At 34.9% G+C, this 139,064-nt stretch overlaps 8 protein-coding genes, 2 long non-coding RNA genes and 1 pseudogene across 12 annotated transcripts; 5 read left to right on the forward strand and 6 right to left on the reverse strand.

Moving 5' to 3' along the window:
- The first annotated feature begins 34,999 nt into the window (after window positions 1-34,999).
- Window positions 35,000-43,303, forward strand: LOC146921642 (uncharacterized). Its single transcript, XM_085711357.1, has 4 exons — window positions 35,000-35,098; window positions 41,642-41,839; window positions 42,622-42,816; window positions 43,280-43,303. Exons 1-4 carry the CDS (start codon window positions 35,000-35,002, stop codon window positions 43,301-43,303), a joined length of 516 nt encoding a protein of 171 aa, XP_085567483.1.
- A 1,956-nt stretch (window positions 43,304-45,259) lies between these two features.
- Window positions 45,260-48,287, reverse strand: LOC146921643 (uncharacterized). Of its 2 annotated transcripts, XR_015012200.1 has the most exons (4): window positions 47,876-48,287; window positions 46,777-47,086; window positions 46,507-46,628; window positions 45,260-45,525 (listed from the first exon to the last, which is right to left on the reverse strand). It is a non-coding gene; the product is annotated as an uncharacterized LOC146921643 (long non-coding RNA). The 2 variants fall into 2 exon arrangements; XR_015012201.1 differs by lacking the exon at window positions 47,876-48,287 and having other exon boundaries at window positions 46,507-46,664; window positions 46,777-47,141.
- A 12,795-nt stretch (window positions 48,288-61,082) lies between these two features.
- LOC146921644 (Amino acid kinase family protein) lies at window positions 61,083-68,389 on the forward strand. The gene is made up of 12 exons (XM_085714982.1): window positions 61,083-61,211; window positions 61,414-61,638; window positions 62,557-62,654; window positions 63,900-63,942; window positions 64,755-64,816; window positions 64,940-64,996; window positions 66,145-66,180; window positions 66,264-66,341; window positions 66,983-67,049; window positions 67,133-67,186; window positions 67,858-67,961; window positions 68,045-68,389. Exons 1-12 carry the CDS (start codon window positions 61,157-61,159, stop codon window positions 68,138-68,140), a joined length of 975 nt encoding a protein of 324 aa, XP_085571108.1. The 5' UTR covers window positions 61,083-61,156; the 3' UTR covers window positions 68,141-68,389.
- A 1,022-nt stretch (window positions 68,390-69,411) lies between these two features.
- Window positions 69,412-71,385, reverse strand: LOC146921645 (eukaryotic translation initiation factor 5A-5). Its single transcript, XM_085714983.1, has 5 exons — window positions 71,233-71,385; window positions 70,973-71,095; window positions 70,808-70,864; window positions 70,151-70,225; window positions 69,412-69,788 (listed from the first exon to the last, which is right to left on the reverse strand). Exons 1-5 carry the CDS (start codon window positions 71,353-71,355, stop codon window positions 69,687-69,689), a joined length of 480 nt encoding a protein of 159 aa, XP_085571109.1. The 5' UTR covers window positions 71,356-71,385; the 3' UTR covers window positions 69,412-69,686.
- Window positions 71,386-74,766: 3,381 nt separating this feature from the next.
- Window positions 74,767-79,619, reverse strand: LOC146921646 (Transducin/WD40 repeat-like superfamily protein). Its single transcript, XM_085714984.1, has 10 exons — window positions 79,297-79,619; window positions 79,075-79,208; window positions 78,484-78,566; window positions 77,279-77,530; window positions 76,638-76,710; window positions 75,886-75,966; window positions 75,721-75,802; window positions 75,507-75,607; window positions 75,313-75,415; window positions 74,767-75,184 (listed from the first exon to the last, which is right to left on the reverse strand). The coding sequence occupies exons 1-9, from the start codon at window positions 79,414-79,416 to the stop codon at window positions 75,337-75,339; spliced, it is 1,005 nt and encodes a 334-aa protein (XP_085571110.1). The 5' UTR covers window positions 79,417-79,619; the 3' UTR covers window positions 74,767-75,184; window positions 75,313-75,336.
- A 1,299-nt stretch (window positions 79,620-80,918) lies between these two features.
- Window positions 80,919-83,630, reverse strand: MINE1 (homolog of bacterial MinE 1). The gene is made up of 2 exons (XM_085714980.1): window positions 83,281-83,630; window positions 80,919-81,785 (listed from the first exon to the last, which is right to left on the reverse strand). The coding sequence occupies exons 1-2, from the start codon at window positions 83,371-83,373 to the stop codon at window positions 81,183-81,185; spliced, it is 696 nt and encodes a 231-aa protein (XP_085571106.1). The 5' UTR covers window positions 83,374-83,630; the 3' UTR covers window positions 80,919-81,182.
- A 14,500-nt stretch (window positions 83,631-98,130) lies between these two features.
- Window positions 98,131-99,815, forward strand: LOC146921648 (uncharacterized). The gene is made up of 3 exons (XM_085711358.1): window positions 98,131-98,281; window positions 98,398-99,368; window positions 99,579-99,815. The coding sequence occupies exons 1-3, from the start codon at window positions 98,131-98,133 to the stop codon at window positions 99,813-99,815; spliced, it is 1,359 nt and encodes a 452-aa protein (XP_085567484.1).
- A 2,693-nt stretch (window positions 99,816-102,508) lies between these two features.
- On the forward strand, window positions 102,509-105,192 carry LOC146921649 (uncharacterized). The gene is made up of 3 exons (XR_015012202.1): window positions 102,509-102,869; window positions 103,457-103,655; window positions 104,947-105,192. It is a non-coding gene; the product is annotated as an uncharacterized LOC146921649 (long non-coding RNA).
- Window positions 105,193-116,121: 10,929 nt separating this feature from the next.
- Window positions 116,122-137,461, forward strand: LOC146921650 (uncharacterized). Of its 2 annotated transcripts, XM_085714985.1 has the most exons (10): window positions 116,122-116,555; window positions 116,777-116,890; window positions 116,981-117,055; window positions 118,335-118,421; window positions 119,078-119,134; window positions 120,175-120,267; window positions 121,482-121,554; window positions 121,697-121,772; window positions 121,856-121,946; window positions 122,085-122,462. In XM_085714985.1, the coding sequence occupies exons 2-10, from the start codon at window positions 116,843-116,845 to the stop codon at window positions 122,202-122,204; spliced, it is 720 nt and encodes a 239-aa protein (XP_085571111.1). In that variant the 5' UTR covers window positions 116,122-116,555; window positions 116,777-116,842; the 3' UTR covers window positions 122,205-122,462. The 2 variants fall into 2 exon arrangements, with proteins under 2 accessions (XP_085571111.1, XP_085571112.1); XM_085714986.1 differs by lacking the exons at window positions 121,697-121,772; window positions 121,856-121,946; window positions 122,085-122,462 and adding exons at window positions 137,146-137,221; window positions 137,305-137,461.
- Window positions 124,200-125,061, reverse strand: LOC146921651 (putative CCR4-associated factor 1 homolog 11 pseudogene; annotated as a pseudogene).
- Window positions 133,641-135,111, reverse strand: LOC146921652 (F-box/kelch-repeat protein At3g23880-like). The gene has a single exon (XM_085714981.1). It carries the CDS (start codon window positions 135,089-135,091, stop codon window positions 133,709-133,711), a length of 1,383 nt encoding a protein of 460 aa, XP_085571107.1. The 5' UTR covers window positions 135,092-135,111; the 3' UTR covers window positions 133,641-133,708.
- Window positions 137,462-139,064: the final 1,603 nt, after the last annotated feature.

The following is a 139,064-nucleotide window of genomic DNA, read 5'->3' on the forward strand; positions in this document are numbered from 1 at the left end:
TATAGGAATTTAGGTTCCTGTGCTTCTATGGTCTTTTGGTGACAGTACTCTGTAGGTATGGGAAATTTATTTTTTTCCCTTGCCTCTATGTGTGGTAGGTACTCTTGTCTGATGGGCTAAAGGATGTTGGAACATCCTATGTCTGTAGCATTGGAACTTGATTTTCCTCTGCTCTTGAGAGAGCTTGCATCTCTCCACTTCTATGTTGGAAGTTATCTTCCTTGACTGTAGCATTGGAATTTCTTTTTCCTCTTCTCTTGAGAGAATTTGGTTCTCTCTTCATCATCTGTACAAGAACTTAGGTTCCCTAGGTGTAGCTCAGGATTTTTTTTCCTTAGCTCTTGAGACTATGCTACTGATCTGATCCGTTGCTGCATGTCTCTGATCCAGTGTAATACCTCTGCCAGCTTAAGCTGTGATCGAAGATCTGTGAGGTATTCTATGTATGCACACTTTTGCTTTTTCTAGAGTGATACTACCTGCTACTTCTTCTTCTTGAATATGTGTTCGTGATGACTTGAGGAAGTGTATCTATGGTATCTCTGTGGATTTTGTGTGCTAGTTGTTTCTTCATTGGTGTGTGCACATGCTCTTGGAGGAATGGTACCTATGTATCCCTCAGTTTCATAAAAATTAGGCTTAATTTGTTTTAGCCAAAAATTTGCCAAAGGGGGAGATTGTTGGGTATTTATATTGGTTGCATTATTGCTAAAACAAATATCCTTGTTCTGTAAGTTGGAACCAATGTTCCAGCATGTGGTTAGGCAGCTCTGTGAGATGTTGGATACAATGTTCCAACATCCTGGCATGGTTCAGTGTGCCTGGGTTCTGCCTTATCTGTACGTGCGTAGTTTATCACTAAGGAAATCGTATTTCCTTTTACTTACTAACCAAGTAACGCGCATATCTTATTAGAATCAGCTGTGGAATATTACTAAAATAGAAATTTTATTTTAGGAAATATTTGTTACGATTTGGAATGTTTTAATATAGGTTATGACATATTAGGACTTTCCAGATTTGTTTCTGATTCTGTTTTGCAGGTTTGCTGAACCGATCTGCAAGTTTACTGAAGCCCAATGATTTATTTAGCCCATGCTGCTTCAGTATAAAAGGAAGACTTGAAGACCTAATTGCTCATTCAAGCCGTCACGCTAAAAAGCTTAGATTTTTAGGGTTTGAGTCTTCATGTATTCTACTCTTGTATTGATTGTGATGCAGGTTTAGGATCTTTACAGTGTTCTTGCTAGTGTCGTGTTTAGATACTTGTTTAGGACTAGTTTTGCGAGTATTGATACTCTTGTGCACCAAACCGAAGTTGTGAAACAAGGTTTGATTGTTTGTGTTGGAAGGTAACTTCTATCTTTTGTGTTTGAGGTCTGATAGGTCACTGGGGCAGTGACTGACCATTAGGATAGTGAGATGGGATCTCAGATCTAGGAGTTCCTAGATTGAAGTCTAGACGGGTAGGTCCTAGGTCATATAGTGTAAACGAGGAGTTTGCTGAGAGTTATTGAATAAGGACTACACTAGTGGATTTCCTTCCTGGCTTGGTAGCCCCCAGATGTAAGCGTGTTGTGCTGAACTGGGTCAACAAACTTCCTGTGTTCTTTATTTTTCTGCACTTTAAATTCTTGTTTTATTTTTTGTTTATCGCATGATGTTGAAACATTAATCGAAACATCGCAAACGTTTAAACATCTGACAGAACCTAATAAAACAAGTACGCAAGAATTTCAAATTCATTGATACTGAGAATCAATGGGCTGATATATTTACTAAGCCTTTAACTGTTGAAAGGTTTGATTTTATAAAGAAAAATTTGAACATGCACTACGTGTCTGATTAAAGCTTGCTTGCTCCTGAATAGGATTTTAGGTTCTGAAGTCAGTTCAGAAGCAGTTGTCCATCAGAAGCTCTTTATTGAGGTTTTGAGGAAAATGCGCTTCTGATGATGACGTTAGCATCTGAAGTCCAGAAGCTGGATTTTATGCTTCTGAATAGTAGAGTTAGTGGAAACGTTGGGAGTTACTTTTTATGGTAACTTCTGGCCCACTAACTTGGTAGTTACTCTGAGAGTTTCTGACGTGGCCTGTCTGTATTGGTGTATAACTTAAAAGGGCAATGATGATTTAATAGCTTTGAAAGTACTTTCACGCGCCCCCAATTTGTCATTAATGTTATGTTTGTTTGTCTCTTTTGAATTGCAATCGTTTTTACTTTCAACACTTTGTCAATTCACACACTACTCACTTCACAACAAACACTTTGCTTTCAAACCTCTTGCGAAGTAAGCGCATTCACTCAACCCTAGAACCCCAAAATCATCATCTTCTTCAATCATCAAATGGCATCATCAAGCTCACAAAGAGAAGTTTCAGAATCTACTGCACGAAAGGTTCCTGAATATGACTACAGAGGAAGAAGCATGAAACTGGAAGAATGGGAACTACAGGTTCTGATAGAAAATCCGGTGGATTTTGAATCACTCGCTTTTCATGAGTGTTGGATCAGAAGCTACTATGAAGAGCAAGAACTTATGCAATACTTCAAGATGTTGAATGGACCAACATACGAAGCATTGGTTAGACACTTCTGGGTGAGAGCTAAGGTATATGACAAAGCTGCGTCTATAGCTGAAGAAAGTCAAATGGTTTTGATTTATCCAGAACTGGAAGGGAAGACCAGAGAAGAGATGAGACTTGAGCCATTCACTTGAAGGTATATGAACGTGTATGGAAGGAAAAAGCTAATATGACTATATACAATTCTGCGAAGGAAGGAAAGTATGCTGAATTGGGCATGGATATGAAGATACTTTTGAAGATTCAAAATGAGAATTTGCTTCCCAGTGCTGGAAATGATAAGCCTAATTTGGCTCAGAAAGTCCTTCTTCATCACTTCATCAAAAAGGAAAAGGTGAATGTGCCAAAATACATGTTCAAGTGGTTGATTGACAATCTGAAGAAGAGTCAGATGCAGGATAAACCATGGGTTCCCTATGGAAGGCTCTTATCAGAGATATTTTATCAAGGAGGTGTTTTGGACAGGTTAAGCAGTGTTGAAGCCTTCACAGATAAGATGCTTGACACTAAGACTGGGAAGTTTATAAATGCTCAAACCCTCAAGAATATGAAGCTGATCAGTAAGGTCACCAAGCTTCAAACTGATTTGAGTGAATCCAATGTCATGTCTGATCTTATGAGAGACTTTCCACCAATCTGTAAGAAGGATCCTCTTGATGTGCAGATGTATTACATCAAGGATCACTATGAGACAACCAACAAGGTCATCAGGTTGGAGGATGTACCTGAAGAGATGTATGGTGGTGCTGTGCCACTAGCCAGAGGCAGAAAGTCGAAGAGGAAGATGACTAAAGAAGAGTATTTGAAAGTTGAAAAATCTGGTAAGAAAGCAAAACCTGCTTCTGACAAGCTTAAAATTGGTGGTTCTGGAATGCCATCAATTGAGGAAGTGACTGCATCTTTGGTTCTACCTGATCAACCAGCAATCCCAAAGAAAAAGAGGAAGCCAGCAGTGAGGAAGATTAGAGAATCTCCTTATGTTGTTAAAGAAGCAAAGGATGTTGAAGCTGCTTCTATTTTGGCTTCAATGGATTTAAAGGAGAAGAAGGCAGAAGCTGAAAAAGTCTTGGAAATCGCATCTGAGCTACAAGAGTCAGTAACCTCAGAAGCCAAGAACTTGATGCTGATGGCAAGTGAGACTGCTCAGAAGGACTCTGATTCTAAACCAGAAGTGGTCATTAATGAATCATCAGATTCCTCATCCTCATCATCATCAGATTCTGATGATGATAAACCCATAGGACTCCTTTTTCGAAAACCAGTAAAAAGTCATCCAACATCAACCAAGACCAACAAAAAGCCCTCTCAGACAAGCACTTATGAACCAGTGGGTCATATCATCAATGAAAAGCTAGAAGAAATGGCTGAGAAAAGAGACAAAGTCATTGATAGAATCCTTCGCCATCACCCTCAACCTCTTAACATTCAACCCCTCAACATGATTGTACCAGAAAATGTTGAGTCTACCTCAGAGAAAGCCTCTGAAACAACTCCAGAAGCAGATGCTTCTGAGAAAATTGTTTCAGAAAACCCCCAACAACAAACACCAAAACCACACAAACCATCATCACCACAACAACAACAACCACCAACCAATACTGAAACTGACCCCCAACAAAACCCACAACCAGAGCAAACTTTACCCAAACCCACTCCCATGGATATTGACAATCATCAAGTCAATCTCCAAGCCTCAACCTCAACCTCACACATTGCTTCTGACCAACCATCTTCTTCAACCCAACACCTCACCATTATAACACCTGAACCCGTTCAGGATCTGGCTCTTAGTGACTCTGACCAGTCCTCAGACCTAGAAACCCTTGAACAACCACCCCTAGACATCTTGGAATCTGATTACATTGATGATGAGCTACTCAAGATTCTCTCAGGAATGCATCATCTGGTTGATCAAAGAAGGACAATTGATTTGACAAATGCATATGAGGAAGAATGGGCATCAGTACAGAAGAGAGCTACTGAGTTGATATAGGCCGTAAGGAACAAGTGTATCAGAATCAAGGAAGCTACTGTCAGAAGATTTCTGAAGGATCTGAAGCAAAGCCTTAGAGCTAGAGGTCCCAGACTGCTTCTGGCAAATAAGCCATTCTTCTCAGAAGCTACTACTTGACAAGAGAGGCAAGGATGTTCAAGCTGCTCAGGCAGAGGATGGCACAGCAACAGCAGGAAGCTAAAGCAAGGGATCTGGAACTTCTTCAGAGGCAACAAGCTCTTGAAGATCTGGTGAAGAAGCAAGCAGAACAATTGGAGAAGATGAAGAAACGACAACAAACCAACCCTTAGTTGCACACCCTAGTGTCTATCTTTTGTTTGATGTTTGTTTTAGCTACTTCAGTTCTTGCTTCTGAACATCTCTTGTTTTTGCATTTCTTACTGCTTCTGAATGCTTAGTTGGTTCTGATTCACAATGCCTGGATATTTTTTGTTTACATTCATATTCATTGCTCTGATTTACTGATTTATTTTTGCTCTGATTATACTATTGATAAGATTATAGGTTCTGATTTTAGTTATACTCTCTTACTGTTTGAGTTTTTCTCAAATCTTTTTGTCTTGATTGCTTGTTTGCTTTTTGCTAATGACAAAAGGGGGAGTATATGTGATAGTATTTAAAGGCTATGAGCCCCATTAATGATATTTGAAAATTATTTTGAAAAACTTCTATCATTTTTTTTTACCTTAAAGGTATAAGCTATGAACGAAAGAAGGAGTATCAAATTTCAAATAAAATTAACTGAACCATTCTTCTTATCGGTCTATAAGTTAATTCTTTCAACTTTAAGCTCTGATATTTTTATTGTGCGTAAAATGAATTTAATTAACCTGGATAGAACTTAGGGGGAGCTTACAAACCTCACCTTAAAGACTATCAGACATAGGGGGAGTTAGAGCTTACAAACCTCTGACTCTGAGCTTACAAACCTCAGAACCCCAAAGTCAACTTGTTAATTAGATTAACAATAATTGATCAATTTTAAATACTATTGTTTGTCATCATCAAAAAGGGGGAGATTGTCAGAACAAAATGTGTTTAACAATGAACCTTAAAGAATTTTGATGATAACAAGGTATTAAAAATTGTAAATTGGACTAGCTAATATTTGTTCAAGTGTACAGGACCATAGTTAAAAATGTACATCATATAAAGGTTCTGAAGAACAAAACGAGAGCTATGGACTAAAGAAAAGGGAAGCTTGAAAGCATCTGAAATGAAGTGCATCTGAAGTTATAAGTGCTCTTGAAGAATGATGACGTCATCAGAAGCTGAAGATCATCAGAAGCTGAAAGTCATCAGAAACTGAAAGTCATCAGAAGCGGGTAGTTCAGAAGCGACTTCATCAGAAGCTGCAGCTCATCAGAAGCTGATTATCACCACAAGATGAAGATTCAAAGATCAACACTTCAAAAGCTGTCTATACTACAGAAGACTAGTGGATGGTTGCAACGGTCATTTTGATGAAGATTTGAAGGCATTGGAAGCTTATCTTCAAAAAGCGTTGACATTGTACTTTGTACGAACTGTACAATCACCTTCTCCACTACTCTGTTTTGTGTCTACGCTACAGGACAAGAAAACAGCTCCAGAATAACAGCTATTGCCTGCAAAGATGTTCCTTCACAATGGGAATGGATTTCAAATTGGTTCTTCATAGGACAACAACCAAATCAGGCAAAAGATCATTGGTGAAAGATAAAGCTTCAACAACGACTCTTTGATGTGCTGGCAATTTCACAACGTCTCTTTCACACCTCTATATAAAGGAGTGAAGACTTAGAGATTTGGCAATGATGAACGAAAGACTCTCAACATTTTTACAAGTGTCAAACCTCTGCTGAAATTGTTCTGCATTCACTTAGAATTTCTGTGTCTCAAAGTCATATCTTAGAAATTCTTAAGTCTTAGAGTCTGTATCTAATTTGTATTGTGAGCACCTCTGATTGTATATCAAGTGTTCAACCTTAAACAATTTTCTGTGTAATTTTGTTTAGAAGTCTCTTGCAGTTGTGCTTGAGCAAAGGAAGTCTCTTGCAGTTGTGCTTGAGCATAGAAGTCTCTTGATTGTGTTCTTGAGCATAGGAAGACTCTTGCAAGTTGTGCTTGAGCAAAGGAAGTCTTTTGCAGGTGTGCTTGAGCAATTGTAATCAGATATTACTCTTAGTGAAATCTCCTTGGAAGTGCAAGGGGGACTGGACTACCTCCGGATTGTGGAAGGAACCAGTATAATTGCTTTGTGTCCTTCTTCTTCTCTCTCTCTGTTTTTATTCCGCTGCGTTCAGATTCTGATTGTCACTTCAGAAGCTGTTTCACTTAGCTTCTGATCAGTGTGTTCAGTTTTTAGGAGAAACGAAGAATTTTTCAAAACACAATTCAACCCCCCTTCTTGTGTTTTTCTCACCTTCAAACTCAATAAGGGATCATGGGTTACACTCTTATTGCGAACCGGCTTGTTAATTGCCCATATTATAAGTATTACCATGAGGTACAAGCATTTAGTCTTGCTCCAGTTTCATTTCAATACTTAACTCTCTTTCATTTGGCATACTGTTCTGGATTCTATTTCAATTTATGAGTGAGCTCTTTTTGTTTATTGAATGGTGTATATTTTGGAAACTTGTGGTGATCTAATGTAAAAAAAATCAATTTGAACTTTAATATATTGTGTATGGAAGTCGTAGCTATGCTTGTTTAGGATTTTGTATGAAATCTAACATGTGATAGAGAAGATGTTTGTTTTGAAATTGATTACTGCCTAGGAGGACCATTTGCTCAAGTAGTGAAAAATCCTTTAACAAGATGAATGAGGAAATGATAGTGACATAGATTATCTTGTATTTGTGTTAGATTAAGACTGATACATGGAATACTTTGGAGATGTTGTGTTTAATTACTTCTGCTCCTTTAAGGACTGATACATAGATTATCTAGTATTTGTGCTAATTATTTGGATATTTTAGTTATGGACTGTAGCTTGTTATCCTATCACTGATTAGACATATTCATTTGGAAGTGATGCAATATTCAGTTCACATTTTAAGGATGTCTCCTTTATAGTATAGGAAAATCCTTTTCAATTTGCTACCTGCATTTTAATAATTAATATGCAGTATAGTTCCCTATTCATCCTACATTTGCTCCAGATATATATAAAAGGTACATGAAATTATTTATTTGTCATGTAGATGCACATTTTCCAGAATTTTGTTTGTTGAAAATAAGACTATCTTGTTTTCAATTTATTTTTTAATATTTAATGGAACTATATAATCAAAGTATGTCACTGTTTTTATTTGAATGAAAGAATGCCATTGTTATTAGTTCCATTTCTTGGTAGAACTCTCATTGTTTTATTTCAAGCTAAAACAAACGCACCCTTAATATTGGAGAACTCTCATTGTTGCGATGTAATTTTGTTATGGCATGTCTTATGCTATCTAATAAATTTATCTCTTTGGCCTTTAAAAAAAAGTTTTTCTTCTTAGTGCAAATCTGTAAATTATTCTAGAATATTGATTGGCTTCTTGGAATATATTAGAGTTTTTTTATTCTAGAATGTTCGTGAATTTTCATTTTTATTTTTTATTCTAAAATTATGCCTTATAAATATTATATTTTTGGTACCGTGCAATTTTTTTTTGTCAAAAAAAAAAACATATGAAAATTTGTATAGAAAAAAACCTCTTATTTAATTAGTACCGGTTCAACCCGCATCCAACCCTAGTTGATTCTTTAAATCATGAAACGTTACTTACACCGGTTCAATTTCTTTTAGGGAACTTACACCGATTCGATGTTCGAGTTAAGATCTTCTCCATTTATTATTCTCTTCATTTCATCCATTTGTAGAGACATAGACACAAAAAAAAATTCGAAAAACTAAAAAGTAATTAATGACGGTGGAACCCACTTAATAGTAGGACTCACTATCTATTTTATATGTCTATCTCTTTCCAAATTGCATATTCCATTTATTATACCAAATGGAGAGGATCTTTACCGTCAATGTTCATCCAGTTTTGATTACTTGGTGACGAATTAAAGCCGGAGGTACAAATATAATTGGGAAAATGCTAACAAGTGCCCTAAGGGAATTTGATAAGAAACTTAAAGTAGTAACTTTATCTTGAAAATTGTGCATTCAATTTATTGAAATAGTAAAAAGCAACTTTTTCTACATGAAATTTTACAATTATTTACTTTTTTGATTTCTTAACCATTGCCCTAAGGGCATTGGTTAGCAAGACGCATTTGGATTATATTTGTTATCCCTAATGAGAATTTCTTTTGACAGACAATTCTTTTTGACATGATAATTACGTCTTTCATATTGATTTTTCTTTTTATTTGGATTATAAAGAGAAAGATATCCTTCATGTATTTGCCAGTGACAATGATGCTCTTTACTTTGAGCACAATCATAATCTTCATTGAAGCCCTCAAAGTATTTTTGCTCGAAGCCGCTCTTACAATCTGGATTCATCATAGTGACTGTGCAAGTCTCTGGTTCTGTCCCAAACCATCTACCACATAATTCGCTACGCATACATGAATATCCATCGATCTTTACGCCTTCTTCTATAGCACCATAATTTTTTAACAAATGATGAGGGCAATAAAGTGTAATGTTAAAAGGTAAACGGTTTTCATAGGTAAATTTATATAAAGTATCCCCAGACGGAAAACACTCCCAATCCCAAGAAAACGTGACTTGAGAAAATAATATTAATATTAAAACAATTTGCAATATTGCATTGTTCGTGGAAATATTAGCAACAAATTTGTTAATAGTTCTTTCTCTCATTAGTACTATTATTATATTATGGGGATTCTAATCTCACTTATGCATTATGTACACCAATATGATACTAAATACTACTAAATTTAAAATCAAACTCTTAAGATGAACATTTACACGCCATATGTTAAAGAAAAACTACATTAGTTATCTTTTTATAACCGATTATGTATGTGACATGACGTTTCTGTGGATCCGTGTGTAACGGTTACAAGAATTAAATATCATTCAATTTGGTTTGCATTGTTATTGTTTCCTAAAAAACATAAAAATTCAATTCAATGGTTTTGTTCGTGTAGTAGGGTTTTTTGTTTGAGAGTTATATCTTTTTGCTGTTTTTTACAAGCAGCGTGATGAGTTACCACTATTCAACTAAGATGAGGTAACCAGATAACTAGGGTTCTCTGTTACGGTTTCACTAAAATAAAGACAAAATATAAAATAACAAAAATTCGGAATTATATCCACTCAAAGATTCACAGTCTAAACTCAAAGGTTCCAAATTTGTCCTTATTAAGGTTCCAAATTTGTCCTTATTTTTGCTTTCTATTAAGTGACATCTAACAACGTGTCATAATTAGTTTTGACATAAATGAAATTTATTACTTTTATAACAAGAGATTCAATTAGATATGAAATTTGGATTCAAAATTAACTTTTCCCTCCCAAGTATACGAATTACGAATTCGTCCCTTCTTCTATAAATTCATATTTATGTTTTGACATCTCTCATTTGTCAAACCACTCTGCTTTACTGTTCATCTCTTTGTAATGACTAATGGTAATATGGATACATTGTTTTCATATCATTCCACTGCCATATCAATGTAACGCCCAAATTGAAAGTGTCTAGAATTTTCAATAAGTACGTTAAATACGGATATTGGACACATTAATTATACAATACAAACACGACATCAGTCGAGAATTCAGATACAAAGCCAGCTTGAGTCTTATGTTACATTATTTTTTTCGCAAAGATAGTCGAACGAAACTTGATTACAAAATTCATTACAACACATCTCATAATATAACATAGGCATCCATAAGTGAGACACAAGGTTGGTTCCAAAAAAGCACGATCAATCCAAAGCTTTCTCCTTACCTTTTCCACGAGAAACCTGTGAACCTGAACAAAAAGGAGTGGGATGAGACATAATGTCACAGTGAGTTCTACCTAATCCTAGGATATAGGTAACCTCGGGGAAACCTACGGTTACCACGTGTCTACAATACAACCTGGCGGTTGATTATACGTGTGTGGCCATGCTTGCCTAGACGGTAGTGCAAACTAAATCCGTCATAGGTTCGTATATTTCGTTAAAGGTCTTATTGATTTCTACATGTCATGGCGATCAAGGGAACCTAAGACCGCATTACCAAGATACGTTAAACGCACCGAGGCTGAAGCATATAATATAATATTCATGACATGATCTTAAACCGGACGATTGGAGAAACCTAGTTCGTCACCGGTATAATTTCATAGCTTGCTCTATGCATAATCCATTCATGTCTAACAGCGTATCATATAAAATCATATACATTCATTATATTAGAGTTAGCGTTGAACAACAATATTATCTAGATTCATTTTACGGAAAGCCCTGGGTGGAGTAATCCCAAACACAATCTCATACGTAACCGATATGAAACCAAAAATTAGGAATATCGGATTCCCTCAGCAACGTGTGGGCCCCCTTACAAGCTTATCCCATTCCCCTGGCGGAAACCCCTTGAGATCCCAACCTAACGTGGATCGCAAGAGACACGACACCTACGTCTTACTTATTATTCTTAGAAAAAGATTAACTAGTCGTTTCTCATCTTAGCATACATATAATTCATGATAAACGTTATAGTTCTCGATAAACTATATCGAGGCTCTAGTTTCATTCCCTTTTTCTTAAATTGAGTTCTACCCCTTCACATTTCGCATAATTCTCTCATGGGATAATTACATTGACCTCCCCTAAGATATCTTTAAATAAAACAAAGATCCCCTCTAGTTTTATAATAGACATGAACCTCCCTTAAATTCTCTTAAAATAGTTTAAAACCTCCCTTTGTGACTTAACACTGTTAACAATCCGCTAACAACATCATTATTTTCAATGGATGAGATGAGAATCATCTTCCTCCACTAAACCACCAAATATTACTGCCATTGTTATAAGCTTTTCAAGGCTTTTTTTCCCCAAATATCTAGCGCTGCCATCATTATTTTCAAGGCTTTTAAAGGCATTTTAAATCTCTATTATCATAGCTGAAACTATTTTCATCGAAGATAAAGCCCCATAAAACCGTTGCAGAGTATAAACCTATTAATTTGGTTTTGTCAATTTTTATCCCAAAAAAGTGATTGAAAAAAAAATGTGTGAGAAAATGATCTGAATCAACATGTGGATAGGAGCGGACAACAATTAGAAACAAAAAATAATCACTTGAAACACACCAGCAAGGAATGGAAACACACGAGAACCCAAAAAACCCATTGTATATTTTAAGTATTGCAAGATGCTTTCATAGTGGAAGAGATGTAGGTATTATTTTGTAGGAGATAACTGAAAAGTTGCGAGATTAGAATTTTTTTTTAACGGAACTAGACTGCTCTAACAGCAGGGGAGGTATTTGTCATGTGAGAAAATAGAGGGGGTGTGAGTGACATTTGCACAAAGCTTAAGGGAGGTAAGTGTATTTTTCCCTTCTCTCATAAGCCATTCTTGTTAGTTAAGCTAAGATTTCCATGATTTTCATTTCAAGAATCATTTGATGTTATGTGCATTGCTTAGATGTTGTTTTGGGGTTATAAAGTTGTAAAATGATGAAAGAAATGCTTCAGAATGCACCACCGACCCTACGTTGAGCCAACAAGCCAAAAGCAAGTTGGCTAAGTCAGGGAAGTTCGCTAATAGCGACTTTTTCTTGGCATGGTTCTGTTGAATTTCGCTATTAGCAAAATAATTTTGCTAATAGCGAGTTTCTTCATGTTTGTGGTGCAGATTTTCAATTTTTGACCCAAAACTCATCCAAATTGATCCTGCAATGCACCAAAACATCCAACAACATATAGAAACAATAATAAACATATTTCATGGCAATTTTAGCATATAATCATCAAGAGTTGACTTTGGGTACTAAAAAATATAACTAACAATCTTAGCATAATTCATAATTTTCTCACTAGGACTACTCGATCCAAAGGGAGATTTAGCTATCTAAGAACTCACCTAACAATTTTGTAACAGCAAGCACCAAAACCTAGCTTCTTGATTCTTTCTATGATAATCTAGAGTTGTAAATCAAGCTCCTTCTTGATCTTAGTTCATGTGGGTGCCAAAACCTAAGCTCAATTCACGAAGGAAAGAAGTTTTGGAAGTTGAATGAAGAGAGGAAGAGTGAGCCACGTTTTCTTAGAGAGAAGGAAGAGCAAAACTCTGTTTTTGTTTCAAGAGAGTGAAAGAACATGAAAAAATGAAGTGAAAATGATATGTTATGGCACTAAATAGCCCTCGTGGCTATTAACCAATTTGTCTCTTATCCTAAACGTGTTTGTTCCGACACTTAAACTTATCTCGTGCTTGACTAATATCATTTGATAAACATCTCCATCATACTTGTTTCTATAAACTTTAGTCATGTGTCTCGCTAGACTGGTAATATTCCAAAAATGACGAGCGGGATATTACAATCAACATGGTGGGTTAATTTTCATATTTTCTACAAGAAAAATTTGTCTCCATATGATGCCTTCAGGATTTTTTGTGAGTTGTTTAATTCGTATGGAAATATCAGAGAAAATCGCATATATGTCCAATATGTCCAGTTTTTATCCAACTCTTTTTTGTTGTTGTTGTTGTTTGTAAATGCTTGAGTATCATGGGTTTTGCGAGTTGATATTGAACAAACATACTAATTTTTTGGATACCTTCCAAATGAGCACTTCAAAATTGGAGGACATTGTAATCCTATAATTTCTGCTTGAAGAATTCATGAACGAGCATAAGTCATGGTTGGTGCTCCAATGGCAGGGAGGAATGGGACTTCATATTTTAGTTCGTTGTTTCGATTTATCGGTTTTTCATTGCATTGAGACTTATGTCAATTTTTTGCGATGTATTTGAAATATTTTATTGTATTATCGTGTTTTGTTTTTTAAATAATGCACAACATTTTGTAATATAATAGATGCATTTTGTTGATTGTTTTCATTCTTTATTTTTTATGATCGAGAGAAAAAAAATCGTGAAATACATATCCATTTTCATTAAAATGTCACTTAATAATCGACGTAGGGTGTTGCGAAAATGATTGAGCTTAAAGTTTGCATACAATGAACAAAATTTCAATACAAATAACAATGGGAGTGAAAGACAATTTAATGACATTTATATCATTATTAATTTGGTTGTCATCTAGACAAGTGCACTTCAAGTTTCACAATAAACTTAAATTCAATTTTCCACCTCCATTTCACACTCCACACTTTGCCACTCTTCAGATTTTAGGTTATGATAATGGTTTTCTTTGTATCAATGGTGGCATTGCAAATATTGGTACCAGTACTATACTATTGAATCCTGCTACTCAGGATGTTAAGGTTCTTCTTAGTCGTGGTGAGCTTCTATCTATGATTGCTACGAAAACGACTTTTCATGGATTTGGCTATGACCATGTTAGGGATGACTATAAAACTCATCCAATATGTGAATGTTGTGGAGGGTAATGACCCCTTTTTGGGAGATATATAGTCTAAAAACTGATTCATGGAGAAAAATCCATATTCGTATGTCAGTTGGTGCGTGGAGTATATGCTAATAGTGATGTGTACTTGAATGGAGCCTGTCATGGGTTAGTTGCTGTGATAATAAATCATAAAAAGACTATGTCTATTCAAATATCAGTTTTGGGTGAACTCGGTAAGGGATCATGGGTTACACACTTATTGCGAACCGGCTTGTTAATTGCCCATATTATAAGTATTACCATGAGGTACAAGCATTTAGTCTTGCTCCTCATTTCAATTCTTAACTCTCTTTCATTTGGCATACTGTTCTGGATTCTATTTCAATTTATGAATGAGCTCTTTTTGTTTATTGATTGGTGTATATTTTGGAAACTTGTGGTGATCAAATGTAAAAAAAATCAATTTAAACTTTAATACATTGTGTATGGAAGTCGTAGCTATGCTTGTTTAGGATTTTGTATGAAATCTAATATGTGATAGAGAAGATGTTTGTTTTGAAATTGATTACTGCCTAGGAGGACCATTTGCTCAAGTAGTGAAAAATCCTTTAACAAGATGAATGAGGTAATGATAGTGACTGTAACACCCATACTAGACGTATCTAGAATGTCTAGCACGTGCGTTAAGTTTAGTACTGTATACATTAAAATATACAACAATAAAAGGTCGAATGAATAATCTTATACAACCAAATGTGTTCATACGAAATAATACAACTCAACTTTTCTAAAGTATAAAGAATGCGTCCTTGCATATTCATCTCATCCTACAGCAGGTACGAACGAACACTTGTCGCAACATCCATTCGGCTACTAGCTTGCTAATCCAACCTGTTTATCTGAAACAAATAAGGATTGGGATGAGACATAAGGTCTCAGTGAGTTCCCCTAAATCCTAGGCTATAGGCAACCTCAGGGGAAACCTACGGTCACCACGTGTCTAGAATACAACCTGCCGGTTGATTATACGTGTGCGGGGACTTGCATACTTAGACGGTCGTGCATACTAGGGCCGTCATAGTCTTATCTCACTTGTTATAGGCTTCACTTCCTATACGTGTCATGGCGGTCAAGGGGAATCTAGAACCGCAATGCCTAGAATACGTTCTACGTATCAAGGCCTAAACATACTATAATCATGACACAATTCTAAACCGGACGGTTAGGGGAAACCTAAGACCGTCATCGGCATATCTTTCTCTATTTGCTCTAATGCATAATACGATGTTTCTAACAACGTATCTTATCTTGCTATCATACTAGTTTTGACGATCTACGTCTATGTTCTACTATTCTTGACGATCTACGTCAAGGCTCTACTATTTCTTGACGATCTACGTCAAGGCTCTATGACATAACATAATATATCTAATAATATGCACAGTCAGATTCATTCAAGAAGTTAGCGTTTAACAATCAACATTATCTGAGTTCATTTTACGGAAAGCCCCGAGTGGAGTAACCCCGAGCGCAATCCCTATCTATCCGATGGAAACCTATCTAAGGTATAACCAACGGCACTCCTGCAGTGACGTGCGGGATCCTTACGGCTAACCCCATTTCACCTAATGGAAACCTCTGGAACCAACCTAGTGTGGACACAAGAGACACGACCACTACATCTTACTTACTAAGTGACATGCGGGTTCCTTACGGCTAACCCCGTTTCACCTAATGGAAACCCCTTGAGCCAACCTAGTGTGGACACAAGAGACATGGCACCTTTAACTTTAAAGTCTTGGTCTATATATATGCATGAGTATTAAATCTATACTAGCTATCTATTTTACCTCGGATTCCTATACGATCCAACTTGAGGTAAACTTATATGCTTGCTTAACTTGCTATGTGGAGAGATGTCTGATCAATTCATGTCTTGCCATAATTGTATGGCACTCTAGGTTCTATACGAAGAGGATACTCTATATCACTTCGCATCTAATCAAGCATACTACTCATGCCTAACATTCTATTTCTTTACTAACTATTCTAGTTCTTGACAAGCTATGTCAAGGCTCTACTTTCATCCCATGCCTAGCTCTTTGCTACCCGAGTAACTCGGCTAAACTCTCTTGAATCACTCTTGCCATTCATGTTTAGATTGCCATGATTTTCATTTCTAGAATCGTTTGATGTTATGTGCATTGCCTAGATGTTGTTTTGGGGTTATAAAGTTATAAGATGTCGAAAGAGAAGCTTCGGAATGCACCACGGACCCTAAAATGGGCCAACAGGCCAAAAGCACATTGGCAAGGTCAGAGGCCTGCGCTATTAGCGCACCTGGGGCGTGGCCTGCCTGAAGAATTTCGCTATTAGCGTAGAATTTCGCTAATAGCGTAGTTCTTCGGGTCTGTGGTACCAAATTTCCAATTTTGACCCAAAACTGATCCTACTTGATCCTGCAATGCACCATATTCATCCAGCAACATGTATATACATTTATAAACTTATTTCATGGCAATTTAACATGGAATCAACAAGAATTTATCAAAAGTTCATTAGGGTTCTAAACCTCTCATAAACATAAATCTATACTTTGAACATGAAATTACTCAACCCAAAGGAAGGTAAACTATCTATGGAACTCACCTAACATGTTCCTTGCTACTTCTCAAGCATCTAGCATCAAACCCTAGCTTCCTCTTCATTCTTGATCTTTAGCCCTTTCCTCCAAACCATGCTTTAATCTCTTCCTCCGCTTGTTTCTTGCTTGTTAAGCCATGCTTGATCATGTTTTGAAGGAAGATTGGATGTCTTAGGGAGGAGAGGGAGACGAATTCTAGAGAGAAGGAGGAGAGAAATGTTTTCCCAAAAACCTAGAGAGAGAAAATGAAGTGGGAAATGAGGGAAAATGGCCCTTGTGGCCTTATATAGTCACTTGCGACGTTTTACCACTTTGCCCTTTGCCTTAGTCGTGTTTACCTGACACTGACACATAAGCCCATGCTTGATTGATATTACTCATTAATATTTTTCGTCGCACTTGACGTCCTGTAACACTTAATCTCTGATATCTAACTCATACCTGACTTATGCCATTAATAGACATTTCCATGATCATTGTCCTCTGACATATTTAACAGATGAAACTTTCCATTAGTTGACGAGCGGGATGTTACACTCTACCCCCCTTAAAAAAAATTTCGTCCTAGAAATTTAGAATCATCTACCAATCATCGCAGCAAAAATCTGCTTCTTTTGGTTTCTGCTATACAATACCTGATCAAAACCACTCTAGGGAGGTTTGAAGAATACCTTTCTCAACAAAGCATGCAATACATCCTCTTTCTTATTCTGCATATGATTGAATATGGTCTCTTCAATCTTACTATCTTCCTCAAATCACAGAACTATCTGAGAACATAGTGATTTAAACTAACTTTTGCTATATAAGGATGGCTTGTCTCGGATCTATTCCTTCTCTGCTTAGCATGAACTCTGCATCTAAGTAACTTTTCTCTATCTGAATCACTCAGGATTTGTCTTTAAACTGGAGTTCTACTGATATCCAGGTTTGCCCTGCAGTGCTTACTTGTATCTAACATATCTTATCATGCATACATCTTATCACGCATACATAATATTTCTTGCCGCACCTTGCGACTTTTGCCTCTTACTTTGTTACTCATCTTGATGATTCAGCAAATCTATTATTTCTTTTCGGAGTCTTAAGAAACCTTTCTATCTCTCACAGTCTCCTTGCACCCGAATCCAGGGGTAACTTGTCTAACTTGGTATGAAGAAGCGAAACCATATACACCGATTCACCTGAAAATCTATTAACCAATCTTGAGGTTTGCATGCTCTTAAAACTTTCTACTAAGTCCATTTACACTTGCATTGGACATTCTAAGCACAAATATGTGCATCCCGTAGGACGTTAGTATCACATGAACATCGTCGTTTCCTCATAAAACCTTATTTTCGATAGTATTTGCATACTTCCAAATACCGCTTCTTGTTAGTTAATAACGATACTCATTCTAGCATTTTGTTTCTAAAATTTCTAAACTTTGGTACATAGGTTCTTGGAACGAATAAATACATGACTAGAAAAATATCATTTTAAAACTGAGTCTATACTAATACTGCAGAACCACAGGATGAGTCTCTATATCTGAAAAAGGTTTTACGACTCTCCTTCACACTTGTCTCTAACAAGCTGGTCCTGAAGTCTGTACGTCTTAAGTGAGCTTACTCGCTTTTGACGTATCTCATCAGTTTTAACAATGTGAAATTTCATGTTTTTAAAATAAACATCGTTCCCAAGTTACTCAATACCAATCTTAACTCTAAAAATCATAAAATCATGGCTTGACACCATTCTAGAAAGTACCGTTATCACCTAACAAGTATGGTATAAAATGATATGTGCTTCTCCGTGCATATCTCATGAATCGTATTCTTTTATCACATCACAAATTCTTTCTGACTGACCAACAGCTCTTCTGCGCATTCGACATCACCAAATAGGCAACCCGATTAATTCATCTGTGTAAATCTAGTCTTTCTCATCTTACTTGAGTGAAGATACTTTCTTTAAACTTTTACCTTAATAAATACTGGCTGCATAAGCATCTATACTTACTTAACATAACGAGAACTCTCTGCTCGTTTCATAATACTTCTCACTAAAGCTGCATTTCTATCCTGAAAACTTTAGGGGGTGATATGCATTCGTCACTCGATATCAAAAAAAACAATTTCTCATTGCATAAAGATGGTGAAGACAACTCTCCAATAGTCACTGCATTCCCTAGAGACGAACTGAAAAAATTTCATTCCGGGTTCGCTATTGATGAGTTTCTTCAGCTCAATTTTTTTCAAAACATACTTTGCATAAATTTTTATTTCTCAAGTAAATCAATGCACATCAGTCAATCCCAACATCTAAAGTATCCTACTACATATGCATGGCAAGCATCAACCTAATTCGATACTATTCTCGGCACTTTAGAAATTAATGCCTCATTCTTGATAACATAAAACTTTCACTGAATCCTTTACTACTTCTACTACGAGTAGCTTGCTTCTTTGCGTTGCCGCTTAACGTAGCTTCCCGAACACTAGAACCTTGTTCACTTTGAACATTCAAGTCCATAACTTGAATACATAACGCTAGTCCTGAGAGTCCACTAATTCTGCCAACATACGTCGAATGCTCTCTATCTTTTAGCCTTGCGCTTACTTTCCGGAATATAATTCCGTTCTAACTACGACCCTTACTGAAACTTCAGGTCCTGCTAAGATATTTCCATATCCTTCACTTACGGGTATACGAAGTATTATTAACAACTTACCCAACACTATCGGAACGACCCTTCTCAACATTGCCTTACATTCCCGGAGGATTCATACTTCTACTTGCTTAGTTCACCGTCCACCTACTGGCACGATCAACTTCTTACTAATTCTCGTTCTGAGTTCTTACTTCTGAGTTCACACTTTCCGGTGCATCTTCATCACCTACTTCGTTCCTCCAGGGTCCTATTAAGCTCTCAGGCATCCATTCTAATCGTCGAATGCTAAATTGAGTTGATCAGGCTCAACTAACAACAACAACAACTAGAACATTTACCCGGAACCCAATGGTCCCACTACCTTTGTTGTAACTTAATGACCCAAGGCACGATCTGAATCGACCTGCTCTGATACCAAATGTAACACCCATACTAGACGTATCTAGAATGTCTAGCACGTGCGTTAAGTTTAGTACTGGATACATTAAAATATACAACAATAAAAGGTCGAATGAATAATCTTATACAACCAAATGCGTTCGTACAAAATAATACAACTCAACTTTTCTAAAGTATAAAGAATGCGTCCTTGCATATTCATCTCATCCTGCAGCGGGTACGATCGAACACTTGTCGCAACATCCATTTGGCTACTAGCTTGCTAATCCAACCTGTTTATCTGAAACAAATAAGGATTGGGATGAGACATAAGGTCTCAGTGAGTTCCCCTAAATCCTAGGCTATAGGCAACCTCAGGGGAAACCTACGGTCACCACGTGTCTAGAATACAACCTGCCGGTTGATTATACGTGTGTGGGGACTTGCATACTTAGACGGTCGTGCATACTAGGGCCGTCATTGTCTTATCTCACTTGTTATAGGCTTCACTTCCTATACGTGTCATGGCGGTCAAGGGGAATCTAGAACCGCAATGCCTAGAATACGCTCTACGTATCAAGGCCTAAACATACTATAATCATGACACAATTCTAAACCAGACGGTTAGGGGAAACCTAAGACCGTCATCGGCATATCTTTCTCTATTTGCTCTAATGCATAATACGATGTTTCTAACAACGTATCTTATCTTGCTATCATACTAGTTTTGACGATCTACGTCTATGTTCTACTATTCTTGACGATTTACGTCAAGGCTCTACTATTTCTTGACGATCTACGTCAAGGCTCTATGACATAACATAATATATCTAATAATATGCACAGTCAGATTCATTCAAGAAGTTAGCGTTTAACAATCAACATTATCTGAGTTCATTTTACGGAAAGCCCCGAGTGGAGTAACCCCGAGCGCAATCCCTATCTATCCGATGGAAACCTATCAAGGTATAACCAACGGCACTCCTGCAGTGACGTGCGGGATCCTTACGGCTAACCCCATTTCACCTAATGGAAACCTCTTGAACCAACCTAGTGTGGACACAAGAGACACGACCACTACATCTTACTTACTAAGTGACATGCGGGTTCCTTACGGCTAACCCCGTTTCACGTAATGGAAACCCCTTGAGCCAACCTAGTGTGGACACAAGAGACATGGCACCTTTAACTTTAAAGTCTTGGTCTATATATATGCATGAGTATTAAATCTATACTGGCTATCTATTTTACCTCGGATTCCTATACGATCCAACTAGAGGTAAACTTATATGCTTGCTTAACTTGCTATGTGAAGAGATGTCTGATCAATTCACGTCTTGCCATAATTGTATGGCACTCTAGGTTCTATACGAAGAGGATACTCTATATCACTTCGCATCTAATCAAGCATACTACTCATGCCTAACATTCTATTTCTTTACTAACTATTCTAGTTCTTGACAAGCTATGTCAAGGCTCTACTTTCATCCCATGCCTAGCTCTTTGCTACCCGAGTAACTCGGCTAAACTCTCTTGAATCACTCTTGCCATTCATGTTTAGATTGCCATGATTTTCATTTCTAGAATCGTTTGATGTTATGTGCATTGCCTAGATGTTGTTTTGGGGTTATAAAGTTATAAGATGTCGAAAGAGAAGCTTCGGAATGCACCACGGACCCTAAAATGGACCAACAGGCCAAAAGCACATTGGCAAGGTCAGAGGCCTGCGCTATTAGCGCACCTGGGGCGTGGCCTGCCTGAAGAATTTCGCTATTAGCGTAGAATTTCGCTAATAGCGTAGTTCTTCGGGTCTGTGGTACCAAATTTCCAATTTTGACCCAAAACTGATCCTACTTGATCCTGCAATGCACCATATTCATCCAGCGACATGTATATACATTTATAAACTTATTTCATGGCAATTTAACATGGAATCAACAAGAATTTATCAAAAGTTCATTAGGGTTCTAAACCTCTCATAAACATAAATCTATACTTTGAACATGAAATTACTCAACCCAAAGGAAGGTAAACTATCTATGGAACTCACCTAACAACTTCTCAAGCATCAAGCATCAAACCCTAACTTCCTCTTCATTCTTGATCTTTAGCCCTTTCCTCCAAACCATGCTTTAATCTCTTCCTCCACTTGTTTCTTGCTTGTTAAGCCATGCTTGATCATGTTTTGAAGGAAGATTGGATGTCTTAGGGAGGAGAGGGAGACGAATTCTAGAGAGAAGGAGGAGAGAAATGTTTTCCCAAAAACCTAGAGAGAGAAAATGAAGTGGGAAATGAGGGAAAATGGCCCTTGTGGCCTTATATAGTCACTTGCGACGTTTTACCACTTTGCCCTTCGCCTTTGTCGTGTTTACCTGACACTGACACAAAAGCCCATGCTTGATTGATATTACTCATTAATATTTTTCGTCGCACTTGACGTTCTGTAACACTTAATCTCTAATATCTAACTCATACCTGACTTATGCCATTAATAGACATTTCCATGATCATTTGTCCTCTGACATATTTAACAGATGAAATTTTCCATTAGCTGACGAGCGGGATGTTACAGTGACATAGATTATCTTGTATTTGTGTTAGATTAAGAGTGATACATGGAATACTTTGGAGATGTTGTGTTTAATCACTTCTGCTCCTTTAAGGACTGATACATAGATTATCTAGTATTTGTGCTAATTATTTGTATATTTTAGTTATGGAGTGTAGCTTGTTATCCTATCACTGATTAGACATATTCATTTGGAAGTGATGCAATATTCAGTTCACATTTTAAGGATGTCTCCTTTATCCTTTTCAATTTGCTACCTGCATTTTAATAATTAATATGCAGTATAGTTCCCTATTCATCCTACATTTGCTCCAGATATATATAAAAGGCACATGAAATTATTTATTTGTCATGTAGATGCACATTTTCCAGAATTTTGTTTGTTGAAAATAAGACTATCTTGTTTTCAATTTATTTTTTAATATTTAATGGAACTATAGAATCAAAGTATGTCACTGTTTTTATTTGAATGAAAGAATGTCATTGTTATTAGTTCCATTTCTTGGTAGAACTCTCATTGTTTTATTTCAAGCTAAAACAAACGCACCCTTAATATTGGAGAACTCTCATTGTTGCGATGTAATTTTGTTATGGCATGTCTTATGCTATCTAATAAATTTATCTCTTTGGCCTTTAAAAAAAAGTTTTTCTTCTTGGTGCAAATCTGTAAATTATTCTAGAATATTGATTGGCTTCTTGGAATATATTAGAGTTTTTTTATTCTAGAATGTTCGTGAGTTTTCATTTTTATTTTTTATTCTATAAATTATGCCTTATAAATATTATATTTTTGGTACCGTGCAATTTTTTTTTTGTCAAAAAAAAAAACATTTGAAAATTTGTATAGAAAAAACCTCTTATTTAATTAGTACCGGTTCAACCCACATCCAACCCTAGTTGATTCTTAAAATCATGAAACATTACTTACACCGGTTCAATTTCTTTTAGGGAACTTACACCGGTTCGGTGTTCGAGTTAAGATTCTCTCCATTTATTATTCTCTCCATTTCATCCATTTGGAGAGACATAGACACACAAAAAAATTCGAAAAACTAAAAAGTAATTAATGACAGTGGGACCCACTTAATAGTAGGACCCACTATCTATTTTATGTGTCTATCTCTTTCCAAATTGCATATTCCATTTATTATACCAAATGGAGAGGATATTTACCGTCGATGTTCATCCAGTTTTGATTACTTGGTGACGAATTAAAGCCGGAGGTACAAATATATTTGAGAAAATGCTAACAAGTGCCCTAAGGGCACTTGATAAGAAACTTAAAGTAATAACTTTATCTTGAAAATTGTGCATTCAACTTATTGAAATAGTAAAAAGCAACTTTTTCTACATGAAATTTTACAATTATTTACTTTTTTGATTTCTTAACCATTGTCCTAAGGGCATTGGTTAGCAAGACCCATTTGGATTATATTTGTTATCCCTAATGAGAATTTTTTTTGACAGACAATTCTTTTTGACATGATAATTACGTCTTTCATATTGATTTTTCTTTTTATTTGGATTATAAAGAGAAAGATATCCTTCATGTATTTGCCAGTGACAATGATGCTCTTTACTTTTAGCACAATCATAATCTTCATTGAAGCCCTCAAAGTATTTTTGCTCGTAGCCGCTCATACAATCTCGATTTATCATAGTGACTTTGCAAGTCTCTGGTTCTGTCCCAAACCATGTACCACAGAATTGGCTACGCATACATGAATATCCATCGATCTTTATGGCATGTTCCATAGCAGCATAAAGTGTTGAAAAATGATGAGGGCAATAAAGTGTAATGTCAAAAGGTAAATGGTTTTCATAGGTAAATTTATATAAAGTATCCCCACCCGGAAAACACTCCCAATCCCAAGAAAACGTGACTTGAGAAAATAATATTAATAGTAAAACAATTTGCAATATTGCATTGTTTGTGGAAATATTAGCAACAAATTTGTTAATAGTTCTTTCTCTCATTAGTACTATTATTATATTATGGCAATTCTAATCTCACTTATGCATTATGTACACAATATGATATTAAATACTACTCAATTTAAAATCAAACTCTTAAGATGAACATTTACACGCCATATGTTAAAGAAAAACTACATTAGTTATCTTTTTATAACCGATGATGTATGTGACATGAGGTTTTTCTGGATCTGTGTGGAACAGTTACAAGAATTAAATATCATTCAATTTGGTTTGCATTGTTATTGTTTACTAAGAAACATAAAAAATCAATTCAATGGTTTTGTTCGTGTAGTAGGGTTTTTTGTTTGAAAGTTACCACTATTCAACTAAGATGAGGTAACTAGATAACTAGGGTTCTCTGTTACGGTTTCACTAAAATAAAGACAATATAAAATAACAAAAACTTGGAATTATATCCACTCAAAGATTCACAGTCTAAACTCAAAGGTTCCAAATTTGTCCTTATTTTTGCTTTCTATTAAGTGACATCTAACAATGTTTCATAATTAGTTTTGACATAAATGAAATTTATTACTTTTATAACAAGAGATTTAATTAGATATGAAATTTGGATTTAAAATTAACTTTTTCCCTCCTAAGTATACGAATTACGCATCCGTCCCTTCTTCTATAAATTCATATCTATGTTTTGACATCTCTCATTTGTCAACCCACTCTGTTTTACTGGTCATCTCTCTGTAATGACTGATTGTAGTATGGATACATTGTTTTTGTATCATTCCACCGCCATATCAACATGGTGGATTAATTTTCATATTTTCTACAAGAAAAAATTGTCTCCATTTGATGCCTTCCAGATTTTTTGTGAGTTGTTTAATTCTTATAGATATATCAGAGAAAATCGCATATATGTCCAATATGTTCAGTTTTTATTCAACTCTTTCTTTTTGTTGTTGTTTGTAAATGCTTGAGTATCATGGGTTTTGCGAGTTGATATTGAACAAACAGGCTACTTTTTTGGCTACCTTCCAAATGAGCACTTCAAAATTGGAGGACATTGTAATCCTATAATTTCTGCTTGAAGAATTCATGAATGCGTAAAAGTCATGATTGGTGCTCCAATGGCAGGGAGGAATGGGACTTTATATTTTAGTTCGTTGTTTCGATTTATCGGTTTTTCATTGCATTGAGACTTATGTCAATTTTTGGCGATGTATTTGAATGATTTTATTGTATTACCGTGTTTTGTTTTTTAAATAATGCACAACATTTTTGAATATAATAGACTGCATTTTGTTGATTGTTTTCATTCTTATTTTTTATGATCGAGAGAAAAAAAGATCGTGAAATACATATACATCTTACTTACTAAAGCTTGTCAGTTCAAGTTAACCCTAACCCTAACCCTAAAGTTAGCATTTTCCCTCTCATTCTAAAGCATTTATGTCAACGCTTGACCTCCTCACCTTCAATACTCGCCGTAAAGTCATTTCATTACAGGTTGTAGTAACTGTCATTTATAACACGATTGCATATTATTTTAATTTTTGAAATAGAATAACACACGATTGCTGTATTAATTGCCATCCCAAATTAGACCCGTGAATTATGTACAAAATTGTATAATGGAAATAAAATAAGACACAATCAATTGTATATTGATTAGCATTAAAACCACACGGTTGAAAATTTCATTTAAAAACAAAAGAGGTCACACGGTTGCATATTAAAAAAAACACATTTTGCATATTAAAATAAAACCACGCGGTTTGCATAATGGAGATTGTATAATGGAAATAAAATAAGACACAATCAATTGTATATTGATTAGCATTAAAACCACACGGTTGAAAATTTCTTTTAAAAACAAAAGAGGCCACACGGTTGCATATAAAAAAACACATTTTGCATATTAAAAGAAAGCCACGCGGTTTGCATAATGGAGATTGTATAATGGAAATAAAATAAGACACAATCAATTGTATATTGATTAGCATTAAAACCACATAGTTGAAAATTTCTTTTAAAAAAAAAAAAAAGGGAGGCCACACGGACACGGTTGCATATAAAAAAAACAGCACCTTTTTGCCTATTAAAAGAAAACCCCACGGTTTGCATAATGGAAATAAAACAACATCCAATCAATTGTACATTAACTAGCATTATTGTATATCCAAGGTTTTTTTGGTTTGGAAAATGTTTGTTGTGAGAATATTCATATTTACCAACGCCTGTCTATTTTTTGTTAGGTTGTTGACATGTTGATTTATTTTCCGTGTTAGGTGCAGATTTATGAAGGAGAAGTTGTGCAGATGATGGATATTGGAACTACTTCTATCAAGTTAGTGGATGATTGCGGAAATGGCTGGGATTGCGTGCTGATTTTTGGATCTACTCCATACCAACACGCCATGATTTCCGGGCAGTGGAAGCGTTTTGTGGATGCTCGCAGACTTCGTGAAGGAGTTCAGATCAGACTTGGTGTGCCAATGGCTGGAGAGAATGATACAATCTATTTAACTGTCATTGCTGGTTAGGATTGGAGGGTGCGGATAGTTTATTTTTGATGGAATTTTCCAATTTATTTTTATGTTTTCCCTTTCTGTTTTTTTCCTTTGCGCAATCTTTTTATGGAGTGTAGTATGCTTCATCTTTTATGCTTTCTTTTTGTTTTATAAATCAAAAACTATGATGCTTTAGTTTTTGACTATCATTGTGACGAAGTATCATATTGCCTTCTTATATACGTTAATTTAAATTAAAGAGATCTTTTCATATTTTACCTTGCATCCTTCTCTCATTGTTGTTATATATATTACAATAAAAACCTTAGCAAGTAATTTCAGATTCACATGAATTCGGAAATACTTAGGACGTTGCATATCTCTATGGTATGATTATAGAATATTTTTCAATGAATTATATATTAACAGCCATTAATAACACACGGTCGCAAAAAAATTTAAAAGAAAAAAAAAACACGGTTGCAAATTAAAATAATATGGTTCAAGTCAAATTGAAATGACATCATATTTAATGTTCTCCATTAATTTTGCACGTTCAGTATCTTTCTGATATGATTGTAGAATATTTTTCAATCAATTATATATTAACTGTCATTAATAACACACAGTTGTAAATTCCTTTAAAAAAAACAGCTGCAAATTAAAATAATATGGTTCAAGTCAAATTGGGATGACACCATATTTTAAGGTTCTCCATATATTTTGCACGTTGAGTATCTTAATGGTATGATTGTTGAATATTTTTTAATCAACTATATATCAACTATATATTAACTAGCATTAATGACACACACGGTTGAAAATTTATTGAAGGAAAAAAAACAGCGCCTGTCTTTTTAATTTAAGGAGATCTTTTCAGATTTTGCCATGCATTATTTTCTCAGTGTCGTAATATATTTTAGGAACAAAGTTTTAGCAAGTATTTTCAGATTCACGTGAATTCCGAAATATTTTAGGAGCACATAACTTTTATAATGATTAACGTTGAGAAAATAATGATACCACCATAAAAAAATTTGACCTCGGCACTATAACACAATTTTCGTCATTTTTACAAGGAGCGCAATTTAAAGTATATTACTGTTTAAAACACGTATTTAAGCATAAAATAATTTCGAAATAGGTTATCTTTTAAAACAATTCTCCCACCACAAAAAATATTTTGAGTTGCACTATAACACTTTTTCATTTGAAATTAATCATATTGATTTGCAGTAGCTAAAATTGGAAGTTACAGTTAATCAAAAATTAATTTCATTTTAAATGTGACATTAAATTTAATGGACCAACTACTTTTTTTTTGTGCTGGTCGGGATTTGAACCCCGAACCTTGCATATATTATGCATTGTCCTTACCAACTGAGCTAAGTTCATGAGGACTTAATGGACCAACTACTAAATGTGGCATTAATCAACTATTTAATGGAAATAAAATAACACACAATCAATTGTACATTAACTAGCACTATTGTATAATGGAAATAAAATAACACACAATCAATTGTATATTAACTAGCATTAAAATCATATGGTTGAAAATTTCTTTTAAAAAAAAAGGGAGGCCACACGGTTGCATATAAAAAAAACACCTTTTGCCTATTAAAAGAAAAACTCACGGTTTGCATAATGGAAATAAAATAACACTCAATCAATTGTACATTAACTATTATGACTTATTCTTTTATGGTATAATATTGGCTAAGGTAACATTGTAACGCCCAAATTGAAAGTGTCTAGAATTTTCAATAAGTACGCTAAAAGCTGATATTGGATACAATAATTATACAATACAGATACGACATCAGTCGTGAATTCAGAATACAAGCCAACTTGAGTCTTATGTTACATTATTTCTTCGCAAAGATCATCGTACGAAACTTGATTACATAGTTTATTACAACACATCTCATAATATAACATATGCATCCATTAATGAGACACAAGATTGTCCCACAAAAGCGCGATCAATCCAAAGCTTTCTCTTTACCTTTTCCACTTGAAACCTGTGAACCTGAACAAAAAGGAGTGGGATGAGACATAATGTCTCAGTAAGTTCTACCTAACCCTAGGCTATTGGTAACCTTGGGGAATCCTACTGTTACCACGTGTCTACAATACAACCTGGCGGTTGATTATACATGTGTGGTCATGCTTGCCTAGACGGTAGTGCAAACTAAATCCGTCATAAGCTCGCATACTTGTTATTGGTCTTACTAACTCCTACATGTCATGGCGATCAGGGGAAACCTAAGACCGAATTACCATGATACGATAAATGCACCAAGGCTGCAACATAATAATATTCATGACATAATCTTAAACCGGACGATCGGAGAAACCTAGTTCGTCACCGGTATAATTTCATAACTTGCTCTAAGCATAATACATTCATATCTTACAACATATCATATAAAATCATATACATTCATTACATTATAAGTTAGCGTTGAACAATCAAACTATCTAGATTCATTTTACGGATTACCCCGGGTGGAGTAATCCCGAACACAATCCCATACGTAACCGATGAAACCAAAAATTAGGAATTATCGGACTCTCTCAGCAACGTGCGGGTCCCCATACCAACTTATCCCATTCCCCTGGCGGGAACCCCTTGAGATCCCAACCTAATGTGGATCACAAGAGACACGACACCTACGTCTTACTTATTATTCTTAGAAAAAGATTTACTAATCAATTCTCATCTTAACATACATATAATTCATGATAAACGTTCTAGTTCTCGATAAACTATATCGAGGCTCTAATTTCATTCCCATTCTTAAAGTATAGTTCGCTACCCAAATAAGAATTCATTCGTCTCTCGTTTGCCATGCTTTATTAATTATGTTAAATACTTGCTTCATTCTCAAGAAAAACCTTTTTAAAAGATAATCAAATGGGACCTTGGTTTGAGGGGTTTACTTTCATAAAAGACTACACAAGAAAATCCGGTACGAAAAACATCGAATTTGCCTGAAACGAGCAAACAGTGCAAGAATGCACTGTTTACTCGCCTAGGCGAGTTGCTTTATGAGGGAGGCAAGTAGATGCTTGCCATGGCAAGTTGGAGGTGAGCAGAACCTTGGTTCTGCTTCGTTCTGCTCGCTGTGGCGAGTAATTGCTCACCCCGGCGAGTCGTGACAGTCCAGAACCTGTAAAAAATGCTATTTTTGACCCAAAAACCTCAAAACCAAGTATCTCCAAGTATATTATGACTCTAGAGATCATAGAAAACCTGAAAAACTTTAACATGACAAGTATTCACAAGTTAATTAAGCATGGCATGAAAAGGGGTAACATATTTCTATGCATAAAACCTAAAAGTTCATGATTTTCTTACAAGAGTAATCACATAATCCCATGGGTATAATCTATCTAAGAACTCACGTTAATTAAGCTGAAACTGAGCTCAAAAACTCTAGATCTTAACAACAGAACCCTAGTGAGAAAATCTCTTTCCTAGCCAACACCCTTAATTGCACTCCTTCCTTGTTTGACTCTAGCTTGCAGTAAGTTTAGGAGAAGATTTAGTGAAGAGAGAAAGAGAGAGAACCGATTCTTAGAGAGAAGGAAGAGAAGAAGAAATGATTGCTCTGTGGTTGGTGAGAAAGATAATGCCTTGCATAGTGAAAGAAAATAATTGATACGGTACTATGTAGCCCGTGAGGCTGCTAACCAATTGCCTTTTGGTCTTAAACGTGTTTATTTTGTCTCTTAAACTTAACTCTGGCTTGACAAAAATGTATTAAATAAACTTTCTCTGTCATACTTATTTTTCCATGGACATTAGTCCTCTTACACGTTAGACTGGTAATATTCCAAATACCAACGAGCGGGATATTACAAACATTGTGAGTTTCTACATGAAAATAAGACTCGTGCGTCAGCATGGGTCATGGTTCTAGTTTTCATTAAATTAAATGTCACTTAATAATCGATGTAGGGTGTTGCGAAATGGTTGAGCTAGTAAAGTTTCATACAATGAACAAAATTTCAATACAAATAACAATGGGTGTGAAAGACAATTTAATGGCATTTATATCATTATTAATTTGGTCGCCATCTAGACAAGTGCACTTGAAGTTTCACAATAAACTCAAATTCAATTTTCCACCTCCATTTCATGTAACATCCCAGACTGCTTTTAGGATTGCCGACTGACCCCACAAACCAACACAAGTCTTTTCAGCGTGCTTTGTCCTCACTCGCATGCTTACCCGGAAACTTCCCGGTAGGTCACCCATCCCAAAATTGCTCCAAGTCAAGCACGCTTAACTGTGGAGTTCTTATGGAATGAGCTACCGAGGATTGCCGACTGACCCCACAAACCAACACAAGTCTTTTCAGCGTGCTTTGTCCTCACTCGCATGCTTACTGGGAAACTTCCCGGTAGGTCACCCATCCCGTGGAGTTCTTATGGAATGAGCTACCGAGGATTGCCGACTGACCCCACAAACCAACACAAGTCTTTTCAGCGTGCTTTGTCCTCACTCGCATGCTTACCGGGAAACTTCTCGGTAGGTCACCCATCCCAAAATTGCTCCAAGTCAAGCACGCTTAACTGTGGAGTTCTTATGGAATGAGCTACCGAAAAGAAGATGCATCTTGTTGATATAGGTAGTACCAAACAATTCTTATAAGCCTTCCTTCAACCATGTAGTCTTATACCTACACGGCCTCAGGATCCCTCTCATTCCGATGTGATTCGGTTCCTCTATAAGCTATCGGGAGCCGCTCATTGCCATGCCTTATGCACCGGCGATCACTCCCCTTCTCTCACCAGTCGTGGGTGTTACATGCCCACCAGCTTCCGCCTGGTTCGTCCCCGAACCACACCGTACTAGGAGAGGTCTGCTCTGATACCATTTGTAACATCCCAGACTGCTTTTAGGATTGTCGACTGACCCCACAAACCAACACAAGTCTTTTCAGCGTGCTTTGTCCTCACTCGCATGCTTACCGGGAAACTTCCCGGTAGGTCACCCATCCCAAAATTGCTCCAAGTCAAACACGCTTAACTGTGGAGTTCTTATGGAACGAGCTATCGAAAAGAAGATGCATCTTGTTGATATAGGTAGTACCAAACAATTCTTATAAGCCTTCCTTCAACCATGTAGTCCCATACCTACACGGCCTCAGGATCCCTCTCATTCCGATGTGATTCGGTTCCTCTATAAGCTGTCGGGAGCCGCTCATTGCCATGCCTTGTGCACCGGCGATCACTCCCCTTCTCTCGTCAGCCGTGGGTGTTACATGCCAGTTGTAACGCCCCATTTTTTATTCTGTTATTTTTAATAGATGTGTGAATATTTTCATATGACTTTATTTGTTATATATATGTGATTTTATGTGAAATATATATATTATATGACTTTTATGTGATAAATGGTGTGATGCTATTTTATTATATGATTTATGGAGTTGTGTATTATTTAAATGAATATTGTTATTATTTGATAGAAAATAATATGAGAAATAGAAAATAATATAGAAATAGTATTTATTGTTGGTTAATGGGAATTAAGTAGAAATTAATAGAAATTAAGGGAGTTAAGTGAGAAAAGAAAGGAGTGTTATTTTTGGGAGTAAAAGAAGGAAAGTCAGAAACAAAAACTGTTTTCACGTAAAAACAAGAGAAACTGAGTTTTGGGAGAAAAAGAGGAGAAGAACCAAGAGATAGCTAGGAAGGAATCAATTGCTGTAGCTTTTCGTTTCGTTTTGCTGAATTAAGGTAAGGGTGGGATTGCTTTCAATAATCATGGTATATAATTTTGAAAATTGATGAATTGTTGTTCTTGACTTTAGGGTTAGATGAGTTATGATAAATGATGAATTATGATGAATTATGTTGTTGAATTGCATGATTATATGTTTTTTTGCTTCCCATGTTGTCTACTGAACCTATAAACATGTTTGTGAAACCATTTGGGTGATTAAGGGATCAAAGATGGGATTTTTGGGTGAAACCATGTTGAAATCGCAACAATTTTTCTGAAATCTGAAGCAGGACGCGAAAGCGTCCCATTAGCGTCCAGAAAGCGTCCTCACAATGTAGTTGCCCAGAACTTTATGAACAGGACGCGAAAGCGTCCCATTAGCGTCCAGAAAGCGTCCAAATCCTGAGTTACGACATTTAGGACGTGAAAGCGTGCTTCGCTCGCGAAAGCGTCCTACCCTTTTTGTAGAGGACGCAAAAGTGTCCCAAAAGCGTCCTATTAGCGTCCCTGGTCCTGTACTGCCATTTTCTGAATTTTGTTTCGTGCATTAGGAGTCTATTCTAAGCATTTTAATAAGTTTCCTTGATTTATTAAGCCATGTTTATGAAGTGAATATTATTATTGAATATTGTACTATATGAAATGTATGTGTTAATACTTTTGTAAAATAAAAGTTATTGTTTCATTGTTGATGAGTATTGTGTCGTTCAAAGTTTTGAAGTTGCATGAGTCGGTCTAAATTGCATGATTTAAGAAGTTGTCCATGATTATGGAGTTGTATAAGACGTTCCCGTTGTTGTCTAAGTTGTAGGAAGATTAAGTCCATTGCATACTCATTAAAGTTGGGGGCTTTAGGCCCGGCAGCCTTGTGCTCATTAAAGTTGGGGGCTTTAGGCCCGGCAGCCTTTGTGCTCACACGTTGAAGAGCCTAATTACTCTCACTTATGTTGTTGATTGGTACCACATGCATTTGCATATCAAGAAGTTTCATGATGGTTTAAGTTGTTAAGTTGTTAAGAGTTGCATTGTCGCATTGTCGAGTTGTCGGTGTCGTTGTTGATAACGAAGTTGTTGTTGTTGTTGTTCCTTGTTGCTGAAGATGATTATATTGTTGCTATATATATTCTTTTATATACACTATTGATGATGCCTATTGTGATATGTTGTATTTTCATTAATTTGATGAATTATATATTATTATTATTGGATAAGTTTCTCACCCCTTCTGTTGTAATGTTGCCCTTACGTTGGTAACGCGCAGGTTCGGAAGGATAGTAGGATTGTCTGGCTGTGAAGCCCGGATACGAGTTACGATACGGATACGATACTGCACCGATACACCGATACGGGAAAATTTCAAAAATCAAGATACGATACGGCTGGGATACGTTAATAAAAAAATTATATAATTAAATATACAATATAATTATAACCATTTTTTTAATATGCAAATACATTAACAAACACAGGAAACCAGGCTCATAGCACATTAACATAAATATAAATAATATTGACGATTAAGAGAGTGGTCATTAGTCAATTACATACGCAATATATACCAAAAAGAGCACCATCAGTGCTATACATCAATGCTACACTATATTCAAAAGGAACATTGTTAGTGCTATATTATTTCGATCCAAAAAAGAAGCACTATATCCATAAAAGAACACATCAGTACTAAGAGTTAACACTAACATGTAACTAACTTGTACAATATAATGTTTTATTCTTATTTTTAAAAAAAAACAGAAATCAAAATAATATAAAAAACACAAGTATCCGTGAGTATCGGGATGTATCGGAAAGTATCAGATAATTATTTTTTAAAAAAATAAAATTTAATATTTGGATACTCTCCGGATACGTATTGGAAAGTATCGGGCAGGTATCGGTGCAGGATATGCAGGGGATACGATACGTCATCCATTTTGAAGTATCGGGGCTTCACATTCTGGCTCAAGTGTCTAGAGCTCTGATACATATTAGGATGGGAATCGTCGCGAATGTTTCTTTCATTCTTTTATGTATCATGTTTTGAAAAGACTCGTTATTAGCGTTTATTATTGATGAGAATAATGTTTAACTGTTGAGGCCTACGTGCCAAGAATTTCATTGATGTTGAATTTGGATGATGTTGAATTATATTATCTAAAAGAATTATTCCGCTGCAGTTTATTGAGATATTCTTAATGGTGGTTTTAAATAAATAGTTATTTTCTATTTATGAATTTTTAAAAAGCAGTGTGGCACTCCGTTGTATGATTTACTATGATTATCCTAATTAATATTACGATTGTTGGGAGAATGGGGTGTTACAATTGGTATCAGAGCAGGTCGGTCCGTCCGGCCAATTAGTAGAGTCGTGTCGAGCCATGTAGAGTCGTTTGAAAATTTATATTGTCTTAGTTGTGCTGATTTTTGTTGTTATGTAGAGGAGAGACCTGGAGGCTGCAAATTTGATCTGTTATAAGAGAACTAGAATGGCTGGAAGGAATGATACTGCGGTGGCAGCTGCATTGGAAGTTGTGGCCCAAGCTATAGGACAACAACAAAATGCTGGTGCTGGTGTTAATGCTGAAGTGAGGATGTTGGAGGCCTTTCTGAGGAATCATCCTCCTACTTTCAAAGGAAGGTACGACCCTGATGGAGCACAGACGTGGCTCAAGGAGATTGAGAGAGTTTTCAGAGTTATGCAATGTAATGATGATCAGAAGGTGCGTTTTGGTACGCACATGCTAGCTGAGGAAGCTGATGACTGGTGGGTGAGTCTCTTACCTGAATTAGAGCAAGGTGACGCAGTAGTGACTTGGGCTACCTTTAGGCCGGAGTTCCTAAACAAATATTTTCCTGAAGATGTTCGCTGAAGAAAAGAGATCGAGTTCCTTGAGCTGAAGCAAGGAAACATGTCGGTAACAGAGTTTGCAGCAGAGTTTGTGGAGCTGGCTCAGTTCTATCCACACTATACTGAGGACAATGCTGAGTTTTCTAAGTGTATCAAGTTTGAGAATGGCTTGCGTGCTGATATTAAGCGAGCCATTGGTTACCAACAGATCCGTGACTTTTCTACTTTGGTGAGCAGATGCAGAATATATGAAGATGACAGCAAAGCTCACTATAAGATTATGAGTGAGAAAAGAGGTAAGGGCCAGCAAAGTCGCTCAAAGCCTTACAGTGCTCCTGCTGACAAAGGAAAAGGAAGAGCTAATGATGAAAGGAGGTCAAACAAGAAAGATGTTGGTGCTGAGATTGTTTGTTTTACTTGTGGCGAGAAAGGCCATAAGAGTAATGCTTGCACTAAGGACATTAAACGGTGCTTTCATTGTGGCAGTAAAGGACATACACTTGCAGAGTGTAAGCATGGGGACATTGTGTGTTTTAACTGCAATGAAGAGGGTCATATTGGGTCTCAATGCAAGAATCCGAAGAAGACTCAGGCTAGAGGGAAGGTTTTTGCTTTGACTGGTACTCAGACTGATAATGAGGATCGCTTGATCAGAGGTACTTGTTATATTAATGATACTCCTTTAGTTGCTATTATTGATACTGGTGCTACACATTGTTTTGTTGCTTTCGATTGTGCTTCTAAGATGGGCCTTGCTATGTCTGATATGAGTGGAGAAATGGTTGTCGAAACTCCAGCTAAGGGTTCGGTGACTACTTCTCTTGTTTGTTTACGATGTCCTTTGTCTATGTTTGATCGTGAGCTTGAGATTGATTTAGTTTGTCTACCTCTGAGTGGAATGGATGTAATTCTTGGTATGAACTGGTTAGAGTACAACCATGTTCTCATTAATTGTTTTAGTAAGTCGGTGTGTTTCTCTTCCGCTGAAGAGGAAAGTGGAGCAGAGTTTTTGTCTACTAAGCAGCTGAAGCAATTAGAACGCGATGGAATCTTAATGTTTTCTTTGATGGAATCCTTATCTTTGGAGAACCAAGCAGTGATCGATAAATTACAAGTGGTGTGCGATTTCCCTGAAGTGTTTCCTGATGAAATTCCTGATGTACCACCGGAAAGAGAGGTTGAATTTTCTATTGATCTTGTTCCGGGAACGAAGCTTGTGTCTATGACACCTGACCGTATGTCAGCTTCTGAGTTGGCTAAGTTGAAGAAACAGTTGGAAGACTTGCTAGATAAGAAGTTCATAAGACCGAGTGTTTCACCTTGGGGAGCGCCGGTATTGTTGGTTAAGAAGAAAGATGGTAGTATGAGGTTGTGCATTGATTATCGACAGTTGAATAAAGTAACTATAAAGAATAGGTATCCACTTCTGAGAATTGACGACTTGATGGATCAGCTAGTGGGTGCACGTGTGTTTAGTAAAATTGATTTGAGGTCAGGTTACCATCAGATTAAGGTGAAAGATGAAGATATGCAGAAGACGGCCTTTAGGACACGATATGGACACTATGAGTATAAAGTGATGCCTTTCGGTGTTACTAAGGCACCTGGTGTGTTCATGGAATATATGAACAGAATTTTTCATGCTTTCTTGGATAAATTTGTTGTTGTGTTTATTGATGATATCTTGATTTATTCTAAGACTGAAGAAGAGCATATTGAACATTTAAAGATTGTGCTACAAGTGCTGAAAGAAAAGAAGTTGTATGCTAAGTTATCCAAATGCGAATTTTGGTTAAGTGAAGTAAGTTTTCTTGGCCATATTATTTCTGGTAGTGGAATTGTTGTAGATCCATCGAAGCTTGAAGCGGTATCACAATGGGAGACTCCTAAGTCAGTTACAGAGATTAGAAGTTTTCTTGGTTTGGCTGGTTATTACAGAAGATTTATTGAAGGATTTTCGAAGTTGGCACTTCCATTGACTCAGTTGACCTGTAAAGGTAAAGCTTTTGTGTGGGATGTTCAGTGTGAGAATAGTTTCAATGAGATGAAGCGAAGATTGACGATGGCTCCAATTTTGATTTTACCAAAGCGAGATAAACCTTTTGTTGTGTATTGTGATGCGTCCAAGTTGGGCTTAGGTGGTGTGCTTATGCAAGATGGCAAGGTAGTGGCTTATGCTTCGAGACAGTTGAGAGTACATGAGAAGAACTATCCTACACATGATTTAGAGTTGGCTGCCGTGGTTTTTGTGTTGAAGATTTGGAGACACTATTTGTACGGCTCCAGATTTGAAGTGTTTAGTGATCATAAAAGTCTGAAATATTTATTTGATCAAAAGGAGTTGAATATGAGGCAGAGAAGGTGGCTAGAATTGCTGAAGGATTATGATTTCAGTTTGAATTATCATCCAGGTAAAGCCAATGTGGTTGCAGATGCCTTGAGCAGGAAGACGTTGCATATGTCTGCTATGATGGTAAAAGAATTTGAATTGCTGGAACAGTTTAGAGACTTGAGTCTTGTTTGTGAATCGGCACCTCAGAGTGTGCAATTGGGTATGTTGAAGATTAATAATGATTTCTTGAAGAGTATCAAAGAAGCACAGGAACTTGATGTGAAATTCGTAGACTTGATGGTTGCTAGTAATCAGACTGCAGATGGTGATTTTCAGGTTGATGATCAAGGAGTGTTGAGATTCCGAGGCAGGATTTGTATCCCTGATAATGATGAATTGAAAAAGTTGATTTTAGAAGAAAGTCACAGAAGTAGCTTGAGTATCCATCCGGGAGCTACAAAGATGTATCATGACTTGAAGAAGCTGTTTTGGTGGTCTGGGTTGAAGCGAGATGTCGCGCGATTTGTATATGCTTATTTGACTTGTCAGAAATCTAAAGTTGAACATCAGAAACCTGCTGGTTTGTTCACGCCTTTAGATGTACCTGAATGAAAATGGGATAGCATCTCCATGGACTTTGTAACGAGTTTACCAAACACTCAAAGAGGGCATGATGCCATTTGGGTTGTTGTCGACAAATTGACGAAGTCGGCACATTTTCTTCCGATTAATATCACTTATTCAGTAGCTCAACTGGCGGAGATTTATATTTATAATATTGTGAAGTTGCATGGTGTCCCGTCGAGTATTGTGTCGGATAGGGATCCGAGGTTCACTTCGAGATTTTGGAAGAGCTTGCAAGAAGCTTTGGGCTCTCAGTTGAAGTTGAGTTCGGCTTATCATCCGCAAATAGATGGTCAGTCGGAAAGAACAATTCAATCCTTAGAAGATTTGTTGAGGGTGTGTGTACTTGAGCAAGGTGGAGCTTGGGATAGTCATCTACCGTTGATAGAGTTCACGTACAACAATAGTTACCATTCGAGTATTGGTATGGAACCTTTCGAAGCTTTATATGGTCGAAGGTGTAGAACCCCTTTATGTTGGTTTGAGTCGGGTGAAAGTGTTGTGTTGGGACCTGAAATAGTTCAGCAGACTACGGAGAAGGTCAAGATGATAAGAAAGCATATGAAAGCGTCGCAGAGTCGGCAGAAGAGTTATCATGACAAGCGTAGAAAAGACCTTGAATTTGAAGAGGGTGACCATGTGTTCTTGAGAGTCACTCCTATGACCGGTGTGGGTCGTGCATTGAAGTCCAAGAAGTTGACTCCAAAGTTTATTGGTCCTTATCAGATATCTGAGAGAATTGGCACGGTGGCTTATAGAGTTGGGTTGCCCCCACATCTTTCGAACTTGCATGATGTGTTTCATGTGTCGCAACTTCGGAAGTATGTGGCGGATCCTTCACATGTTATTCCTAAAGATGATGTGGAAGTTAGAGACAATCTTACGGTGGAGACTTTACCTTTGAGAATTGATGACCGCAAGGTGAAGACGTTGACAGGCAAAGATATACCTCTAGTGAGAGTTGTTTGGGGAGGAAAAACTGGTGAAAGTCTTACTTGGGAGTTGGAGAGTAAGATGCAGGAATCATATCCTGAGTTGTTTGCTTGAGGTAATATTTCGACGACGAAATTCTATAAATTGGGGAGAGTTGTAACGCCCCATTTATTATTCTGTTATTTTTAATAGATGTGTGAATATTTTCATATGACTTTATTTGTTATATATATGTGATTTTATGTGAAATATATATATATTATATGATTTTTATGTGATAAATGGTATGATGCTATTTTATTATATGATTTATGGAGTTGTGTATTATTTAAATGAATATTGTTATTATTTGATAGAAAATAATATGAGAAATAGAAAATAATATAGAAATAGTATTTATTGTTGGTTAATGGGAATTAAGTAGAAATTAATAGAAATTAAGGGAGTTAAGTGAGAAAAGAAAGGAGTGTTATTTTTGGGAGTAAAAGAAGGAAAGTCAGAAACAAAAACTGTTTTCACGTAAAAACAAGAGAAACTGAGTTTTGGGAGAAAAAGAGGAGAAGAACCAAGAGATAGCTATGAAGGAACCAATTGTTGTAGCTTTTCGTTTCGTTTTGCTGAATTAAGGTAAGGGTGGGATTCCTTTCAATAATCATGGTATATAATTTTGAAAATTGATGAATTGTTGTTCTTGATTTTAGGGTTAGATGAGTTATGATAAATGATGAATTATGATGAATTATGTTGTTGAATTGCATGATTATATGTTGTTTTGCTTCCCATGTTGTCTACTGAACCTATAAACATGTTTGTGAAACCATTTGGGTGATTAAGGGATCAAAGATGGGGTTTTTGGGTGAAACCATGTTGAAATCGCAACAATTTTTTCTGAAATCTGAAGCAGGACGCGAAAGCGTCCCATTAGCGTCCAGAAAGCGTCCTCACCATGTAGTTGCCCAGAATTTTATGAACAAGACGCGAAAGCGTCCCATTAGCATCCAGAAAGCGTCACAAGACGCGAAAGCGTCCCATTAGCGTCCAGAAAGCGTCCTCACCATGTAGTTGCCCAGAATTTTATGAACAGGACGTGAAAGCGTCCCATTAGCGTCCAAAAAGCGTCCAAGTCCTAAGTTACGACATTTAGGACGCGAAAGCGTCCTACCCTTTTTGTAGAGGACGCGAAAGCGTCCCAAAAGCGTCCTATTAGCGTCCCTGGTCCTGTACTGTCATTTTCTGAATTTTATTTCGTGCACTAGGAGTCTATTCTAAGCATTTTAATAAGTTTCCTTGATTTATTAAGCCATGTTTATGAAGTGAATATTATTATTGAAGATTGTGCTATATGAAATGTATGTGTTAATTGTAAAATAAAAGTTATTGTTTCATTGTTGATGAGTATTGTGTCGTTCAAAGTTTTGAAGTTGCATGAGTCGGTCTAAATTGCATGATTTAAGAAGTTGTCCATGATTATGGAGTTGTATAAGACATTCCCGTTGTTGTCTAAGTTGTAGGAAGATTGAGTCCATTGCATACTCATTAAAGTTCGGGGCTTTAGGCCCGGCAGCCTTTGTGCTCATTAAAGTTGGGGGCTTTAGGCCCGGCAGCCTTTGTGCTCACACGTTGAAGAGCCTAATTACGCTCACTTATGTTGTTGATTGGTACCACATGCATTTGCATATCAAGAAGTTTCATGATGGTTTAAGTTGTTAAGTTGTTAAGAGTTGCATTGTCGCATTGTCGAGTTGTCGGTGTCGTTGTTGATAACGAAGTTGTTGTTGTTGTTGTTCCTTGTTGCTGAAGATGATTATATTGTTGCTATATGTATTCTTTTATATACACTATTGATGATGCATGTTGTGATATGTTGTATTTTAATTAATTTGTTGAATTATATATTATTATTATTATTATTGGATAAGTTTCTCATCCCTTCTGTTGTAATGTTGCCCTTACGTTGGTAACGCGCATGTTCGGAAGGATAGTAGGATTGTCTGGCTCAAGTGTCTAGGGCTCTGATACATATTAGGATGGGAATCGTCGCGAATGTTTCTTTCATTCTTTTATGTATCATGTTTTGAAAAGACTTGTTGTTAGCGTTTATTATTGATGAGAATAATGTTTAACTGTTGAGGCCTACGTGCCAAGAATTTCATTGATGTTGAATTTGGATGATGTTGAATTATATTTTCTAAAAGAATTATTCCGCTGCAGTTTATTGAGATATTCTTAATGCATGGTGGTTTTAAATAAATAGTTATTTTCTATTTATGAATTTTTGAAAAGCAGTGTGGCACTCCGTTGTATGATTTACTCTGATTATCCTAATTAATATTACGATTGTTGGGAAAATGGGGTGTTACATTTCACACTCCACACCTTGCTACTCTTCAGATTTTAGGTTATGTTAATGGTTTTCTTTGTATCATTGGTGGCATTGCAAATATTGGTACCAGTACTACTATTGAATCCTGCTACTCAGTTCTTCTTAGTAGTGGTGAGCTTCTATCTGGGATTACTACGGAAACAACTTTTCATGGATTTGGCTATGACCCAAGGCCGTTCCTAGGTAATTGGAGGCTCGGCTCTCATGTAAAAATAGGTCCCTAATAAAATAAGATCCGTAAAGATTAAAAAAAAGTGTTTATTATAACTAATACATAAAAGATCAATATTCTAATCAATAATATAAAAATACAATTTAAGCGAATATCTTTATCAATCTTCTGGGTTATATTTTTCCTTAGTTTGTACAAGGCTAAAAATAAAAGGTTTATAATATTTGTTTTAGAGAATAATTATAATGTTTGTTCTTTCAAGTAAAACAATTATAATATTTGTTGTTAGAGTTTAACTATCTTATACAGTAAGAATGAGCCAAAAATTACAAGTCTTCTAACAAAATAAGAAGAAAAAAAATTATATTATGTTTTCATTTGTAAATATATAATCCAATATGTTAAGGAGATTTTGGCTAAATTGAAGAGAGGATAGATGAACCTCAAATCCATATAAAATAATGTATAAATCAAAGCCCTCATATTAATTAAAGAATTGAAGAACCCAAAACCTTGGCATTATTAGTATGCAATTGTGCCACTGAGCTGCTTCAGCAAATATGAAACATAACTCACGCTATATATATTTATTACTTGTTTACTAGGCTATAATTTTTTTTTATGAGACCCATACCTTGGGGAGGCCTAGCTCCATTGAGCTGTTTGCACCCCCCAAGGGCCAGGCCTGCTATGACCATGTTAGGGATGACTATAAACTCATCCCATATGTGAATGTTGTGGAGGGTAAAGACCCTTTTTGGGAGATATATAGTCTAAAAACTGATTCCTGGAGAAAAATCCATATTCATATGTCAGCTGGTGCGTGGAGTATATGCTGATAGTGATGTGTACTTGAATGGAGCTTGTCATTGGTTGGGGCAAGCAGATGGTAACAATGATAACTTCAACATGGCGATGGTGTCTTTTCACTTGGGCAATGAGGTGTGCTTTGTTACACCTTTACCTTTCTTAGAAGGCATGGAATATGGTTTTGAGGATGTTAAGCCGCAGGTGTTAGATGGATCAGTTGCTGTGATAATAAATCATAAAAAGACATGTCTTTTCAAATATCAGTTTTGGGTGAACTCGGTAAGGAATCATGGGTTACACTCTTTGATATTGGACCTTTGTGTCGCATATTGCATTCTATCATAGTATGGAAAACAAACAATATACTCGTTAAAAAAAGATGATCAAGTAGCTTGTTTTGATTTAACTACCGGGGTGATTGAGGACATTGGTATAAAAGCTGAATATTTTTGCCAAGTGGTAATTTACGAAGGAAAAAAAAAACCTACTTCCTTTTGGAGTTATAGACGATTAATTGCCAAGTTGAATTGTGTGAAGTTTCTTATTGCGAACTGGCTTGTCAATTGCTCCTATTATAAGTATTACCATGAGGTACAAGCATGTAGTCTTGCTTTACCAGTTTCATTTCAATGCTTAACTCTCTTTCATTTGGCATACTCTTCAGGATTCTATTTCAATTTATGAGTGAGCTCTTTTTTTTTTTATTGAATGGTGTATATTTTGGAAACTTGTGGTGATCTAATGTAAAAAAAATCAATTTGAATTTTAATACATTGTGCTAGAAATATCTACGCATTTCGTTTGCTTCTATAAAAATCAGATTGAATTTAACCTGCCTGTGTTTTGAAGCTCATCAGGTTAGAACATCAATTTATTCTTCATGAAAAAAAAAGAAAAGAAAAGATGACAAATAGGACTTTCTGGACTTAACATAATTCTTTTAATATTGTGGCGTAGGGAAACTAATCTTACAGTGCTAGTACAACTTATTAAGGATGTCTCCTTTATAGTATAGGGAAACCCTTTTCAATTTGCTACCTGCATTTTAATAATTAATATGCAGTATATTTCCCTATTCATCCTACATTTGCTCCAGATATATAAAAGGTGCATGAAATTATTTATTTGTCATGTAGGTGCACATTTTCCAGAATTTTGTTTGTTGAAAATGTGACTAACTAGTTTTCAATTATTTAATATTTAATTTAATTAAACTATAGAATAAAGTATGTCACTGTTTTTTTATTTTGTTGTCAAAATCCCGACTTAAATCCTAAAATCCAGGATTTTGCGACTTTCTTCACCGTCAACGACTTAAATCCATAGTAGAATCCTAAAATAGGCAAAACCCATCGATTTTGATTGCGATTTTACGATTTCTTATAAACTAAGTCATTTATGACTATATACCATTTATAACATATATTTATTATTATTATTTTTTGGTAAAATCTATCGATTTTGATTGCGATTTTACAATTTCCTCTATCGATTCTACAAAAGTCTTTGAGTAAAATCCTTCGATTTTGATTGCGATTTTACGAGTCCCGATTTTGCTATTCTCTTTCGACCTGAAGTGAATTCCCGATTTTGACAACCTTGGAGTAAAGAATGTCACTGTTATTAGTTCCATTTCGTGGTAGAGAAATCTGCTAAGTTCCAAGGTTAAAATCTGCAAAGTGAGTAGTTGAGGTTTTGTTTTAAAAGCTTGTTTTGGTTCACTTGCAGCAGCCTCAGAAAAATGATATTCAATTTGACCTTCAATTCAAAGTTCAAATTCTCTTCCAATAACCTTTGTAGCATCGACACTTCAAATCAAAGGCATGTCCAGTGACGAACACGTGTTGATGTCCAACAACTAACATGACACTGACACATGTGATTACATTTTTAATTAATTTTTTTAAATTATGGTATTTGTCAGTGTCGTGTTCAGTATATGTATCAGCGTTTCATACCCTATAACTGAAAGATTTTTATATATTATATTACTTGTGCTACACTGGGACAAAAAGGAAATCATATATCTCTATCATATACTAGATCAGATATCTATATTATCTTCTTCAGTATAACTATGTTGGAAAGTGGGAGAGATATACTATTTCTCTTTCGTAATTGTTTCTGGAACTTGGAATTAGTAAGGATTTTTTTCTTTTTTAAGAATGGAATTAGTAAGGATTTATGTTTCATTTACGATTATGATGTAAACTAGACCTTGCACCCGTACTGCCGCACGGGTCATATTGATGGCAAATACATCATTCAAATAAATAAAAAAGGTTCTTTAGTACCAATACAATGTGGGCTAGTTATTTGTATTTACCGTCACGGGTCATATACATTGAAAATGTATAGTTAAAAGCAAAATTATATATTGCATACCCAATGTAAGCAAGAACCATAAGAATAAACAGAAATTTTGGTGTATGTACATCATTACAAAAATGAAATCAGTTAATTAAAGCCATGGCAAGAAGGAGAAAAATTGGTTTGTCGGAAAACTCGATGTATTTTTTTATAAAAAGAAACTATTAATTTCATTCAAAAAGAGTAACCAAAAGACTATCATAGCTAAAATAACAGCAAGTTTCAATAAAGGGACCCGATGTTTGTAATTACTTATTCTTTGTTAGATATAAAATTCAATAGTAACCAAAGGACTAACAAATAGTAGACTATTTACTATAAAATTAATAGAAGAAACATTCAAAAGATTGTTACCAAAACATAACACTACCACTGCACATATCCAACTAATTATTATACACCAGAACGAAGCCATTAACAACACTACACATATAAAATGCTCTTATACATTTGAGATAACAAATTACATATGATATGTGCGCAACTTCAACCTACTTTTTCACATAAAGACTTCATGCTCATCTTCAATATTCATTGGTACTGTATACATGAAAAGGGAAAAATCAAAATCACAACAATAAATAACATTTAGAATAATTTTTGATTAAGGAACCTATGAAAACCTATGAAAAAATAGGGTGGAGGAATCAGCATTTTTATATTAAGGAACCTATGAAAACCTATGAATCCCCCAATCCCCTAACACAGGCATCACAGGAGCAAAAATACAAAACCAGCAGCTGCCCAATGTTATGCAGAACCGCAGCTACAGCAATCATCAAAAAAGAAAAACCCCAGCAGCTCACACAAGTAATAGCAGACTACCCCCTACACCAACATAACTGAGCACCAACTGATACCAATCGAAAAAATACCTATGAAAACCTCTCCCACTTCCAACACAATCGAAAAATCAAGCCGTATTTAAATTAAGGAAAATCCTGAAGTAACATTTCAATAGAAGGCTCGGTTTAAAGTTTGGTGGAGGAAATATTTATGTTAGTTAAAGTGGCAGCCATTAGTGGATAGATAGGAACACACACATCAAATTGGTCTGAATTAATAAGAATATCATCATATTGCTTATACATGTAAGTTAAGGTAAGAGTAAAAAATAATAAGAATATTAATAGCAGAAATATAGAATTAAAAAGGAAACAATATGAAACAATTCTAATATCTCATAATATATCTCATAACCAAACTGAAACAAATTTTCTTAAAGCTTTCTCGATGAATTAAGAGCAACGTAGGTATAATTCAAAAAGGAAATTAAATATTTCAGTTGTTAGCAGGTTATATAAAAAAATACATGAAAACGAAGTTTGTAAATACGAAATGCAAACAAAGTTTCTAGTGTTGAACCGCCACTGATGTAAACAGCAAAAAGCAAAAAGAATACCATCAACACAAAGATTTTTTTTTTAACAAAATAAAAGTATCAGAATTAGTAACATCTTACATGTTGTTTCAATTTTCAACCATCAGTTATAAAAAGTAGATTATAAAAGATGATCTTACATTGATGTCATAACTGCATCCATCAAAGTTGTGCTTCAAACACTGCTTTCTCGGTTCTAGGCTTCACTCTCAGCAATTGTAGAAGCAAACTCAGCAGGAGAGAAATGGAAACAGTTTAGGAACTTCAAAAAAATTTGAGCAAAGAAACATAATGAATCCTAGTAGTATAAGAGACAATGAGCATCGCTATGAAACGATAAATGCTACTATGAAAACAATTGAGAAACGAAAGTTAATATCATGGTAAAGTTAAGACAATAATGAACCAACCTTTTAAGCTAAACGAAGCAGGTGCAGCAACTCGATTGTAGCTTTCCATGATAAAATTTTGCAAGTGCTACAGGCTCTAAGTGAGTAAGTTTTCACAACATTCACATACTTCCATAGTGCCATTTGTAAAGTTGCATTTAGTAGGATGTTTTAAGACATATTTTGGATCACAATTAGTAGCATTTCATGAATCAGAAATTGCTTGAAAATATTCATAATCAAAGGATGTTTTAAACAAAATGAAACAGCTGTGCAAATTCCATCTAACTACTTAAAAATTCCAATGGCATATTGTCCTCATTGTCATATTCTGAAATTGAAGAAACAACACAAAGTTAATTTTAAATTCCAATCATAATGAGAGTTATTACCTTTTTCATGCATCAAGAAAGCGATCATCTGGTGGTGGCTCAGGCATGTGTTAATATAACGAAAACAAATGGACCAGTACTATTAGCCTCCAAATATTAATTAAAAGTAAGTGAGAAAGAAAGAAAGTACATCATACGTCAACAACTTTTATGTACAAAACATGTAGTAAAAGAGACTTATTAAAGCATTTCCAAATATCCAAAGAGACAGAAAGCTACATCATACATCAGCCTTTTTATGTTCTTTACAGTGTAGAAAGTTTATTATGTCAAATGTTAATGAATATCTCAAATCCAAAGAAGCAAAATAACACACTATACTCATCATAGATTACTTAATGAAACCTATCAAAGATGCCACCAAACAAAGATTACTTAATGAAACTTAACATCTATAATTACATTCCTTAAAAGTAATCACAACAGTCATAGCTACTTTAATCAAAATTTAAAGGCCGAAAGAACATAGTATAGTAAGTTGTGCATAAAGTTAACATTTTCTCGTCCAATGTCTCATTTACATACATGGAAGGAAAGGAATGATCAACATATATCCTTTAACACCAAGAATAAAAATCATCAAATTTTTCCAGACACCTGGTGAGATGAGACTTGGTATGGCTGAAATTAATCCCAAAAATTAAAAGAAAATTCATTGTTCTCACTTCACAGTTATGAAAGCAAACCATAAATAAAATTCAAATAAAACAAAAAACTAAATCACTAACCAATTCAGAGATAAAACCCACAAAGCTTTCAAATATTGGAACCCAGAATGGTCTCGACAGATGGCAAGGATTTGGGGTTTGAAATCAATCGAGAAGAGAGACTTTGAATTGTGTGTAGAATGAAATGGGAGAGTGACAAATTTTTTAGAAAATAACGTCAGCATCTCCAGATTTCAAATGGTGGAAGAGAAAAAATTATCTGTGCGTTCGGAGGAAACCTATCTCTACCGTTTTTAAGTATTAGCCACACCACTGTAACAACCCAACGTCGTGGTCGTTCAAAATCGCAAACAAAGAAAGAGATGGGGTTCAAAAACACAAGAAGAAAATTAAGTGGGAAGATGACTATGGGATGGGTAGAGAGACCAAAAGGCAAAGAATGGAGTTGTTGTTTTCATGTGTGGAAGAGGTTAGGTCAGAGCCGGTTAACATCAATAATGAATAGAATACTTTTTTTTTTTTTTACTAATTCCAATGAGATGTGCAGCACCGAGTTTTTGGAAACATTATATATTAATTGTGTGTTATTTACAATGCAATTGGATGGGGCTGGTTGTAGTTTACGATTTTTCAAAACTTATCACAGTTCATATCTCTAAGATCATTATGTTGGGAGCATCATAGATTAATCTAATGGCTGAAACGATTTGGAGCCAAAAAATTAGGATTAGGGTTAGGGAATTAGGGTAAGCATGTACCTTAGGATTAAATATAAAGTAGATATGACCAAAATTATGTTGTCAACCATCTTCCTTAAGAGTTGCTTCTAAATGGTTTTTATTCTTAGTTATTTACTTTGGGCAAATGCTCATTGTTACGAAAACTCTAAAGACGAAACGCAAAAATTACATTGTATTAAGTTTACAATTACGTATCTATCCTCCACTTCTTTTTGTATTACCCTTTTACCCATGAATGGTCGGTTTAAAATACCTTCGTCAAAGTTCGTGTTTGCCTTGTTTCATAACGTTTTTTTTTTTTTTTGGCAGTGAGTGTTTCATAACGTATATTTAGCTCTATGCTTTGGTAACTTTACACCAAGCAGAAGGAAATGTTTTCTTAGAAGCATTTTGTACGGAAAAATAACTCACATGTTTTAGATGTTGGTTCAATCATGCTCTATGTTTAGAGTGTTTTCACTTTTACTTATGAATGAATTTGCTTTTACCGTACAAAAAATAATAATAATCTGCTCTATGTTTTGGATTTGATTTAACTTCATCCTAAGTCCTAACCATTTTAATTTGGGATTCAATGCTATTATTTTCAATAAACTTAAGGGAAATTACACTCACCTCCCTTAAAGTCTTCATAAATAACACAAACATCCCCTCTAGTTTTGAACTAAACACTAAGGGTCTGATCTGCTGGTGGTAGTTATTCTTATCTTGGGGCTGTCATATATAATCTTCTAGCTTAGTGTGAGATTGGAATAGTACTTTGGTTTGGTAGTGCACTCTTTCTCTCCATGGGTTCTGGAGGCAATTTTGTAACTGTTCACACTAATCTTGTTTCTGTTCATACTAGTCTTTTGTTCAATGAAAACAATGTAATGGCGGAGGCTGATGATCATTCCCGCCAGCAGCCATGAAAATTGTAAGCTGGAATTGTCGCGGTTTGGGTAGCCCGCGTACAATTTCTAGTCTAAAATACCTAGTTCGAGTCTATAAACCGGACATCCTCTTTCTTTGTGAAACTATTTCTATGGCAAATAAAACGGAGGAAGTGAAATACATGATGCGCTTTGATTCTTGTTTTACGGTTAACAAGCAAGGACGTAGTGGAGGTCTGGTTTTATATTGGAAATCTACAATCAATTGCTCAATTTCTAACTATTCCAACAATCATATTGATGCTGAAGTTGTTGATATTAATAAAGGAAAATGGCATTTAACTGGTTATTACGGTTTCCCGGAACATGGTAGGCGCAAAAATGCTTGGGAATTTTTAAAGCAACTTGCGAATTATTCTAACTTACCTTGGTGTATCCTTGGAGACTTCAATGACATTCTGTCTCCAAATGAAAAGAAAGGAAAGAATGATAGAGCAAACTGGTTAATTAATGGATTCAGGAATGTTGTTATTTCATCTGGTTTGTCTGATGTACATACTGAAGGTTACATGTTCACTTGGTTTAAAAGTCTCAGTACTGTTAGAGCCGTAGAAGAAAGACTTGACCGTGCATTAGCAACAAACAGTTGGCAGAATTATTTTCCTGATGCTGTTCTGGAAAATCTTCCAGCACCTTCCTCGGACCACTACCCAATTATGCTCCTTTGCGATCCAGGAGGGAAAATTAATCGTACTGCCTCTCGTTTCAAATTTGAAAACGCATGGCTTACTGATCCTGATTTCAGAAGTTTTGTTCATGACAAGTGGAATTCATATGGAAGACAACCGATAATTGATAAGCTGGAATTTTGCGCAACAGATCTGTCTAATTGGAGCAGGAATAATTTTCAATGGTTGAGGCGCGATATTGATGCTTGCCGTAAGAAAATTGAAAGACTGCGGGGACAGGTGGATTGCGACAATATTGATTCCATCAACCATGTCAGAAGTCGTATGACATAATTACTTATACAGGAAGATGCTTTCTGGAGGTAGCGTGCTAAGGCGCATTGGTTACGTGACGGTGACCTTAATACCAAATTTTTCCATGATGCGGCGTCGTCCAGAAGAAAGGTTAATAAAATTACTTCTCTTGTTGATGATAATAACATTAGAGTTACTGAAGAGGATAAGTTATGTGATGTTGCAAAAGATTATTTTGTTAACCTCTTCCAACCTCAGATGAGTGATACTGATCCTGTAATTGCTGTTATTGATACCTCGATTTCGGAGGAATATAATGATATTCTGCTTGCACCCTTCGTAATTGATGAATTCAAAGATGCTATTTTTTCCATGAAACCTGACAAGTCTCCGGGTCCTGACGGATTTAATCCAGGATTCTTTCAAAAGTTCTGGTCGGTGTGCGGTGAAGAACTTTTTAAGCAATGTTGTGAATGGTTGGCCTCAGGTAATTTTCCTCCTACTTTGAACTCCACGAATATAGCACTTATTCCAAAGGGAGAGGTTCAAACTTCTATGAAGGACTGGAGACCCATAGCACTCTGCAATGTTATCTATAAGGTGGGGGCAAAAGTTTTGGCTAACCGGCTAAAACAAGTGCTAGGTAAATGTATTTCCGATACACAGTCAGCGTTTGTTCCAGGAAGATCTATATTAGATAATGCAATGGCAGCCATTGAAGTTATCCATCACATGAAGCTGAAAGTTAAAGGAAATGTGGGAGAAGTAGCTCTCAAACTTGACATCAGTAAAGCATATGACAGAATCGATTGGAGTTATCTTCAAGGGGTTATGGTAAAAATGGGTTTCTCTAATCAGTGGATAAAATGGATAATGATGTGTGTAGAAATAGTCGATTACTCAGTTCTTGTCAATGGCAATAGTGCGGGTCCTATCATTCCGGGAAGGGGTCTCAGACAAGGGGATCCTTTGTCACCATACTTGTTCATTATTTGTGCAGAAGGTCTCTTTGCTCTTATTCGAAATTCTGAAGCAAGAGGCGAGATCAATGGGGTGAAAATTTGTAATAACGCTCCTATTCTATCTCATTTACTCTTCGCAGATGATTGTTTTCTGTTCTTTAGAGCAAATAATTCTCAAGCTATGAAGATGAAGAATATTTTGAATATTTATGAGAAAGCATCTGGGCAGACTGTGAATCTTCAAAAGTCAGAAATTTTTTGCAGTAGAAATGTTTCTAGCACTGATCATAACAATATTGCCGACATACTCGGAGTTCGAGCAGTCTTGGGAACGGGGAAGTATCTTGGGTTGCCCTTTATGATTGGTAGAAGTAAGAAAGCAACTTTCGGGTTTATTAAAGATAGAATCTGGAAAAAGATTAATTCTTGGAGTAGTAAGTGCCTGTCTAAGGCTGGTCGAGAGGTTTTAATTAAATCGGTGCTTCAATCCATACCAACCTACTTCATGAGTCTGTTTACTCTACCATCGTCTTTGTGTGATGAAATTGAAAAAATGTTAAATTCTCTTTGGTGGGGTCATTCAAGGTCACAGAACAAAGGAATTAATTGTCTATCTTGGGATAAACTGTCCATGCACAAAAAAGATAGCAGTATGGGTTTTAAAAGTCTAGGAACTTTTAATACTGCTATGTTGGGGAAGCAAGGGTGGAGAATTATGACTAATCCGGACACACTCATCTCTAGGATGTATAAAGCCAAGTATTTTTCGAGATGTAATTTTCTTGACTCAACTTTAGGCCATAATCCTAGTTTTGTTTGGCGAAGTATCTGCAATTCCAAATTCATTTTAAGAGCGGATAGCAGATGGCGAATAGGTGATGGGAGCTCTATACCGGTGTGGAATAATAATTGGTTACTGGATAATATTATTATTACACCGCCAGCCAGTGATGGTTCTCCTTTAGCAGATTTGCGAGTAAAGGACTGCCTACTACAAGATCTAAAAGCCTGGAATGTTCCTTTTCTGCAAGCTATTTCCAGTCCGCAGTTGGTGGAAAACATAATACAAACACCTCTCTATCCTTCTGTGACAGAAGATCGTTTAGTTTGGAAGAAGGAAAAGATGGTGAATACTCGGTTAGGAGTGCATATCGTATGTGTATGCAGGAAATTTTCGATGTATCTCATTTTAAGATTTCCGGTTCTTGGGATATAATTTGGAGACTAAAAATGCCGCCGCGAGTTAAAAACTTTATTTGGAGAATTTGTAGGAATTGTATTCCAACTCGAATGCGACTCCGAGACAAAGGGGTTAATTGTGATATTGTTTGTTCGTTGTGAAACTCAGAAGAGGAGGATACTCTTCACCTCTTTTTTCATTGCCCAAGTAGCTGTTTGGTTTGGAGTATGTGGGAAGGATATCCTTCCATTTCTGCTATTTTAAGCCAAGACTATGACAGCAAAATAATTGTTTTTAAAATTCTGCAGGTGTTGGCAGCCGAAGATGCTGCAACCTTTTGTTGCATTCTTTGGAGCATTTGGAAGAAAAGGAACAATAAGGTGTGGAATAAGGTTACAGATGCAAACGTCTTTGTTCTTTCTCGTGCGAAAGACAACTTGCATGAATGGAAATTGGCTAGAAATTTGCAGCAAACAGATTTTGTGCCTCGGCAGCAACATGGTAATATTTGTTGGACAAAACCAAACGCATGTAGATACAAATGCAATATTGATGCATCTTTTTCGAAGCACCTGAACAAGGTTGGATTAGGTATGTGTATTAGAGATGAACATGGTGCTTTTGTCCTTGCCAAAACTGATTGGTTTAGTCCCATATACGAAGTTCATATTGGAGAAGCTCTTGGGTTGATTTCGGCACTAGAGTGGGTGCATGAGCTCAACTTGGGACCTATTGACTTTGAGATCGATGCGAAGAGAGTGGTGGATAGTTTTTTATCTTCTCGACATGATGTTACTGAATTTGGTATCATTATCCAAAATTGTAAAACTCTCTTTAGGCATTATTATGAAAACTCGACTGTTGAGTTTGTACGGAGACAAGCAAATGAGGTTGCTCATAAATGCCTTATTGTCAACTAGTCTCCAAGTTCTATTTGAAATACCAAATTGTATTGAAAACACTTTGATTAATGAAATGTTATAAGTTTGTTTTCTCTCAAAAAAAAAATACCACAAATGATTAAATGGAATTTATCCCATGTGTGGCCTAAGTTAATAGTATATACTTACTACTCATTCGTCTCGTTTTAATAATCACTTTTAGAGTTGTGCGTAAATTTTAAAAAAATAATTATTTGAGTTGTTTTTAATGGTAAAATTAGAATTGTTTACAAGCAGTATTATTAATTTTAATTGTTGGAGTAGTTAAGTGAAATAAAATGTAATAATTTTAATTGTTGGAATAGTTAAGTGAAATAAAATGCAATAAATAAGTGTATATATTAATGGAAAAAATAATAAATACTACATCGGTTTTAATTACTATGAGACGAAGGAATAAAGTTAGAAGCACAAACGGTGAAAGTTAAAAGAGCAATGATATTTGTACAACCATTTAATGATAATTTTGATAACAACTATGTTTTTCTCTTTTTTTATTGGTTAAAAACAATGGAAAGCGCATTAGAAATCTTGCTTACGAAAGGAGTTGCTAAATCATTCTTTTTTATATTTCTTCTTCTAAATCTCTAAGAGCCGAGAAAAGGGCACTTAAGAAAGTCCCACATTGATAATCATAATTGATACGATGGTGTTTATATATTATGAGGTGCTTTCTTTCTTTAGGTAATTGAAGATGTATTGATTTCAACTTTGATTTCAACTTAGGTGGATTCTAGGGTGAGGGTTCAATTAAGTCTCTCACCGGTGGACCATGAAGAAAATACCATTTGATTAAAATCAATGATATGATTGAGATTTATTGAAGATAAAATTGAGAACATCTAAACATTTTCACATACAATTTTGTCTCTGTTATGTTTCTTCATCCTCTTCAAATCCCTTGAAATCTGTAAATCTAGAAGATGCTTGCAGAAAACATCTACATCCATTCGAAAATGAAAAAGCAAAGAAGATACGGGATCGCAATTTCTTTCACCAAACATTTTCACACTGTTGCAAAGTGCAAAATTAAAGTCATTTTTGATATCCACTGTGTTCCCTAAAATTTGAAACTTTAATACTTCATGGTGAAACTTTAATACTTCATGGCCATAAATTAGGGTTTGGCCTTTAACACACAAACAAATAAATTGAAACTTAGTTTGAAATTAAGGTGATAAAAAATGGCCCGTGTACTTTAAAATTATTCGGAGGAACATTACAAAATCGATCGCTTTCTTCATGATCTTGGTAAACATATACTTATACAAGTAAAGAGACTAATTAAAGCATGTCCATCTTTTACAAAAGTATGTTTGCAAACACCGGTTAGTTGCAATCCTTTAATGTTCGACAAACATTTACACAATTGAGGGGAGGCGACATAACGGCATGTTTGTGTGTGAACATGTGTTGATGGTCTTACTTTTTATTTTAATAAATCTAGGCCATTAATTAGATTTAATGGTATTTTTGTCACGGTTCACCGGTGAGGGACTTAATTGAACTCTCACCCTAGAATCCACCTTCAACTTATTTTTTGGTGAAAAAGCTAACAGTTAAACAAGAAGAGGAAACAGAGGGAAAACAAAAAAACTCAAGCTCTTGGGAATAAGACTCCCATGGCATCATTTCGCAGAAAGTCTCGGAGATCCTCGGGAGCGGATGAATGAACCAAGAACCTGTTATCTGAAGTTGCTCCTAGCTTTGCGAAAAAATCCGCACATTGATTACCCTCTCAGAGCGTGTGCTGGATAGAGAAATTGTAGGAGGCTATGATATCTTTGATGTCTTGAATGAGCACCGCATAGGCGTGATACTTTGAAACATTACCTGTGATGAGCTTGACAGACAGTTGAGACTCGGAATAGCAAATCAAATCTTCCAGCCCCATGCTCACAGCTAGACGTAAGCCTGCTAGAATGGCCGAGAGCTCAGCCTGAAGAATACAGTTCGAGTTCGGAAGGTAGCCAAAGAAGCCTGAAATAAAGGAACCAGCGTTGCTACGAATCAAGCCACCAAAGCCAGCCCGCACAGGTGACCCCAAACAGCTCCCATCGACATTAAGAACGTAACAGTGCTGATTGCTGCTGTTCCAGCTGACCACACGAACAGGAGAAGTCTCTGTGCAGTCAGAAATGAAGTTGTGCTTAATAATGTCAGCAGAATTCTTGATGTTGATTCATAGCCGAGTAATTGACCAGATTTCATTGTTGAAACACATCTGGTTGCGGTGCTTCCATATCCACCAAAGACCTGCGAGGAAAATAAAGGAACGAGGGCCTTTGGTGCCGGTCTTAAGCCAATCATGAACACAATTTGCAGTGAAAAAATCTTGATGAATGAAACCAATATTCTGCCATATGCTACAAGAGTATCGACAATCACGAATACAATGCATGAACGTTTCCTCCGCCTCACCGCATCTCTCACAAGTTGCAAAAGTAGCTATATGTCTGTGATGGAGCAAAGATAGCGTTGGGACCGCGTCATGACAAGCTAGCCAAATGAAGAATTTGTATTTATCAGGAGCCTGCAGCTTCCAAATCCACGACCAGGAATTTTGATGAGGTTCAATGTTTGAAGAATCCATGATGGTCAGTAGCCAAGAGTAGCCACTTTTTGTGGAGTAAACACCATTCTTCTTGTGCTTCCAAATGAAAGTATCTTCAACTGTGGGATTGAAATTGGTATGGAAATTATTAATGGTGTCAACAATTGATTGCGGGAGGGTAGTGCAGATAGCTTGAGTGTGCTGGCCAGGGAAGGTTAACACATCTTTAACTGTGAGGTGAATGTCATGAATGTCAATTATAGGAACCAAATAACCAAGAAAACCATGAGAGCACCAAATGCTAAACCAAAAGGAGGAGGAGCCCGAACCAGCACGCCAAGTATACCCATCTTTGAGAACATTTTTTGCACGGATGATAGATGCCCAAGAAGGAGAGTTGGTGCTAGTGGCGTTGGCATGAAGGATGTTTAGCCCCGCCGAATATTTGGTAGAGAGAAGATTCACCCATAGTTTGTTGGTGAACTGAACCATGTCCCAAACTAATTTACCAAGGAGACAAGTATTAGCATCCCGAGTTGTTCTAATGCCCAGGCCGCCTATACGCTTAGGGGTAGTGACTTTCTTCCAATTCACTAGATGAACTCCCTTGTTACTAGAGCCTCTCTAAATAAAATTCCTTGTATTTTGGTCAATACTATCACAAATGTTTTGAGGAAGCCAATTGATTTGCATGTAGTAAGATGGGATGGAGGATAAAACAGATGAGGCTAAAGCTAGTCTACATGTTCTATTTAGGAGTCGATTCTTCCATGATGCCAACCTGGTTTGCATTTTTTCAATAATGAAGTGGAAATCATTTCTCTTGGGGCGGTCGTTGAGCATGGGAAAGCCGAGGTACTTACCAAGGGAAGTAGTGCTTCGGATGCCAGTGATAGCGGTGAGATTATTGACTTTCTCGTGGGGAATCCCTGAAGAATAATAGGCTTTAGACTTTGAAATATTAATCTTCAAACCCGAAGCCTTGCTGAATCTATCAAATAAATCAATGATGAAGCGAAATTGGGAATTCGTAGCCTTAGTGAAGAGAAGAACATCATCTGCAAAAAGGAGGTGTGAGATCTGAGGTCCTCCGTTAGTGATATGAATAGGGTCCCAATTACCTTGAATCACTGCATTGTTGATAGCGGTAGAGAGCTTTTCCATGCATAATATGAAGAGGTAGGGAGAAAGCAGGTCACCTTGTCTAAGACCATGGGATGTCTTAAAAGGTGCCAATTTGTTACCATTCCATAAAAGAGAGAAGGTGGATGACGAAACGCAATGCATGATGAGCTTGATGGTGATGTCTGGAAAACCAAAATCATGGAGGCAAGAATTGAGGAAATCCCAATTGACATTATCAAAAGCTTTCTCTAGATCAAGTTTCAAAGCGACATATCCCTTCTTCCTTTTAGACCTCCGCATGAAGTGGACAATTTCCTGCAAAACAATTGAATTGTCAGTTGTTCCCCTACCAGGCAGAAAGCTGCTTTGGTAAGGGCCAATAATATTGTTAAGAATGGGTCTGAGACGGTGCACTAAAACTTTTGTGATAATTTTGTAAATAATATTGCAGAGGCTGATGGGTCTGAAATCTTTGTAGGTGGTAGGAGAATCAACCTTAGGGATGAGTGCAATGAGCGTGTTTGAAATCTCCGGATCAAAGTAACATGTGTGAAAAGCTGACTGGACCATGTGGTAAATATCATCTCCAACTATGTGCCAGTATTGTTTGAAGAAGATACAATGGAATCCATCTGGACCGGGTGCTTTGTAGGGTTTCATGGTGTTGAGGGCCGCAAACACTTCATTCTTGGTAATAGGTTTGGCGAGCGAGGCTTTGTCTATGTCATTGATGGAAGGGTGGGCGCCTTCATGGAAAGTGCGGTTATGATGATGTTGATTTCCACAGAAAAGGTTTTTGAAATATTTTTGTGCTTCTTCTTGGAGTGTAGTGCTGTCAGAGGTCCAAATTCCATCAGGTAGCTGAAGCTTATGGATTTTGTTTCTCTTCCGTCTAATGATAGTTTGAGCATGGACGAAAGAGGTGTTTTTGTCTCCAAATTTAACCCATTGCTCTCTAGATTTTGGTACCAAAGCATTTCTTCTTGAAAGAGGATGTGGTTGTATTCTTGCTGCAATTCTATTTCAAGGAGGGTGTGTCGAAGAGAGTCAACTCTCTCCAAATAATTTTGGATTCCCTTCAGTCTATTTTCAACATGTTTCTTTCTTTTAAATATATTGCCAAAAACTTCATGGTTGAAAATGATGGAATTTTCTTGGACTTTAGCTAGAGCCGCTGTTGTGTTAAGATTTTGAGAAGTCCAAGAGCTTTGAACCAAATTAGCATAGTCATTGTGATCTATCCAGGCAGCTTCAAAACGGAAAGGCCTAGACCCTCTGGCTAAGGGGAGACCACCAAAACGGAAAAGGAGGGGGTTATGATCAGAGTGTAGTCTGCATAAAACCTCAACTAAAGCTTCAGGAAAAGAAACACGCCAATCAACATTTGCAAAGCTTCTATCGAGTTTTTTGGATAAAATGCGAATACCATTGTTGTTGCGGTGCCAAGTGAAACGGACACCTATGGTTGTAAGATCAAGGAGGTTGCAGTTATTCATGAGATTGGAGAATAGGGCAGCTCTATTATGATGAAAGATGCCTCCTCTTTGGTCACTAGGGAGAAGAGTTTCATTGAAGTCTCCTATGAGCATCCAAGGGACATCAAAGGTTTGGCCAAGAGTCATAAGGTAGTTCCAGAGGTTGGGGCGTTGAACATGGTTAGGGTTGGCATAGATACAAGTACAGGTTGTGGTTGCATTCCCACGGCTCATGGAGAAAGTTATGGAGTATTGGTTAGAATCAAGGACAATGGAGGTGTGGTTCATAGCTGTATGTTGTAGGAGCCATAATCCTCCAGATTGACCATTAGCTTCAATAATATGTACAGGAGAGTAACCATTGTTGGACCAAAAAGAAGAAAGTCTTGCAAAGGGGACATGAGTTTCCAGGATAGCCATGTAAGTTGGACTATGTTTTCTGATCAAATCCTTCAAATGTCTTCTGGCATTGTTATTGTTAGCCCCTCTGATATTCCAAGAGATGATAGTGGTATCAAAGAGAGCTTCCATAACAAACAGAGAGACTAAGATCCCAAAAAAAGAAAAGAGGTTATGTTACCATGTCCTCCTGATTGGAGTCATGATGCTCATCACTTTTGTCAATTTGTACATCACCATTATTTTGAATAATGTGTCTGCTGTCATCATTGGTAACAATGGTATTGTTTGTGGATAGATGAATGCTGTTGCTACTTGTTTCAAGTTGTTGGTTGGGAACGGCTTGAACAGTATGAGCGATGGAGGTTTTGTTTTGTATGGGGATGGATTTATCAAGGTGTGCATGGGAAGGTGGGGTGGGGACATGGGTATGTTTGCTGGACGAGGTTCCCTGAGTGGGAACATCATGGATTGGCGTGCCTGGCTTGCTATTCCGTGTAGGGCCAATGATAGGAGAGTCATAAGGTAAATCAAAAATTGGGTCATGATCGTTTTCTTCACTGCGCCTTCTTTTTGGTTCAAACTTAGTTTTGGTAGCACGAGCTGTATCATTGGGTTTTGGACGTGGTGGGAATTTTGTGGTGTGTGTGGGCCAAGTATGTCACCTTCAACTTATTGAAACAAAAAACAAATTATCTATCAATCTTGCTAATTTAATTATCTTTTATTTTAATATAATATATATTTTTATCAATCTTGCTAATTTAATTATCTTTTATTTTTATATAATATATATTTTTTTGAATATTATTATTTTATACTTGTAACTAGTCACTTTTGGCAACGACCTAGTATGGATTCAGTAGCTCTTAATGTTGATGGCGGTGTGTTCCTTGATTCCAACTTGGGAGGTTTTGGCGGTCTTATTCGTGATCATACAGGTTCCTTTTTGCATGGTTTCTTTGGAAAAATTAGTAGACCTTGCATCCTCCATGCTGAGATTTTGGGTTTATACCATGGTTTGAAGTTGTGTTGCGATACTGGATTTAAGCATGTGGTGTGTCTCTCTGATTCAACTATTGTTGTTGACCTCATCCAAAAGGATTTGAATGTTCATCACAAATATGGAAATTTAGTCATGGCTATTAAACACCTTCTTCGTAGAGATTGAGTGGTTAGTTTACGACATACTTTGCGTGAGGGTAACGCTGCAGCTGATTTTCTAGCTAAAAAGGGTGCTCTTAGTGGTAGTAGCTTTGTTATTTTGAATGAAGCCCCTCCTGATATGACCTCTGTCCTCTTAGCAGATGACGTGTGTGTTGAGTTTGTTCGACCCTAGTATGGGTCCTCTTTAGTTTTTTTTTCCTTCCTTTTGTTACCAAAAAAAAGTCACTTTTTTAATGTCCAACTATAAGAATTGGTGCTTTTAATTAATTTTTCTTTCCATGTTTCATAATATAATATTATTTTTTTTGACAAAAACAAAACGATAATCATTTATTCAAATTGATAGAATACATCAGATACAATAACATGATCAACATCATTAAAAACATAAAAGGCGAATATGTAAACAAACATATAATACCCAAGTTAATAGCATATAACGACAAAATAACTACAATAATATTGTAAAACTTAAATCACCATAATACAAACGAACGCCACACACAACGACGAACAACACAACGCCGCACTTGGATGACGAAATCACGAAAAATAATAAGAAAAAACTCGATATATGTGGAAATCACTTATTAAATTGAAAGAAATGAGAAGAAAGATGCATAGGGGTGATTCTAGGTCAATAAATGACATAAAATCACTCTTCTTCGATGAGTGAAATAGAACTTAGAGGGAAGATGCAGTTCCTCTCATTAAAAAAGTTAGGATCGACTAGAGAACTTACATATAATATTATTTTATTAATTAAAAATTATTATATCTGTAATCACATAAATATTTTATATAATTGAAATTTTTATTCAAAAAAAACTTATATTAATTATATAAATTATTTCAAAAAAAAAAAAAACATGGGAGATCGCAGGTGTTTGTTTACTTCTTCACTTTCCTTCTTCCTTTGACTCTTCACTTCCCTCATCCACTAATGGCGGAAACACAAACTCCCTTCACTCAACCTATCCGCTGTATTGTAAAACTTGGTATATCTCTCTCTCTCTCTCTCTCTCTCTCTCTCTCTCTCTCTCTCTCTCTCTTTAATATTTTGAGATATTAGAAATGATTGTATCTAATCACACGTGTCAGTGTCGTGTTGGTGTTAGACCGTCTCTCAGCTATGAGGAATATTTTTTTTTTTTTTTTACTATTAGTGACGAAGTAAAATTCTTTTGATGGCATATTCAGGAGGTGCTGCAATCACTTGTAAAAATGAGTTAGAGAAGATAAATGATGAAATTCTTAGCAAGGTTTCGGAACAGCTTAGACAAGCAATGATTGCATCTTCTCACAAGCCTCCTGGGATGGATTGGAGCAAGAGACCTGGTGATTCTGAAATATGTTGTAATCCAGAAGAATTTGGAGATGATTTTGATGCAGAATGTAGCCGTTTCATTGTTGTTCATGGAGCAGGTTCGTTGGTTTTTTTTTTCACCTTTGAGTTCAAGATTATTGTTTGATTAATGCAAATATTAAGGAATTAGATGAATAAATGTTGGAGATATCATTAGCCATACGTGAGAGTTTATGAAAATATGCTGAAAACAGCTTACGGACATATCATAAGCTATTTTTATAAGTGTTAATGTCATAAGATAAGTTCAATAAGCACTTCCATATGCCCCCGCAACAATAACCAATGGCATCCGTTTTATCCTTGAACTTGAAGAACAAATTGGATGTTATTTTAAGGATGGTTTCGTTGGCAAAATTGACATTGAAGTATCAACTGGTTGTATTTCTTTGAAGGATCAAGTGGTTGTAATTATAATTGGAAGACCAATCTAATGTTGCATCCACGATACACTTGAAGAGGATCGAAATGGTCATTTACCCTTTATCTCTAACCAGTGTCTGCAATCAATGAACTTTTATACAAAACTATTTAAACAAAAGCTGTATAGATATAATATTCTTGATTGCTTTGGCGGATGTAATTAACGCTAGAATTAAGGCCTGTTTGGATTGAATTATTTGAACTTATCTACAAGCATAATCTCTTTTTTTGACCGTCTGGAATAGCTTATGAAAACAACTTATGACATGTTCATGATAAAACAGCTTATAGCTTATGAAAACAATTTGACTTGATTTTATCTTCTGTTATAGAAATAACTTATAAATAAGCACTTCATGATAAATTTTTATGCTATAAGCGCTCCATTAAGTTGTTTATCCAAACAAGGCCTTAACAAGTTTTTGCACTTGAAGTGCTTCACAATTTGGATTGTGATTTGTCAACCTTGGTTCACATGATATCTGATTTATAAACTGAATATTAATTCTTAATGATGAGCAATGAGTTCATATTAGTCTACGTGATGCTCTCAGGTTCTTTTGGGCATTTCCAAGCCAGCAAATCTGGTGTTCACAAGGGACAGCTGAATAAACCTCTTGTCAAGGGAGGCTTTGTTGCTACGCGAATATCTGTAAGTAATCATTGTCGATTTTAAAAGCTCTCTCCACAGTTGTAATTGTGAAGTTTTTAAAGGCTAGTGTGACATTTTGACTGTTATATCAGTGCATCTGCCACCTAGGAGCTAACTGCGCCAAACTCAAGTCAATGCTAATCAATCTTAGTCTTCAATTTCATGATGAAGTTTCGCAAAAATGTTTTCTGTTTTTTTTTTTTTAATCACTTCTGTTTTCATTTTATTTTTTGTTTTCAAAGTTTTGTATAGAAAACTGTAAAACAACTATTTCAGGACTAGGATGCTTTTAGAAATGATTCACCATCAATGTCATAGCCAAAAGAGTAGTGTTATAGTATCATGGGTTAATATGTTTTTGGTCCCTATAAATATACCAACTTTTCGTTTTGGTCTCTCTAAAATTTTCCTTCAACTTTTAGTCCCTATAAAATTTTCAATCACTACTTTTTTTCCCTATTTTTAAGTTAATTTTTGTATTTTTTTAATGAAATTGTGCAGAAATGTGTAGAATATTGTAAAAAAAATTAGAATTTTTTAACAAACATAAATTAATTATGAATTTTTAACCACCAAACATATAAAAATTCATATTAAATTCATGTTTTGTTAAAAAATTCTAATTTTTTTTGGTAGAGATTCTTATAATATTATGAATTTTTCTGCAAAATTTTATTCAAAAATATGTATTCTACATATGAGTTTACTTTAAAAGAGGGACCAAAAGTGAAGATGGAAAATTTTATAGGGACTAAAAGTTGAAGGAAAATTTTAGAGGGAGTAAAACGAAAAGTTGCTATATTTATAGGGACCAAAAACATATTTAACCCTAGTATCATTATGTAGACTACAAACATTTGTTAAGGAGAAAAGCACTGTTCTTCAAAGTTTACCAATCCAAAAAAGAAACCTTATGAGTGCATGTTTGGATTTACGGTGAGCTTGATGAAATCACGGGTAAACCTTGATTTTGGTGAAGCTCTAAAGTATATCTTTTGCCGTAATCATGATGGCACACTAGATTCCATCAAACCCACCTTCAATCCAAACATGCACTGAATCTAATTGTGCACAGAAGGCATGCATAATTATTTTAACTTTGAAAGGGGTAGAGAATTTGAATTCGAAACTGACTCAAAGTTCACGTTGTCCTAAAAATAAAATATAAAAAATTGCTTTTATACAGATTAGCTTCAGAATGAGGATCTCCTACATGTTTATTATTCCATTTAATTCTAATTTCAGGTAACCACTCTCAATCTTGAAATCGTTAGAGCACTAGCCAGAGGTAGTTTCATAACTATTGCAATCTATGCTATTTATAATGCAATGCACAAATTTTCCTTGTTTGATCAAACATTGATTATTTATCTTTTGTTTCAAGCTTTTCTTCTATCATGGTGTAGTTGGTCATAAGTAATTTACTGGATGTTATTATCATTGGTATCAGCATGACTACACCTAACCATTTCTGTCATATCAATGTTTCTCTCATGTGGTTCTTATTTATTTCTTGCAGTTTTCTCAGTGTTGTCGATCACATATTGCAGAATATAGCATTTTGTTCAAATTCTCTATGCTACAGCGCTATAGCGATTGTATAGCCGCTATTTAACAGTACATTGTACTAAATTGCATATCTCAGAACAATAGTGGTTTGTTAAAATTCTGCTACGCCATAGTGCTATAGCGCCAATATTTGACAGCAGAGTCTTCAGTTATTTTTTATCACTATTTTGATTTTTTTTCTATTTGCGGGTGATTCTGATAATTGATGAACTTGACACTCTCCTATGTATGTCATTTCATATTTTTGGAAATTATGTATGTCATTACTCTCTTTAGAACTTTTTTGGCCGTTTTAATCAATAGAAAACCAATAATCCACGAAAAATGGAGGATTTTGACAACATATCCCTTTTCATCTTTGAATGAGGTGTTCGTCTGTTATTGTAAGCTATGTGTTTCATTTATAAAAACTATCAATGCTCTGAAACTTAATACTTGCAGCTATCTGCTTCATTTCACCCCTTTTTTGGCTACAAATTATTTACGAGAATTATTGAAATTCATTCTGAATAGGTTTGTTTCTTTGTGCAGAGGGTATTCCTTCAATTGGAATGTCACCTTTCTCATGTGGATGGATCACCAGTGAAAGACATGTTAGCATACTTTAACTGAATATACGTTGGATTTATTTATTTATCAACAGTGGATTATAGTCTTGTTCTGTCTTCTTTTCCAGATAAAGTTAACTACTCTTCGTTCATATTCAACATGTGCAGGTATCTTCAGCCGATTTGTCTCCCGTGGCTAAGGCTATTGATTCTGGTTTTACACCTGTAAGATTGAATTCTTCAATTTATCTCACTTCTTTGAAACTTCTTAATAAATTTCAACAAATTTTCTAACCTTTCTTTCTTACATTTTATTATTTCTCTATCTTTCTAACAAAAGTTATTTAGGAGTACCTAAACTGTTTGAACTGACTAAAAACTAGTGAAAACCTTGGTAATTAAGGATCAAGTGTTCTTCATGAAAAAGTAGACTAGAGAGTGTGTGTGGGATCTTCCGCACTATATTCCAAATGTCACTAGTTTATTCAAACACAATTGCCTGTCCTAGGCACATTGTAGTTACATGACAGTTTCCATTATATTATTCTTTTTGCTTCGTCTGAAGCAAGCAAAATGTCATAGAGATCGATTCCATAAGATAGAAAAAGGTCTTTCTTTTTATATAAATCTGAATGAAGTTAGTGTTATGCACTACATGATTATCCGTATCTTACTTCACTTGCGAGTCGTATCTTGATTTGATACTAAATTGAGCCCAATCGATACGAATCTCTAGGGTGTATCTATTTCAACATGAATCGCATCTTGAATCGTGATTCATTACGATGAATCTTGATTCACTATGATGTATTGTGACTCATTGTAATGAAGTACTACCTAAACATCGTAGCCAACCACTTGTTTTTGTCAACTTTGTGTAACTGTTATGAATCTAGAGTTTCATAGAATACGATGGAGATGGCTAGGGTTTTCAATATTGTATCACAATGGCATAGCATGACTAAAAGTTACCAAGAGAATATATATAGTAAAACATAATGGACTCTACTAACTTAGAACCTAAAGGGCCCAATAGCATAGGCCCACTAACCTATTATCTAACAGTAACCAACCACTTTTCTTTGGTCATTAGATCTATGACTTGAATTTTGAATTAATGAGGTTCATATATAATATACTAGCTTATAATTTTGTTTTGTCACTTGTTTTTACCTTTGTTTATATTGACAATGTATCTTATGATCCATCATAAGATTCGATTCAAAAAATGTCTTTCGAATCACGATATGAATTTCGATTTGATAACCATGATGCACTTATGTTTCCCCCCTTGAACCTTTCTTTGAGGGTTCATATTTTTGTAATTGTTTTCTTCACTTGAAATGATGTAGGTTTGGTTGCAATTTGTCTAGGTTCTGCATGGAGATGCAGTGCTTGATGAGATTCAGGTAGAGACTCAATCTATTGAATTCGATTGTTCATTGATAATTAAGTTTGTAGTTTTTGCATTAATATATATTTTTTGTCTCAGGGATGCACTATTTTAAGCGGCGATGTCATCATAAGTCATCTGGCAGCATACTCAAGGCCTAAATATGTTGTTTTCTTGGTATCCTCCATGAGTCATGCATATATCCATTTTTATTCTTGAATTTCTACAAAATATAATCTAAAGATAAAAGGTGATATGCACTGTCAGTGTAAACTAATTTTACATTGACATTTAATGAGAATTCAGTATTTTACACTTATTTTTAAAATGCAGTTACAATATGGGCTTATGTGGTAATATGATGAATTGCCGTTGGATGTTGGTGTAAAACTAATTTACATTGACAGTGCACCTCGTCCTCTGTTAAACTCAATATAAAACCCTTGCTGAATATATTAAGTCAAATAGTCTTCTTGTGAGTATTTAGTTCCATCCAAGTAATGAATATCTCGATAATTGATAATAGTCAAAATAGCTGAAGCCTGTTTAGCAAACAAAGGTCTGTTTGTTAATTCTGCTATGCAATAGCACTGCTAACAACGCTGCTTCAAGCATGCATAGAATGTCATTTGTATAAGGTTAAATCTATTGAAGACAAGCAGTTAGATTTTAATGTTGTATCAATATGCAAGATATATGCGCAAAATCACAATTTTGAATCATATCAGACCAAACTTCTTGAAACAAAATCTATCACCACTGACATATTTCAAATTATAGATGTTACATGAATGTTTTCCATTAAGCATGAACGAAAGACAGATGTATATGGAGTATATGATCGCCCACCGACAGAACCTGACGCGATACTCTTGAAGGAAATTGGTGAGCACCGAGCACTTGTTAACTTTACCTTGTTTATGGCCTATTATATTCTCTTCATATAGCAAGTTTTTCAACTCTGACAGCTGTTGCTAAAGATGGAAGCTGGTCGGTCATAAAACCGAAGTTGCAGAACTCAAGTAAGCAGATTTAGTCGGTTTAGATTAACTTCTCAGAAGCACTTATAGTTATAATAAATGAAATTTTGAAAGTTATTGATGTGATTTATTGGACTCTTATAATGGCCGAGTTTTCTGAATTACAATTTCTTGTATAAGTTGAAATTAGTTTCTGTATCATAATTTTATTGGAAGGTTTCTAATTTAATTTCTCTACAAATATCTATAACCTTATAAGAACTTTTTAGTAAGGCTCTGTTTGAATAAACAACTTAATTAATCACTTGTAGCGTAAGCACTTATCATATAAGTTCTTATGTATAACCTTTTTAACAAAAGGTAAAATAAAGTCACAAGTTTTTCTGGAATGGAGTGTCAATCGATTATAACTCAGTAGCCTGAAACTGTATAGCTGAAGTTCAACAAAAAGGTTTGAGCGATCTTGTTTTCATTCATAAATCACAAGTTGCCACAGTAGCACGCCAAATCACCTGTGAGTCCGTGAGTAGGGGCATGGAATTTCTAATATTTAGATATTTCTCAGATGTCATAAATAAACAATTATGATAAGTTTCTAAGTTGGCATTTGGACTTTTTGTTATGACGTGACTAACTTAACATGCTAGCTTTTGTTGATTATGTAATTTGAATTTATGGATTGAATTTTTCTGGCATGTGATAATTATCTACAGTTGAGCTAAGTGTTGCTACTCATGATACAACCGGTGGTATGAAAACAAAAATCTCAGAAGCTGCAATGATAGCAAAGCTTGGAATAGATGTCTACATTGTAAAAGTAATAATATTTGTTTGTTATGTGTCATACATTTGTCTTATATATCTTAGAGCTCCTAATGAAAACATGTAGCTACATTTCAGGCTGCAACAAGCCACTCACTAAAGGCCTTAAATGGAGACCTTAGAAGCAGCATCCCTGATGACTGGCTTGGAACAGTCGTTCGATCATCAAGATAGCCATAACCGAATCTTCTGCACAAGTCGACATCATCAAGAAGTAATGATTTTAGAGTCGAGAATTTGAGTGTTAATTGATACTTGTATTAACAATTACACTTATGTGAGGACTCTCAGAAGCAAGCAATCACTAATCAATCATTTGTCATATTACAGTGATGTTCTGCATAGAATAAAGATCCACAGTTAAATGAATTATTGTACTGATGATCATTTGATATTTCTAATTTTTCTGTGTTGATTATTCAATTCGGACTCAAGCGCGATTGACAATTGTTTTGTATGCATGATTGTTATTTTGGCGACTTTGACATAGTTCTTGTATTTAGTACTTTTCCATTTTAAGTACAAGAACTTTACGTTTATTTTTACTTTGTTGTTTTGAACATTTGTGCAGAAGATGGGGGAAAAAAATCAGTAGTAGAAACAAAATATTGTTGTGTTTAAAATTGAAAACATATTATATTTAGATATGACCGCAACATGGATTAATAGTCACATGTTTTCTGATATACAAGATGATTTATCCTCATATTTTAGTTAAACATTTTATTTCTGATATTTTATCCTCATTCCTGAGACAAAATGTAGAGCATGTTAGCATCTCTGTTGAGGAATTAATGACTTGAACATGAGAGAAATTTGTGACATGTTTTTTACATAATCATATTGGATTTCATTTCTTATTCGTTTTGTTTTGTTTTACCCGATATGCCACAACACTTCTCCAACATATGCATGAATAGTTGTGCTTTCGTCTTTTAGTATACCTCCTTGGCTATAAAAGGAGAACTGTTGTAACATATTGGACATAAGCAAAACAACTAAAAAATTCAATGTGTTTCGGTAATAACATGTCCTAAATTTCTCTTTTTCATTTCTTTTCTCAAAGATCTAGTTATTATGTTCATGTCATTAATTCCTCTATCCATGCAACAATCGTCTCTATCATGAGTGATAGTTTTAATTGTTGGTCTGTGTTTGGGACTTTTGTTTGCCTATGGATGGTTGTTTGGTGTCTTGACCGATAATTCAGTTAAGACTAATATCATAATACGCGTGGCTCCAGATGGCCTTGAATCATCTTATGCTTAGAACAGCCTTGCAACCGATGGCACCATAACCACAACTGCAAAGTATCCAAATCAGGTTGACACTAGACATTTAAGATTATGGAAACAATGAGTACAGAATAGGGGATCAAAGTTTCCTTTTCTCCTTGACAAAGCATAAAATTCAGCTGCAACTAAGAAATATTAAAATGGAGAGAATTATAGTAGAAACGTTAGAGGGTCTTATATTAGCACATAATTAAATGTTACTGACCAATAGCCAATGTAACTTCTTCACAACATATAACAGTCTTAATGCTTCCAATATTGATCTCAGACCACAAAAATATAAGTGGTCAAAGACTCAATAAAGTTAACCATTACCAAATCTTGTAAGAATTTGCACAAACTTAGATTGGTCCTTTTACACAACAATCACACACAAATATTAAATATATCATCTCCTTTTCAAGAAGCATTCATGGATTTATTTATTACTTGGGGCCAATGTCCTTGAGGCCACAAATCTGCTCCTCACCCATAGCAGACATGACAGACACAATCAGATCTTTACCCTCACCAAATCCATCCTTGATCTGCATGAAAGAATTTGAAATCAGTAGAAGAAGGTGCATATTATAAAAGTCAACAATCTCACTCCAGTTTTCATTACTAAGACCTTGTTTGGATAAAACAATCAATTAAACGCTTATAACATAAGTGCCTATGATATAAGTGTTTGTGTACAAATAATATCTATAACAAAAAATAAAATAAAGTAAGATTGTTTTCATAAGCTAAATAAGCTGAAATGGACATCAAGCTATTACACAACTTACCTGGAGTTTAAGATAGTAACAAAGTAATAACAAATTATTAACCGATTACATCTATAACGACTGTCATGCAACTATTCAACACAACGAGCAAATGCGGTCCAGATTATCAACAAACTAACCTGCGAAAGCAGACTCTCATCGGTTGGAAGCTTAAGGTCATCCTTAGTACCACCACTCTCAGTCAGCAAACTCACCTAATATTCATTGAAAAAAAATCCTTAGTTAACATTTAATTGAAATTAATCACACTACCCTAGGTTCAAGGTACATGGTAACAACTTATCAAACAACTGACCAACTTATTAACCATTTAAAAATCATTAACAGTATCACTCTTATTTTCAAAAAAAAAAAAATTAATCATATACAGATTACCATTTATCCTGCAATTTTTTATTTTTTTTTATAAAACTCAGTATCCGGCAAAATATCTATAAATCACATCATATCAACTTTAGGGTATCAAAATCTTATAGGTTTAGATCCTGTTTGGATAAACAGCTTAATTGAGTACTTTTTTTTTTTAACAACAGCTTAATTGAGTACTTTGTTTGTATAAACCATTTCTGTGACAAGAGATAACATAAAGTCAATTTATTAGAAGCTGTAAACTCTTTTCATAAGCTATCTTGAAAGCTTATCGAAATAAGCCGAAAACAACTTATGGAAAGTCATAAGTATGTCCAATTGTCCATAAACTCTTTTTAACAGTTTCACATGTGATTATAATTATTCAAAAAACAAGAAATCAAGAGGCAAGTTGTGAGTAATCTTACAAATCCATCCTCAGATATATCAATGAGCTGATAATCAGTGCGATTAACATGAGGAACCTGTTGTAACCACACAAAAAAAAAAAAACACAATTACTCTAGTTAATTAATCAATTAACCAAATAAAAAAATTCAAATCCAAAAAATAATCTCAAATGAAAATCATACATCACAGTTATGGGAAGAAGGAACAATATCTTCAAGTTTTTTGCCAGTGAAGATATCAATACCAACAAAGTGACACTTTGCATGTCCATGCTTTCCAGTTTTAGAAGTTGAAACTTCAACTACCTATGTCCAACACAAACAAAAATCATACCAACATAAATCATACAAATATTGTTACAAATTCAATATATTTCAAAAAGTCAACACAACATGGTGCAAGTAAAAATGATCAAAAATGGAAAAAACAAAAGAAAAGAAACCTTGCAGGGTCTGTTTTTGATAACAATGTGACCATTTTTGCGGATTGTACCAGCTTGTTGTGGATATGTCTTTGATGCTCCAGCATCTGCTTTGGACTCAAAATGGTGTTCCTCGTCTGACATGTTTCACTTCTTTGTTCTTCTCACGCAATCATCATGTTTCTATTTTCTCGTTTTCTTTTATAGACATTTTGTACTACTCATGTAACATTCTTTTTATTCCCACTATTTTTTTAGTGATTATTATTCAATCTCACATCCAATCATGGTGTTTATCTTTCTTTTATTTTCTCTCAAAAAAATATTTTGAAAAAATTATTTACTTTTTTACCTAAAAAAATTATTTATTTTTGTTTTTCCCAGGTGCTGCTTAATTTAATTTAATTTTCATACATTATTAATGTAAAGAAATTTATGCGAACAAATCACAATTATTCATGTGTGACTTTAAAATTGATTATGCTAAAAATCAAACATTTCTAATAAGTTGAGTGTTATTGTTTTTTAGGGGAATTTGACTGCCATTATTGACTAACGGAATAAAAATTAGAGAGTGATAAATTATTATTTATTAAAGTGGTTATTCATTTATTAAATATGGTTACATAGTTTGCTAGTCTGTTCCATTCCTTAAAAATGATGAAATGATATTTGTATAATTAGTTTTAGATAATTTATAGGACAACCAGTTTTCTCCTCTTTTTAAACAAAAATAATAGAGAGAACACTGGAGAGATAGAGAATAAGAAAACAAAAGCTCATAAATCTTAATCAAGTCCCCTTCAATAAAAAAGATGCATCTTTATCAAGTGAAAGTCCTTAAAAATAGCATCTTTATCAAGATTTCGTTAAAAAAAAAAAAAAAATCATTATCAAGATATTGTCAAAAAAATGTATGATAAGGAGGTCTGGTCATGATTGGATACCGTTTAATAAATACTAACAATAAACATTTGTCATTTTTAAAAAGAAATCAAGATGCAATTGATTTCGGTAGTTAGAAACTTGGTTTTTTTGGTAACCGATGGTTTAAATCTCAGACCTTACATTTATGCATTGTTCCTACCAACTTGAGTAGGTAGAAACTTATTTACTAAGAAATTTAGTTTAGAGAATCCAATTTTTTTTTTACCGTAACCCACTTCTTTTTCTTATAGTAATTCATATAATATGGTTAAAAGAATCATATATGTGATAAACGAATATTTGTTCATCTGGTATAGATTTTTTTTTTTTTTTTGAAGAAATTCATATGTGGTATAGATGTTGCTCATATTCTATAAGGATGTAAGTTTAAATTCTGCTATTACTTATATAAAAACCTCATTCGTGAATGAAATGTAAATATTTCTTTTTAATTGGATATCTTTTGAGTGTAAACATTTGATTAATTCTTGGAATCGGATATAATAACAATGAATGACAAAAATGATGAAAATATTTTTATAATTTTTTTTTTAAAACTTATTATGGATTTGGATTTGAATTTTTAAAGTGACTAAAATGTAAAGCAAAAAACATCAAAGATCGTAATTTTTAATAAACTCTGAATTTGTTAAGAGATTTTTTTTTTTTTGTGGTGAACGGGGTTCTTGCATATATTATGTATTGTCTGTACCAATTGAGTTAAACTTACGGGGATGAATTTGTTAAGCGGTATAACGTATGTACAATATTAACTTCTTCTGATGTGTTAATTAATGATAGAAATTATTCACGTCACACTTTAAATGATTATTTTAATTTAGAAGAATAGTTGACTCAATTCATATAATTTATAAAAACTTCCTAAAAAATTATTTATAGAGAAAGTAAAATTCTTATAGTTTTTTAAACAAAAATTCTCAAAATAAATAAATTAATAGTCATATTAACCAATATCTCCGGAGCACTCGTTAAGAAAGCACAAAATAGAAACTTTTACTTGAAAATAAAAAAAATTGACTTTTAAAAAGTTGAACATAACACTTTTTAACTTCCTATGTAAACTTTCTATATTAATCTCCTTAATTAATGTTCTGAGACACCGGTTAACCTTACGCATAAATTAATAGTGCAGGGTAGTTTTGAATTTAAAGATTGAGTTAAACACGTCTCTATTATCATTTGTTTTACTTTTCTTGTTTGTCTCTCAGTGGCCAGTGCAGCTTTGAGTCTGCGTTCTTAAAACGCTACAACCACAAACCACCACGTGGAACTCCTGTCGGAGAACCAGATTTCAACACCTTCTTTTCTCTGCTCACTCTTTTTCCTAATTTATAATTGTATTACTACCTCCGTTCCTTTTTAACTATCACTTTTTAACATTTTACACAAACCAAGATACTTAATAAATGTTGTTTTTTCTTATACAATAATTTATACTTTTACTATAATAGTCTTAATCATTTAATATCTTATTTCATATATTTCTCTCTCCGCAATAAATAACTAAGGGTAATGTTGGTAAAACAACATTTATTGTTGCATTGAACTTTGAAAGTGACAGTTAAATAGGAACAAAAAATTTCTCCAAAAGTGACACTTAAAAAGGAACGGAGGGAGTATTATTATTTGGACATAAGTGTAATTCAAATAAAAAATGTAATCAGATTCAGCTGGAGTGTTAGATCTCATGAATTTCTTTTTGAGCAAACATTAGATTATGGATCATTTTGACATTATGAATATAACATTAGAGTGCATAAAATTGGTTACACTGAGATTATTATTTGATTATAAGATTGTTTGTAAGGCCTAAATCAACTGTCAATGTTGATATTGTTAGGTTAGGCACAATCATTCAGTTCAAACATAGATCATCGTCATTGTTCATGTAAGTTTCATGTAATGTTTGTCACTTTGTCTATAGACAACGAAAAAACGGTTCTAACTCATAAAACTTGTTTGAGCTACTAATTAATTTAAAATGTATGAGGTCAATGAAAGTTAATTTTATGGACAAAACTTACGACAATTTTCTTTTCTTAAGATTGTGTAATTTTGGCTTTAGCAACAAAATATGATTAGTTTAGATTATTATGGGTGAAAAGTGAAATATGCATTGTTTAGTGTAGACTTTGTATTTGCTAACACAAAAGGTGTAGACAGTGTATTTTGTACAATCTAATGGAAATGTATACAATGGAAATGTATGCAATGGAAATTTTTTGTTTAGATTTATTTTTAATTCTATTCCCATCACATTATTCTACACCATAGCAAATCTCGTTAATTTTTCAACTACTTACTAACCATTTTTGTTGTTTGGTATGATGAGTAGCTGTTTACTATTGATCTCAAATGCTCCAAAAACATAATCTGTATCTATATGCATAAAAGGAACACAAAAACCCTAGCCAATCCAAACAATGGCCATGTGCTTCATGAAGGGAAACAAACACAAATGGAAATGAACAAATGGACAGAGAAGAAAAGGAGAATGGCAACATAATCAACTTGTAAAGGAAGATCAATAGGTCAAAGGTGAAATCACAATGATGATAAACATGTCATTGATAAAATTCAATAAATTCTATTCCAAGAACTTAAGAGGAGACAATAAGCTCTAATTCTTGAGAAGTATCATTAATTCAAAGCTTAGAGACAAATGGAGTCACAAAACTTATAAGTCTTCTCTATTTCCTCAAATGGGCTATACTAGGTTCCAATTAATAGGCACACACATGGACTTGCATCAAATTCCTAAATTAAGTACATGTCATCAACTAAAAGCAAACAAGGTGAACACTCTCATACCCTAGAGTTTTGTTAGGTACATGTCCATCATCCAATCTGTTAATTCTATACCATTTTTAAATTTGCATACAAGATATTGTACACATAGACAACTAGAATAAACGAAGCCTTCTCTTCAAGCCTTCTTTTTCCTAAACCTTGTCAAAGGTCCTTCCAATCTTTTAAAGTCATACTATAGTCACCTTTAGATGCTTCCTTGAAGTCCTCATCAAATCTTCACCCATAAAAAGAAGAAACTACGATTGAGATTACTATAAAACCCAAAAACAACTGAAGTTGAGAATTCCATTTCAATGGAACAAGTAAATAGCAAAGATTAACCACTTGTGTGGTTATAGTTACTTTTGGCAAGCATATCACCAGTGTTTAAGTTTTCCTTCGAGCAGAACTTGATCCGATATCAATGTTGTCCACTTTATGTATAAACACTTGAGGAGGCTCTACTCTGTAAGTTACAAAATAAAGGTTCGACTCAACCAGAAAACTTTCTTAAACTTCATGGTTCATGCAAATAAAAAAGTATAAGAATTACTCACATTTCTTTTGCTTCTTGGTAAGTATAACTTGATGCTACAGCTAGAAGCTGTCCCGAATGGTTGTAAGACAAGGATGCAACACTATTTGAGTACCTGGGAAACTGAAATTGAGAAAAAAAAGATGGTAGCAAAGCAAGAAAAGTGATGAGTTGATTACAAAGTACAAACATCATTATTAATAACTAAACACAAATGAAACATGGTAGGCAAATACCTCAATTAGTCTTTTCCTACTTCTAGCATCCCATATGGTAGCATAACCTTCGTTATCACCAGTGACAAATGCACCAGACATACTAATAGAAATTATATGAATCAAATTTCCAAGTTTTATAATTTATAATAATTTAAATGGCAACTTTGATAAGATGAAACATACAGTGGACTAAATGCAATGTCGTTCACAGATGCCAAATGATGCTGACCATCCTTTGATTTTGGATGACACCGGAACGTATATCTGTCAGAGTTTGATATAGCAAATTATTAGAACATGTGGCTGTTCTTAACGAGAATTTGCAAACTTCCAACATAAAATATTTTGATTCAAGTTAAAAACAAATTTAGTTTTGAGAGGATACTTATTTGAACTTCAATACTTTAAAACTATAACAAAGAATGAATGAAGTGAATATAAAATGCAATTGACTTGTCAGAGAAAATCAGTCTAGGGCTAAAAATAAACACATACACACACGTTGATAGTTTTGTAATTATGATAAATTACTAATAAATGCAACTGGCTAGGTATGCCTAATAATTATATTTGAGACCAGAGCATGGTTTATAGGTCACATAAAACAAACAAAAAAAACCTTTCTCGTGTCTTTAATCCATAATTTAAAATTATTAACAAAACCATGCTTTGTGTGTGCAATAGGCCTTGTATGTTGTGCATTTGAAAATCAACAGCATAACATACATTGTGCCGCTGTTTAACAAAATAGTAGATAGAATTCTAAGACAAAACCCTTGAGTCAACAAGATCCTTGACATTCAGCAAGTGATCAAGTTCTTTTGTGGGCAACAACAGGAAAAAGGGAAAAAGGAGAGGCAAATATAATGCACCTAATTTTTTGGGAAGAGGGAGAGAGGTTGTGTTAAATATGCATACGTAACATGGAAACAGACCCAATGTCATTCGAATTTGATGAATTAGAAACCTGCAACGCAACCCGTCCATCCACTGATCCAACTGCAAATCCTGCAAGAAAATCAGACTTAGAAATTGCCTGAATCCCTGAACTCAGACTTGGTGTCTATGAACAAAACGATTAGTAATTTTAAATATCCCACGTAGTATCGGGAAACCCAAGTAACTAAAAATAAGATAAGACTTTGAAAAAGTTCTCAAGGTGGTTTAGAAAGAATAAAAGCAATGCTATTTGCATAGTTTTTAGAATGTAGTTAACTGGTCAATGTAGCTGTATGTTTCAAGTTTCAACTATCACAAAAGCTTAAGCTGTTAGTTAAAACACATTAGTGATCTATATAAAACTTTCTAACACGCCTCCATATGCAAGAGCGTTTTATATTTGAACTGTAGACCATACTTTTTTGTTAGAAGAATCGGATAAACTCTAGACCTTGTGAAGCTTATAAATCCATCTTGTGGCCCAATATTAGGTTAAGAATAGGCTCTTTAGAATTGAGAGTTCAGGGCTTAACTTAACCCCAAAAACTAGCTAAAGGAGGGAGGGGGTTGCCAAATCTTAATAGCAACATGTTCCAAGGTTGACAAAATAAAATAAGACAGATTTGATGGTACATACCTTCTGCATAAGGAATTGAACGGACGCATCTTAATTGTGTACCATTGCAAGGCTCCATTGACAGGTTTGGTTTGTCGAAGTTGCGTAAATCATAAACATGGACAGATGCTCCAATGCCTACAGTAACCTTAAACCCCGAGACAGACATGGAGTCAATCTCTGCATCTAGACTCATCGACAACGAAAAAGCTTTCTTTGTACGAATGTCCCATGATAATAACTTCTTGTCAAATCCAGAAGTAATTAACAGACCTGCAACAATCATGATCATAATATGAACTTTACAGGGACATAATAAAACATGGCCTTGATATACCTTTCATTTGCCTAAAACCAACATGAACATCCAAACAATTTTTATTTTTATATACTTTTAAGAATATGATTTGGAATGAAACATTATAAGACAAAATGACATGTAATGTATAATTACAACTGGAAAAAAGTGCATTAGTACAATAGAAATACAAATATACTACATTTATGATATGGCAAGTGGAATCATTTATTAAACCAGAGCTTTGAGTTGCAATTTTCCTTTTTATTTCATTTGTGCTCCCTATTCAGAATTTATTAATCATCGTGTTTTTAAAATATATCCCAAAGCTTGAGAAGTAGTCAAATGTTTATGCTAAAGCTTAACTTCTCAAATTAACATCTAAAATGTATCAAGTTATCCATGAAAATTGAAAAATGGAAGAAACCATGCAGAGAAGGAATTATCTTGTGTGGATAAGAGTAGTAGGAAAGATAGGAAGAGCAGAGGAATCACGTATATGAATTGCCAATATATCCTTTCAATATCATATTAACAAATACAAAACAAAACATTAACCAAAGCATTTCCCACTAGCAGGGGTTGACTCCTATCCAACCACAAATCAAGACCAATAATAGATCACTTAAATATTAATCTTTCTTAATAGCTTGACCTATATTTTTTCTTGGTTTTCCTCTACCGCTAGTTATGGAATTGTCCTTCATAGTTCATATGGTCTACTCTGCTTATCAGTGCTTCTACACAAGTCTTCTCTACACATCTCAAACCCCTTTAAGACAAGACTCTACCATCTTTTCTATAATGGGATCTACCCTAACATTCTCTCTAATGATTGTTTTTATAATCATATTGCATCTTCTGTGTCCATTCATCCAACAAATGGAACAAATAAAAACAAGGAGCAAGGATTAGAAAAGTAACTTACATGTTTCATTGGAATATCCAATACATGTTGCCATGTCATCGTGACTACCCATTGAATCAACAATTCCAGAATGCAAGTCATACCTATAAATTTCAGCTTAACAGGAGTCAAAAACAAACTAAAGAAACTGCAAAACATGCATCATGATCATAGGTGAAACATAAGAAAGCCAAATGCCTGATTTTGAAGGCTACCACTTATAGACCAACATGGATTTTATCAATGCTAGGTGTCAGCAACCAACAACTCAACAAGATGGAGTATGATACATCATACATGGTATGCACCGTCAGTGTAAAACTGGTTTACACCGATAATGCATGTCTTTTAAACTCAAATTTGAAAATGAAAATATATTATAAAAGAATGTATAATGTGTACAACCTCCGCAGGGTTGGATTTGGAATTAGACTCTTAACAAATAGTCATTAATGTCGGTTTAATGAACGATAATTTCTCCCTCAATTTAAATATGGTTATAACATAGATTTGCTTGCCCCTTTCAACGAAAATTGCCCATTTCAGCAAAATAAATGTCATAATAAATAAATAAATAAATAACAAGAAAGAGAGAGAGAGAAAGATGAAAACCTTCGAATGAATCCATCAGAAGCAACAGAGAAAGCAACGGAATCATCCTCAGAGAAACAACAATCAAGAAGAGAAGCTTCTGAATTAGCTTCTAATCTAACCACAGAAGCGTCGAAATCGTATAAACGAAGATTCTGAAAAACCAAAACACAAAATCGATTCAATTCAGTAAAATGAGAATTAAAAAACTCAAATTAACCACACAAGAAAAACGAAACTTACAGTGTCCCAAGATGAAATGAGAAGGTTGTTAGAATTAGGCCCAAATTGAATTCTGGAAATTGCGTCACTGATTGGAATCAACAATTTCTTTGATTTCGATGAGCTATTTTCTGCGTTCATTGTTTTGTTGCAGTGAACAATGTTGTTGTGATTTGAATTTGAAACAATGTGGTTCTTCGCGGTTTGTGTTTGTTTTTATTGTGTTTTGTATATGGAAGTTTTATTTTATGAGAGGATAATTAAGTTTGTGTTGTACGGATAATAACATGTGGATCCGTGGCGCAATGGTAGCGCGTCTGACTTCAGATCAGAAGGTTGCGTGTTCGATTCACGTCGGGTTCAATTCCCTTGAACGGCCACATTCATTTTTTTTTAATTTCTTCGATTTTAGTTAGTTTTACGTGTTAGCCCACGATTTCTCCACTAACCTTAATTCTGAGGAGAAATACCGCAAAATAGGAATAATATTTTTGTAGCATGTATTATGCATACCCTCTTCTTGTAAGAAGATATTAAAAAAATATATTATCTTTTCAAACTCTACCGAGTTTTCAAAAAAGAAAAAAAAAGTCTCAGGTTACAAAAAAAAGTATAATGAAAATTTGTCTTTCTTCAATACATTGAAATAGCTTACCCCTCGTGAAGATACTACAATACACTTAAGTTCACTGATAATCTAACTTGCATGGTGAGAATATAAAAGTTATATAATCAAGGGTTAATTAAGTAAATAGTCCCTATAAATATTCAGAATTTTGTTTTTAGTCCCTACAAAATAAAATCACACTTTTTAGTCCCTATAAAATTTTCCATCAACATTTTTAGTCCCTATAAAATTTTCCAACAGAATTTTTAGTCCCTAAAATGCTTAAGAAAAATGTCACAGGGACTAAAAAGTGTGATTTTATTTTGTAGGGACTAAAAACAAAACTGTGAATATTTATAGGGACTAAAAACTTAATTAACCCTATAATCAATATGTAAGATTTAGACTGTCTCTTACAGTTCTCTATGTTTTTTCCTATGTTTCTTCATCCACCCCATTATACTTTCGTTGATCTTCTATTTAATTTCCACGTTCATGAGCCCCAATTATTCTTTCTGACATATTTGTTACTACTTTGCAACATATCTTCTTGTCTTGCTTTGTAAATTAATGTTTCCATATTCAGTTATACACATAGTTTAAAGTGATCGTTCTGTTAAGACGCGCCCATTCTGAACGAATTGATATAGATACGACATATAAAGCTTTTCTTCTCAGCTCTTCAATTTTTCTTTCATAAAGGCGAATATAGATCACATGGCTACTGAGCTTGTTTATTTTTTTGCTCCTTTCGAATGTCGGTGCAAGATTCGAAGAGTTCAGCAAGGTCTGAGAGCAAACTTGCAACCAACTGACCTCTCAGGAAACCGCTGTAAGATACAAGGTATGGTAATGTTACTTAAGGAATGTCAAGGTCTTTGCAGTTGTTTGCTTAACCCAAACAAGAAGATTAAGCACATAGATTCTTCTTGGTTTCAGTGGAGCATCAATGGCTTCGGCTAGCTAGGGAGAATCCATGATTTTATTCTAACTAATATGCTCAGGCTTAAACTATCAGCTCCCTTACAATGGCCAGTGAGAATCAACTAAAAACTCCATTTATAATAATGATTCATACAACAAACAACAAAATCCTATCACAAAGTTAAAAACAGTGCATCAAACCAAACTAACAGATAAAAGGTGTTACAAAATTTCTCATTAAAATCGAGTCACCCACCCTAACGGAAGCTTCAATTTGCAAATATATATACAGCACTCCAAATTGGCTTCATCGGTAAGGGTTTCAAACACTGCCTTCTGGCAAAGAAGTCAACATTCAAGACCTTTTATTTCAAAATCAAGACATTTCATCCGGAACATAGAAATCAAATCTAACATCGACAGAACCTGAAATATCTCCAGTGTCCTTATACTCAATATTTGTTATTGTCCCAGTTTCATCCACCACTTGATATTCTGGTTTAACCCGCCGTACGGGAACTGTAACAGAGTAAATGGTTCCAATATCTGTATCTGCAGAGACACTCAACTGAACTTTATCTTGTGATTCTATTTCCACAAAATCTGATAGAGCACGCACAATGTTGCTAACTATTTTTTGCTTTGCCTCATCACTTACTTCACATCGATCAGAGAACAAAATCATCTTCAGACGTTGCTTGGCAATCCTAGCAACGGAGCTTTTCTTAGACACTGCTGATGGGAAAACTATCTTCCAAGCCAAATTTAAACGCTCAAAGAAACTCATATTAACAGCATCAAGGAGAAAGTTCTCAGCTTCTTGGTTAACTGACTTTGATGAAAAATTAGAACCTCCAAGGACTGCAAAAACAGGCTTGTGATAGCCACGCATATTGCTTCGTACAGTTGTCATGGTGGAACGTTTTGGGGTGAATCCAGATATGCAGGACCCTCCATTTAAGAAACAATGAAAATCGACCTGTTAGACAGAACAATTAAGATTAACTAGGCATTTTCAACATTTTGTAAATCTTGTAAGGATTTTAAGTAAATTTTAGCATCTATCAAAAATGTAACATTTAAGAAGTCCAGCCACAAGCATCTAAATTAAATATCTCAACGATAAATATGATTAAAGAGCATTTTATAGAACTTTTTCCCCTATACTGAATATCAAAAAGGCAAACAGATGTATCACATCCTATTTTAGCAACCGATCAACATAGAATGGAAAAATGGTACATATATATTTTCTCCAATTTCTCTAAGGCGGGGAACTTTATAACAATAGATAACACATATTTCCAATCAAATGGAATAAAGTGGAAAAACAATTATGCACTCCACTGATACTTTGTTTTAGAGGGGCATGAAGTAGAGTTGCAAATCACCCCCCCCCCCCCCCCCCCCCAAAATAAAATATGACATGTTTGACTATTTCGCACAAATCAACAAAATGTATAAATCAAAGACAAAGAATAGTACTTTTACTGTATTATCCTTATTGAATTCAGAGTGGTATATTTATTTAATATTAATTTGTACAAATGCAAAAATATAATTAATGCGACATTCATAATTGAAAGTGTCAATTATTTTAGGACAATCTTTGAAACAAACTTATTCTGGGACAAATTTCTTTTGCAAATAGGCCGATTATTAATGGACATAGTGAGTAATGAATTGTGGTAAATCAACAATCCTATAGAGTTTAGACAATAACATAACATCTCATCAAAACTATGAGACCTCATTCCCCTTCATTTTTATTACTCAAACATGTGATATAATTTTCAAGGACTTCTATCATCCGAAAATACATCTATAACAAAGAGCACCACCGTTTTAGTACAAGTTTGGATTGATAGTGAGTTTAACAGAATAACAATCCGCTACCAAAATTTTAACAAAAACTACACTTTGGAGTTTCAACAAAATCACAGTCCCGCAATAATTTCTTCAAACTCACCATAAATATAAGCTTAAAACATGGTTTAATTAGCAACATTTATCCAAAATTTCAATTACTGTAGTCACAATTTAAAACATAATTAAGCACAAATACTCCTTGGATTAGGCTGTCCGGTGTCCGATACGTATTGAGTCTGACACTGACACCAACACATATAAATTATGTCATTTTCTCACATTATTATCGGTGTTGACATTCTGGTGTCTGGTGTCTAAGTTGTTGCTTCATAGAATATCATGCTAATTGCCAAACCAAACTAAATACATACATAAATTCCAACATTTCTGAACTTGAAATTAAAGTAAAAGAGTCACATTTTCTTCATCGACACCATTATTAAAACAACAGTAACAAAATTAATTTTTCTATTTCACATTCTTCATAATAAATACTAAACAGTAAAAATCGAAAACAGCACCGTTAATTTGCAAGAGAAAATACATGCTTGAGTTAAAAATTAAAATTGAAACCCTAATTAGAGAAAAAAGAAAAGGAACGATACCTTTGGTGGAAGAAAAGATGTGGTTGGAAGGAGAGGATGTGAGCGATGGAGTGGAAGAGTTGCAGTGACTCTAATGTCGCCGGAAATCGCCATTGTTGATAGCTTCGTATTTCCCAACGGATTTTCAGTGCTTCTGTTCACTGTTGCAGGTAGTGTACCCTATTTGCCCCTCAATCACCACTTCAGTACGTCGTCGTTTTACCGTTTTCCAAAAGATTTGGACACTGACCTTTAAGGGGTATTCATAACCGAATCAATCAAAAAGAAAAACCGCAAACCGAACCAATTCAAACTGAAACCGTAAAAAACCGTATTTAGTTCGGATGTATTCAAATAATTTTTTTACTCAACTGCATGATTTGGTTCGGTTTGCAGTTTTTATTTTACCATCCCAACCAAACCAAACCAAATTGCAATATAAGAAAAACATTAATTAAATATATATCATCTAGATAATACTCATAGAAATTCAATGGAGTGCATAGTTTGTGTGTGTCTGATTTGATAGCTGACGAGGAACGAGTTTGGTACATTGATAAGATTAAATCTTTGTTTTCAAATGATATGGTGCAAGCTATTCTCGACACACCGTTGTTTGCGGAAGTTCAGAATGATAGAATAGCGTGGATGATGGAACGCAACAGGAGGTATACTGTTAAGACTGGTTATAGACTGGTTATGATGGAGTTGCTACACACTGATCGGTTTCAAGTTGAAGGAGAGTAACATAGAATCTGGAAGGTGAATTCCCCTCATAAAACACGTAATTTATTATGGAGGATTTGCATGGGGTGTGTTCAGACGCGTCTCCGACTACAATCACGACATGTACAATGTGAGGTGATTTGTCCCTGGTGTGATACAGTTGTTGAGGATGATTGACATGTTTTTGTGGGTTGTACGGTGGCGCGTGAGAGTTGGTATTGGGCAGGGCTTTCAACTGTGCTGCAAACGTGAGTTGGAACTAGAGTAGTTTGGAAAATTTTGTTTTTGACATATGTTGTTCAGAAAGCCGTGACATTGCTGGTCGGATGGCGTTACTTCTTTGTCAAATTTGGGATGCACGTAATGATGTCATTTGGAATGACGATCATCATACTTCAACAAGCATTGGTAGGATAACATTAGATGCATGTCAGCAATGGCAAGAGGTTCATAAACAGCCTTCACCACCAGTTGTGCAACACAGGCAGAATAGAGTGCAAGGTAACAGTTTAGTTTAGGAAAAATCGCGCGAGACGTGGTTGAAGTGCAATGTGGATGCCGCATTCCATGATCGGAACCGTATTACATCTTTTGCGTGTTGTGTTAGAGACTCTCGTGGGCAATTTATTCGGGCTCAAACGAAATGGCAGCGGGCAAATATAACAGTTTTGGAGGGGGAGGCAGTAGCCTTACTCGATGTCATTCACTTTGCTGATGCGAACAGATGGGACCGTGTTGTCTTCGAGTCCGACTCAGCTACTCTTTTATTTTTGTGGTGACCGACTCAGCTACTCTAGTGCAAGCTCTATCGTCTCCTGGCCATGGTGATTCGGAATTCTGTGTTATTGTTTCTAGTTTTATTTATCAGTTATCTTTACATTCCAAGTTTGAGGTGAAGTTTGTTAGGAGACAAGCGAACATGGTTGCTCATGCTTTAGTTAGGGTGCCCTGTTCTTGTGCTAGTCACCGTATTTTTTATTCTTATCCTTCTTGTATTGAACATTGGTTGATTAATAATATTAGTTAACTTTGCTTTAGTAAAAAAAAATTGACATATGTTTTTTCTCTTGTTAATTTTCTTCTTTGCTTTTTCTATCAAAAATGTATTTATGTGCTACTTGAACTCTTATAGAATGTAAAATTTTAGTCTTTTGTATTTCTTACAAAATATGATTACTTTTTGTCCACATTTTAATTTGGTCTACGTAGTTGAGATCATTGATGGATGGAAATAAAATTGTAATATTGGATGAAATATAAAACATTGTTAAAATATGTTGTGTTTTAACTTATTAATTTGATTTTAACGTTGAAAAAAATTATGGTAAAAAAAAACCGCACCAACCGATCCAATCCAAACCGCATTGGTTTGGTTTGGTTTGGTTCAGATTTTATTTTAAAAGTCAACCGAACCAAACCAAACCGCATATTCATTTATCTTGTGGTTCGGATGACTTTTAATCTCAAAATCGAACTAAACTGCACCGCGAACACCCATACTCACACTTACAAAAAAAATTAAAAAATAAAATAAAGATTAAAGAATACGGTGAACTTTAAAGTGGATGACTCAACTAAGTCCCTCACATGTGTACTACATACTTTATCCATTGGATTAAATAAGTCCAAATGATTGTATTGCTCATATAGATGGCAATAAGTAGAGGGATGGCAACGAGTACTTCATGGGTAGGGTACTATAGTTAGGGGTGTACGTGTGTCGATTTGGGTTGGGTTTGATCAAACCCAAGACCCGAACCATGTAAGGTACTCCGGTTTGAGTGAGGTAAAATAATCATCTGTTATACTATTGGGTTGGTTTGGGCAAACCCACTAATTTTTTTGTTTGGATTGGGTTGGGCAATGGGTTACCAAAATTATTTTTCTTATTTTTTTGTTAATATTAAATGACTAAACGACGAGTCCTCATATTTTTTTCATCAAAAGTACTCAACTTTTTTATTTTCTAAAAAAATTGTATTACTTATTTTCAATATATTTTAGCGTTAAAAAATAATAAATAATAATATCAAATAATGAATTTCATCGTAAAATACTTTCAACAAGTTAAAGTTGCATAACATAAAATTGCACTGGCATTAAAACAACAAAAAAGTGCAACATCCGAATTTGTAACTCTAGCATGTTTTGATTTTCAATATAGGGAATGTTTTTCGTCAATTTTGAAAATTAGACTTGATTTATGACAAAAATCTTTGACTATTACTTTTCCCACCCTATGTCATACTCACGCGCACTGCAAAAATGACCAACATGCCGTTCGGATTACATAATCCGGAAAAATACGAAATGCATTCTGGATTACGTAATTCGGACAACTTCGATATATAAAAGGAAGTTCACCCCTCCCATTTTACAGTTTCACTTTTCACTTTCTCTCCCTAGTACAAAACTCTAACGTCCCACAAGGCGCTTGCAAGAGAAAAAGACCTCAAAGCTTCAAAAGAACAAATCCTAAAAATTAGAGATGTGGTGGGAATAGAAGGTACATATGAAAAATGTTCAAAAGGTCTTACCTTTAGATCACACGACAATAGGAGGAAGAAAATAAACTTAGGAAATGATATGATGGATTATAGTGATGATGATAGAGATGTGATAGTAATGGCAGTAGAGCGATGGTTCTATAATAGCTAGATTAAAATTATTACCCCCTTAAAAATAGTTTCGTCCTCGAAACTAGAATGTTTCAAAATGATTAACGTAGAGTTCCTTAGTTTAAATAAGATTATAGGATAATAGAATCATTCTCTAAAGAATGAAGATAAAATATTCTTTATCATAGATAAAATAAAATATTTACATACATGTTACGGTAAAATTCCCAAGTCTTATAATTTATCCACCTAAAAATAGTTTCGTCCTCGAAACTAAACAATATCATAAGATTAGGATAGAGCTTTGTCTTGGATACCAAAGTTGTTCTACTTTTTTTCAGAGCATAGTCTTTTAGTGCCAGAATGTTGACTTTAGAGTTAGAATTTAATTCTTTTGTCCAGCACAGTAAAATAAACTTTAGAGTACCAAATGGTTCTTTTATAAATTTTTATCATCAAAACTTGAGTTATTGTTCTAAAACGCATCTTGTTTCAACACTAGCCGCTTGTAACGTTCATTTGGAATTCATGTACAATATTAACGAGTGGGAGGGTTCAAACCACAATTCCAAACTACTAAGTAACCCGAGGTAAATCATTAATTTTTAAATCATATGTTTTTAAATCATTAATTTCTTCATCCATCTTCGGCCAAGCTTGAGTGGGCAACCATTATTTGGTGTCCTTGCATCCCGTCGTCCCATTCGTTTGTTATTTGGCGTCTGATGTTGTCCAAGCTTCCCACGGATGAGAACTTGCAATTGCGTGGTTGTACTATGGTTTCTATTTGTGTTCTTTGTTGCAAACTGGCCGAGACTTCATCACATTTATTCCTGAATTGTGATTTTGCGGTGGCTATTTGGTGGTGGCTTGGTGTGAAGTTGAACCGCATTGTATCTTTGAGTTCGATTGCCTCTCTATTGGATTATATCCCGACGCGATGCAGCTCTCAGGTGCGGGGTGTTTTTGTGGCTGCTATTGTTCATGTTGTGCATTCCATTTGGCTGGCTCGGAATGCTATTTGGTTCAACTCGACTGTTGTTTCTCTTCATGCTACTATATCAAAAATTATATCCTTGGTTGCTATGTTAGGGACCACTTCCAACGATAATTGTTTATCTTTTGACGTTGCTTTGCTGGATAATTTCTTGATCCCTTCTTCTTACTGGCGTGTCAAAGAGATTATTCCGGTTGTCTGGAAGACTCCCACCATTACTTGGGTAAAGGCTAACATGAATGGTTCGGTTATTGATATTAATGCTTCTTGTGGTGGAATCTTTCGTGATTTTAGAGGCACCTTTTTAGGTTGTTTTGCCAGTAACCTTGGAAGGGGGTTCTGTTTTTGAGGTGGAGCTTACGGGTTTAATGTTAGCTATGGAATATGCTTCTCGAAACAATTGGACTTGGTTATGGCTTGAAAGTGACCCATCCAGTGCGGTTCAAGCTTTCAAGAATCCCTATATCATTCCTATTCGTCTTCGAAATCGGTGGCATAATTGCTTGAAACATGGTCTGATGGTGATTTGTTCTCATATTTTTCGGGAAGGAAATTGTTGTGCCGACACACTAGCTTCTTTGGGTCATGCGCTGACAAACACTACTTGGTATACCACTATGCCTTCTTCTTTGGTGGCTGATTTTGCCACGGACATAAATGGTTTGCATAACTTTCGTTTTCCTTAGACATTTTTGGTCCTTTATTTAGTAGTTTTTGCTCTGTTTCTTTCGAGGGTTTTGGCCTAGTCCCCCCCTCTTGTACATACTTTTTCCTTTTTTTTTTGATAATACGTATTGGAAAGGCGGTAGAGGAAGGGGGTTTATGTTGGGTGCCAACCTAGTTGGGATGCTTCAGACTCCCCCTGATGTCTAACCTTTCTCTTGGCCTTATCAAAAAAAAAAATTCACTTTCATACAAATTTTACATGTATTGTATATGTAATTATATAAATATTTTCTAGTGAATTGTGGGCTTCCTAATTGACTCTAATCTTTAGCTCCATATCGAGGTGTACGATATCATTTACAAGATTTTACAGATCATGATAATAAATATGAAAATGAAAAAGGAATTAATCAATCCTAGGCATGGTTCCTTAAAGAATGTAGTTGAGAGGATATTTGGTATTTCTAAATTAAGATTCAAAAAATTTATGCTAGTAATTTTGTTTCTATTACAGACACAAGCATAACTTATGTTGGCATGTGCAACACTTCATAACTTTCTTCGTAAAGAATGTCATTCCAATGAATTTTTGGTTGAACATATTGACAATAATTTATGGAGCAAAAACAAGAAAATGCTAATTTATGGAGAAATAGTATAGGTTTAGATATGTGGAGAAACATTACTTAATAAGAGGATGTGAAGTTAGAATAACTTTGTTATTAAAAGATTTAAAGTTTGTATCGATTTTAGTTTTCTTTACTCGACCATTAAAATTTATTTATTATTTTTTTCATTCACTCTTGCAACATTATTTTTTTTTCTTAAAAATCATCGAGTCCTTTGAAATCCTAAAAATCCATAAAGTAATTTGAAATCTTAAAAATCAATGTTATAAATTCATTAAAATCTTGTATTACAAATCCTATTTGTAAAAAGTATTTTTTTTATTTTATAAAAAAGTCTTTTAATCTCATAAAGTCAATACATACATATCCACAAAGTTTTTTTAAAATCTAGAAGATTTTAATTTTTGTCAACATGATGATGATTTAAAAATCTTTATTTTCATGGAGTGTTTGTAGACTATAATGATTATTACCATTTCAGGATCAATCAAATCATATATCATACATATTAATAAATGGATTTGATCGATTGTTTGAAAAATTATTAACATGTTAAAGTCGGATTGCATTTCCTTGTCCTTGTGATTTTATCTCAGTTGGTATAGACAATACATAATATATGCAAGGTCCGAGGTTCAAACTTTGACCACCACCAAAAAAAGTCGGATTGCAGTTCCTTCTAAGATATTTTTCAAAAATATAAGTAAAGATAACGAGATTTAAGATATCATTTTATTTTTTTTTTTTTTTTTGTAGAAATATCAAACGACATATCAGAGTTGATTCAACTAAACTTATCTTTAAATATATTAGATAGATATATATATATATATATATATATATATATATATATATATATATATAGATTTAGGATGTTGATTTTTTTAGACAATATCGATTATTACTGTTTTATTAACTATGTATTAATGTATATAGCTATGATTGTTTTAAAAATTATTAATTTATTAATGCATGATTGCATTTCTTTCTAAGATTATTTTGTAAGTTATGGAAATGTGATGGCAGTAATTCATTTAATGTTTTAGTGGAAATGTCAAATGAAACTTATAGGTTCATATGTGTGTGTACACACACGCGGGCTGTTAATTGACATCCATCTAAAACACTAAGGTGTAAATTAGTAAGCTACACCAAATCTACTGGTTTATCAAATTGAACTTTTAAAATATGTTAAGGGACACAAAAGTAATTAAACAAACATTTAAATAATAATGTTATTCAATTGTTTATTCCGACTCAAATTAGTATTTTACAAGGATTGACATGACCTATCATCGGTACACAATAATGGTTATTTCTTGTTTTAGGAATAATTATATCTTATGTATTAATGTAAATATATATGATTTTTTTAGGGAAAATATATATAATATTTTTAAACATCTTTACTTTATTAAAGTTTGATTGCATTTCCTTTTAAGGCGCTTAATTCATTTCATGTTTTGGTGGAAATATAGAATGACACCTTTAGGTTCATTTAAATAAGGATCGGCAAGCATATTATATATAGATAGATAAAGAAAGATTATATTATAAGAAAAAGAATTATGTTAAAATCAAATAGATTATATTATAAGAAAAAGAATTATGTTAAAATCAAATAGTATAAAGTAGTAAAGAAAAATGTATAAAAATTAGTATAAAAACACAACCTTTTCAAAAAAGAAAAACTTAAAAACATTTCTTCATTTGGAGACACAATAAACCTTATTTATATATGTTGTTTGGCCACACATATATTTCAAATTGCAGAGATGAAAATTTCAATGGTTTATTTGGTTGGTACTATGTCTTTCTTGTTTCTTTCCATTGTTGTGGGTGATCTTGGCTTAGGGTACAATACAGAAATTCCAATTCCTTCTCCACCATCTCAGAAAAGTTCAAATTTTGGTATGATACAAAAAGATATGTCTATTCCAACATATGAATTTAGTATTGAACATTCAGATTTGAATTTTGAAATGATACCAAAAAGCCAGTATATTCCACCGTTGGAACCTAGCAATAGAAGATCTGATGACCTTCCACACCCACCACCTTTGCCTTCTCACATAGTCAAAATGTTGATTCCCTCTCCACCACTTCGCAAAAATTTAAATTTTGGTATGTTAGAGAAAGATGTGTCTAATCCAACACCTGAACTAACTAGCAAACATTCCAATTTAAATTTTGGAATGTTACCAAAAGGTGACCGTATTCCACCATCAGCACCTAGCAATAAATCAAATGTTGATCCTCCACCTCCACCATCTTCACTTTCTCACATATTCAAAACATTGATTCCATCTCCACTGATTCACAAAAATTTAAATTTTGATACGTTACAGAAAGATCCATCTAATCCAACATCTGGACTAACTAGCAAACATTCCAAATTAAATTTTGGAATGTTACCAAAAGGTGACCGTATTCCACCATCGGCACCTAGCAATAAATCAAATGTTGATCCTCCACCTCCACCACATTCTCTTCCTCACAGTTTCTAATGAAAATTATGAGAAATAAAGGTTGTAGAATGCTTGAATTTATATTTTATATTAAATAATGATTATGGTTATAACAAAAAATTTATTTACATGATTTGATTTAAGCTTAAACTATGTGATCATTGTAATGATGTTTTCTTTCTCTTGTTTAACAAGAATTTTGGTATCATATAAACATTTTTTCTATTAAACAAAAGAGGGTTGAAGCCCACAAAAAATGACCTACAACACTTTCATATGATGATTTGATTGAAAAATTGATGAAAATTGAACAAATTGATCAAAATACCCCCCGCGTGAGTTAACTCACGCTCGGTAAGCTGAAGTATAACCTGCGCGAGTTAACTCATGTTGGGGTTATAACCTACATGAGTTAACTCACACTGACTTAAGTCAGATAGTGAGCGTGACTTAAGTCACACTGCGTGAGTTAACTCACGTGGGGATATTTTGGGTAGTTCATTTGGAAATGAGCAAAATTTGATGGGAGAAGAGCAATTTTCAAAATTGATTAATTTGAGTCATACTATGCTCACAAAGAACCAATGAACATGAGTGGTTTTCTTAGTGCTATAACTAAATCTCAATTTGAACTACATAACAAAATACAATAGTTTTGAGTAAAATACACAATGGTTTTAAAGAGTATAAAAATGAATTTATTTTTATTTTTATTTCCAATGCGTAGTCCAAAAAAGGCATACTCTACACTTTGATAAAACACTTATATTAGAATATCATTTAAGAGTCTCTTGGCTTAAAAAATAAAGAATCAAATTATTTACCATTGACAAGGTAATGATCTAAATCAATTTACAACTCATGAAATGTATCATATACTTTCCAACCCAGTATCACCTATCAAAGCTTTGGATCACCAACTGATAACCTAAAATAAACGTATTTTTACAAATACGCATGAAATACGAACGCACAAACAATGAAGTGTGAGCAATAAAAAATTATGAAAGACAAGTCATAATAAGAAGAGCATCCCAAATATGTACATAATTTCAAAAATGAAAGATAAATGCATTTTGTTGGATAGACCCCTCCTCAAGTGGGACCACACACTTGTTAGAAGTAAAACGGGAGTTGTGTGTGTGTGTGATTATGTTTATTTGGGCATATTAGCCACATGATTGTGTTATGGGTAAAAGCCCATATGTGTGTGGTATATATAAAGGGAAAATAATCCTTTGTGTTTAGTATTGTGCATGAATTGCAAAAGCTTGGCAGCCGCACTGTGCATAACAAAATTCAAAGGGAGTTGCTCAACAGAGAGTAAGATATTTTGGGTTCCGGTGATAGAAGTGTGTTCGGAAAACGATATCTGTTTCGGCTGAAATTTGATTATGTTATTTTTCTTACCTAGTTTGTTGCTTAGATAATTTTGCTAAGTAGTTTTGCATTCTCTTTATGTCTATTTGAGATACTGATGGTCGAATTAGGCAAGTGTACCAAATCGTTTACAAAGTAATAAAGTGATAAGTAAGTATCGTATCCATAGGGATTGTCGTTTCGTCTAAACAATTCGCGTTACTTATTTTAAGTTAAAGATATAAAATAAAGAGTTAAGGGTTGAGAGATTGCAATTTTTATCTGTTTGCAACAGAGCAAGTTACATGTTTTTGGTTGCAGAAATGTAACAGTGGTTAGAGGATTCTTCGAATCCCCCCTATTTACATGTTGGATATTAAATTAACACATATGTCGTATCTAGTTATTCTAAGTGAGCTATCTATGTGATGAGGCCGTGGGACGTTACTACCCTAGTCGGTCGTCAAGTTGCACCTGCTTATCACACGGTGATCCTTACGTGTGGGGTCTTACTCTCTCAGTTGATTTAAGGTTATCCCTCTTATGACTAACTGCACCTGCTGGTCACACTGTGATCTTTACGTGTAGGGTCTTGTTAATTCAAAGGTATTTGAAACATGAACTTAAATTGGTCTTCAAGTTTTTCCAAAGGCAATTATGGTCACACTAAGGTTATACGCGTGTCACGGTATAAGGTTATTTATCCTTTATGATTTCGCCACCTTCGTAAGGATTATTAGTATGGGTCATGTCCAATGTTCCATTAGGTTAACCCATCCATGAATCTTAGGTATCTAAACTCACACTCTCCCTCTCGGTAGTTCTACAAACGGGCAGCGCTATCAGCGTCTACCTTACCAAGGGTCAAGAAGAATGGTTCTATTAGGTTTCAGTTTATTTCCTTCAAGCAGCGCTTGTTTCCCTAATCTTTAACTAGTTACCTCCTAGGTTCAACAGAGTTACTACTCAGTCTTAATAATGTCACCTCCTAAGTACTTACTACTAGGGTCAACTCGCTCTCGGTATCTTTCGCTAGTTAAAAACCATTTACTTCATAGATAGATAGTTATCAGTATAAAGATATAAATATCAAGATATAAGCATCCTGATAGTGATAGCAATGTTAGGCCCTGTCACAACCTAAGCATCTAATCTAGGGAGGGAACTACTACAAAAATAAACCTAAGCTAATAAAACTAAATAGCTAACAAAAAATAACTAAATAAACGACATATAATTAAATAATTATCCAACAAAATAAATAGAGGTTCATCTTAGAACTCTAACCTATAACTACTTAGTTACACATGGTAACTAAAGACAAAATACAAAAAGATAAAAACATACCCTAGAAAAAAGATAGGAGAAGATAGAACTCCTCCTTGGCTCCTAGAATCGCCTTCCTCTTGAATTGCTCCAGTTCTAAACGAGAAATTATGAATGAGGAAGGAGGTATTTATAGGGAAAGTTTCCACTGGTTTGGGCCAAAATAACAAGTTTTCCAGGGGCGAAAAAGTCTCAAAAAATGACTTTTTCCACAAGGCACTATGCGCCCCGCGCATCTACCATGCGCCTAGCCGCATATGGCTATGAAAGCCATGCGCCCTGAGCTTTGTGTCATGCGCCTGGCGCTTTTCCATTCGCCAGGCGCTTCTGTAGACCGCCTTCATGCGCCCATGAACTTTTTTAGTGCGCCTAGGCGCTTTAGTTCAAACTTAGTGCTGAAATACCTGTTTTCTTTGCATCTCTTGGTGTTTTCTTCAAAGCAAGATGTCTTGAAACTTGGGAACATAATTCCTCCCTTTGTAAAGTCTTATGAGGCCTCTTGAATCTTCAATCTTCGTCCTCCAAAGAACCACATAAATCTTTGGATGTCTTGCTTTGCCGATTTGCATGATTTCTTCGTAAATTACATCAAGAACACCTAACATTGCTATGTTTCGGGAAAACTCTGATTACAGACTCTAATATAGAAAACATTACAAATGTCCCGAAATCATATATAATTACTCTAATACTCCTCTATTTTACTGGTAAAACCTACTGAATAAGACTGAAAAACATGCTAAGAATAACGTAAGATGACCTGTCATCAGATTCCTATTGGGGTTTGCTCTCTGGTTGTTAGAATCACCATAGTTGGGTGATTATTTGATGTTTGTCAGTTCCTAGAGATTTAGGAAGACATTGATTGTAACGATTATTCTGATAGTGAAAGTTTTTGGCTGGACTAGGTCCTATGGTTTTTATTCTCTCACGTTGAGAGGAGTTTTTCACGTTAAAACTATGGTGTTCACATTTACAGCTTTTACTTTTTATTGTTGTTGTTGGTTGTGCTGGTAAATTTGATTGTTCAGGTTCCACAAGAAAAAGATAATTTAAGCTTCTGCATATTTTGTATTGCGCACTCTGATCCCAATAACTGGCATCAAAGCCTGGTTCTTTTTGTGGAAATTAATTTGTGGTAAAGTCCGATCATGCCACTTATACTCATTATGATGCTTAATACACTTATTGCATTGACACATTCACATGTTACACTTTTTCTTGAGATCCCTCACATCACAATGACAGTTTTAGACACTTCAAAATGTAACATCCAATGCACACATAATCATGGCATAACTCCAACATTTTTAGTACAACTACTCCAAACATTTTTTGAGGAATTTGGCATGATGATTTAACGGTGGTGGACAAATTAGTATTATCATATACTCGCTTAATTCCTTTGAGATCCCCTAAGTGACAAATCAAAGTACTAAAAAGTTGCGAGGTATTTCCCAACAATTGGGGTATCCTATAAAGTCACCTAGGAATTCCTTATTATATGTCATCCTTTGATCTAACAAGTAGATCTCCACCGAACCTTACTCATTTGCATTTTCCTAACGCTAGGCTCGTCACATCCTATCTATATGACGATGACGAATAAACATTGTTTGTATCCCCTCATTAAACTCATGTCACACCTTCATTTCAAAGTATTTCTTCTTACCACTCTTGCCTATCTGAATCATTTGTATTCTCACATTAAACTGAAAGTATACAACCATCCTCAAGACAAATGATCATAAATAAATATAAAAACCAACCATTTCAAACATGCATGCATATAGCTTACACTGCATCATATCGGTTTTCATTAATCACATATGATCCTAACCATGTTCCTACAATCACGAGTAGCACACAAAAATGCTAAAAAAAAAAATCTTAAAAATCATTATCATGATCAATCATGTTGGCGAAACAGATAATGAAAGCATATATTTCATTTAGTCATACTCCCAATATTCATAGAATTTTCCTTAGATGTCATTATTTATCCCACCACTAATAAGGTTTGGGTCAGCCTTCACATATTTATTAAAACCCATTTTACAGTAATTATCTCGATCAGTATTGAAACTTTTTCTCACCTTTGGATAAGTGTTAAGATAAGATTAGAGAATTAATGATCCTCTAACTGGACTTCAAAGCCATTTCTGTAACGCCCGTTCTTAATTATTTAATTATTTAAATGAGTTTTAGAATATATTTATATGATTGGTGTGAATTATGTGATTTAAGTGATTTATGAGATTTATATAATTTATTTGAGATGTTGTGACTTATTTTATTATTTAATAAAATAGGATTTGAAAATAAAATAAATATTAAGTTGTGGGGTTGTTGTGTGAATTTAGAAAGTTTGGTGGTAGAAAGAAGAAAATAAGATAAAATAGATGAGAGGTTATAAATAGGAGAAGTTAGGTTAGAAAGACAGAGAACGCGTACGATCAGTTTTTGGTGAAAAAGGGAGAAAAGTCAAGAGAAGAGGAGAAGACCTAGAGGCTGCCGATTTCATATGTTATAAGGTAAGGGTGAGACTAACTTTCAGTAGTATTAAGTGTATGATTCTGAAAATTAGATTTAACATGACATAGGTTGAGATTGTGAGGATTGAGAATTAGGGTTTTAAGAGAGGAATTGATGATTGGATGATGAAAACTTGTTGAATTGATGTAGAAGTTGTGTACAGACCTTAGAATATCCATAGGGTGATTATTAGAAGCTGATTTGAGGTTAGAACCATGAGATTAGGTGAAAATTTGAGAAAAATCAGAATTCTGCCCGAGCCTGACAGTCATCGCTCGCAACTGCGACCCAACCTAGTGAGCTCGCCTCGCGAGCATATTAGCTCGCCACTGCGAGCAAGCCTAATGAGCTCGCCTCGCGAGCAGATTAGCTCGCCACTGCGAGCAAGTGCGTTTTAGAGGTCCACAGAGGGGGGTCTTGCTCGCCCTCGCGAGCAAGTGGTGCTCGCCTTGCGAGCAAGGCTGTTAGTTGACCAAAATTGTTTCCCTTACGATTCTTTTTGCACGTGTAGTTAAGAGATGGCCTTGGGGTATTAGATGAAAATTATTTATAAATATTATGTTGTCTAGAGAGCTTACTTTAAGATGACTAAGGTTGATAATTAATGAGATATTGTTATATGAGTTTTATGTGAATTATGTGCGATGTTGGAGATGTTGTTGATATTCCTTTGATGTTGTCATATTATGATATTGTTTCTGTACTGCCATGTTGCTGTTATTACGGAATTAAGCTGCATGAGTCGATCTAAGATGTTGTCCAAAATGTTGATCATTAATGTCGTAAGGTTGTATATGTTGGTCTAAGTTGTAAGTTGTATGATGTTGCCCAAACTCTTGGAGTCACATAAGATGTTTAAGATGATTAAGATGTTCAAGATGTTTAAGATGTAAGATGTTGACTCCATGCATACTCATTCGAAATTGGGGGCTTGATGCCCTGGAACTTATGCTCAACCACGTTGGGGGCTTGATGCCTTGGAGCTTTTGCTCAATTATGTTGGGGGCTTGATGCCCTGGAGCCTTTTTACGCTCAATATGTTGGGGGCTTGATGCCCTGTATTGGTACCACGTGCATTTGCATTTTGTCAAGATGATTTAAGAAGTTGAAGTTGCATAGTCGAGTCGAAGTCGTCAAGTTGATTAAGTTAATTAAGAAGTTGATCATGTTGTTTAAGTTGATGAATGATTATGATGTTAAGTTGATGAATGATTATGATGCTATGATTTCTACATAATTGTTATTATGGTATATTGATAATGTTTAAGTTGTTAAATATAATTGATGAATTATATGCTTAATATTATTGTTTGTGAGATCTCACCCCTTCTGCTTGAAAATGTTGCTCTTCGTATGGGTAACTTGCAGGTAACCAAGATTAGTTGCGGTCGTGAGTGGACTCCTCACAAGTGTGTCTCTTTAGGTGCTCTGATACGTAACGGGATGAGAGTTTTGTTATTGTTTTGTTCCTTACGTATTATTCTATGAATTTCAATGAATTATTTATTATGTTATTCTGATTGTTGTGTGATGTGCAGAGAACTAGGATGGCTGGAAGAAATGATGATGCGATTGCTACTGCATTGGAAGCTGTAGCTCAGGCTGTGGGGCAACATCCCAATGCTGGTGCTGGTGCTAATGCTGAAGTGAGAATGTTGGAGACTTTCTTAAGGAATCACCCCCTACTTTCAAAGGAAGGCACGACCCTGATGGAGCCCAGACGTGGCTCAAGGAGATTGAGAGAGTCTTCCGTGTTATACAATGTACGGACGATCAGAAAGTTCGTTTTGGTACGCACATGCTGGCTGAGGAAGCTGATGACTGGTGGGTGAGTCTTCTACCTACCTTAGAGCAAGATGATGCGGTTGTTACTTGGGATGTGTTTAGGAGAGAGTTCCTAAATAAATACTTTCCGGAGGATGTTCACGGAAGAAAGGAGATTGAGTTCCTCGAGCTGAAGCAAGATAACATGACTGTGACAGAGTATGCTGCAAAGTTTGTGGTGCTAGCTAAGTTCTACCCGCACTACACTGCTGAGAATGCCGAGTTTTCCAAGTGTATCAAGTTCGAGAATGGTTTGCGTGTTGACATCAAGCGGGCCATTGGTTACCAAAAGATCCGTGACTTTTCTGAACTAGTGAGCAGCTGCAGAATATATGAAGAGGATACTAGAGCTCATTACAAGATGGTGAATGAGAAGAGAGGTAAAGGTCAGCAAAGTCGTCCAAAGCCTTACAGTGCCCTTGCTGATAAAGGAAAACAAAAAGTTAATGATGAGAAGAGGCAAAGAAGGAATGATGCTGCTGCTGAGATTGTTTGCTTCACTTGTGGCGAGAAAGGCCATAAGAATAATGCTTGTACTAAGGATGAGAAACGGTGTTTCCGTTGTGGCAAGAAAGGACATTCGTTTGCAGAGTGTAAACATGAGGATGTTGTGTTCTTTAATTGCAATGAAGAAGGTCATATTGGGTCTCAATGCAAGAAACCGAAGAAGACTAAGACTATTGGGAGAGTTTTTGCTTTGACTAGTACTCAGACAGAGAATGAGGATCGCTTGATCAGAGGTACTTGTTACATTGATAATACTCCTCTAGTTGCTATTATTGATACTGGTGCTACGCATTGTTTTCATGCTATTGATTGTGCTTCTAAGTTGGGTCTTACTATGTCTGATATGAATGGGGAGATGGTTGTCGAAACTTCAACTAAGGGTTCGGTGACCACTTCTCTTGTGTGTTTAAGGTGTCTTTTGTCTATGTTTGGTCGAGGTTTTGAAATTGATTTGGTTTGTTTACCTTTGAGTGGAATGGATGTAATTCTTGGTATAAACTGGTTAGAGTACAACCATGTTCACATTAATTGTTTTAGTAAGTCGGTGTATTTCTCTTCTGCTGAAGAAGAAAGTGGAGCAGAGTTTTTGTCTACTAAGCAGCTGAAGCAGTTATAATGTGATGGAATTTTGATGTTTTCATTGATGGCGTTTTTGTCTATTGAGAATCAAGCAATGATTGATAAGCTACAAGTGGTATGCGATTTTTCTGAAGTTTTTCCTGATGAAATCCCTGACATGCCACCAGAAAGGGAAGTTGAATTTATAATTGATCTCATTCCGAAAACGAAGCCTGTGTCTATGACACCTTACCGTATGTCGTCTTCCGAGTTGGCTGAGTTGAAGAAACAATTAGAAGATTTACTTGATAAGAAGTTTATAAAACCGAGTGTTTCACCTTGAGGAGCGCCGGTGTTGTTGGTCAAGAAGAAAGATGGTAGTATGCGGTTGTGCATTGATTACTGACAGTTGAATAAAGTAACTATAAAGATTAGGTATCCACTTCCAAGGATTGACGACTTGATGGATCAATTAGTGGGTGCACGTGTGTTTAGCAAGATTGACTTGAGATCGGGTTATCACCAGATTAAAGTGAAAGATGAAGATATGCAGAAGACAACTTTTAGAACCCGTTATGGACATTACGAGTATAAAGTGATGCCTTTCGGTGTTACGAATGCACCTGGTGTGTTTATGGAGTACATGAATCACATCTTTCATGCATTTTTGGATCGCTTCGTGGTTGTGTTCATTGATGATATTTTGATATACTCCAAGACTGAAGAAGAACATGTTGAGCATTTGAAGATTGTTTTGCAAGTGCTAAACGAGAAGAAGTTATATGCTAAGTTGTCAAAATGTGAATTCTGGTTGAAAGAGGTAAGTTTTCTTGGCCATGTTGTTTCTGGTAGTGGTATTGCAGTTGATCCGTCTAAAGTTGAAGCGGTATCACAATGGGAGACTCCTAAGTCAGTTACAGAGATTAGAAACTTTTTGGGATTAGCTAGCTATTATAGAAGATTTATAGAAGGATTTTCTAAGTTGGCACTTCCGTTAACGCAGTTGACTTGTAAAGGAAAAGCTTTTGTGTGGGATATTCAGTGTGAGAACAGTTTTAATGAATCGAAGAAGCGTTTGACGACGGCCCCAGTTTTGATTTTGCCGAAGTCTGATAAACCTTTTGCTGTATATTGTGATGCGTCCAAGTTGGGCTTAGGTGATGTGCTTATGCAAGATGGTAAGATGGTTGCTTATGCATCAAGACAGTTGAGAATTCATGAACTAAATTATCCTACGCATGATCTTGAATTAGCTGCAGTTGTATTTGTGCTTAAGATTTGGAGACATTACTTGTATGGTTCGAGATTTGAGGTGTTTAGTGATCACAAGAGCTTGAAGTATCTGTTTGATCAGAAGGAATTGAATATGAGACAGCGAAGGTGGCTTGAATTGTTGAAAGATTATGACTTTAGTTTGAATTATCATCTGGGTAAAGCTAATGTTGTTGTAGATGCCTTAAGTAGGAAGACTTTACACATGTCTGCTATGATGGTTAAGGAGTTTGAATTGCTCGAACAGTTTAGAGATTTGAACTTAGTCTGTGAAATGTCACCTCAGAGTGTTAAGCTGGGAATGCTGGATTGATAGTGATTTCTTGGAAAGTATTAAAGAAGCGTAGAAAGTGGATGTTAAGTTTGTGGACTTGTTGGTTGCTAGTAATCAGACTGAAGTTAGTGACTTTAAGGTCGATGATCAAGGTATGTTGAGATTTTGAGGTAGGATTTGCATCCCTGACAATGATGAGATGAAGAAGATGATTCTTGAAGAGAGTCATAGAAGTAGCTTGAGTATTCATCCGGGAGCTACAAAGATGTATCATGACTTGAAGAAGTTGTTTTGGTGGTCTGGATTGAAACGTGATGTGGCATAGTTTGTGTACTCTTGTTAGGTGTGTCAGAAATTGAAAGTTGAGCTTCAGAAACCTGCTGGGTTGATGACACCTTTAGATGTGCCAGAGTGGAAATGGGATAGTATATCCATGGATGTTGTGACGAGTTTGTCGAATACTCCTAAAGGGAATGACACTATTTGGGTGATTGTTGATAGATTGACGAAGTCGGCTCATTTTCTTCCGATCAATATTAGTTTTCCTGTGTCTCAGTTGGTAGAGATTTATATTCGAGATATAGTGAAGTTGCATGGTGTTCCTTCGAGCATTGTATCAGATAGAGATCCAAGGTTTACTTCTAGATTTTGGACGAGTTTGCAAGAGGCTTTAGGTTCTAAGTTGAGGTTGAGTTCGGCGTATCATCCACAGACAGATGGTCAGTCGGAAAGAACGATTCAGTCGTTGGAAGACTTGTTGAGAGTTTGTGTACTTGAGCAAGGTGGAACTTGGGATAGTCTTCTTCCGTTGATAGAGTTCACGTACAATAACAGTTACCATTCTAGTATTGGAATGACACCTTTTGAAGCTTTGTATGGTAGGAGGTGCAGAACTCCGTTGTGTTGGTTTGAGTCAGGAGAGAATGTGGTTTTAGGACCAGAAATTGTTCAACTGACTACTGAGAAAGTAAAGATGATTCGAGAAAAGATGAAAGCGTCGCAGAGTCGACAAAAGAGTTATCATGATAAGCGAAGGAAAGACCTCGAGTTTCAAGAAGGAGATCATGTATTTCTAAGAGTTACTCCCATGACCGGTGTTGGTCGTGCATTGAAGTCAAAGAAGTTGACTCCGAGGTTCATTGGTCCGTATCAGATATCGGAAAGAGTTGGAACGGTGGCTTACTGTAATATCCCGCGTAATTTTAAATAAATTGTCGTATCAGTTACATGTCAGAACGAAAATAATTTTCAAAGGATTAATTATTTATTGAGAAATTGACGATATTTGGTAAGTTTCTCGTATTACTGTTCCAACGGACATGAGAAATTAAATGGTTACGAATCAACGAAGAATGTATTACTTCCGCTTAAAACTTTCACGGCATTTTTATCGGATATTTTAGTTTGGAGAAAAATGTAGAAAAGGGTATTATGGTCATTTTCATTAAGATGAGTATATAAGACAAACTTATGAGTTTCTACACTTTTCTACCACAATCTCTCACCCAAAAACCAGATTTTTCTTCCTCCTTCTACTCCTAACCCCACATCCTCTTCCTCACTCTCATGCTATCAACCAAAAATCAACACTTCACCATGGAATCATCATGCTTAGGTATTTTTCTTGAGTTATGGAAGAAGTAGAACCTCTAAACAACTTGTTCTCTCATTCTTCCGCTCCTAAGAAATTCATTCAAGTGATCCTAGCATGAGTTCAAGGAGTTAGAGCTAAGATGGTGATCATGTAGAGAAAATTGAAGTTTGTGTTGTATTTTGAGCATTAGAGGCAAGCTTGAGCAAGATCAAAGCAAGACACAAAAGCTAGGGTTTTGGCTTGGCAAGAAGTTTGAGGTAAGGGCTGTTAGTAGAATTGGTATTGTTGTTGTTGTTGTTTGGCATGAAAAGCTAGAAGCTAGAAGCTAAAAGCCAAAAGCCACAAGTTGTTCCAAAAACTTCCATAATTGATTTTTGAAGTTAGCATGTTAGGATTGCTGTAGAAATGGGATATGAGTTGTGTATGCATGTATGTTTTGATTCTGGAAAATTTGAACAGAAAATGAATGGTTTAGAAGGAATAAGCTGTCAGTTAAGCTGTTTTGATCAAAATGCCTTAAATGATTAAGTTGTGGATTCAAACTGATTTGTAAGTGATTAAAAGGGCTGATTATTCATGTTGGAAGTATGTGTGAAAGTTTGAATTGAAATTGATATGTTAAAAGTCATAAGTTTCTAGTTAAGCCGTTTGGAAAATAGCTTAAATTGGAATTTGAGTTGTTTCAAGTATTGTTTTGTAATGACCATTTTAGGAGAGATATGTTAAACTGGTATATGAGTAATGGTAAAATTATAAGCTGTTTTAGTGATGATAAGAGTACTTAAATAGTAATTAAGCTGTTTTGGAAGTGCTTAAATAGCCAAACGACAAACTTCTGGTGCAGGGACTGAAATGGTAATTTTTCTATATGCTGGTTGATGAGTTAGGAGTATGTCACAAGTGGGTTGGACTGTTTCGGAAAAGTCAAGACATATAAGTCAAGGCATAAGCAATTTTGGAAAATTGATTATGGAGTTTTGGATATAGCAGAAGCTGCAGGCTGTTGATAAGATGCTTTGCAATTTTTCCAAGAGTGATTCGAGGTGAGTTCCTTTAGATAGAACCCGCCTTTGGGTAGATTAATTGCTTATATTGTGAGATAACAATTGATTTAGAATATATATATATATATATATATATATATATATATATATATATATATATATATATATATATATATATATATATATATATAAGTGCTAGTGTTACCCCTTATGTTAGTGTATGTGCTATGTCTGGACTAATGTTGGAAAAATGGTCATTGTGCATTCGAATCATGTTACTACATCATGATAATTTTAAAAACCCAAAAATTATGTAGTCGTGTTAATTTTCCTTCTTTTCATAACTTTATTTAAATAGGGCCAAGCTACGTATTAATCGATTTGTTATCATGATACTTGGTTGCTATATGGCCATAGTTTAGAACCTTTATTTCTTCAAGCAAACTTGTTTAAACATTGCAGGCCAAAGGCCTGTTCCTATAAAATATGTTAATGGAATGCCATGCATTTTCCAACATTAGTGCCTATACGTAGAAAATCATACACTGACGAGAGAGAGAGAGAGACATATTAAGAATAATATATGTATATTTACGAATGAATATTTATGGGTAGGTTACTAACCCTTATGAATGGGATTATCCTAAGTCAGGATAAAGACGAGATCACTACGTCTTTATTATCAGTTTCAGAGAAATGAACATTAAAAGAAATCAGTTAAGATAAGTTATTCCTCTCTATTTCCCCGTCAGTAGTGGAGATGAGGATTAACTCAGTTATCAGAGAATCAATTCAAGTTATAATATTAAAACATGTTTAAGCTGTGGTTTTCGCTATCCCGCCAGTTGGATACGAAAGGTTCCCGCCAGTTGGAACGGGCACTATCCGCGAGGATGACCCCACAATAATCAGAGGAGTCCGGTATCCCCGTCAGTTGGGTTCCCGCCAGTTGGAAATATTTATATATATACCGGTTATCAGAGGAATAAATTTCGGGGTTACTCCACCTGGGTTTATTCGTAAAATCAACTCAGATAATATTGTTTGTTCAACGCTAACATTTCTAACGTAATATGACAGACATTATGAATATAATCATGATTACGATTTCAGCATTAGTATCAGAGTTGAATTAGTAATTCAGATAGCGATCCTAGTTATTCCCTGATCGCTCAGTTATGCATGACAAAACTGTATAAACCCAAAATGGGTTGAGTTTAGAGACAGATGGCGATCTTAGGTTCCCTGAGATTGCCTGCAGCCTAGGATAGGTGGAACTCACTGAGACATCCTGTCTCACCCCAATCCCTTTTATTTTATTTTATTTCAGATCAGCAGGTTGTACGTGGCAAGGAGACAATACAGGAGGCTGAATGACATATTCTCACATGCTCGTGTCGTACTAGTTCAGAATATTTATTACGGTTCCAGACATGTATTCAGATAGCAAATGTATGATTCTGCAGTGATGTATATATTTATTCAGTCGAAATTTATATTATTGTAATTTTAATATATCCAGTACTAAATGTAACACACATTCTAAATATTCTAGATAAGTTTAGTATGGGCGTTACACTTACCGAGTGGGTTTACCACCGCATCTTTCGAATTTGCACGATATGTTTCATGTATCGCAACTTCGGAAGTATGTTCCGGATCCATCTCATGTGATCCAAAGAGATGATGTGCAAGTTAGAGATAACCTTACGGTTGAGACCTTACCAGTGAGAATTGAAGGTCGTGGAGTGAAGAGGTTGAGAGGCAAAGAGATACCTCTTGTGAAAGTCGTTTGGGACGGAGCGACTGGTGAAAGCATGACGTGGGAGCTAGAGAGTAAGATGCTGGAGTCTTATCCAGGGTTGTTTGCTTGAGGTAAATTTTCGAGGACGAAAATTCTATAAGTTGGGGAGAGTTGTAACGCCCGTTCTTAATTATTTAATTATTTAAATGAGTTTTAGAATATATTTATATGATTGGTGTGAATTATGTGATTTATGAGATTTATATAATTTATTCGAGATGTTGTGATTTATTTTATTATTTAATTGAAAATAAAATAAATATTAAGTTGTGGGGTTGTTTTGTGAATTTAGAAAGTTTGGTGGTAGAAAGAAGAAAATAAGATAAAATAGATGAGAGGTTATAAATAGGAGAAGTTAGGTTAGAAAGACAGAGAACGCGTACGATCAGTTTTTGGTGAAAAAGGGAGAAAAGTCAAGAGAAGAGGAGAAGACCTAGAGGCTGCCGATTTCATCTGTTATAAGGTAAGGGTGAGACTAACTTTCAGTAGTATTAAGTGTATGATTCTGAAAATTAGATTTAACATGACATAGGTTGAGATTGTGAGGATTGGGAATTAGGGTTTTAATAGAGAAATTGATGATTGGATGATGAAAACTTGTTGAATTGATGTAGAAGTTGTGTACAGACCTTAGAATATCCATAGAGTGATTATTAGAAGCTGTTTTGAGGTTAGAACCATGAGATTAGGTGAAAATTTGAGAAAAATCAGAATTCTGCCCGAGCCTGACAGTCATCGCTCGCCTCGCGAGCAGTATCGCTCGCCACTGCGAGCAAGCCTAATGAGCTCACCTCGTGAGCAGATTAGCTCGCCACTGCGAGCAAGTGCGTTTTAGAGGTCCAGAGAGTGGGGTCTTGCTTGCCCTCGCGAGCAAGTGGTGCTCGCCTCGCGAGCAAGGCTGTTAGTTGACCAAAATTGTTTCCCTTATGATTCTTTTCGCACGTGTAGTTAAGAGATGACCTTGGGGTATTAGATGGAAATTATTTATAAATATTATGTTGTCTAGAGAGCTTACTTTAAGATGACTAAGGTTGATAATTAATGAGATATTGTTATATGAGTTTTATGTGAATTATGTGCGATGTTGGAGATGTTGTTGATATTCCTTTGATGTTGTCATATTATGATATTGTTTCTGTACTGCCATGTTGCTGTTATTACGGAATTAAGCTGCATGAGTCGATCTAAGATGTTGTCCAAAATGTTGATCATTAATGTCGTAAGGTTGTATATGTTGGTCTAAGTTGTAAGTTGTATGATGTTGCCCAAACTCTTGGAGTCACATAAGATGTTTAAGATGATTATGATGTTCAAGATGTTTAAGATGTAAGATGTTGAGTCCATGCATACTCATTCGAAGTTGGGGGCTTGATGCCCTGGAGCTTTTGCTCAACCACGTTGGGGGCTTGATGCCTTGAAGCTTTTGCTCAATTATGTTGGGGGCTTGATGCCCTGGAGCCTTTTTACGCTCAATATGTTGGGGGCTTGATGCCCTGTATTGGTACCACATGCATTTGCATTTTGTCAAGATGATTTAAGAAGTTGAAGTTGCATAGTCGAGTCGAAGTCGTCAAGTCGATTAAGTTAATTAAGAAGTTGATCATGTTGTTTAAGTTGATGACTGATTATGATGTTTAAGTTGATGAATGATTATGATGTTAAGTTGATGAATGATTATGATGCTATGATTTCTACATAATTGTTATTATGGTATATTGATAATGTTTAAGTTGTTAAATATAATTGATGAATTATATGCTTAATATTATTGTTTGTGAGATCTCACCCCTTCTAAATATAATTGATGAATTATATGCTTAATATTATTGTTTGTGAGATCTCACCCCTTCTGCTTGAAAATGTTGTTCTTCGTATGGGTAACTTGCAGGTAACCAAGATTAGTTGCGGTCGTGAGTGGACTCCTCACAAGTGTGTCTCTTTAGGTGCTCTGATACGTAACGGGATGAGAGTTTTGTTATTGTTCTGTTCCTTACATATTATTCTATGAATTTCCATGAATTATTGATGAACCAAGATTTTATGAGATTTTTATGATGAGGCCTGCGTGCCAAGACTATTTCCATTGTTGAACTATTCCGCTGCGAAGTCTTAAATATTACGTTGTTGGATTTTTTTTAAGGATAAATACTTATTTATTCAGTTTACGATTTTAAGAAAAGAATGTGACATTCCGTTTATGTTGATAAACTCTGGTTTTTATTACGAAATTTTTATGTTGGGAAAACGAGGTGTTACAATTTCCCTTTAATGTATTAATTAGTTGAGTTTTTCCTTTCACCCTTTCGTTTATACCAAAATGACAAACAACTCCCTAGAAGACGAGGAACAAAAGCCTCATAACACAACAAATCCTCGATTTAATTGATTTTGAACTAACTTAAATAGAATTAGGGCATTTTGGAAATTCTTTTGTGACTACGTTTAGAGATAGAAGCGGTTGATTTTATATTCTAGACTAGATGCGACACCCTAAACTGAAATTTGAAAGAAAAAAAAGTTACAAGAGTTATTGGTAAAAAAAAAAAACTAAATTATATAAATGTTTGCATAAAATTTGCAGAAGATTCAAGGAATATAAAAACCGATTTCCTTTTATTTAAATTGAGAGGCACAAAAAAGGTGGATTCTAGGGTGAGGGATCAATCAAGTCCCTCACCGGTGAAGCACGCGAAAAGTATCGTTAGATTTAACGAACGGTTTAGATTTGTTGATATTAAAAATGAGAACATTAACAATTTTCCACACACAATCCTCCATTATCTCTTTTGTCAAAAAAAAAAAAAAACTGCATTATCACTTCCCTATCCTCTCCAACCCACCAAATTCCCTCGAAGATTCTTGCTGCAAATCAAAACTTTTTTGACAAAATAATTTATATTTCATGTGCGTCCTCTCAAGTTCAGTGTTTAGATGAAGGAAATAGAACTATTGGTAGATTAGCATAAACAACATTAGCCACACCATGGATGATGTAATTTAATTACACATATGGTTGCTTTTTGTTTTAATTAATTAAGCATTGGTTGCTTCTTTGTTTTGTTTTTCATGGTTTTAGCATCATAGATCGATTAAAGGTTAAAATTGAATTGATTTCCTAAACCATTGTTCTTGTGAAGTTTTTTTTTATTTTAAAAGGCTTGTTCTTCTGAAGTTAATTGATTGCAAAATTAATTTTTTTCATATAATTTACATCTTCGTGGAGCAACTTCTGCAGATTTGAGCAAGTAGGAAAAGAAGCAAATGAAGAAGAAATTGTGATAGAGACACAATTGTGTGTGGAGATGTATTGTTGTTCTCATTTATAATATCAACAAATCTGAACCACTGATTTAATCAGATGGTAATTTTTAGGTGCTCCACCGGTGAGGGACTTGATTGATCCCTCACCCTAGAATCCACCGTTAAAAAATGCCACATTTTATACTTTTACATAAACAATAAAAATCACGTATATTGAGAGACATGGTGGATTCTAGGGTGAGGGCTCAATTAAGTCCCTCACCCATGTACCACTCGTTTTGTCCATTAGATTAAATAAGTCCATATGATCTCATTATTTGTGACCACACTGAATATAAAATCTCCTCTTTGCAACCAAGTTTTGTCTCTCGCCTAAAAAACTGAAAACAAAATGCAAACTAAAATATAAACAAGTTTTGGGAAATTTTAAAAAAATAAAATTGAGGAATGGAAAGAGAGATTTTGACGGTAACTCTGTTGATGAATTTAAGTAGGAATTTGATATGAAATGATTATTTATATAGGAATTATGAATAACAAAAAAGAATTTGGTCGAAGGAATTAAGCTTTTCTTTGGGTTTTGTTTTTCGGTATTATTCTCATAATATGTTGTTGTGCTACCGCAAAATAGCATTGTTTTGTACAGTCTTTTTGTTTAATTGAAATGAGAAATTTGAAATTTATTTATGTTTAATTGTCTTGGGAATCATTGAATTGTTGATTTGTATAGATACCGCAAAACACAACTTATTGTTTTGAGTAATTATTGATTAATCTATGTAATTCTTCTTTGCCTAAAATCTTAGAAACAGAGACAACGATCATGCATGTGCAAGCCGGTGGAGAAAGAGTGTAACTTGTCAGGAGAGAGAGAGAAAGAAGTGGAAGCAAATAGGAGAGACTGGAATCCGGTGTGACAATGAGTAATACAATAATCACTTGGACTTATTTAATCTAATGGACAAAGTGAGTGGTACATAATGTTGGAATTAATTGAATTGACTAGTTTTAGGGATTTGCTGTAATTTGGAATTCAAATTATAGTTGACTCATATCCTTGTATATCTTTCCATTTATTTCTTGTAGTTATGTTTTCATTTTTTATCTCCTATAATCATGGAGGAAACCTTGTATATATTCCCTACTTTCATATCAATGAAATATACCAGTATACCATTTTCTTTTACATGGTATCAGAGCCGACTCCAATTACCTCTCATTTCTAGGAATTGAGATTAGCTTCTGAGTAAGAAAATGGCGAATGGGTCAGATAAATCAGATTCTGGTGATAAATCAGATTCTGCTCAAAAATCAAATTCTGCTCCACATACGCATGATCTGTATTCATCCCTCACACCTGAACGTCTTGATGGCACAAACTATACCGAATGGGCCCTAAATGCAGAAAACAAGATTAGAGGTCGTAAACATTGGGGTTACATCTCTGGAAAGAAGGTCGCACCTGCAACGAAAACCTCTGATGAATATGAAACTTGGGAAGATGAGAATTGTTTGGTCAAGTCTTGGCTTCTGGATGCAATGACAAAAGATGTTAGGTCGCTTTTCATCCGGTTACCTACAGCCAAGAAGATCTGGGAATCGGTCAAGGAGACTTACTCTGTCAGTCAAGATGCATCAAAGGCATATCAGCTTTATTGTGAGGTAATATCTATTAAACAAGATGGTGGATCTGTTGTTACTTACTTTGCAAAATTACAGAAACTATGGCAGGAAATTGATGCGATTGAAGATTGTACCATGGTGTGCACTAAAGATGTTGAGACATATACCAACAAACTGAATGCGCAACGTGTATACATATTCCTAGCAGGACTTGATTCACACTTGGATGGGGTACGTGGTCGAATTCTTGCAACCATACCGCTTCCAGGTATACAAACTGTATATGCAAATGTCTGTGTTGAGGCAAATCGCCAAGAAGCCATGCTTTGTACAACACAAAGTGAAGGTGCTGCAATGGCTATGAAAAAGCCATTTAATTCCAATAAAGGAAACCGAAAATGTACACACTGTAATGGAAACAACCATACCGCAGATACTTGTTTTAAGATACATGGTTATCCTCAATGGCACCCAAAAGGGAAAAAGGAGGATGCTCTCAATAACAATACTACCGGTGCTTCTGGATTTGTTGCTATGTCAGGTACATCTCAATCTGCTTGTTGTTTTTCTGCTGTTACTTGTGGTAATGAATGGATAATTGATACTGGTGCAACTCATCATATGACTTGTAATAAATATATGTTTACACATTTATCCTCTAATAGTCCTGTTCGAGTCATTATAAATGCTAATGGTGTTTCTTCCCATGTTATGGGTTTTGGTACAGTGTCAATTTCACCATCATTATCCCTTTATGATGTTCTCTTTGTTCCCTCTCTCAATTGCAATCTTCTCTCTGTTAGCCAACTAACCGAGTCCCTTAATTGTGCCTTCTTGTTCTTTCCCACACATTGTATTTTGCAGAATGTTCATACAAAGGAGAAGATTGGCAGTGGTAAAAGAAGAGAAGGATTATACTATCTTGAAGGTAACTCTCAACATCCCAAAGGAAAAGCACTAGTTCACTCTATGAGTGATGGATTACAAGCTAGAAATATAGAAGATATTTGGCAATGGCATAAGCGATTAGGACACCCATCTTTTAGCTATCTTAAGAGACTGTTTCCTTCATTGTTTAGTCGTTGTAATATCTCTGATTTTAAATGTGAAACTTGTGTAATGGCAAAAAGTCACTGTGTTTCTTTTCCTATAAATAATAGTAGAGCTGATGCTCCTTTTTCAATTATTCACTCAGATGTTTGGGGACCATCTCCCTTTCCCACAAATAATGGAATGAGGTGGTTTGTGACCTTTGTGGATGATTGTACAAGAATGACTTGGTTATATTTTCTTAAACACAAAAGTGATTTGTTTAGTGTCTTTCAAGTTTTTTCACAAAATGATAACAACACAATTTAATACTCCAATCAAGATAGTTAGGTCTGATAATGGAGGAGAATACCACAATAATAAATTGACAACTTTTATGAAATCAGTTGGTATTCTCCATCAAACATCATGTCCTAATACCCCTCAGCAGAATGGAGTAGCTGAAAGAAAAAATAGACACCTTTTGGAGATTACTAGGTCACTCTTGATTGGGAGTAATGTTCCTTCTTATCTATGGGGTGAAGCTTTAAGCTCTGCAGTTTATCTTATTAATAGAGTCCCCTCAAGTGTGCTAAATTTTAGAAGACCTATTGATGTTCTTTCTAATCACTGCACACTTAACTCTATCAATAATTTACCACCCCATATTTTTGGTTGTGTCGTATATTTACATTTACATCCTCACCAAAGAACAAAATTAGAATCTAGAGCAATGAAATGTGTTTTTGTGGGATACAGCACCACTCAAAAGGGATATAAAGCTTATCATCCATCTTCAAAAAAATATTTTGTTTCAATGGATGTTACCTTTCATGAACATGAATTGTTTTTTCTTTCTAAAACACTCCATTCTTCACCTCAGAGGGGAAGTGATGTAGAGGTGCAGAATCATGAAATACGCATCCATGAAATCATGTTATTTGATACTATGCCAATAGAAAATCAAAATGAAATTCAAGATATTGAAGATGAGAATCAAGATATTGGAAATGAGAATATGACCGAAGATGATAGTATAATTTCCTCTTCAACGTCAAGCCCACTGCTGATCCAATCCTCAGAAAATTCTGCAGAGGTACCATCTGAAACTATTGCTTCTATTCATTCTATTGCTGATACAGAAAATTATGTTTCCACTGATATAGAAAATAATGACTCTTCTTCTAGTCCATTAAATTTTGACCCTGTTGTTAGCACTTATACTCTTCCCCCTCGTACTAATAGAGGACAACCTCCAATAAGGTATGAACCTGACCCTAATTGTAAGGTAAAGTACCTTATAAATAACTATGTGTCATTCCAAAAGTTGTCCAAGTCATATGCTAATTATGCATCTCAATTATCCATTGCATCTACACCTAGTAACATGCAGGAAGCTCTAGCAGATTCGAGATGGACACAGGCAATGACAGCAGAAATGGAAGCATTGGAAAAAAAATGCTACTTGGGAACTTGTCTCCTTACCGGTTGGAAAGAGCACTGTAGGTTGTAGATGGGTGTTTACTATCAAACATAAGGCCGATGGAAGTGTTGAGAGGTTTAAAGCGAGATTAGTTGCAAAAGGTTACACTCAATCCTATGGAGTTGATTATGAAGAAACTTTTGCACCAGTTGCAAAACTCAACACAGTGAGGGTATTACTATCATTAGCAGCAAATCAAGATTGGCCGCTTCTTCAATTTGATGTAAAAAACGCCTTTTTACATGGAGATTTAATAGAAGAAGTGTATATGGATCCTCCCCCTGGCATACCAAGGTACTCAAATATTTCTATGGTGTGCAAGCTTAAAAAGGCCCTATATGGATTAAAACAGTCACCAAGAGCTTGGTTTGGAAGGTTTACTAAGTCTATGAAGTCTTTTGGTTACACACAAAGTAATTCCGATCACACCTTGTTTCTTAAACATAATCATGGTAAGATCACCGCATTGATAATATATGTTGATGATATGATTGTGACTGGAAATGATCCTAATGAAATTTCGAGCTTGCAGCGATATTTAGCTTCTAATTTTGACATGAAACAACTTGGAGATCTAAAGTATTTTTTGGGGATCGAAGTTACAAGGTCCAAGCATGGTATCTTTCTTTCTCAAAGAAAGTATGTGTTAGATTTGTTAACTGAGACAGGAATGCTTGGATCCAAACCAATTGAAACTCCCATAGAACAAAATCACAAAAACTTTTGTTGTGCTGATGCGCCTAGTACGGATCGTCAAAGATATCAAAGATTAGTTGGGAAGTTAATTTATTTGTCTCATACTAGGCCAGACATAGCGTATGCAGTTAATGTTGTGAGCCAATTTATGCATGACCCAAGAAAACCGCATATGGATGCGGTGGAACGAATACTGAGGTACTTAAAATCTGCTCCAGGAAAAGGTTTGTTATTCTCAAACCATGGTCACCTCAAAGTCGAAGGTTATACCGACGCTGATTGGGCCGGATCTACGGATGACAGAAAGTCTACTGCAGGCTACTTCACTTTTGTGGGAGGAAATTTAGTAACTTGGAGGAGTAAAAAACAACAAGTAGTTGCTAGATCAAGTGCCGAAGCAGAATTCAGGGGGATGGCAGTAGGAATATGTGAACTGCTATGGATTAAAAACCTTTTAAAGGATCTTGGATGTGAACAAGAGGATGCAATGAAGCTTTACTGTGACAATAAATCTGCCATAAAGATTGCTCATAACCCTGTCCAACATGACCGCACAAAACACGTGGAAATTGATAGGCATTTCATCAAAGAAAAGATTGAAGCTGGTATTATTGCATTTCCGTTTGTAAAATCAGAACAACAACTTGCTGATATGCTTACTAAGGCAGTAACTTCCAGGACTCTTGCTGGCTCTCTTGACAAGTTGGGTATGTGTGATATTCATGCACCAACTTGAGAGGGGATGTTGGAATTAATTGAATTGACTAGTTTTAGGGATTTGCTGTAATTTGGAATTCAAATTATAGTTGACTCATATCCTTGTATATCTTTCCATTTATTTCTTGTAGTTATGTTTTCATTTTTTATTTCCTATAATCATGGAGGAAACCTTGTATATATTCCCTACTTTCATATCAATGAAATATACCAGTATACCATTTTCTTTTACACATAAGTGAGAGAAAATTGCTTTTCTGACGTCAAAAAGTTCATATTGACACAAGTAAATGACCAAATTACCTCCAGTGGCAGTTAACTGCCTTTGACATATCCGGCGGAAGTTAACTGCCGCTGGCTCCAGAGGTAGTTAACTGCCTTTGGCTTTGCTGCACATAAGTGCAGTTCCAGTTGTGATTTTCCGCGTTTCGGTTGAAAAATCAAAATAAATCGAAACTTGTTCAGAATTCTACGAAACTTAACAAACACCTCTATAAAAATACATATAGATGATGTGAAAAGTTTCGTAACATTCCGAATAAGTCTCGATTTTTTTTATTTTTTCGACCGAAACGCGCAAAATCACAATTGAAAATATAAAAAAATCGACACTTATTCAGAATGTTACGAAACTTTGCACATCATCTATATATATTTTTATAGAGGTGTATATAAAGTTTTGTAGCATTTCGACTAAGTCTCGATTTATTTTGATTTTTCGACCGAACCAAGCAAAATCACAATTTGTTTCCAAGTGCGAGCCCGAAAAAGTGTCCTAGAGGTTGAACTTTTTCACGATTTATTTCACTCATGTTTAGAACAAAAAAATAACATCTCCCACAAAAAAATTGAATTTTTCGACAAGGGACGGATTAAATATGAATTTTTAACACGCCTAAAATTTAAGACACGAAAACATCAAAACATTAACCTAAAAATTGAATTTTGAGCTGTTTTTTTGCAGACACCTCTATAAAAATACATATAGAGGATCTACAAATTTTCGTAGTATTTCGACTAATCCTCAATTTATTTTGAATTTTTTACTGAAACGCGTAAAATTGCAATATTTTTCCAACTGCGCATCCGAAAAAGTTATATAGAGGTTGAATTTTTTCATTATTTTTTTCACACATATTAATAACATAAAAAAAACATTTCCCGCAAAAAATTAGAATTTTTCGACAACGGATGGATTAAATATGAATTTTTAATGCGCCGATAACTCAAGATACCAAAACATCAATACGTCGACCTAGAAATTGAATTTTTGAGCTGGTTTTTTGCAGACATCTCTAAGAAAATATGTATAGAGGGTCTGTAAAGTTTCGTAGAATTCTGAATAAGTTTCTATTTATTTTGATTTTTCGATCGAAACGCGTAAAATCACAACTGGAACTGCACTTAAGTGCAACAAAGCCAGATGCAATTAACTATCTCTTGAGCCAGCGGCAGTTAACTGCCACCAGATATGTCAGAGGCAGGTAACTGCCGTTGGGGGTAATTTGGTCATTTACTTGTGCCAATGTGAACTTTTTGATGTCAGAAAAGCAATTTTCTAAGTGAGAGACTTAGTTGAGCCATCACTCTAGAACTCACCCAACTTTATTATTAAGGGAAATGCTAAATAGTGCCCTTGGGGCATTGGTTAAGATGATGAAAATAGAAACATTGCATTGAAAAATGGTGAAAAGTGAAGAATTTAACTTTTTAAAAGTCAAAACATTGTTGAATTCAATGTAAGTATACTATTTTTGGTTTCCTTAACCACACTGGTTAGCAAGACCCTATTATTAATATTTTCTTCCCCTAAATTTTTTTATCATTTTTTATTTTTCAATGTAGATAATATTGCAAATGCACTTTGACACATAACCCGCATTTCGACGCCCAACTCGTGCGGAGCACAAGCCCCCGCACTTAACACGAGTTTATTGCGACTAAAAATGAAATATCTAACTTTTTTTACAAGATAGAAATTTTAACAAAATAAGTTAATTGAAAAATATATCTTAACCTTCAATATTATTTATGTGTCCTTGTTCAATTTTTTTTTTGTGTCAATTAGTATTTTTTTTTTTGACAAATTATGTGTCAAATAGTTAAATTAGATTAATTTGATAATTTATTTGTCTTTTATAATTTTATTTTCTTACTCTGCAGTTGAAGACTGTTCAAACAAAACAAAACAAAACCAAACCGCCACCACACAAACACAATAACCCTAAAACTCCACCACTCCAACACTACTGACACGGCGGCTCCTCCTCCTCCATCACCTGCGCTTCTACCTCACACCCTTATTCTCGCTGCTTCTCATTTGCAGGTTAGTTCAATTTGTTTTTGCTGCCCAAATTTTTTCAACTAGTTTTGATTAGGGAACCATTGTTTTGTTGATTCAATAATGAAGCTACCAATTTCTTTGTTCCTGTATTTTTTTTATTAGATTTTCTGTAAAAGGTTGTAGAAGTTAGAGAAATTTTAATTTATTTAGTTAGTTTGAAATGCGCGGACGATGAGTTTACTGATGTGAAATGTTGTTTACAGATTCAAATTTCAAATAGGAAGTTGTTGTGACTTTTGAAAAGCTGTCGATTCTTATTTCTCGGTGAAATGGAAAGTAAATCCGCTGGTTCCGCTACAAACGTAGATCAATTAGTGGTGAGTGGATGCTGTTATTTGTTGATGGATACAATGCAATATTGTGCATTATATTTTCTGTTAATAAAATTCATGTTTGCGGTTTTTTAGTATCCTGGCGATGTGGTTCTTGACCTCTCTACCATGACAAACCAGACTATTAAGCTTGGAGGCGGTCTTCGGCAGGTAGGTCTCTAGTTTCGCAAATTAGAATACTCATTCGTTAGTATGCTAAGTCATGTGTCACTCTGTTTTTAGTTCTGCATCAATTCTGTATATTATAATGAATGCGCCCGTAGACACTCGTTTTTATCAATGCATTTTCTATTCCTAGATTTTTAGGCTTGGGAGGGGAAAAACGATATGCTATTTGAAAAACGATGTTTGCATTGGACTTTTTTTAATTATAGTTTCTGCTTTACTATTCCTAGATTTTTTAGGCTTGGGAGGGGAAAATTTGTCTGTTCGTTGATCATAAAGTCATTTTCACCTTTAGAGTTCCAAATTGTGTGGAGCTGACTATGGAAACTTCTATACTTTGTGGGTGGTGGGTAGCCTGCCTAAGAACAAAATGATTAAACTTAACATGTATGAAAGTTGAGTTGCAACTAATATAATAGGGACCAAGGCTTGTAAGGAATTGCCTTCAATGCTGGTTGCATGATAGGTTCCCTAGAATCATCATATTTCTGAAATCTTTAGACTAAGTAGGATGTCCTTGAATGAAGAGGGTTGATATTTAATGATTTTAAACGAGTTTGAGCATAAACAAAAGGCAAATCAACTCTGTTTCTTTACAAAATTTTGCTATATTTCCAGTTACAGCTTGTACAAAATAATTTTTTACCATTCCAGCATGAATTGGCTATGCAAATTTTAGTGTGATTTTCAAATTTTCACAATCAAGCTGATTAGAAAATGTTCGATGCATAAGTGCTTGCCTCTGCTCCATTTTTCTATGATGATATTGTTGAATTTTAACCTAATGAAACATACAAATCAGACTGCATAAACACACACATACACTAGATATTGGTATTCATATCTCCATTGTAAAAATTAAAGTTGCTAATGCCTTCATAATTCCTTTACATAAGTAGTGCATATTAGCAATTAAGTAAACATATTTCACCTAGAAATTATATAGTGGTTTTCTTGTTCTACTTGGGGATAAAGTGATTAGAAACTCATCATTTTATTAACTAAGATTTCAACATACTATTAGTAATATTATGACGTTTCGATCTTTTTCATTTCATTCCATTGAAATTTTCCGTTTATACACTTTGCTGAACTTCAAATTTTGTGTGAATCGAAGGTGTCTTGCTCTAAATCTCTTATTTCTTTACTCATCTCCATACTTGGTATCTTCTTAGCAAGAAAAAAATAATAAATTATAGTACTTGTATTTTTCTCAAATTTTCCATTCTGTTAGTAATGGATTCTCATTTGTAACAATTTTTAGGACGGCGATGTGATTTCTGTAATGAAGGCTGGCAGGCTTAGGTTCTCCAAGCCTAATAAGTACTGGGTTGAAAGTTCTCAAAAGAGGGTGAGTATATAAGTGTGAAGGATTTCTTTGACTGACGTGTCAATGTTGATTTTTCAATGTTACTGGTCCAATCCCATTCTGGTTTTATAACCTGTTTCTCTATTTTCAGCCAATTAGCTGATAATATATGCATTACAATTGAACATGTGTTTCTTTTATATGTATTCCTAGAATGGACTGATATGACTGATATGTTTCCATTCTACAACAAGAGGGCTAAAGTGGAAGTTGGTGGGATGGGAATAATATCCCAAAATCAATGGTTTCAGTTTTCATTGCAATTTTATTTCTTAGTGTCAAAATTTGTCATTATATGTGGAGGCAGTACTTGACATGTAATTTGTGTTGGACATTTAAAATGTTTGCCATGGATCTCTTTCAAACCATTTTGAATGAGAAGGTGGTCATGAAATTAAGAGATGTGTGTCCTGTTTTTCTATTAAATGTTCACTCCTTAGCACACATCATACATATATATTCAGGAAGAAAACCATCTCCAAATGGACATAAGTTTTGATTTTCCTTTCCAGCATTGGGCTAAACTATATAATTTACCTTGCCCGTTTCATAACGAATAGACTAGCAATGTTTTTCCATAGGATCAGATAAATGCTATCTTTTTTCCTTCCATATTCTGATTATGCTGTTTTGTACAGTATGTGCCGCATGCAGAGGATTCAGTTCTTGGAATAATCGTTGACTCCAGATCAGATGTAAGAAAGTTTATATATTTGTTCTGTTTTTCAGTTCACAGTAGTCTTTTAGCTCTGCTCTACTTTCTTGTTAAATGCAATTTGTATAAGTTCTATTAACTATAAAGTACATGGTGTGAATTGTGCAAGTAGTTTTAGTTGTTCTGTTTTTCAGTTCACAGTAGTCTTTTAGCTCTGCTCTACTTTCTTGTTAAATGCAATTTGTATAGGTTCTATTAACTATAAAGTACATGGTGTGAATTGTGCAAGTAGTTTTAGGATTTCAATTTTGAAATTAGGGTTTCCAATACATGACTATTTTTATTTTAGGATTTATTCCATGTTGGATTGTTTTATTCCAGCATATAGTAGGGTTATATTATTTGATGTTTGGTCTATAAAGATACTGTTAGCAAAACATTTGGCACCTTTTAACATAACCATATAACATCAGTGTTGTTAAATGGTGGTCATGGCGTGGCGGATTTTTGGTCAACCACCATAGGAAATTTGTGAATATTGCCCGCCATGGAGGCACCATGGGACACAAGAGTATGTTTATATGGTGAATTTTGGGCCTTCTGCCATCGACAACATTGTATAATATTGAGATATCTTTTTCCTTAGAGTTTCTGAAACCCAAGTCAGATTAGCACATTGCCCCAGAGGAGTACTCCAGGCTTATAGCTCTACATCAGTATTTATCAACTTCGTTAAGTCCTTAATGTTGACTAAAAGGGGAATTAGCAATTGCATGGTGATATTACCCTTCCTCATAACTATAGTTTTGTCTACACAAATACAAGCCCATGATGGTAATTCAGAGTGGTTGCATCCTAACCTATAACACGTGAATTGCTTGTTTCCATTCAACTCTTGAACCCTCTATTTCGGTGAAAAGAACTGACTTTTATTTCTTAGGCTTGAGTTTTGGATAGAACATTATGGCGTAATTTGATCCATGTATCCGACCCCACTTAGTGGGATAAGGCTTGGTTGTTGTTGTTGTTGTTGAGTTTTATTCTATTTTTTAATTAAAATTTCAATTCATATTTGTGCAGAATTTTCTTGTGGATATAAAAGGACCTACTTTAGCATTTCTACCGGTGCTTGCATTTGAAGGAGGAACTAGAAGAAATATACCTAAGTTTGAGGTGTGCATAAATTATTTTTGTATGCTATTTGCATTACATATTTGATTTCTCCTAGACTCTCATTACTCATAGTGTTAGAACTGTGCTAAACTTTATGTTTAATTTCTGTACATCATTTTATCTTTTTATTGTTGATATATAACCCTTTTTTATATAAAATAGATACCTGTCTAGGATACTTATTTCTCTGTGGTATCCTTTTCTAGAATTAGTCCTGACAATGTCTCATATTATAGTTACTTTGCTTTATGGATTATGACATTCACAGTTATCATGAATGTTGAGGGGCTTGGGTAGGTTTAATTTATTTTTTTATTTATAAATCTAGATTATCAATAATAAAAACTAGTTAAAAAACTAGATATAAGCGAAGAGTTCTGTTTATAAATTATACCAATCACAAGAAGATTGGAGGTCAAACGTTGGCCCAATACCTTTTGCGTAGTTATGTCAAAACAGAGACTTTGAGACCAGTTACTTGCCACAATATCCTAACTAATCTTTAAGTCAAGTCACTACTTACTAGCCTGCTTGAGAAATCTTGCCTCTTGTCTGTTAAAACTGGTAGATTAAAATTATGAGTACCACTAAAATAAAATGAAATGGGTACACTCGGGATGCTCATGGGAGGGAATGTTTGAAAATCATTACTAGTGGTGTATGTGGAGTAGGTTCAAGTATTTCTTGGTCTAAATTATGCCTTTGGATGAATAGGATATCTCCAAATGGGGTTTAGTTATTAGCAAATGTGTCCTGTGAACGCTTGTTGCATGGTAATTTTGTACTCCATGTCTCCACCCAAATCTCTTGGATTCACTAAATTTAAAGAACAAATCAGCACCGTATATCTCTTTTATTTTGTTTTAAGATGTGGCCAAGACTATGAGGCTGGCGTATTTTTTCAGTTAAGATGTATTTGTATTTGGGCCACTATTATTAAATTCTGCGGCTGCCCACACGGCCACAGATTATTGCGTATGCATAACGCATTACCGTTTGATTAAACTAAAGTCTTCTAATATTGGATGTTTTATTAATTATTGTGAGAGTTAACATGCAAAAATAATTACATGTTTCTTTTTCCCTCTTTTGTTCTGTCCTGCAAACCAACACTTACCTGTCATTACCTTGTTTCTGTTAAATAATGTTTCCTTGGTATGTCTGTTTTTATAGGAGGGTTTGTTTCTTTTGCCTAATAATTCTTCACTTTGCAGGTTGGTGCTTTGCTTTATGTGCGGGTTGTTAAAGCAATCCCTGGAATGAATCCTGAGCTGTCTTGCACTGATGGTTGGTATCTTATTCTTTGACTTCATTTTTAAATTTTTAAATTCCTTTATATCATGAAAGGTTTTCTCTGGTTAATTTTATGTTTCTTTCCATTTTATTTCTGCAAGCATAATTCTGTCTTTGATTTTGTTATGTTGTTTAGCCAGTGGGAAAGCTGGAGAGTTTGGTGCGCTAAAAGAAGGCTATATGTTTGAGTGTTCAACTGGTCTCTCAAGGATGTATGGAATCTAATTAATTTCCTTTTTCTGTCCATGCATACTTTTAATAAATCATGATACGAGAAGTTGTATGTTGTTTGTAGGCTTCTCAGCACACCCACATGTCCTGTACTTGATACTTTAGGGAAGAAACTCTCGTTCGAGATAGCTGTTGGCTTGAATGGACGTGTTTGGGTATGGAGACGACCTCTAGTTTTCACATTCCATGTTGCATTATTTCTTTTTTGTTTCTGGTCTCTTATGAAACCCTGACCATCATGTAATTTTTCATATTAATATCAGTTTTCTGTTTGAAATTGCTGTTTCATCTAGGTCAATGCCTCATCTCCATCTACAACTATCATCGTAGCTAATGCACTTATAAACTCAGAGGTATTGAGTGGTGTCCAACAGAAAATAATGGCTGAAAAGCTGCTGCAGAGGGTCCAGTGACCAAATATCAATGCTTCTGCGGGGCGAGCACTGTCCGAGACTACAACCACCACTTAAAGTGCACAGATGAATTTCAACACCTTAGCTGTTCAATTATATGAGATGTTCTTTGTTACTAGGAGTTCAGTTTTCCTGTTATATCATTGCCTCCACAAGATATTTGATAGAAAATCAAGCCTTATCTTTTGATATTTGATAGGAATACAGCACTTGCAATATTTGTCTAATTTAAAAAGCTGATGGTACCATATTCTGTTATTGCTAGCTCACAACATGCTTCATTTCGTCTAGAGGCAAATAGGCATCTTGGGTCACCGGACACGACTTTCTTTGCCTATAATTTCACCCTCTTATTGAATATTATATTATTTTGCTAAAAAAGAAAATCATTTTATCACTATTACTTTGTTATTTTCAAAATTTAATAAGGGGTGGTCAAACTTCATCATTTGTCTGAATTCCAACAGTATCATTCAATCAACCATTTATTCATATCATGCGCGTGCCGTCATTTATTCATATCAACAATAGAAACTCATCACATATCGCAAGAGCAACACTTGCTTGATCAAAAATTTAAATAAAATGATTTGGACACATCAAAATAAATATTATTTGATTATTTCAAAATACATTTTTTTCCGATAATTGATAACAGTCCAAACTCATCATCAAAGTGAGCGAAGCTCTACCCACCTTCCATAAAGGGTTGCCGAGAGCCCACAAAATCATGATCAAAAGTTGGACAAACCACTGTACAAAAGTTTGATATACCAACATAGCTCTAGGACTAAAGGCTATACTTAGCCACAAGACAAACAACAATTTAACCAAAGACACCATCCTAAAACACCATGATGTTTGATTTGGTCTATTTTACATAAAGCAAAACTTAGTGCCTAGCTCTGTGACACACATGAAGCAACCTATTATAACAGTTAAAAGATTAATCTTCAAAGTCAAATCCACAGCTTCACCAAACTTTACCTCGCAATATGTATAGTATCAGTGCAAGCATGTCTCATATGATGCATATTTTCGGAATTTACCAAACACCAAATATAAACTCACCAAGATTGTCACAGTAGAACCATAGCAGATTTTGGAACCACTACTCCTTAACAGTAAAACATCTCAATATTGACAGAATCTAAACTCATCATATACTGAATACATATCAGAGTTTGATTACAGATAACTAACTGAAATCGCATATTTCCTTTGAATTTCAGAAGTGATGGCCCACATTATTAAGGCATCATTCCATACATAACTAATGAAACATTAAACCAACAAATTAACACATGAAATAATATCAAGTTGGATGCGGTCAATAAAATTCCAATGACATTTAGTCATCATTCATAAAAAATTTATGAAAGACAATGGGTGATATTCTTTATTGAAAGAAATATAAACAAAGGTATATGAGGGGATACATACAAATTATCATATTTGGCATATATGCCATTGTTTGACACTAACTATGATTGAATATCCTTCTAAAGTAACCATGAAGATATTATAACAAATCAAAAACATGTCTAACAAGTCATTATACATTATAACATTTATTAACAGCTCCTTAGACAAAAATTTTAACATCATATATATCTCTTTAAAACTTCAATGTCATTTTTTGATTAGTCAACTTTGTATATCTCATTATAATAGAATGAATCCATACACATACAAAGGAAAACAACTTAAGAGTTGCAAATATCAAATTCAATCTTATGGTTTCTTTAGCTACGAACACCAAAGCTCTCAATTTGTGTATTTTTTTTCAGACACTTTAAATAGGCCATTCTAGTGTATTTTTTTACTTTATGGTTTAGTTTGTTTTGTAGAAATACTCATAACAGAATAAAATAAAGGAAGCTAAAAGACAGAATAAAGTAAGTCATGCAGATTAACATAAAAAACAATAATTCAAAGAAACGAAATTTTTGAATATGTTTCTGATTTTGACGTTACAACTTTCGATTTTACAATTTATCGAGCAACTTCTAATCCAAATACTACTCCAGCGTATTTTTCAAATTCTTTGTGACTGAAATGTGTTTGCACCAACTTATGAAACGTCTGCCATGTCAACAAGCTGTCGGATCCGGATTGATGAGACCTTCCAACAACCCGATCCACATTGAGTGTACTTGCAACCCGATCAAGACCACCATACAATGCATTGCAGTAGCGGATCATATGTTTCAAATCATAGACATTCCTTCCGAATAACATTTCCAAAATGTTCAAAAACTCTTCCAAACTATCAGGCAGATTTCTTCGGATCAATATCTTCACCAGGTATCCAAAATCATAAGCGCCATGAAAAGTCACCCAAGTCATTGATTTCTTGAATAGAAGTCCAGACGTCGACATTAGTTCAGCAAAACGGAATGAATTCACACCTTGAGAGACACAACGATTGAAGTCAATCCCTTGTCGACGAAGCAAGTCAACGGAGTCCTTGTTGTGAGGGTCACGCTCAACGTTGAAGTCACAGAAGTTGAATTGCCAAATGTAGCGATTATCGGTGTCAAAATCAGGAAGGTGACCGCAACCATCTATTAAAGTGAGTCCAAGTTGGATGAGTTTAAGATCATCAACATTAGGCTTCAAAACGTATCTGTAGTAATCAGAGGGTTGAAGGTGGCGATGGTCGAATTTTGGTGTATGGATAACTCCAGGAAATTCAGTGTCTATCGAGACCAAAGAATATTCACCATATTCAGGAAGAACATCACGAATGAGATGGAATTCATTCTCTAAGTTGTGTGCCCAAACTTCTCTGACAATGATTGGTTTCGATAACTCTTCACTCAGCATGCACGTTTTTGTCATGATCGCAGCTTGATCTTGGAATTCTGAAAAGGAAAGAAAACTCTACAGCACTTTGATGTGCGATAAGCTTAGAAAAAGAATAGTTTTATATAACTCGGCAGATATAGTATTTATAGAGGTGAGTAACGCGTTTAGGGTTTTTAGTGAGAAAAAGCTGGATTAGGTTTAGTTTATATTAACGACCGTGAAGTGTAACAAACTAATAAGGTTTTATTTTTTTCTTTTTAGGGGAGGATCTAATAAGATTTGATGTATTTTTTTTTCTTCTGGATTTAATTTTTTTTCACTTGAGTCAAAGAAAAAAGATTTCATCTGTTTTAGAAAGATTTTATTTTATTTTTCAAACTTTTATTTCATTGGTTTCAGTTTTTTGTAATTTTTTATACCCCTCTCTTTTTTCATAATTATTATCTTTTTTATTATTTTCACAATTATCTCGAGCTCCAAAAAAAAAAACTAGTAAACTGTCAATTAATAAGAACCTGAGTTCGATTTTTGGATGGAACAATTATTTACCAGACTTTACTTTCCTTTCACTAAAACTTTAGATTATTATGGCTCATTTGTCCTGAGAACCGAGGGTTAACGCCAAACAAATCATTAATGTTAATTAATATATATTCTTTGATTATCCTAAAAAAATCTTTTTCTGTTATAGAAAAAAGTTTAGATGAGTTAGATTCCAAAACTCATCAAGATCAGGATGAATTTTAAGGCTCGACTAGCACTAATAAAAGTACTTACAAATCATCCTTGAAAGATATCTTCATGTTAAGAGTAAGAGTTAAACCCACGACTTTAAGAATGAGTCAATTTCTTACCAACGAAGTAACTTTCATTGATGCTAAAAAATACTTTGTTCTATGAATAGTTTTTATAAATTATATATATATTAAGAGGGTGTCTGTCATTGTTTTTTTTTTTTCTTTCTTAATTGCGGCTATTAGTCCTCTTATTTTCACTATTTTTTAGAATTTGTCCCCCTATTTGAAATTTGACAGTTTAGGCCCCTTCATCATATTTTTGAACTAACAATTGGTGGTTTGATATGTTTTGTTTTAAATGACATGGTATATTATTTAACAACGAAAAAAGATCAATAATGATTAAATTGTAGGAAAATTTCCTTAAAACATCATTTAAAACATGTCATATTATCATATTTTCGACCAAATAGTTGGTGGAGGGACCAAAACTTTCAAAAAAATTTAAACATGGTAACCAATTAAGCTAAATGGTGAAAATAGGAGACCAAACTAGCAATTAAACCTTTTTTTTTAAATTTTAAAAATCACTTTTTAAAAAAAATATAATTTTAAGAGTATTGTATTTTTTTCGCAGGCCAGAGCATCTTGTTATAGTTTTTTTTTTTATCATAATCTAAAAGAAAAATCAGAAACAAGGCTTCAAATGAAAAGTTGTTATGAATATTTTTTTCAAAAAAAAAAAAATATCTCAAGCTCAACTGGTTTGAGATAAATGATAAGACGTTGAAGGTTTTGAAATCAAACCCAACTGAACGATTAAACATTAATCTAACAATTAATTACCAACGTTTGTCATTCAAAAATAAAAAATTTTCAAATTTTTTTTTTAGAGGGGAGAGAGAATAAATATCAAAAGATAGCGGTATTTTTAAGACAAAAATACCCTTACATAAATTTCAATATTTATACACGGAACAATTCTTGGCCAAACTTTACATACCTCTTGGTCGAACTTCTGGTTATCAGACTCCTTTTTCCTGAGAACCAGAGGGTTAACATCAATTTTTTTTCAATATTTAAATAATGTTTGTATCGATCCTTATATTTGAACATCCATAATTCTCAAACATTGTTTGACATTAATATTTCAACAAACTACATATATTATTTTGATTTATTCACTAAATTATTTCATTTTGTAAATAATTTCTGATCGTACCTGATCAGAAGGTGACTACCGGTGCAGTTTGTGTGCGGTGGTGGAATGCGTTAGTTGATAACTGGAACGGTGGGGGGGGGGGGGGTGTACATGCAGACACTCCGACGCTCAAATCAGTAAGAGATCATAATGGGGTTTAGAGAGAGAGATTCTACCCTGGGGACTGCGAATAGTCCCCTTTATATAGAGGTGGGTGTTTGCAGAGCCGTTGTAAGGCACACGTGTGATCGGCGGTATGAATTCATAGGAATTGTAACCGCCGAGGAGAGATTCACATGAGCCTTGATGGTGACCGTTATCATTCATTTAAATTGGTCATTGTTGCTCCGAGAAACCCCTCGCGAGGAGGGGGTGTGTTGCGAGTAATATTTCCAAATGAGGAATTTGGGTTGTATTTGTATTGGGCCAAAGTAATTGGGCCTAGGTGTTTTAGCTGGTCCAGAACAGTAGCCCTCCAAGTCGTTGCTCTTGGTAAAGAGTGATGACTTTGAATGAGCAAGGGAGCTGCTCGTGGAGGCCTTTTTGAAGATGCTACCCTATGATTAGGTTAACAGATTTTGCGAGGGAAACATTCGTTTTGATTGTAGAACCTTTAGACAAACCTGCGATGGAGCTGTTCATTTCGCAAGAGGATGCCTCACAAATTCTATCACGGTCGAGCTAGATGGGTAGAGAGCATAAGCGTATCTCGGAACCTATCATAGCTCTCTATCATATGGGTAGAGAGCTAGATAGGTTGTCCAAGACATTAAGATGCGGCCACTACTCTTATTTTCAAAAGAAACTAGATTTTTCCTTTTGGACACATCTCAAAACTCACAAGTCAACTATGGAATTCCTTGTTTCTCTCTTACTCCCAAAAGATTGGCAAAGGTATGTTTGTTTTAGTGTGTTGTAGGTTTGATGATGAATGAGAAAAAGTCAAAGATGATGCTCCACTATAAGCTCCTTAATCTCAAGGACATCATGAGCAAAAGTTTGATGAAGGCGTACACGAGGATTTCGAATTCTAAACCTCCCCATTGTCTTATCATGTTGGATGGTCACAATAGGCATGTCTCTTATTATCTCTCCTTAGAGCGCTCTTACAAGGGAGTAAGTTTTGGTTATAGGTAAAGAATTTTCATTGAGTGTCAAATGTGTTTTGACTTCTCCGTGAAAATTACCTCTTACCCTATCTTGTGTTTGATATGTTCTTCCCATGTTACTATTGTGATATTATGCATGAGTAGTTGTTTCTTGTTGATTTTATTCATCCCTTGTTGCAAGCTATATTTTCTCTATGCCTCGTATTGCATGCTTGCTTGTAATTCAATTGCGATTGTTTACATGTTATTTGTTTTGGGGGGTGTTTTATAAAAACTTGTCTGTTCAAATGCGCACACAATAAATTGCATGGTAATTTTTTTTTCTTGTGTGCTGGGAATTTAAAATTCTGGCATACTAGCAACCAAATGTTTTATGTGATGTTCCAACACCAAACATAAATTACGAATGTTTAGAACATCGTGCCAGCAGTAAATGAAAATTAACAAGGAAAATAAATAACAGAAAGATAAAAGGCACAAGAGAATTGTTAACCCAGTTCGGTGCAACGTCACCTACTCTAGGGGCTACCAAGCCAGGAAGGAAATCCACTAGTGTAGTCCTTATTCAATAGCTCTCAGTAAACACCTTGTTTGCACTAAAGACCTAGGACCTACCCGTACTGACTTCAACCTAGGAACTCCTAGATCTGAGATCCCATCTCACTCCCTTACAACTGATCACAACCCCTGTGATTCTCAAATTACAAATACAATCAGATGAAGTTACCTTCAAAACAAAACAACTAAACACCGTGCTTCATAGCTTTGGTGCAGTACACAAACTACCTACCTCTTTGCTTAAAAGCTTCAGAGGAGTGAACAAAATACAACTCAAAACACAATCCTAAACATGCATCAAGGTGATACATGAAAGGCTCACAAACAAAAGACTCAAAACCCTAGAAATGATCTAATCTTGTAATAACGGCTTGAATGCTGAAAATGATCTTGTAGTCTTCTATATATACTGAAGCAATACGGGTCAGAACAACTTGTTGGGCTTCAGAACAAACGGTGATCCGTTTCACATCAATCAGAACCAAATAAGGAAAGTCCTAAAATGTAGGCACATTAATAGGAACATCTTCGTACACATTCATACTTTCCTAAGTAGTTAGCACTCCTTCAGGAAATAATAAACGTTCCGATTCTGAACATAAAGGCACGCGGTTTGACCAACAAGAAATAAAGGCGTGGATTCCTTAAATAAGAAATGCGTACGCAAATCATGGCACAATTACAGAGCGTACTGAGCCTTGCAAGAATGTTGGAACATCATCTCCAACATTACATTTGAATATTTGTTTTAGGCAAAAGTGAAGCCAACATATAAATATCCAACATAATTTGTTTTGTAAAAAGCACCATCCCTCTTTGGCATTGTTATAGGGGGAGGTTATTTTATCATGAGTGTTGTCTTGTGTATGAAAATTGGTTGTTGTGTTTATGCACATGTTTATGGTTATTGGTATCCATGCTTGTTGTTATCTTTATTGTTGATTTTATGCATGCTTATTTTTCTTGATTGCATATCGGCTTGTAGTCAATTGCGATTGCTTACTTGCTTTTTTTTTTCTTTCTATTTTGCTCCACTTTTGTTCCTATCCCTTTTTGACGTTGTCAAAGGGGGGAGACTATGTTGATGTATCTCCTCATACGTGACTATATCCTATGTTATATATTGTCATGTTTGTTTGCTTGTTTGGTGCAGTTTCTTGTATGCTATGTTTCAGGGGGAGATTAGCTCACATCATCAACATGTGTTTGACATCATCAAAAAGGGGGAGATTGAAGTTAATATTGCTTTTAGTTACAGGTTTATGTTTTGATGATGTCTAAATAGCTAGGTTATTTGATGTTGTTCATTATGTTGATTAGTTCTAGGTTGGAAACTTGTTAAAGCACCTAGAAAATCATGTCTCATTGTTTCATGTGATCCCTTGATGTCTTGTGTGTTGTCGTGTATAGAAAACTTCATTTTTGTGTGTCAAAATCCTTCCTTGTGATGTTTGAATCGATTTAAAGTTTCATGACTAGTATCACATTGAATTGATTCAAATTATATGAATCGTATCATAAAAACTCTCTGACTTTGGTTGAATAGATTCATAAGAATTTGAATGGTATCAATCTTCATTCCGGGATATTTGAATCGATTCAAAACTTGTATGATGCGTATCAACCTTCATAGCACATTTGGCTTATCATTTAACTGTCTGAATCTATTCACACATTAAGTGAATCGATTCACTATGTTGTTTTTGGCCAAAATTTTGCTTTTGCTACCCTTTTCTATATACACACACTTCCTCATAACACCAAAAGTATTGAATCATTTGCATCTATTCTCTCTAGGTCTCAAAAACTCATTGTTCATACATTCTTCAAGATTAAGCACTTTTTCTAAGAATCACTTTGTACATTGAGTCATATGATTTGCATGGGTGCTAATAGGGATTGTAAGTTGGTTCTTTCAAGGAAATTGGTTGGGATTAATCAAGGTTCTAAAGTGAAGTGAATAATCTAATTCCACCTCCAAAGGTCTTGGGGGTTCTTTCTAATTGTTCTTGTGTTCAAGGGGATCCATTTGCCGGACGTATCATCGAAGTGCTTGAGTGAAGAGCTTGAAGGGGTGCACGGATACTTGAGGATTCGAAGACATCAAGAAGGACCAAATTCAAAGGTTATTTGAAGTTTGGGGGAGTGGTTACATAGGGGTTGAAGAACTAGGATAATTCAACTTTGCTACTATTAGTGGAAGTCATTGTGAAGGCGTTTTTCACCAAGAAGAGTAGACGTAGCTCGAAGTGAGGAAGAAAGAGCGAACTATTATAAAAATCTCGGTGTCCTTCTCTCTTCCTTTCCTCTTTAATTTTGATAATTGTATATGCTTAAATTGAATAATGAATAGGATAGAAATTGATTTTGATCTAAGTACTTTTTGGTTAAATTGGCCTAATTCCTTGAATTAGGTTTTCACTATTATACTTGGATCAATTAGTTTCAATTCTCAACAATTCATCAATTGCATATACATTGTGTTTTTGATTTCTAGCTTGTTATATTTTCTTATAGGTATGTTTGGTTTTGAAATTGTCTTGTTTTGTAAATTGTTCAAGTATTATTAATTGAAATAAGATTTAGCTTGTGAATCACTTAATTCGCTTGTGAATCCTATTAGTACATAGTCTTAAAAATTTGTCATAATTTGTGATTGTTCAATTATGTTTCCAATAAGTCAAAATATTTCAAAACGCTTTCGCCAAAACTCCATAAATTTTTCAAATCACTATTCACCCCTTCTAGAGCGCTTCCTTATTGGCCATATAGACCAACAAGTGGTATCTATAGCTTGGTCTCTTGACTAACGATTAACTACCGGAAGAGTTGATAGATATGTCAAATAAGGAGCCCAAAGGGGCTTAAAATAGAGCACCTATTTTTGACGGAGAAAATTATGACTATTGGAAAGAATGCATGAGCGTTCATATTCAATCGGTTAACATGGACGTGTGGGATGCCGTGGTCAACGGGCGGTTCCAACCGCAAGTTGTTGCCAATGGTGTCCCACTAGCAAAACCAACAGCCGATTGGAGTGACGATGACAAAAGGAAGGTTCAATATGATTTGAAGGCGCAAAACATTCTCATCTCCTATTTTGGATTTGGATGTGCTTTTAACCATGTAATCGGATATTTTGCTCACACCTATAAGTCACCTGCAATTGTGTTATTGTTATATGAGCATCATAAATATAGACAATGTACTCCCTTCGATCATATTTATAAGTAAAAAAAATTACTTTTTAGGTTTATTAAATACCTTATGTATATAGACCAAATATATTAGATATTCAATGAAGTTAAAAAGTAGTTTTTTGTTTATAAATGTGATCGGAATGATTATTATTTTAATTTTGGTTTTGAAGAACCTAAATGCAAAATATATTAAAAACCGACTAAAAACCTAAGCAGAAGATGGATGTGCTAACAGAAACCGTCTACATAGTCATAGTAATGCCTAACAGGAAAATGTATACAATGTAATGTCATAGTAACATACTACTATAACATATATGAATTTACCAGTAAAATCATGTAATGTAAATATGCCTTCAACATCATAATATATAATTTGTGCTTTTATGTAAACTTTTTTTTTATTTTTTTTTTATTTTTTATGTTATGCTTATTCCAATCCAAATTTTTATATCTCCTTATTTACTATATTCTCTATAGTTTATTCCTTGTATATTACCTGAATGTCAGATTTTGCATTTTATATCATTAATTTATAGACATAAGGTGGATATTTGCATGAATAATAAAAAGGGTTCATCAAATCAATGTACATACATTCTTGTTACTCTTTTCTCTTTGTGACTTGGATAATTTGAGTGTAAGAATTCTGATAATAATTCGTGACCTTTATTTCCTATGAAAAAACTTCTATATATACATAAGTAAAATAACTGAAAAATCAACGGTCCTAAACTATTCATCTTCGACAGAGTTTACTTATTTCCATGTGTCTTGAACCTTTGATCTTGTCCTTTCAGAGAATACGAATTCCATTTAGTCAAACTCAAGTACTCTGAACATATTAACATCCGCCATACCATGTTGAATGCAATTGCTTCCAAATCAAATTGAATGAACCTCTCTCGACTAAATACATTAAAAAAACAAGTGTCATGAGGTATACATACAAAAAATCAAGTGTCGAGTGAACATAACTCTAAAAAAAATATATATTCAGTTTATTAATAAAAGAAAAGATCATTCAGAATTTATCACTCACATATGTTTAATAAAAAAGTTAGGAACTATAACGGAATACTAAACTAACCAAAAAAGATTGATAGCATTGGTAGAGAAGTCAATTATAATTAATCATATTCATATCTCCAACTCTTGAAATTATTGTCACATTCAAGAAGCATTTTATTTGGCAAAAAGAGTGTAAAACTACACACACTATAATAATTGATGACAAGGGTTCATATATCAATAACCTGCAGCAAAAGATACTAAAGTTGGGTTCGGGGTATTTTTTAAGGATCTCAAATTTAGTAATTATTTTTGAGAAGAGTCAACTATTACAATTTTCAATGTATTGAATACACAACTTTTCATAAAAACTTACAATTTAAAATATTTAAAGAGTACTCTGAAAGCATTTGTTAACATTTCCCATACTTTAAATACCCTTTTAGGTTCATGGTATCTTATATATACCATATGAGCCATGTATCCGTTTCCACAAAAGTTATGTAATTTGTAAAATATCTTCTGATCATGCATACATTTGAAAATCTAAAGATTTCTTTATTTGAGGCACATTACAAGCCCTCATAGATGAGAAGTTTTGCATAGTGCCTAGGGGCTGCTACACACCGCTGTTAGGACAGCCGTTACCGACTACAAAGATCTAATTGTCGATAAAAATTGACCAATCCTTGCTACTTATAAGTTAAACCATGTTTTTCATTAATGCAAAGCATACAAATTGGCTTCGCATACAAAAAAAAAACCGAAGTAAAGTAGACGATGAAATAGATAATCATTCAACAATGCTATCAAATCAAAACAAACATATGAATTAACACAAACTTAAACAAGTAAATCATCAAAGAGGAACTTAATTTCAACAAGTAGATATCAAGCTTTCAACATAGCCCTTGGAAACCTTCCAAAAAATTCTACATGTATTTTCAATTTTCTTTACACTATTATCTCTCAAATTATAGAGAATTGCTTGGTCTCTTATATTGAATACCGGATAATTGATTGCCAATATCAATGTATAACCATTTTCGGCAAGACACAATGGAAACACTTGAGGAACAACATCGAGTCTATAGTCGTCTATTTGAAGATTCTGATAACAAATTTTAAGAAATTGAGTCCAAGTGTCTTCAACTCCAAATTCCTTCATTTGCCATATAATGAAATGAGTTTTTTCAAAATCATGAGTAAAACAAAGGCAATCCATCAATACACAAAGGGTCGGAGTATCAAGCGGTGGCAACTCATCACAACATGGAGGGAGTAACAACTGTGTAAATGTCTCCATCCCCAGATCAAGTGAGATAATCACAAATTGCTCAATCGGAAGAATATTCCGTTGACAATTATAACGGTGACGGACCAACCAACTTAAACTGTTACTCAAATACACACCACTGTAATCAACCAAAATAGATTTAGGATGAAACACGGTCTCCACCGGAAAACTCTGAATATCTTTCCAAATATTAACACCCAAAGTGAAAACCTTGACCGTGTTTCTCACTTGACCTCCAACATCACCAACATGATTAAATCTTAACATCACCATCTTGTAGGTGTCTGTTGAATTATCATAACCGAACCCAAACTTGAAATATATATCTAATTGAAGAGACATTAATGTTTTGAATTTTATTGTTTTGGTGGCAGGGTTCAAGAAACGAAACGAGTGCACTTGGCCAGAGTATGTGAAAGAAACACAACGGTGTAAGCAAATCAATCCATTGCATGAACCAACGATCCCATAACAGTTCTCGTAATTGGATGGGTGGTAATAATCGTTGGTGCGCATTGAGTATTGTCGAATCACAGAGATGGGTTGGACATTAAAATCACCTCCAAATTGTGCAAGGGTGATGGAAATCCACGTACACTCCACCAAACGACTAATAGAGATGGGGTTGACATTAACATCTCGATCAAAGTGTGAGAGAACTGCGAGTTGTGGGTTTCGTGCAGATAACTTAAGATGCTTTTTGATGAATAAGGGATCAGAGATGATGGTTTTCCACGTCTTGCTCACACACTTAAGTTGCATCAGAGATTTCACAGTAAGATGTGATAGTATTTCGGTAAGAAGTTCTTCGGAGTGGATTACTGCCAATACCGAGGGATTTGGCTGAGGTAGCGCTTCCAACGCATTGGACGGAGGCAGAAATGCGGACACATTGGATGGAGGCGGGGTCTTACGGAGGATCACCACATAGGGAAGCTGTCGAGGCGGAGGAAAGGTGTTCATGATAACTTGTGCAATTAGTTTTCTTTCTTTTGAGGAAAGGTGCAGTTGTTTGTTATTATAGAAAGGGATCCATTTTATAAGCAATTCTCTACCCACATGTCATTAATTCCTACGTACATTTAAAAAATCAACACATTCGGGTCTCACGCCTTCATTTTCGTTCATAACCTCTTTCTTTTACCGTTGATCAAAGCCACTTAATAATATTCCTAATAGATGTAAAAGTTGGAAGCATGATGGATATATATTATTAGCAAATATGCTACTAGCCTCTACTGTCAATACAATTGAACTCAACGAGGAGTGATTTTTAGGTGCTGATTTTTTATTTTGTTATAAATCCTTGATACTTTGTTGGGCTCATTTTTTTTCTTCATCTATTGGTTCTTACGGATCAACGAAGAGTCGTTTATATGCATTATAAAAACTAAGAATCTACCATTACCAAAGTTTGGACGTTACACAAAGATATTGTAATGTCAGTAGAGGCCGGAAGCATATTTGCTATTGTTTTTCTAAAATGTGTTTTTTCCTAAAAACACATGGAAAATACGTTGTTGCTCCTGGGCGGTAGTTAACTACCGTTGGCTTCCAGCTGCAGTTAACTACCGTTGGCTTCCAGCTGCAGTTAACTACTGTGGCCTCAGCTGCACTTAAGTTTGGCTCCTGAACGAGCATCAATTGTGATTTTTCGCGTTTCGGTCAAAAAAAAATGAGACTTCTTCAGAATGCTATGAAACTTTGCAAATCCTCTATATGTATTTTTATAGAGGTGTCTATAAATTTTTGTAACATTCCGACTATGTCTCGATTTATTTTGATTTAAGGACAAAAAAAGAACATCTCCCACAAAAAAAAAAAAATTGAATTTTTCGACGATGTACGAATTAAATATGAATTTTTAACTTGCCTTAAACTCAAGACACCAAAACATCAACATAAAAATTGAATTTTGAGCTGTTTTTTTGCAGACACATCTATAAAAATACATATAGAGGATCTGGAAATTTACGTAGTATTGCGAATAGAGGAATGATATTTTAACAACCAATTTTATACAACTTTTAGTGACAACCTTTTTCCTCTCTTCTTGTTGGACAATAATAATAGAGAGAGACAAAGGAAAAGAGAGAATAAAATTACAATGAGAGTATGAAAGAGAGTTGTCACAAAAGTTGTTTAAATTTTGTTGTTCAAATATCAATTCTCTTTTGAATAAAGCTTCAATTTATTTTGATTTTTTTTACCAAAACGTGTAAAATCACAATTATTTTCCCCTGTGTGTCTGGAAAAGTTATATAGAGGTTGAATTTTTTCATTTGTTTTTTCACACATGTTAAGAACATAAAAAAAACATTTCCCCACAAAATATTAGAATTTTACGACAACGGACGGATTAATTATGAATTTTTAAAGCACCACAAACTCAAGAAACCAAAAAATCAAAACAACCTAGAAATCGAATCACAAAACGCGTGGATTGCTTGTTTCCGTTCAACTCTTGTACCCTGTATTTCGATGAAAAGAACTGACTTTTGTTTTCTCAGGCTTGAGTTTGATTCTATTTTTTTAATTAAAATTTCAATTCATATATGTGCAGAATTTTCTTGTGGATACAAAAGGACCTACTTTAGCATTTCTACCGGTGCTTGCATTTGAAGGAGGAAATATACCCAAGTTTGAGGTGTGCATAAATTATTTTTGTATGCTATTTGCATAGCATATTTGATTTCTCTTAGACTCTCATTACTCATAGTGTTAGAACATTGGATGCTTTATTAATTATTGTGAAAGTTAACATGCAAAAATAATTCACATGTTTCTTTGTCCCTCTTTTGTTCTTTCATGGAAACTAACACTTGACCTGCACTTGACCTGTTGCTGTTAAATAATGTTTCTGGGTTGTGTTTCTTTTGCCTAATTCTTCACCTTGCAGGTTGGGGCTTTGCTTTCACTTCATCTTTAAATTCCTTTTCTCTGGTTAATTTTATGTTTCTTTCCATTTTATATTTGTCAGCACTTATGTCTTTGATTTTGTTATGGTGTTGGTTTAGCCAGTGGGAAAGCTGGAGAGTTTGGTGCCCTAAAAGAAGGCTATATGTTTGAGTGTTCAACTGGTCTCTCAAGGATGTATGGAATCTAATTAATTTACTTTTTCTGTCCATGCATACTTTTAACAAATCATGTTACGAGATGTTGTGTGTTGTTTGTAGGCTTCTCAGCACACCCACATGTCCTGTACTTGATACTTTAGGGAAGAAACTCTCGTTCGAGATAGCAGTTGGCTTGAATGGACGTGTTTGGGACTTGGGCATGGTGACGACCTCTAGTTTTCACTTTTTAACTAACAAGTAGTTTTGCCTCAATAGACAATAAGAACATTTGCTAGCTCATAACATGGAGATGCATACTTCCTTGATGACTCATCACATATCTTTGGTCACAAGACACAACTTTCTTTGCCTATAATTTCACTCTTATTGAATATTATATTATTATGTTAAGGATTTTTTTTTTTATCACGGTTATTTTCAAAATTTAATTAGGTTTGGAGGGTCCTTTCTTTGGGGACCTTCAATGGAGGTTGGCTTCTTTACCTATTAGGTTTGGAGGGTTGGGTTTGTACTCAGCATTAGGGGCTTCTTCGTACGCTTTTGTGGCTTCTAGGGCACAATCTTGGGTGCTACAAGATCATATTTTGAGAGACAGTGGGTTATGTGGCATGGATTCAGATTTTGATAATGCTTTGGATGGTCTTCGTGGTGCGATTCCAGATTTTGCTGTTAGCGGTTTTACTAGCAAAGACACTGTCCCTCCTAAAGCACAACATGTTTTGGCGAGTGCTCTTTTTAGTAAAAGTGTTCAGGATATGGAAGTTAAGTTTGACATGACCACGAGACAAAAGGCAATTTTTGGATGTTTGCAAGCAGCACATGCTCAGGATTTTCTTCTAGCTATCCCGATTGATGGGTTAGGTCAGCATATGTCACCAGTGGAGTATCGTACTATCCTTAGATATGATTCCGCTGTTTCCTATTGATGAGGTGTGCCCTGTTTGTCGTTAGGCGTGCCTGGATACTTTTGGGGAGCATGCTGTTCATTGTAAGGAACTTCCCGGCTTTAAGTACAGACATGACTTTGTTAGGGATGTACTTTTTGATATTTTCAGATGGGCGGGGATATCAGTGAAGAAGGAGGCGCCTGTGAACTTCATGACTGACCCACTAGATAGAAGATCAACACTTAGGCCTGCAGACGTTATGGTGTACGGATGGGTAGGTGGAAAACATGCTTGTGTAGACTTGACTGGGGTTTCACCACTTGTGGGATTAGGTGTCGGACCTTTTACCGTAGGACAGACAGCCCTAAAAGACGCGTCAAGCAAAGTGGCCAAACATGAGAAAGCGTGTTCTGACAATCAACATGCTTTTATACCATTTGCTTTTGACACTTTTGGTTTCCTAGCACCTGAGGCTGTTGACCTTCTACATAGAGTTCAAAAGGTCATGCATAGCAATGTTACGTCCCTTAGGTCCATGAATGTTGTGTTCACGAGGATTGGTTTTGCCATCCAAAAAGGTCTAGCGGCGCAACTTCTTGTTGCCCGCTTGCCTTCTATTCAAGTGTAAATAATGATTTATATAAAAAAAAAATTAGGGATGTCAAACTTCATCACTTATCTCATTCCAACAATATTACCGACCATTCAATCAACCATAACCTAAATCATGCACGTGGCACCATTCATTCATAACAATAATAGAAACTCATCACATATTGGAAGAGCAACACTTACTTTATCAAAATAAATATTATTTGATTATTTCAAAATACATATTTTTTTTATAATAAAATTTTATTGATAAGGGTCCAAATTTATTATCAAAGTGAGTGAAGCTCTATCCACCTTCCATGAAGGGTTACTGAGAGCCCACAAAATCATGCTTGAAAGTTGGACAAAACACAATACACA

Source organism: Medicago sativa, chromosome 5 (assembly GCF_051527215.1).
Source record: "Medicago sativa cultivar Bolivia chromosome 5, Bolivia_mono, whole genome shotgun sequence".
Classification (NCBI taxonomy): domain Eukaryota; kingdom Viridiplantae; phylum Streptophyta; class Magnoliopsida; order Fabales; family Fabaceae; genus Medicago; species Medicago sativa.

Coding starts and splice junctions, on each gene's coding strand:
- LOC146921642 (XM_085711357.1), top strand. CDS start 35,000: ATGGCTGGAAGGAATGATACTGCGGTGGCAGCTGCATTGGAAGTTGTG. Junction 35,099..41,641: donor GTGCTGGTGTTAATGCTGAA/GTGAGGATGTTG, acceptor GCTACTCTTCAG/ATTTTAGGTTATGTTAATGG. Junction 41,840..42,621: donor ATTGGAGGCTCGGCTCTCAT/GTAAAAATAGGT, acceptor TTCATATGTCAG/CTGGTGCGTGGAGTATATGC.
- LOC146921644 (XM_085714982.1), top strand. CDS start 61,157: ATGGCGGAAACACAAACTCCCTTCACTCAACCTATCCGCTGTATTGTA. Junction 66,181..66,263: donor CAGTGCTTGATGAGATTCAG/GTAGAGACTCAA, acceptor TTTTTGTCTCAG/GGATGCACTATTTTAAGCGG. Junction 66,342..66,982: donor CTAAATATGTTGTTTTCTTG/GTATCCTCCATG, acceptor CATGAACGAAAG/ACAGATGTATATGGAGTATA.
- LOC146921645 (XM_085714983.1), bottom strand. CDS start 71,355: ATGTCAGACGAGGAACACCATTTTGAGTCCAAAGCAGATGCTGGAGCA. Junction 71,096..71,232: donor TCAAAAACAGACCCTGCAAG/GTTTCTTTTCTT, acceptor TGTTGGACATAG/GTAGTTGAAGTTTCAACTTC. Junction 70,226..70,807: donor ATATATCTGAGGATGGATTT/GTAAGATTACTC, acceptor AATGAATATTAG/GTGAGTTTGCTGACTGAGAG.
- LOC146921646 (XM_085714984.1), bottom strand. CDS start 79,416: ATGAACGCAGAAAATAGCTCATCGAAATCAAAGAAATTGTTGATTCCA. Junction 78,567..79,074: donor TCTGATGGATTCATTCGAAG/GTTTTCATCTTT, acceptor TGAAATTTATAG/GTATGACTTGCATTCTGGAA. Junction 75,967..76,637: donor TCAAATTCGAATGACATTGG/GTCTGTTTCCAT, acceptor AAACTCTGACAG/ATATACGTTCCGGTGTCATC.
- MINE1 (XM_085714980.1), bottom strand. CDS start 83,373: ATGGCGATTTCCGGCGACATTAGAGTCACTGCAACTCTTCCACTCCAT. Junction 81,786..83,280: donor CATCTTTTCTTCCACCAAAG/GTATCGTTCCTT, acceptor TCTGTCTAACAG/GTCGATTTTCATTGTTTCTT.
- LOC146921648 (XM_085711358.1), top strand. CDS start 98,131: ATGGCTGGAAGAAATGATGATGCGATTGCTACTGCATTGGAAGCTGTA. Junction 98,282..98,397: donor CCCCCTACTTTCAAAGGAAG/GCACGACCCTGA, acceptor TGGCTGAGGAAG/CTGATGACTGGTGGGTGAGT. Junction 99,369..99,578: donor GAGGTTTTGAAATTGATTTG/GTTTGTTTACCT, acceptor TTGTCTATTGAG/AATCAAGCAATGATTGATAA.
- LOC146921650 (XM_085714985.1), top strand. CDS start 116,843: ATGGAAAGTAAATCCGCTGGTTCCGCTACAAACGTAGATCAATTAGTG. Junction 117,056..118,334: donor TTGGAGGCGGTCTTCGGCAG/GTAGGTCTCTAG, acceptor AACAATTTTTAG/GACGGCGATGTGATTTCTGT. Junction 121,947..122,084: donor GCTTGAATGGACGTGTTTGG/GTATGGAGACGA, acceptor TGTTTCATCTAG/GTCAATGCCTCATCTCCATC.
- LOC146921652 (XM_085714981.1), bottom strand. CDS start 135,091: ATGAACACCTTTCCTCCGCCTCGACAGCTTCCCTATGTGGTGATCCTC.